The sequence below is a fragment of the Thermobia domestica genome, chromosome 11 (assembly GCF_964235325.1).
Source record: "Thermobia domestica chromosome 11, izTheDome1.hap1.1, whole genome shotgun sequence".
Taxonomy (NCBI): domain Eukaryota; kingdom Metazoa; phylum Arthropoda; class Insecta; order Zygentoma; family Lepismatidae; genus Thermobia; species Thermobia domestica.
The window spans coordinates 32,524,772-32,646,667 of NC_137464.1; the positions used below are offsets into that span (position 1 = coordinate 32,524,772).

The window sequence follows — 121,896 nt, forward strand, 5'->3', positions numbered from 1 at the left end:
GACCGAAACTAGTCTCGATCTCGATCCTAACTCGAATTTGAGACCAAGGAGTGCTTTTCGAAATCGAGACGAGACCGAAACTCTCAGTCTCGTCTCGATACAATTCTGTGGATGGTATAAAGACAGAGAATAGTCTTGGTCTCGTCTCGAATTTGGAACCGAGACGAGACCGAGACTATTCAGTCTCGTCTCGATACCATCTCTAGTGTTTTCTATGACATACATAATATACTGTAGTGGTATGTATAGTTTGTATACTGTAGTGCATATGTATGGAGAAAATGTATTCGAATAATAAAATTTGGGTCCCCGGTTAACACGAATTCTTTTAACACGAACTCCTGATTTTTCAGTCCCTTGGAATTCGTGTTAACGAGGGTTTACTGTATTTGTTAATCTCTCCTGTGCTCCCTTAATTCCCCTATGCCGTAGGCGTCGGAGGACCACCGAAGGGTAACTAGAGATATCTCGCCAAAAATTGGCGGCGATCCACGGTAGCCCCACTTCCGTTTTGAAAATTATACCACCAGCGGCAGAGACGCGACGAAACGCCAATGAACAACAAAATTACTCCCCCAAAATATGTTAAATCGCCTATATGCGTAATTTGTTACATTAAGGAGAGTCTAAATAACACTTAAAAAAAAAAGAAAGAAAAAAAAGTGTTTTAGGGTAGGATCGAAACACCAACCATTGGATTACTAGGCGCGTGCTCTTCCGACATGGCCACGGAGGCGATGGAGAAGTCGTCGCTTGTAGAGGCATAGATCGTTGAGGTATTTCTAATTTAGCTAATCAAAGAGCTCCTGTAACCGTGTATATTCGACGATAACCGTTTGAGATTAGATAAAATCCGTTCGCCATGTAATTTTACAACAAAATGACGCGCGTCTATTTACTTTATTTCATGGTTCTCCCATATTCACTTTCAAATGATCGGCTACAGTTGTCATCTAAATTCATACAATTATACGCACTCATCTCAAGATTTTTCACTTCATGATGTAGAGGCAGGGGTTATTCTTGACCCCCGTAGCTGACTTTAGGAACAATTCGTCAGGAAAAATAATATATAACAATAACCGCATGCACATGACTGGCGATACTTCGTGTTGGTCCCTTCGCGATTCTCTGCGACGAATCGAAGAAGCGCGGACCAAAATGAAGTCCTCGCTGCTACGCGGTGTTAACTTCAATACTCCTACTCTAGATATCTCTTTTGACTCGATGAAACCCTGCCGCCAGTGGCACACAAGCGGCAGTCCTTCTATCCGCCGGTATAGCGACGATCGACATTTACCGGCAAGTGGGCCACTAGGTGTTTGCGACGTTTACGGCATGGGGTCACTCGTCATTTTATTTACCATAACGTGCTTATGAGCATAATTACTACAAGAAATATCCTTATTCTTTAAGGTCATCTAAGCTAATGTGTAGCACCTCACTTCTTGAGGCCATTTCTCATTTTGTGACGCCCCTTGTTGGCGTTTCACATATGTTGGTATTTCAACCTTGGGTACGTGAGAAAATTTGGTACTCTTGCAATAAAGAAATTTGATCACGCTGGTAGCTGTATTTCACAATTTTGACGCGATCTTTACAATAGGGCTACACACACATCACCATCATCTCATCCCATAAGTAATGTTGTTTTTCCGATGACCGCTCTAATGACGCAATCTGGCGAGCGAATAGTGAAATTGAGATTATTTGCCAGAGCTGTGTCATATACGCACTTAATTGTGAATAATGTGTAGAAGAACAAGTAATGACTGGCAACATTGAAGAAAGGGAATTTGAGAAGGAGAACAGACACGTCATCTACTTCAACAGAAACTTCAACGGACCTCATGCCAGAACCAGAGACGATTAGATCCCCAGTTAAAGATCTATCGAATCGTCTGCGTACAGGGAGGTATGAAAGTTCACAAAATGATCCACATTCCACGAAACAAGAAAAAGAAAAGAGCTGCAATGCGAAAGTGTTGTGTTTGTGCAAAACACAGTATTCGCAAAGAAACTAGCATGATATGTTCTATTTGCTGTGTGGCTTTGTGCAAAATTCCCTATTTCCGCACATATTACACTAAGATAATGTACTGAAGGGGAAGGAGAAGAAGAGGGGAGGGAATAATGCAGAATAGAGGGGAGCGATGATTAATAATAAGATATTGTTCCCTACCAAATTGTATCAAAGATATCCATTTATTTTGATGTAACTTGGAATAATAAGGTAAATACTTGTACAGATATAAAACCCCAAAAATTGGCTGCCAGAATACGGATGTTTTACTGTATGCGCAACGCCAGGGAAAGTTTTAAGTTCACAGAAATACGGATACAAGATAGAAACTGGGTCTAGTTGGCTACGAACAGGAGTCAATGAAGAGCATTTGTGAAGACGACATTCAACCTTCGGGTTCTATAGGGCATAGAATTAAATTAGTTAAATAATTTAAATGTGAAAAGGAAATAAATATGTTTCAAACTAATTTATTAAACCCTCAATTAATGAATGAAACAGAAAAATCGTACGTTAAAACGAAGTTAGTTAGAAGACCATAGAGCAGCGTTTCCCAACCGATGTGCCGCGAGGAAATCGAAACAAATTATTAATTCTATAGGAATCAAATTGCAAGACATAGGGGAAAATGTATATTTGTATTTCACCTTACTATGAACCTCTACTATAAATCTACAATTTTAAGTTTCATACTGTGTTACTTTTCTGTACATTTTTAATGTTGGAAAACGTATTTATCATTGTCATGACCATTATTGCTTCTTTATTGTTGCAGACTATTTCGTAACTTGAAATTTTAACATATCATTCAATAAATTCAACAAAGCAAATATGCATACAAATTACCTACATTTGTGTTTTAAAAGTATAGGAGATTGTTTATTTATTCGTTATTTAGTGATCTTCCCTTTTAGTCAAAGGTTAGATACAGTTTTCGAAAGAGAAAGTGTATTTTTAAAAACCGGAATCCTATATTTCATTGCAATTGTTTTCTATTTTAAAATTAAAATGAAAAATAAGCATAATGATTTACCACGGTGGGAAATCAGTGATCGAGCTTTCTTCTCTGTAAGGAGATCTGTAATGACATAAAAATACCATGGTATTTTATATTTACAAATAATATATATATATATATATATATATATATATATATATGGGTGTGCCGCGAGAATTCAAGTTATACCTATAGTGTGCCGCAAGTTGAAAAAGGTTGGGAAACGCTGCCATAGAGCATGGAAGCTTCTCAGTTGCGGCAAGTAACCTGCCAATAATGGCAGAATATTAATGATGATGATGATTAATGAATATTTCTTAGCTCCAAAGGAAAAAAAATCTTTTCTATGAGTATGTTAGCTTGTATGTATGTTCGAAGGCAAATGGGGCTCAGGGTGAATTCTGCTCCTGGCAGCAATAAGTGTAGATACGCAACTATATGCTACACAAACATTATATTGTATAACATCTGATCAAATTTAGTTTTCCAGCGACTACGAAACAAAAAACTGTTTTCCCCACAACTAACATTATTTCCCCGAAAAAAAAAATCGATTTTTATGGCCTTGGAAAAAAAGATAAAACATTCTTTTTTAAAAATCTTTTTTTTATTATTTTACTTTTTTTTTCTCATTACAACACCAGTTCTGCAAGCATTGAATGCAATAATCCTGAAACTGAACTTGATAGTATACCCTTTTGAGTGTAAATTTTTTAAGGGAAGTTGTTACTGAAATTAAGATAATATGCTCTTGTTATTAGTAAAATGTTGTAATGCATAATACTAATAAAGTTAGCAAATTCAAGGCTACAAGGAAACCTAGCATATTAACTATAATCTTGATAATAACACTTCGCAAGAAAAGTTCACATAATAAATTTCAGTGTAAAATTATGGTATATGTCGAAATCACTAGATGTCTTTTGTGTATAGTTTTATTATTTTTTTAAAATTTGTTTTTTTATACTCTTGTATATAGTAATACCTACAGAAAGCAAAATTTTGCAGAGTTCTTTAGTGTACGAGGTGAAATAACAGAAGTGTCGAAATGGTACTACATTTATTGTCGCACTGGTGGTTTCGCTTTCTGTTAGCTACCAATCTGTTATTTGTTGAGCCTTGGGAGAAAGTTGTTGGTTGTATCCTTTCTGTTGTTCAGTTTCAGATACTTTAACAAGAAACATTTACTTTTATTTCTTTATCTGTAATATTTAATAATATAATGTTTGTTTCTCACATGTGACCATCTTGTGTATAGTTTGTGACCATCCTGTGACCTCACTGACTGTGACAATGAGGAAACTGCGACGGCGGTTGTTGCGTCGTTTGTGAAAAGTCCTAAACGAAGTACCCGTCGTGTGTCCCTAGCATATGCAATACACCAATCCTCTGTTGTCCGGACATTGCACACCAATCAGTGGCATCCTTACAAGCTGCACATGCAACATAAACTGAACGAGGATGACCCTGATCGCCGGTTGGAGTTCTGCATGTGAGCTACTGAACAACACGAACTGGATCCTGCGTTTGGCAAGAACATACTGTTCAGCAACGAGGCGTATTTCACTTTGAACGGGGAGGTTAATCGACATAATTGTCGATACTGGTGTGACGCAAATCCGAACTGGGTTGACCCGAGTCGAGAACATAGTCCAGCGAAGGTGATGATGTGGTGTGGCATATGGGACACCCGCATCATTGGGCCATTTTTCATTTACAACACCTTAACTGAACCACAGTATCTGATGCTGCTGCAGGACCTTGTGTTCCCTGCCACACTGAACGCTGACGGCAGTTTCCCATCTTATTTTCAGCACGATGGAGCCCCTCCACACTATGGACTTGGTGTCCGTGAATGGTTGGATGAACAACTGCCAGGGAAGTGGATTGGTCGCCGTGGTCCCGTGGAGTGGCCGCCCAGATCCCCTGACTTAACGCCCCTTGATGTTTATCTATGGGGACATCTTAAGCAGATAGTGTATGCTGAGACAATCCGTGATTTGAGACACCTGGAGGAACGCATCCAACAAGCCTGTGATCAAATTTCAGGAGACATTCTCCTCCGTGTGCAGTCAGAGTGGTTGCGGCGACTACAGTTGTGCATTGCATGGGATGGACAACACGTAGAACATGTGTTGTAGCATTCAGTATCAAGGTAATTTCCCACCTTTGAATATTAATAAATTCTAAACTGTACAAGATAGAAAAAAACAAAATTACATCACTAAATTTCTGAGCTCGAGCTAGAGTTATTTGATGTGTCATACCCCCCCCTTCCCATTTAAAAAATTGACTTGAATCCAAAATGACGGATTTCAATATGGCGGCCATGAATGACATACACTCCAAAAGTTGCGGCCCCTCATCAAACCTCTGTTCCCATCATCACTTTTTACTCTTCCCGTCGATTTTCAAACTTATGCAGGTGTCCAAGGACTTTTGACTCACCCTGTATAATGGATTAGATATTAGGGCAAAACTAAGTGATTAGCCTAAGCCTTATAATGTACTAAAACACAATAGAAATACATAAATTTAATATACCTTAAACTTTTCTTACTTTGATATGAGCAAATTCCTTTATCATATTCGCGTAGTCCAGTGTTTCAGCTAATTCGTGTTCTATTGATATCATCTCTAGACTACTCAAGCGTGTTTCAGACTTGGAAGAACGTAGATAGTTTGTAATCATCTTAAATTTCGAAAAACTTATTTCTCCACTTACCACTGTTACCGGTAAGGTGCAATACTGACATTGGGAACAAAGTCATGTTCCTTAATTAATTTTGAAGTCTCTTTTGGTGAACTTTTAGGCTTAATTATAGTGGATAACACTTTTAGTTCGTCTTTCAAATCACTGGGGTTAATATCATTTGATTCTTCGTGTGTTAAAATGCTGGCAAGTTTAATACACTTTCCAGACAGAAGTTCAGGTGACATATCTTTAAGATTACTTATATCGTAAAGAAAATCGAAATACTCGCTGTGATGTTTAAGTTGCTCAAACCTTTCTCTTAAAGTTAAAACAATCACATCTAGAACATTGTAATAAAAATCGATCATGTATCTTGTTTGTGGATCTTCAATAGCTTCATAATCTGCCTCGTACTGAAACTATCTCTTCTATCAACTTCGAGCTTGCACTGTATTACCTATCCGTGGATAATTCATATCTAATGCTGATGCCAACTCCATCGCATCTACTAAGAAAGATTACAATTTTGCATAATTTCTTCTCCTCTCAAAGTACTCAGATATATTTTCAAGAAACCCGACTGCATCCAACACATGAGAATCAATGCTTTGGAGACTTTTGCTTACTATGCTTATGTGGAGTAAAAAGTCATACCAGATAACTAGTGATAAGCACAAGAGTCTTGGTCTTGCAGTTTTTGCAAGAGTCTTGCATGCAAGATCAAGATCAAGACCAGGAATCCCGATGCAAGACCAAGACCATACCTGCAAGACCAAGACTCTTGCGCAAGAGTCTTGCATAAGTACCGGTACTACTTGAATTCTTTTATAGAATGTAAAAAGGGGAAAAATCATTACATCTTTCACTTGAATTTCTTGGCTTCAGTAAAAATGCAGCTGGAGTGAATGTGTTCCCAGTAGTTTATGCAATCCGTGTGAGTCGATCTTCCCCTGTAGCATATAGCTACAGAACGTTGTTTCCTAAATCGGTTGTTCGCCTTTTCAAGACTTCCCTTAGGAACTAATATGTGAACTATCCAAAAATCCATGTTTCAGAATCCTAAGGTACTCACGCAATCAGTTTTATAGAGGGTGTTTGGCTATAGGCATCTAATTTGAAGTACTCAGCAACTAGCTCTATAAAAATTGTTGCGGGAGTACCGCAGGATTTTGAAACATGGATATTTGGATAGGGCACATACTAGTTCCTAAGTGAAGTCTTGACCCGACTACGCTAAGTCCCATAGGTTTGAAGCTGTGGATCTTTAAAATTCATTTTTTCACGTTTTCGGCAGCCTATAACTCCGGAAGGAAGCATTTGTGCACCCAGGTTGGTCTATAATTTTTGTCTCATCTTGGTGTCAGGAATCACCTCCCAAACGTTGTCGGTGTTGTTTTGTAACGCCCTGTATAATACCTTCCATCAACTAGTCTCCTTCGCCTTTCCCTCTCTTTTCTTCCACAATACCCTCTAGTAGCTACCCCACAATGCTGCTACTATTTCTAACACCTCGTTCATTTTCTGTTCAACCCAGCTAATTCTTTCCTTTTTTCTCCATGCCCACGTTTCGAAAGCCTCCAATTTTTTCATCGCTTTTGCGTAATGTCCATGTTTCTGCCCCCATAGACTACATATTACAATCAGTAAAACAAAGTCTCAATATTTAATTAGAAGTTTGTTCAATACAAAGGTTAGCTAATCGAGATTGAAAAGAAAACATATCTGACGCCTTTAGAGTGTAAAAATAATGCTGGAATTCATGGTATTTCAGTAATCTGTGCCACCTTGATTTTCTTTCATGTGTCTCAGGGGTAGCCTCCCTAGTTTGGAAACCAGTGGAGTACTGGATCTGTTCAAAAATATAAAAAGATTACGAAACGTTGTGATATATCTTATAAGTAGTGAAGCGTAGGTATCCATTGAAAATAAATAAATAAAAGTCATCGCCTATGTTGTGCACTATCATCATACTTACACGAAGGTAAAGTATATTACATTTAGAAACATACATTGTATTTCCGTTACTATTGCCGCATTGTAGAATTTATTATCCTTTATATCCAGAGTAAAATTTACCTATGAAAGGCATAAGATTTCTTAAAAGCAAGACTTGTAAGACTTTTGCAAGCAAGACCAAGACCAAGACTGGGTGTGCAAGACCAAGATCAAGACCAAGGGTTCCAGTACAAGACCAAGACCAAGACCGGGTATATAAGACCAAGACCAAAACCAAAACCACCCGTGTCTTGGTCTTGGTCTTCATTTGCTCATCACTACAGATAACGAGTGAGCAAAGGAAAGTAAAGTCACGCAGCTGGTTTGCTATACACAAAGCATCGCGGGCACCATTCTATCTGTTCTATTGTTGTTACTTATTAAATGTAAGACATCACAAACCTTCCCTATTTGGTATCTAAGTGGAGTCAGAGCATCAATTCGGCTCTTCCACCTTGTGGTTCTTAATAGTTTTAAAGTGAGACTGCTAATATGTTCCTTTAGTATGGCCCAACGTTGAACTGACGCAAAAGAAAGTCATAAACTTTTTTTTAACTATACAAAAAATGAAATAGCGCACTGAGATGCTGTGGTTGCATCGTTAACGCGTACGATTTACTATATTCGGAATGAACAATTTGTAAATTGATTAAAAACTCGCTGCAAGAACCTAAACGTCTCTCGATGTTGTACGCTAGAAAGGCCTGTCTCAAGTGGGAGTATACCTTTTGCATACTTGAAGTGGAGCGTTAGAACATTGCTGAAAATAAAAAATATAAGACACTTTCCACCCTAGCTGAAAATCTTACCTACGCCGCTGCAAGGAAAATATTGAACGAGATACCTGTGGCTAGTAGTATAACTGAAAACTGAAATTGAGGGAGAATACTCTGAATTTCCTGAGTGAGTATTTTCTTGAACGTGAGTGAAGGAAGTTCAATTACATTCTCAAGTGAACACAATTTTATTTTTCCATGTGGACCTATTATGAAGCATAATATTTTGATAGTATTCTTTTCTTTCTCAAATTTTGTCACCCATTAGACTTGTTGGCCTAGGCTGTGCCACGGTCCCCCCCTTCCCGTCGCGCTAGCCCTGAATAATACATATTGTAAAATGTAACTGAAAATTCTCTATAAAAAGAAACAAATTATGTAACAATTCAATTTTTTGTTCAGCAGATTCAAAATAAAAATTCATTAAAATTTATACAAAAACGGTTGAAACAAAGGTATTCATAACTTTTTTTATTTTATGTATTTCTATTGTATTAAAATTTTGTATGTAGGGTTGAGGGGCAGCAAAAATCTTTCTGCCTAGGGGAGGCAAATACATTTTCAGAGAATGATCAGTCTTTAATAATGACGTATTTAATTATATCAGAAAGATGCAACAATATTTTAATGTTTATTTTACGGCAGATACTAATAAACATATCTTTATTATTATTTATTTTGAAACAAAAATTATTTTTTTATTTTTTATTTTTTACTGCAGGTACTAATACCGTGTCTCTTTTATTATTTATTTTGTGCAATTTAGGAAGATATCCCGCATCTGAGTAAGTAATTTTCCTTAATGTTTATTTCAGTATTTACTATAGCTCTGGTCTTATTTCTTGCATTCTACGGATGCCTAGTTACTTTCAGAATTGTTACGTTTATTATGATAGAATGTATCTGATGAAGACGACAAAATGCTGAGAGAGGAGTTTCACAATCTTGTTTTAGATGTACAGTGTTTTAAAAATTATATTATTTTATAATTGTTGTTTTGTTTATGATATAACAGTAAAAATAAATGTCTAAATATGCATTTGCGCGTAATTATTTTGCAACCCAGCTTAATTGTTATTGGTTTAGCTGTGCTTGGTTCTTCGATGTTTACATGAGTTAATGGATAGTCCAACCTGAGGTCCGTTAGTGCGTTTGCACACGGCAACGATAATATCGGTGGAAGCCCCGATAATATCGGTGTCGGTGTCGGCGTACTTTGCACACGTCACCGACAATATCGGTGGAAGCCCCGACAATATCGTTGCCGGTGATGAGCGAAGTAAGCGACACACACAAAAAAATCTTCTTAATATACTAAAACAAATAAAAATAATAATAATTGGGAAAATTATTTTTTAAAACAAGGACTACAAAATCTGTTCTGAAGAGGTGTGGAGAACGGTACAAAACAGAAAAAATAGTCTTATGCCTAAACGTGTTTAGATTTAACAGTGCCATTTTAAATAGATGCTGTAAACATATTATTTTCATTTCGATGAGAATTGATGCTGCTGTACATTGCAAACTATATTAGTTTTAATTTTTGTTGGAACACTGTTACATATTGTATGTATATTATTTTGTTTTTTCATGCAATTAACATTAATGTCATAGTAGATTAAATGATAAGATTCGAATTAGTAATTCTGTTTTACATTGCTCCATACATACACTGGCGCAAATCCCGGGGGGATGAATGGGACATGTCCCCTCCAATCTTGGAACTGGGGAGATTGTCTCCCCCCCAATAATCCGATTTGAAATGTGTTTTTTGGGAGAGAAATTTGATTCTGTCCGATCGCCAGAAAGGAAAGTGAGATGAAATTAATGTCCACTCAGAATAAGCCTCAAATCTGCCTACCTCCCAATGTTGAAGACACCTCTGCTCCCCTGATCCTCCACAGCATTGTTTCTCGACTACAGAAATAGTTTGAACATCGCTATATATATAATATGGGAACGATCTTACCCGTCCCCCCCCCCCCATGTTGAAGACAGATTTGCGCTGTTGCATACATACCTGTCGTTTCTCGTTTCTTTTTGTCCATGAACTCAAAATCCTGGGCAAGGCCTGCATAAACTTTTCGCCATGCTTTTTGCTTTTCAATTCTGTCCTTGAAAGAGTCTGTTATCTTATCCCATATGAAAGGTCTACATACCACAAGTTCAATAAGGGTTAAAATATTGAATGGAAAAATCCCTACTATCTCTAAAAATCTAAGCAAAACTAGAAAGATACGAATGCAATAATACACAACCTTTTCATTCAGTCACTGTAGCTAAACTGCAGAACTCTATCAGGGGGTCGATCCCGGTACAAAGGGGAGAGGGAAAACTTGGATACATAGCTTTGGTCTTTCTTTTCAATTGCCATTCCACAAATTATTTTTAAAAAGGGGGGATTTGGGATAGTTTTGGAAATGAGAGAAAAAATCTGCAACAAGTGAAGAATGAAGTCACATTCCTATTGTTGAGATCACAATCAAGAAAATGCCAAATGAGTAACTTGTCCTTGGAGCTTAGGAAAGAGTGTTTGATTGTGCTGGTTTCGTTTCAAAATAATAATAATTCTACTTTGACTTGTCAACAAATATTCTATTCAATCATCGCTTATTGAGTGGAACCGGGAAAAGTGATCTGCACACAATTCTGATGAAAATAAAAGAAAGTAATAATAATCAGGATTTTTTCCATATGCTTATGTTCACAGTGTATCAAACTTTGAAAATTACGCTTAAATTAATTTCCAGAATGTATTAAAATTTAAAAGAATTAATAGATTAAAAAATATACCATCAAAGTGTGTGTGTGTGTGAGAGAGAGATAAAGAACAAAAATAAAAAAAGGATTGGAAAATAATCAAGAAATTGGTTATCTAAATTTCCTATATTCTATTTGGTAATAGCTATTTAGAGGGAAACCAGTACTCTTCAGACTTCCCACATTTTATATTTATTTAATAAAGGGAATTAGCTACTCCAAAACAGAGACTGTAAAAAAAAAAAAAAATAATAAGCTGTTCCGAAGTTGTTTATAGGACAAGATAATAATAATATACAATTGTAATAGAAAAAATGGAAACAACAAAATTCCAAAGACAAGAAAAGAAACAAAAATACACAGCGCCTTGTCACTCACTCTCTTCATCTAACCCGCTGGCCGGCCGACATTATCGGTGGCGTGTGCATCCAATCATAAGTAAACTAAACATTGCCCTCGACAAAATCGGTGTCGGCGATACCGCCGACAGTATCGGGGGCTTGGCCGACAGCATCTGCGTGTCGGAGGATCGGCCGATAATATCGGTGGCGTGTGCAAGCTACGATTTGAATACATTGAAGTCGATTTCACCGCCGACATTATCGGTGGTTCCACCGATATTATCGTTGCCGTGTGCAAACGCACTTACACAGTCACGCGGAGCTCCGCGCGCGGAGTCCGCGTGGCAAGATTGTTCTATTGTTTCGTATGGGTGCACACATAGTCACGCGGAGGCCTCTGCGTGGCCCTATCCGCGCTCCGTCCTCCGCGAGGCGGATAGGGCCATTGTGCAAATAGGTGCTTACATAGTCAAGCGGAACTCCGCGCGCGGAGCAGCCACTTCCCTTTAAAATGTAAAGAGCAAGGTGCATAGTAGCAAAACCAAAATGGAGATTGATCCAGAAAGACTTATTACAGAAGTCGAATTAAGACCATGTTTATGGGATCCCGCTTGCGTAGAATACAAAAGTCGTGAGATTCGCAATTTTTTCAATTAATTCATCGAACGACATGTGAAAATAACTGAAGAACTTTTTCTCATCTTCTCGCAAACTTACACTTTTTTTTTTACCATATCATTTTTTACCATATCACTTGACCATCCCGGTCACTTTTTTTTACCATATCGTTCTGGCAGAAGTCAAAAAAAAAGAAAAGAAAAAGAAAAAAGAAAAAAATAGAGTTATGCAATTCTTCCTGTGTGAGGTCGATTATGAAAGGTGAAGTACGTGATATTCTAACTGTAAGTTGGAATTAGTGACTTCTGCTTGAACTACGACAATATTCTCCTGCATATGTTCCACTGAGTCTAATATATTTTTAAATGCATTTCTATAGATGTGTGTTTTAAAAGTGCAAGTATTCTTGGTGACTCAGTGGAACTTGCTTTATAATATATACCCCTGTACATTACTCTCTTGTATTTAGTTTAATCAGTGGGTTACGCAGAGGGAAGGGTTTCCGGATTTTAACCCACCCTTCAAAAACATATGAAAAATACTATAAATTTATCATATACGGTATCCCACGTTTATTATTTTTAAGCTAATGGAGACGAATCGTAAATACAAATGAATAAAAATGGAAGAATTAGTGGGATTGAGGAGTAGAAAAAAAAAGGGACTATTCTTGAGAAAATCAACAAACATACTGTTGTCCATTGCGAACACACAGGACACACTGTCCGAATCGAATCACAAATCTTTGCTCCATCGCGCCTGCTGTCGAGGATTCGGACTGCTGTTTATAAAAATTCTAATAGTAGAAAGAATCAAAGGAATATGGTCAAACTTTTTTGATTTGAAACGTTGTGATATATCTTATAAGTAGTGAAGCGTAGGTATCCATTGAAAAAATAAATAAATAAAAGTCATCGCCTATGTTGTGCACTATCATCATACTTACACGAAGGTAAAGTATATTACATTAAGAAACATACATTGTATTTCCGTTACTATTGCCGCATTGTAGAATTTATTATCCTTTATATCCAGAGTAAAATTTACCTATGAAAGGCATAAGATTTCTTAAAAGCAAGACTTGTAAGACTTTTGCAAGCAAGACCAAGACCAAGACTGGGTGTGCAAGACCAAGATCAAGACCAAGGGTTCCAGTGCAAGACCAAGACCAAGACCGGGTATATAAGACCAAGACCAAAACCAAAACCACCCGTGTCTTGGTCTTGGTCTTCATTTGCTCATCACTACAGATAACGAGTGAGCAAAGGAAAGTCACGCAGCTGGTTTGCTATACACAGGGCATCGTGGGCACCATTCTATCTGTTCTATTGTTGTTACTTATTAAATGTAAGACATCACAAACCTTCCCTATTTGGTATCTAAGTGGAGTCAAAGCATCAATTCGGCTCTTCCACCTTGTGGTTCTTAATAGTTTTAAAGTGAGACTGCTAATATGTTCCTTTAGTATGGCCCAACGTTGAACTGACGCAAAAGAAAGTCATAAACTTTTTTTTTAACTATACAAAAAATAAAACAGCGCACTGAGATGCTGTGGTTGCATCGTTAACGCGTACGATTTACTATATTCGGAATGAACAATTTGTAAATTGATTAAAAACTCGCTGCAAGAGTACGTCAGAATGTGACACACGAACGACTACTACTTCATCATTACAGCAGATGCATGTGTCTAGTAATATCCTAGGGTTTATGCTTGTAGTGGTACCGCAATGGTTGCGACTCGCGATAGTACGGGTAAAGACATACCGAAGAGACCTCGGGATCGAGGTTTAAGTCGCGGTCGCTACCTCGATATCTAGGTCTAGATGGATGAAGGGTGAACATAGCGAGGAGGTCGCACTCTCGCTGTAAGTTCTCAGTTTGAGGAGAAACATTACTGTGATGAGTGTGAAATTATTGCATAAAAATCACTGCAAGACAACATTTTGAAATTGATAGGACCAAACGGTTTATAAATAAGGATGAACGCGAGACGAAATATGAGAAATGCTAAAGTCTCGTCTCTTGTTTCGCAAAAATATTTGAGTCTCATTTCTTGTCCATCAGTAGTAGAAAATGGATCGATCTGGGCCAACATCGGACAACATTAGCCAACTCAGGAGCCCCTGAGAAATTGAGCACCTTACACCGTGAACCCACGGTCTTTTACGACCTCCATTTTAGGGGTGAATTTGTTCCCTTTTATGAGCACTTTTTAGGGGGTGTACTCGTTCTCTTTTATGAGCATATTTTTAGGGGTGAACTCGTTTCCTTTTAAGAGCATATTTTCCAACCCCTACGAACATCAGATTACGTAACATAACAGATAAGAATATGAAACAGAATTCATTCTCTTTTATGAGCATATTTTCCAACCCCTACGAACACATAACATAACAAGGGTATACTCGTTTTCTTTTATGAGCATATTTTTCAACCCCTATTTTAACATAGCAGAACTAGTAAAAGAGTATGACTTATTTTTCAACCTTAATTGAAGATAGCAGAGAATAAATAATATTCAACCTCTATTTGAACTTAGCAGAGAATACATAAGACTACGGGGGTGTATTCCACCCCTATTTGAACATAATGAACATAGCAGAGAATAGGGGTGTATTCGTTTTGGATTCCACCCTATTTGATCTCGTTCTCTTTTATGAGCATATATTCCAACCCCTATTTTAACATAGCATAAGACTACGAACACATAGAAGATAATACCTAAGACTACGTAACATAGCAAGGGTGAACTCGTTCCCTTTTATGACCTCCATTTTAGGGGTGAACTCGTTTCCTTTTATGAGCATATTTTTCAACCCCTGTTTTAACATAGCAGAACTAGTAAAAGAGTATGGTATATTTTCCAACCCTTATAGGGGGTGTACTCGTTCCAACCCCTATAAACACATAGCAGAACATCAGACTACGTAATATAACAGATTGAACCCTTAAGGCTGTTGCTACCTCTTCGCTGAGTCGAGTTTTCCCCTATCTAATAACATTGGAACTTTTTTCGTGTTTTTCTCAGCAAGCAATGAACAAATTCTTACAAAAAATTGCATGGAGTCAGGTCGATAATAAAGAATTCGTTATATGAGCTTATAATTTTACTAAAAGCCTCCAATTAAGTTATTCATTCCCCCCTTTTTTTCATGTGAAGATTTGCAACAACGCATTGACGACACTGCGTTCTCTCTTCTAGCAGGTTGCGGCGAGTAACTGAGGGTTAAGTTTCAACATTGTCCACAGCTGTGAGGGGACCCTTTTCAACAATGACATATTTATGGCATTTCAGTGAGAAGGCGTTGGAGTACGTTTTCTTTGCTGAAAGCAGAAAATAATAAACACAGCGAGAACAGATCCATTCTTCTTTACATTAGCTTTTCCCCCCGTCAAGTATAGACAGTTATAAGTAATTAGAAGCGAACTGTCTCTATTGAATAAAGATACTTTTAATGTATACGAAAGCGAATGTCACTTTATCACTATTATTATTATTATTATTATTATTATTATTATTATTATTATTATTATTATTATTATTATTATTATTATTATTATTATTATTACATTTTTCAAAACATGAAGAGACATACCTTTCTTGACTCCAGTGCCCATTTTATCTATATATGAGGTATTTATAATAAACTTCTATACTGCTAAAAGAAAAGCTACTTTTATAGTGTCGTATTATTTGTATTTTATTTATTATATTTCAATTTAAAATAAAGTGTATCGTTTGTAACAACGAATAGTGCTCAAAACAGCACCTATTACCAGTCAACTATAGATTTAGATCAAACATAATAATGGACAACAACACCAATATATATTGTATACATTTAGACCCTATTGGATCAAAAGATGCAATCTATTTCACACAAAAATTTTCTTGTAGGCCTTATATCTCGAGAGCTACATATAGCGTACCCAAACTATGACTTAACTTAGTATGATGTGCTTATTGCGTAAAAAATACAAAAACTCGATTTAAGGACCGTTTAAAAATTTTGTGGGCCCTGATCCACAAAATTCAATATATTACATTCAATCAAAAATTTTCTTGTACGCCCCATATTTTGACAATTACAAAGTGTGTGGCCAATCCAAAACTAACAATTTACTCAGCATGATGTGCTTATTCCGTTAAAAAAAAAAAAAACAGCTGCCATTCAAAAAATTTGTGGGCCCTGATCCAAAAAAATCAATATATATTTCACCCATTCAAACATTTTCTTGTACGTCCCATATTTTGAGAACTACATATAGTATAGCCAAACCAAAAAGTAACAATTTAGCCCGCATGATGTGCTTATTCCGTAAAAAATACGAAAACTCGATTTAGGGCCCATTCAAAAATTTTGTGAACCCTGATCCAAAAAATTCAATATATTTCATACAATCAAACATTTTCTTGTAGCCTTATATCTGGAGAACTAGAGGAAGGTTACCAAAGAGCACGCACTTAATATTCATTTTCAAATAGCTCCGAAAGTAATGAAGTAAAAATTATATAAATTGTACAAAATTTTAATTGAAGTTTAGGCTACATTCTAAGAAATAGAAAAGTTTACTACTAGATGTAGAAATGGAGATATACGTTAAAAAGTTGAAAAACTCAAATGCGTACTCTTAAGGACCAGTGTCCCAAAGAGTGCGTTTTGCGGTCCCTAAGACGGCGCACTCAACACCTATCATACTTGAAACCTAAACCCCTTCGTAAACTTTAATTTACCCTAAGGTTTGCTTCCAATTGTTCGTATACAGGCAATTCTAAACTATTTTGCTTCCAACAATTTCTTCATTACACGTCCATGTGGTTTTAAAGAATTTATTATGAACGTACACGGAATTTAAAACATTAGAGAAAAATCTTCGTTTAGTTTCACCCACAAATTATGATTTTTATGAGTAAAATAATGATGATTTTTTAAATTCTTAGTTCGTGGTTTCATTACATTATTCCACCAACTGGAAAAAGATCCTGAACAACACCTTTAGTGTATGTCTTTTTTAATTCTTAGTTTGTGGTTTCATTACAATCGTAATCGAAGCCATATTTCACTCAGCATCTTCCTCCAGAACACTTCCAGAATCTTTATTTTGATCATTTCCTCACTACTTAGGACGACATCATCATACCATGACAGGCAATGGCAAACTACCATGGACCAAAGGTCTACCTTCGGGCAGAACACCACATCATCATTGTAATTTAAGAAATTTTGTGAATTTAAAATACTTATATATGATTTACAGTTGGTGCTTGAATCGAAGACAAACAATTACAAATAATTCTACAATCCATTCATACATCATATTACACTCCGAGAGTAACTGATCAGAATAACCATAGTCTGTAATATGAATGCCGCTACCCACACACGCTATCAAAGAAATTCTCCCAAAGAGTACGTGCGCGTTCTTTGGTAACTCACTAACGCGCACTCTTTGGGAAACAGCAGTCAACTCGAGTAAAATTCATCCATGTGGCTGCATATGCAAGACCCCCGAAACAAAGCCATGGTAAACAATTCTATCTGCATTCATGTTTCCTACCATGCAACAAGAGTACTGTAGTTAGCTGCTATATCAGAATAATTTCTTAACTAAGAGTATTAAAATATTACATCAAGAATTCAAAAAAGTTATTTTTAGCTGTATTTTCTGTTTGCAGCGATCCGTTAACTTCCCTTTTCTTCGTATTAACTCTCACACAAAGACGCATCAAACAGCGTAGCAATAACAATTCTGTGTGTTACCACTTCAGCGTAATTGGCACTGCGCGCTCTTAGGGCGTGCGTACTCTTTGATAACCCTCCTCTACAGGTAGTGTAGCCAAACCCAAACTAACAATTTACTCAGTATGATGTGCTAATTCCGTAGAAAATACGAAAACTCGATTTAGGAACCGTTGCTAACTTTTGTGGCCCCTGATCCAAAAACTAATTATTTGGCAAGATCGAAATCTATGCATTTTTGGATCATTTTTTAAATTCTTAGCCAAGATCGCTATCTTTTGATCCATTTTTTGGATTATTCCTAAAATTTTTGTTTTTATATATTTTTTATATTTATATATAAGGTGATACAAAGAAAATTTAGGGAATCAATTGATCTGATTGAAGATTTGTTTAAATCTATTTTATAGAATCTTTTAGATTTGTTAACTATATTCCTGTTAACTGCAGATTTTTTTAAAAAAAGATCTCTTTTTAATCTACATTTGTATTCTTTCTTTACTCACTCATGAAGTATATCTATAACTTTTGTCAATTTTTAAAGTTGCTTCTGAGATAAGTTTCGAGAGTTGTCCGCAAAATTTCGTTAACATCTTATTTGAACTAACGTAACACTGTAATCTCACTTTAATTTACCATAGTATATTTTCTCTCTTTTCTTTCTTTCTTTTTTCTTTCTTTCTTTTTTTCTTTTTTTTTTGCGTGAAAGTAACATTTGAAACCGAATTATTTCTTTAAAATTTATACATGAAATGAAAATTGTTTTTTAAAAAAACTATGACGTACTCATTGTATAAATAAATGTGAAATATTAGTGTTTGTTTGATTTATTTGTATTGATTGAAGTCAATACTTCGAGTGTAACTTTGACCACTTATCAACAAAATTAAAAAGTCGTAGACCAGTATAATTTAAGCAAGTTACTTACTTGATTTGAGACATAATTTTGGAGGGGAAGAGTAGAAATTTTACTGATAACATATTTTTTTTTATTTAACTTTTCCTGTATTTATGTTTAGCGTGGCCTTGTGAATTTTGTTTACTTATTTTTCAATGTAGAAACTTACCTAGGGATTTTGGAGTATGCTCATAGATATTTAAATTGTGAATAGTGCTTCGGTGATATTTAGCATTTTGATTATACTGCTTGTTTATTATTTTTTAATAACTTCATTTACATAATGTTGTGGCTTGATGTAACGAAGTATTCCATCACATATTTTTATACTCATACGGTAATGCTTTAGTTTAATATGTATGACAATGACAAATTGGTGTACCTCAGCAAAAAAAAAAAAAAAAAAGCCCTATATTTTAAAATGAAGCATGAAAAAATAATGCATAAAATTAAATTATTCTGTTAATATGTGTTGTACTATATATATATATATATATATATATATATATACGAGGGCTATCCAGAAAGTAGATTACGTTTTGGAATAAAAAATCAACAAAGTATAGGAAACAAATTTTATTATATACAGATGAAAGCCACACACAAATACTACTTTTCGACATAGTCACCATTCAAATTAAGGCATTTATCGTAGCGATGTACGAGCTTGGAAATTCCTTCGTCGAAAAATTCGGCCGCCTGCGACTTCAACCACTTCGTTACCTCTTCTTGCAGCTGTTCGTCGTCATCAAAACGCTGCATAGCCAGCCACTTCTTCATTGCTGGGAATAGGTGGAAGTCGCTCGGTGCCAGGTCGGGACTGTACGGCGGATGAGGAAACAACTCCCACTGAAAAGATTCAAGAACTTCACGCGTGACATTTGCCGTGTGGGGCCGGGCGTTGTCGTGAATCAACAAGATCTTAGAGCTCAACATTCCTCTGCGCTTGTTTTGAATTGCTCTTCTGAGGTTTTGCAGAGTTTGGCAATACCTTTGAGCGTTTATTGTAGTGCCTCTTTCCAGGAAGTCCACCAAAATCACACCTTTTCTGTCCCAAAAAACAGTCGCCATCATCTTCCTTGCCGACATTGTTTGCATGCATTTCTTGGGTTTTTGGGGAGAACCTGTGTGCCCCCACTGCATTGATTGCAATTTCGTTTCACAGTTCACGTGTTTCACCCATGTTTCGTCACCAGTAACGATGCGATCGAGTAAAGAGTCACCATCCTTATTGTAGGCGTCCAAAAAGTGCAACGCTGCAGCCATTCGCTGATTTTTGTGGTCCTCTGTCAAGATTTTTGGAATCCATCTTGCACAAAACTTGTGGTAACCAAGCTTTTCGCTGATGATTTCGTGCAACAAACTTCGCGAAATTTGTGGAAAACTCAAAGAAAGTTCCGTTATTGTGAACTTTCGATTTTCACGGACTTTAACATCGACTTTTTCGACAAGTTCGGCAGTCACTTTGCTGGGTCTCCCACTTCGATCTTCGTCGTGAACATTGGTTCGGCCATTTTTAAATCTTATGACCCACTGTCGCACTCCACCTTCAGTGATAATGTTGTCCCCATACACTTCACACAGCTGCCGATAGATTTCTATCGGTTTACAGTTTTTTGCTGTCAGAAACCTTATTACTGCACGCACCTCGCAGCTCGCGGGATTTTCAATTAACGCAGACATTTCAAACCGTCACAGTATCTTAACGGAGCACAGCACGAACCTCTCACTAGCACGGCTAGATGCCGACTGAGCTGCGCAACGCTCTGACCCCAAGATGGCCGCGCTAGCCCCGCCCCTAGCGGACACAGACGAAAACGTAATCTACTTTCTGGATAGCCCTCGTATATATATATATATATATATATATATATATATATATATATATATATATATATATGTTGTAGCTATAGATGAAATTTCGCGTTCACCATCTGGAAAATAAATATTTCTTATTTAGAATGCGTAAGTTACAAGGTTATTATTAGCAGGTAACACTAATAAGTCCCTATTCCCTGTTACCAAGAAATAAGTCCCTATTCATATTTCGTAAAGTAATAACCAAGAAAAGACGTTACCAAGAAAATGACGTTTGTATCTACATTAACACTACATATTTCATTATGTATAGATGTTTTTCTGTTTAGTAAAAGAATCCCTGATATTACACTTAACTTTTCCTACAAATGTGCTCTGTTAGAAGGGTAATGTGTGGTCAGTTCTTCAGTTTCCCAGTTGCCTCACGATACTGAAACAACACCGAAAAATCTGTCATCATTAGGAATAGAATTCGACAGCATTCACGCTAAGAACACATTTGTGTAACAAAAAAGTTTATATCTAAATTTCCTTCGTATGTGGTAAAAATGAAATTATTATTATTTAGCATAAACATTCTATACTACTATTCACAGTTTCAAATACATATACAGAGGCCGGTAGCCAGCCCCAAAATGTAGGGGGGCGGCTGAAGTTAGGGGAGCCCGATCCAACCATATCATAGTTTATCACCATATTATATTTCATTTGCAAGCCTACCGTGAAAAGTTTAGGGAGGCCAGCGAAAATTTAGGGAGGCAAACCCCTAGATCCTCCTGAATACGGGTCTGCATATACATATATATATAATTATTCCAAAATGCTATCTCCACTGGTTTACCTGTTTCCGTGAGGTTACAAAAGTCAAAGAGCGCTGGTGTTTTCAATGTGAAAACCCCACTGGTGTCGGCAGCGCGGCCAGTCTCTGGTCAAGGAAACACCGGCAAGGAGGAACCGATGTGGTGACCACAAATTTTAACTAAATTACTAGTGCCAAGCCGCACTGATATTCCTTGCTCGTTACAATCTCTTGTGCCAAGAATTTCCTATAATAATAATAATAATAATAATAATAATAATAATAATAATAATAATAATAATAATAATAATAATAATAATAATAATAATAATTATTATTATTATTATTATTATTATTATTATTATTATTATTATTATTATTATTATTATTATTATTTCACATAGGAAATTTGAAAATAAAATGAAATCTGTAAGTTTTACGTCCCACAGTTATGCCGGTTAGGCTAAAGGAGATAGTGATGATAAGTAATGAATGAAATGGTGGAATGAAGAAAGTGGGAGAAAACAGGAGAACCCCGAGAAAACCCATACACACGATGTTTGTCCACCACAAAGTTCACTTAGCGCGAGCTGGGATCAAACCAAGGACCCCATGCAACAGAGATGAACGCTCTACCACTGAGCCACCGCGGGCCCCACACAGGAAATTTATCTGCTATCACAATCGTCTGCTAATTTATATTTGTATAACCAATCACCAGGTATAAGACTGAAATACATGAGACGCAAGAGGCATCTTGCTATGTTTGAAAGTAACCACAAGAACTCCGAATGAGACTAGACGAATATACTAAAAGCAATAGGTTTAGCAAAGAAAATAAAGAGCGCCCCCTCCTTCTCAGTGCCATAAATCTGTCCTAGAAAAGGACGAGAGGGCTAGAAAATTTCATTCCACAAATGTGATATGGACAGAGTTTAAAAACCTGTTTTAAATGGCTAGCCCGAATTTCCCTCACGCTGCTAATACAAACAGGGAGAAGCAGAGATCGCACTGTTGCAAATCTTCACATGAAAAAAAGGGGGGAATGAATAACTTAATTGGAGGCTTTTAGTAAAATTATAAGCTCATATAACGAATTCTTTATTATCGACCTGACTCTATGCAAACTTTTATAAGGATTTGTTCATTGCTTGCTGGGAAAAACACGAAAAAAGTTCCAATGTTATTAGATAGGGGAAACTCGACTCAGCGAAGAGGTAGCAACAGCCTTAATTGAACATAGCGCATCAGACAGAGACTACGAAATATAGTAAACTCGTTTTCATCCCCTATTTTAACATAACGAACATAGCAGAGAATACGAAACATAACAGGGGTGAACTCGTTCTCTTTTATGACCATTTTTTTCAACCCTTATTTTTAACTATAAACATAGCAGGGCTAGTAAAAGAATATGGCTCATTTTTCAACCTCTATTTGAACATAGCACATAACACATAGCAGACATAAGACTACGGGGGTGTACTCGTTCTCATTTTTCAACCCTGTAACCATTTTCCCTCTCCACCCCCACAACCCACCCAAGACAAAATTGAATAAATCCAAACCTGTATTGGAAAGCAAGTCGTAAGGCTAGAGAGACAAAACCGCTACACATCTGGATGAGTTATTTAACTTCCCGAAAATCTAATTTGGTTTCTGGCCAAAATACATACATGAATTCTATATACTATTGAGGTTATGCTGCTGCTTTTAAAAAAAGGCAAAAATTAACAATTGTACAAATAATTTTAATTATCAAAAATAATCAACAAGAAACTAAAGCAATTTAGTTCAACACTTGTCTACTCGAAGTAGTGTATGTAATATTTTTGTTTTGTTAAAATTATCTTGACCACGAGGACACAATAGTCCTTTTTTTATGTTGTACAAAAATGGCGTCAGCCACAAAAAAAATGACAAATAATTATAATTATTATGTATGCAAATGTATGAACTAATACTCGGAATATTCACAAATATATATATATTTATATTTTTTAAACTTATCTGCAATACATATATTACTGGCAAGACTCGATTATACTGTCACAAAACTATAAATAATTGATGAGCTATAAAAAAATGAAGTTAACTCACCAGGCAATTACGTCAACTAAAGCATCCGAGAATTTGTACATGGCGAGCCAGCAAACTCCCAACATGCTCCAGTAGATAACAAGTGAAAAATTAAATTCGTAAAAACAAAACTACAATACCGTAGTAAAAATAATAACCAAAGCAAGGGAACAATAACATAATAATAATAATAATAATAATAATAATAATAATAATAATAATAATAATAATAATAATAATAATAATAATAATATTTTATAAATGACTAGATTCTGAATACATTACATATCACCCTCCTCCGTCTGAAAAAGTTCAGGTGATCAGGCTGAACTTTTTCAGGCCCAGAATGATACCAACCTTATTCAGAAAATAGACCATTAAAATATATAAACCATAAATACACATATATATAATATATAGTAAATGAAACAACTACCAAATATATACAAATGATATAAGTATTACATATAGATAATTTTGACGTTTTTGTGGCCACAAAAAACAAATTATGAAGTGCAATTAACACAACAAAACCAGAGAAACATATTTATATGTAAATATTATATATCTAGTAGTCATGCCAGACCTTCTTAAACCTTAAGGATCATTAACATGCATCCGAGGTAAGTAGCGTTTTAATAACGATACATGATAAGGAAGCTTCCTATTTTGAGATTCATTGAATAACAAAGCTGTATTTTTACTCAAAAACGAGTCAATAACCACGGGCCCAACCCATAAGGGCGACAAGGATTTATTAATCGCATCTTTCTTAGACGACAGAATATGAGAGCGATACAGCACTTTATCCCCTTCTGAAAATGTTACTGGAGTTACTCGTTTATTATAAATACGTCTTCGTTCATTCCATACTTTTTCCATATTGTGAAATACCTTAGACCAAATATCCTTGGCATCTTGAGCTACAATATCGTTATCAGAAATATCCCACCTAGCCATTAAGGGATCAATGGGTTCTCTTCCCATATACAAACGAAACGGGCTATATTTAAGTTCTGAATGAACTGCTGCATTAATGCCAAATTGTAATTCTTTCAAATAACTCGACCACTTGTCTTGTTTGTCATGAAAATAACTTCTGATAGCCGTTTTCAAAACCTGCACGTACCGTTCCACGGCGTTTCCCCCAGGAAAATAGGGTGAACTGCGTATATGCTTAATACCTAAGCCATGCAGGAAAGACCTGAAGGTATAACTTGTGAAATAAGAAGCCCTGTCCGTAGTGAGAGAAAAGGCGAAACCAAATTTACAAAAAATGTTATATAATTCGCGTGTAATAATAGTGCTATTGGCCTTCCGCAATGGAACTAAATGCAAAAAACGTGTACAATTATCAAGTACCAATAACACATAAGAATAGCCAGAACTAGTTGGAAGAGGACCAGCCAAATCGGCAAATAGATGCCCATTAGGAATCTTATTATATTTAGATATTAATTCCCCTTGAGGTTTGGCTAGTCTAGGTTTCGAAATTTGGCAAGTATGGCAAGTGGTTACAAAAGACTTGATATCAGTCATCATATTAGGCCAAGTGAAAAGCCTACGAATTTTACAGAAAGTTTTAAAATAACCAATATGATTGCGCGTTAGCTGAAATTCGTGATAGTAACTCATGATCATATTTCTCAAACCCAAAGGTAACAATATTTTATACTGAACATTACGAGCTTTAGTTCGCTGGTAAAGAATACCATTTTCTATTCTATAATCACCCAACTTATTTCCATTATTAGCCACTTGTTGATATAAGTCTTTCGTATCAGATTCAGTTTTTTGATAATTCCTAATATCGCCATAGGCTAGAGGCAAATCTCGCAAACTACATATAAAATTCTTAGCATAAACATCTTCATCCAGTGGTTCATCTAACACATCATACAAATTGGTGTCATATATACGGGTGAGAAAATCCGGTATTAAATTCTGTCCCGAGGTAATATGTTCAATTTTAAAATTGAACTCAAAAAGTCTTTGAATTATGTTACCATAACGAGATACTTTCTTAGGATTGCGTAACATATGTACCAAACTCATATTGTCAGTAAGGATAGTAAATTCATTTACCAAGAACTGCTGAAATCTAATCACTGCATTAAAAATACTAAGCAGTTCCAGTTCAAAAATTGTACGATTAGCGTCAGCCTCCTTTAAACGTTTAGAGTAGAAAGCAATAGGGAGCATTGAACCATCAGTTGTCTTTTGTGAGATTGTCGCAGCCAGGCATTTTAGAGATGCATCTGCTTGAAGATAAAATCTCTTATTAAAGTCAGGAACCTTTAGTATTATATTTTCTTCAAAGGCTTCCTTTATTCTTTTAAAGGCATCGACCTGCCTAGGCCCCCACTCAAATTTTTTCTTAGGAGATTTTAACTCCGTAATAGGAGACATTATTTCCGCATAATTAGGACAATGTTTCGCATAATACCCCAGAGCTCCCAATAATTTCTGAACCCCTCTTCTACAACGGGGGGGGGGGTGACAATCGACGGATCGCCTCAATACGCTCAGGGAGTAATGAAACATTACCATCAGAAAACAAAAAACCCAAATACTGAATAGAAGTTTGAAACAACTTACACTTTTGAGGCGAGACCGTTATCCCTCTAGAACGCAATCTAGAAAATACTTCAAGCAACAAATTCTTGTGAGATTCTACATCTGAAGAAGTTAGGACAATATCGTCAATATAGAAATCAACACCCTTTCCTTTTAGATCACCCAGTACATCATACAAAACACGAGTAATTGCTTGACTTCCTATCTTTATTCCCATAGGGATTCTATTCCACACATAAGTTTTTCCCTCAAAAGCAAAGGCCGTGTAGGCCCTACTACTTTCTGCAAGGACAATTTGATGAAAACTACGTTTGGCATCAATATGTGATATTATCTTAGCGTTAGCTAGTGAAGCCATACACTCTTCTACATTAGGACAGATCATATTGTCACCCATTAAATGCTCATTTAGTTTCGCGTAATTTAAAACTACTCTCCCTTCACCTTTGGAATTTTTAACAATGAAACAAGGAGATCGGTAATCAGAATTCGCTTCTTGAATGACCCCATTACGCTTATATTCTTCTATAAATTTTCTCATCTCATTTCTGTGAGCTTTCGACAACGGATACTGTTTTTCACAAACAACAGTGTTATCCTTTAATTTTAAGTGATATTCAAAATTGGTCACCTTACCTATTTTATCTGTAAGAACTTCTTTAAATTCATCACACATATATTGAACAAACGAGCTTAATGTAGGATTTGAAACAAGCAACTTTTTATCAACACCATTTATAATACTATTCATATTAACACTACTAGCCAAAGTGGCTGCGTTATCTAAACTACAACAGTACATTTCATATTCCACTGGTTCAATGTCTGGCACAAACAGGTGTATAGGAAAACAGCTGTTATTTTTATTTTGTCTTTTTGTTGATAAACTTTCATTTTTCGCTGGCAAATGATAAGCACTCGCTGAACGTGTGGACTCTCGATTGTCATACTTATTAATAGATAAAGACCTCACCTGCTGATTTTGAGTGTCAGTGGCGTATCTTACCGGGACATCCACCTCACTAGAAACGCCAGGAATCAGGTTCCCCTCAGATAGCCGAGAATGTGAATCCTTCCACTGTGCCCCAGCAACAGAATAAACAGATGTAGCCTTAGATCGACGATCCTCTGCATTGTTAAACATTCGAACAGCGCAGGAAGTATCTGAGGTGACAGCATCCCCAAAAAGAGCGTGTATTGGGTGCCCTTCATCGACAGACTTCCTGCAAGTAGAATCAAAGGCACCAGTATCCATGTTGGAAAAAGATCCAGGGGAGGGTGGGGGGAGTTGAGTTGTTATTCCCGTAAGTAGGGGAATAGACAGTTGATAGCGTTGAAGTTTTAAAGATTTAATCTTAAAGTCCATGTAGCACTGAGCATCATTCAAAAATTCCAAACCCAATAAAACAGGAAATTCAAGTTCTGGATAGACAAATGAGCGCACACTAATAAGTTTGTTTTGTATTTTAAAACTGAATCGTACGCACTTGTCTAACACAAATTCGGTATTATTAACTGCCTTTCCTTTAAATGTTTTAGGAATAATTTTTAAGTTCATTTTTGTTTTCAAAAACTGAAATACCTCATTATTTATTAAATTGATTGAAGATGCTGAGTCTATACACGCATGATATTGTTTACTAAACAGCTTAATTAACACATAAACACCTCTATTAGTCTCTTGTGAAATGGTACTGAAGCGTCCCTGGCCTTCAGTATTATACGAATGTCCTTTTATGTTCTTAGAATTAAAGGAAGACGAAGGCAAGCGCGCAGCACTATCTTTATTGTGAAAAGTTCTACCACCTTTTGGAGAAAAATAATGCCCCGATCTAGATTTATGAAACGAGGGGGAAGCACTATCAGTAGCAGTTCTCGTAGAGGACGATGTGGGTTGAAACGAATTATTGAATTGCAGAGAATAAAGTTCATGCTTCATATACTGTTCCAATAATTGTTCAAAGTCTCTCATGGATTTAGGCATTCCAGCATAGAATAATTTCTCCCTAACACTGGGAGTAACACCCGAAGCAATTGCACGCAATATACTTTCTTCACCCACTGTAAGATCTAAAATTCTTACACTAGTACACACCCTCTTTACATAATCCTTAATACGTTCACATGGACCTTGGGGACGATAAAAATTAGTAACCATAAGGTGATGTTGAGCACAGTCAGAAATTAACTGCCGAACAACGTGCCTACATACAGGGTCCCAAGCGCTAGCTAAAGAACACGCTTCAGTAAAAATATCACTAAGAGGATTTCTCATCCTGGATCTCACTGCCAACATTAAACATTCGAAAGGAAAAATGTTCAACTAGTCCAATTCACTCAATTGGACTAAAAAGGTATACAATTGGTCGGGCACTGTACCATCACACATCGGAAGTTGATTCACATACATATCAATAAGCTTCAATTGTACATTTTGTTCTAATTTGCTATGAGGGATTGAACCCGAACTCTCATTCATATAAGGTAGTGTTTGTCCGCCTATCACATGTTTACTAGTCCCACTATCACCTCCTGACACAAAATCGGTTTGAGTAACTTGTGACTTCGCCTCGGGTTTTGAACCCCATACCTTTCCGGAACGAGTAAGGTGCAAGTCCTTATCTTCTTCAGATTCTGACATTATGAATTATTACAAATATTTGTTGACAAAACAAATAAATGAAGTTTGTAAGACCTTAACAGAATATAGCTGTCCCTTTTTTTAAACAATAGCACGTACCTGTATTCGTAATTTCAAGGCTACACACCAGCAATCTACACCTGTTGTTTATAATCCAATTGATAACACGAAAGACAGACAGGTTTCCTTCACTATCAAGCAAATACAAGTAATAGCAAAGACTACATGCCCCCGAGCTACTTCGATTAAAGGCCAGAAACAAAAACATACGAGAGTGAGTTGACGTAATCTATTATATGTAACCATTTTCCCTCTCCACCCCCACAACCCACCCAAGACAAAATTGAATAAATCCAAACCTGCATTGGAAAGCAAGTCGTAAGGCTAGAGAGACAAAACCGCTACACATCTGGATGAGTTATTTAACTTCCCGAAAATCTAATTTGGTTTCTGGCCAAAATACATACATGAATTCTATATACTATTGAGGTTATGCTGCTGCTTTAAAAAAAAAGGCAAAAATTAACAATTGTACAAATAATTTTAATTATCAAAAATAATCAACAAGAAACTAAAGCAATTTAGTTCAACACTTGTCTACTCGAAGTAGTGTATGTAATATTTTTGTTTTGTTAAAATTATCTTGACCACGAGGACACAATAGTCCTTTTTTTATGTTTTACAAAAATGGCGTCAGCCACAAAAAAAATGACAAATAATTATAATTATTATGTATGCAAATGTATGAACTAATACTCGGAATATTCACAAATATATATATATTTATATTTTTTAAACTTATCTGCAATACATATATTACTGGCAAGACTCGATTATACTGTCACAAAACTATAAATAATTGATGAGCTATAAAAAAATGAAGTTAACTCACCAGGCAATTACGTCAACTAAAGCATCCGAGAATTTGTACATGGCGAGCCAGCAAACTCCCAACATGCTCCAGTAGATAACAAGTGAAAAATTAAATTCGTAAAAACAAAACTACAATACCGTAGTAAAAATAATAACCAAAGCAAGGGAACAATAACATAATAATAATAATAATAATAATAATAATAATAATAATAATAATATTTTATAAATGACTAGATTCTGAATACATTACAATCCTTATTTGAACATAACAGATAATACATTCGAACCCTATAGCAAAGAGTCTTTTAAGGAGTGAACTTGTTCTAACCTATATTTGAACATAGCAGAGATTATTTAAAGATTGCAAAGGAATGCGAACTTCCGTGTTTTGTTATCAGTTACATAATAACTTCCGCCATATGTGGATAATTCTCATTACGCCATTCATCCGGATTTTAAAAAACATTGAGCTAGTTTTCTCTTCAACAGACAATACGGATTTAATAGTATAACTTGTCATTCAACGATAGGATTGAAAAAAAAGGAATCCCCGAACGTAATGCAATCAATCACAAAGGTATATGTTGATCGCTCGCGGTATAACTTGTCATTCAACGATAGGATTAAAAAAAGAGGGGAATCCCCGACCGTGACTCATTCCTATTACGCAATATTGCGCAATGCATTCACACAGGTATAAAAGACTGACCGAGATGTTTTTTTGTAATCAGTTATTTCTTGGTGTTTCAGGTGTAAAGTTCAGATTTTTTGTGTGTGTTTATATTATTAGTGTTTTTTTTAGGTAAGACATTTTATAACAATAATATCATATTATAAAAACTCACTTCAGAATTATTATAGTAACATTGAGTTATTTTTTTAAAAAATGGCAACAAAAAGGGTTAAACCAAATACTATCAATTCACCAACTGATACTCTATTTAATAATAATTTGAAAAAAATCATTTTAAAATGTGATACTGTTTTAAATGAGGATAGTGGATGTTTTTTAAATAATAAAAGAAAAGACTGTTTAGATATATTAAAACAAGAACAAACTAATACATCTTTTAAAGTAAATTTTTCTTTGGCTACAACTTTTGTAAAACCAGTAGATTTAGAAACATGTAGATTCTTTGTAAATAGTGGTAACGAAATTATTTTACCGAGCTCAGATGTGAATTCTATAATTGAAAAACTTTTTAATAAAATTTTAGTTGAACAAGAAAATAGAGCAATTAAGAAATCAGGATGGTCTTTATGTTCTGAACCAAACCATCACTTAGAAATTAAAATCAGTAAATATGATCCTCTGTCAGCTTCATCTTTCATAAAATTACCTCAATGGATTTTATCTAAAAAGAATTGTGTTCTAAATATTCAAAATAACGATAATAGATGTTTTATGTATAGTATTCTAGCTGCATTATATCCAGTAAAAGAACATCCAAATCGTGTGAATAATTACATACAATATATTAATACTTTATTACCATTATTTGAAAAAACAAATATAAAATTTCCTGTTGAAGTAGAACACATAAGCAAATTTGAACATATGTATAATTCTGTATTTACTAAGGAACAAATTTCTATTAATTTATATGGCATTGATTATGATAATGAAACAATTTTTCCGTTACGTATAAGCGAAAACACATCTGTATTTAAACGTATAGATTTACTGTATTGTGAAGAAAATTGCAATAGTCATTATTGTCTTATAAAAAATCGCAATGCGTTATTGAAAAGTCATAAAGAGAAAACTTATGTAAAATTGCCTCAAGGATTTTATCTAAAAAGAATTGTGTTATAAATATTGAAAATAACGATAATAGATGTTTTATGTATAGTATTCTAGCTGCTTTATATCCAGTAGAAGAACATCCACATCGTGTGAATAATTACATACAATATATTAATACTTTATTACCGTTATTTGAAAAAACGAATATAAAATTCCCCGTCGAAGTAGCACACATAAGCAAATTTGAACATATGTATAATTCTGTATTTACTAAGGAACAAATTTCTATTAATATATATGGCATTGATTATGATAATGAAACAATTTTTCCGTTACGTATAAGCGAAAATACAGGTGTATTTAAACATAGATTTATTATATTTAAACTCTCATTATTGTTTAATTACAAATTTAAATGGTTTAGTTAGACACCAGTTAGGTACTCACCAAACATTTATTTGTAGACGATGTTTAGTATCTTTTTATAACAAATCAAAATTAGATGAACATGACAAATTATGTAAAGAACACACTCCAACCAAAATTAACATGCCGAAACAAGGATAAGTTTTAAAACTTCGAAATTTGAAATTGTTATTACAGAATGATGTGATAATAATTGCAGATTTTGAAAGTTTATTAAAACCTATAAATAAACAAAGTGGATCTAGTACAATACAAATTCAGCAACATATACCATGCAGTTTTGGTTATATTGTATGTTGGAGTAACAAATATATGAAATCAGATTTAGTTATTTATCGGGGAGAAAATGTATCGATGAAGTTTATGTCTGCTATAGAGAATGAATTAAGAAAAATCATAAACATATTAGATCAACAAAAACCAATAATACCATTAAATAGTTCTCAGTTACAGGAGTATAATCTATCCACTAAATGCTCAGTTTGCCATAGTAAATATATGAGTAACAATAGAAAAGTTAAACATCATAACCATTTAACTGGTCAATGTATTGCCACGGTGTGCAACAATTGCAATTTGCAAATTAACCGTCAAAGTAATTTTATCCCTGTCTTCTTCCATAATTTGTCTGCCTATGATGCACATTTATTTGTGAAAGAATTAGGTTGCACACCTGGCAATATTTCCGTAATTGCTGAAAGCACTGAGAAATACATCACATTCTCTAAGCACTTTAATTTTAATGGTAGACCTATCCAGTTGCGTTTTGTAGACTTATTTAAATTCCTGCCGTACAGTCTCGAAAATTTGGTGTCAAAATTAAAACCTGAGCAATTCGTCTATACAAAGCAATATTTTTCTGATGATAAGTTCCCTTTAATTCTTCGTAAGGGAATTTATTATTATGATTACATAACAAATTTAGATACATTTAATGAAATTGAATTTCCTGAAAGAGAGGCATTTAATAGCAAATTGAATGGAACACAAATTTCCGAGACTGATTATCAATATGCAAAACTGATTTGGCATGTGTTTAAATGTCAAAATTTAGGGGACTACCATGATCTATATTTAAAATGTGATGTACTTCTCACAGCAGATGTGTTGGAGAATTTTCGAAAGACGTGTTTAAATGCTTTTTGCATTGATCCGATTAATTGTTTTACTGCACCTGGTTTGGCATGGCAAGCCATGTTATATAAAACAAAAATTGAACTTCAACTTTTATCAGATATCAATATGTATATGTTTGTAGAAAAATCGATTCGCGGAGGTATTACACAAGCTGTATTAAGGTATGCCAAAGCTAATAATCCTTACGTACATGATTTTGATGCGGAAAAAGAAAAATCTTATTTACTGTATATTGGCATGAACAATCTGTACGGACTATCAATGATTGACTATTTACCATATGGTGGTTTTCGGTGGGAGGATAAAATTGACAATTGGCAAGACAAGAATAAAATTATCAATTGGCCCACGGATAGTGAATGTTTTTTTTCTAGAAGTGGACTTAGAGTATCCAAATTATTTACACGAATACCATTCTGATTTTCCGGGTGCTCCCACTAATGAAGTTCCACCAAATGGTAAATACTCAAAATTACTATTGACACTTAAATCGAAATCGAATTATATCTTGCATTATAGAGTATTACAATTTTATCTAAAACAAGGTTTAATATTGGTAAAAGTACATAAAATATTATGGTTTCGTCAATCTAAATGGCTTGCATCATATATACAAGAAAATACTCAACGTCGTGCAAATGCCACAATTGAATTTGAAAAAGATTTCTATAAGTTATTAAATAATTCTGTATACGGAAAGACAATGGAGAATGTTCGAAAACGAATTGATATAAAATTAATTAACAATGAAAAAAGTGTAAAAAATTAGTAGCGCAAGATCAGTTTCAAAATTGGGTAAAATTAGGAGATAATCTTGCATTATTCCATATGTTAAAAAAATCTGTAACTCTAAATAAACCGATCTATGTAGGAGCTACAGTTTTGGAACTATCAAAATTAGCAATGTATGAATTCCATTATAATATAATGAAACCTCGATATGGAGATAAGATTAGTATTACCTACATGGATACTGACTTTCATTTACTACATTAAACCCGATGATATTTATAAAGATATAAAAGATATGAACGAATATTTTAATACTTCTAATTATGCAGAAAATCATGCTTTACATAACACAAAAAATAAACACGTTTTGGGTAAAATGAAAGATGAGCTAAATGGAGTTCTTATCATTGAATATGTTGGTTTACGAGCAAAAAATTATGCAATAAAAACTGATGAAAATAAAGAATTGAAAAAATGTAAAGGGATCAAGAAAAATGTAGTTAAAGAACAAATTACGTTTGACGATTATAAATCATGTCTATTTCAAAACGAAACGATTCATAAAACACAATTTGAAATTAAAAGCAAATATCACAATTTAACAACAAATCAGGTAACAAAATTAGCGCTAGATCCGTATGATGACAAGAGAAAAATTTTAAATTGTAATATACATACTGTTCCTTGGGGGTATCATAATAAAGATTTAACATGTAAGATTTGTATATTGTAAATATGATATTTTTTGGATATATTAGTATTAAAAATATGTCACAATCAGTTCGAGAACAAATAGTTGCAGAATTACATAAAAGTGCAAGACGAAACTATCCTCGAATACCCGTTATAACGAAAGGGATTCATGATTTATGGCAAGCTGATTTAGTTGAAATGAATAGTGGAAAATTGAAAGGTCTAGCAAAAATTAATCGAAATTTCAAATATTTATTAACTGTGATAGATACATTCTCTAAATATGCTTGGGCTATTTTTGTGAAAAATAAAACTGGGAAAGAAATTACACAAGCATTTATAACAGTACTGAGAAAAGCAAACAAAAGCCCCAAATTTTTACAAACTGACAAGGGTCGAGAATTTTATAATTCAGAGTTTCAGAAGGCGATGAACCAAAATAATATTAAACATTATTGCACGTACAGTGATGTGAAAGCAAGTATTATTGAAAGATTTAATAGATTATTACGTAATTTAATGTGGAGACAATTTACATTGCAGGGAAATTATAAGTGGATTGGCATTCTGTCGGAATTACTACATAAATATAATAATACTATTCATTCCACTATTAAAATGAAACCTATCGACGCTATTAAAAAAGAAAATGAAAAACATATATTGACAAACATCTATTGCAAAAAGTTTTCTGTGATAAAAAGAAAAAGTAAATTTAAGATAGGTGAATATGTAAGAATTAGTAAACTTAAACGTCCTGGTTTTGATAGAGGTTTTACACGCAATTGGAGTACAGAAATTTTTCGAATTGCTAAAGTTTTCTTCACTAATCCTCCAACATATCACTTAGTAGACTCAAATAATAAACCTATTGAAGGAAGATTTTACGGACACGAATTACAATTAACGAAATTTCCAAAAACATATTTAATTGAAAAAGTTTTGCGAAAGAAAAATAATAAGGCCTATGTGAAATGGTTAGGTCTGCCAAAAAGTGAAAATTCTTGGATCGATTTAAAACATACTATATTGTAAAAAAAAGAAAAGTCAAGAATTTATAGGTGAAGCATGTCGTCACAAGTATTTTAAATTCTAGCAACACTAAATTTTCGTTGCTTAGTTAAATTGTCATCGTCATCACGAGGTATATTAAATCAAATTTGTTCTTCAACAAACGCTGTTTTTTTATGTAAAGGAGAAAAGAAAGCAAAATATTTAAAAACGCTATTTAAAATAAATGCAATATATCTGTAATAGAGATGGAATGGAAAATTCCTTTTACATGTATGGTAGCAGGTCATACAGGCTATGGAAAATCATATTTTGTTAAAACATTTCTTGACCATTATAGTAAGTTATTTAAAAATATTGTATGGTGTTATGGTGAATGGCAACCATTGTATGATACTCTTTCAAACTGTACGTTTAAAGAAGGTTTACCCCAAAATAATGAATTTCAAGCACACGAAGGTCCACATCTTGTCATTATTGATGATTTAATGCGTGAGTGTGACCATCGGATTGTAGATATTTTTACTAAGGGTAGCCATCATAGAAATATAAGTGTAATATTTATAACACAGAATATTTTTCATCAACAAAAAGGAATGCGGGATATTTCGTTAAATTGTCATTATATTGTTTGTTTTAAAAATCCTAGAGACCAAGCTCAAATTAATTATCTCGCACGACAATTGTATCCAGGTAATACAAAATTTATTCAAGAAGCATATCAAGATGCAACTCGAATTGCACATGGTTATTTACTTTTTGATTTAAAACAAAATACTCCTGATGAGCAGCGAGTTCGAACAAATATCTTTCCAACAGATTCTTTTAATTATGTTTATGTGCCTGTAAAAATAATTGCAATATGGTTTATATTCTAACAACTATTTGTGCTTTAATAGCCGTAAAAAATGATTAGTAAGGAAAATGCACATTTGTTAAAACTTTTAGCAAAGTCAAAACCGAAAGCACGTAAGGCAATTTTACAAAACGCAGATCCTGATTTAATTCGCTCTATTTGTGAATGTTCCTATAACGTATTACAGGGAAATGTTCCATTAAATAAAACAGAGTTAAATAAGCTAAAAAAATATAAAAAGGAACTGAGATATTTGGTGAAAAAAGGTCCGTCATTAAAACAAAAGAAAAAACGAATAATTATACAAAAAGGTGGTTTTCTTACTGCATTGCTAGTATACTATCTAGTTTAATTAAATAATTACGCAAAACGCACAAAAACTTATCTTAATCTCACCAGAAAAGTTACATCATTATCAAACGATATCTAATCTTGATGATGAAATGAAAGAAATTTTAAATAATAAAAGTTTAAATGCAGAAGAAAAATGGATAAGATATAGAGAAGTCTTACAAAAATATTTAAATATAATTCAAAAACCGGCAACAGTTACAACAGCAACTACTATTATTACTACTACGGAGGAAGAAGAAGAGGATGAGGAGGAGGAGGATGATGATGAAATAATATCTACTCTCCCTGAAATTTGTAAACGTAAAGCAAGACCTTTATTACGTAAATTGAAACAAAATGCAAATATTCAATGGGACGATAATGGAAATGTGAATATTAATAATAAATTAATTCCAGGTGCAAATATAGTGGATTTGATATCCGATTTTGTTAGATGTCGTAAGAAAAATATTTCAGTTGCCGGCTGGAAACCTTTTGCTACATTATTAGCAAAAGCCAATATACCCTTAGAGTATATTGGTAATCCTCAACGAATAGATTATATTAGAAAACTAACAGAAGACGAAGAGGACGAAGAGGATGGTCCGCCACCCCGTAAACGCAAATGGTGTACTTATAAGCAATAATACTAATATTCTATTGTAATCTATTGATATTTTTGAGTATATAGAAAGAAAGATGAATGAGCCGTACTTTAATTATTACACACATCAAGCAGGAGGCGATTATAACGTGTATATAGGTACAGTATATCAAGAAGGTTATGGCATTGGTAGTTTACTAGGAGGTTTATTTCGTACTGTGTTTCCTTTATTAAAACAAGGTGCAAAAACTGTTGGTAAAGAGTTGATACGTACAGGAATTAATGTAGCAGGAGATGTACTAGATAATAATAGACCTATTGAAGAGTCTTTGCATGATCGATGGCAAGAAGCTAAAACAAATTTAAAAAATAAAGCTCAAAATAAATTAAATCAGGTATTGGAAGGATCTGGAAGAAAAAGAAAGAAAGTTCATTTTAGTGGTGGTGGTGGTGGTGTGAAACGGATAAAAAGATCCAAAGATATTTTTGATTGATTAATTGATTATGGAGCAAAGTGATAGTTTTTATCTCACACTTCCTAGCAATAGTTCTATGAAATATTTTCCTCAAAATACTCTTGCTTGTTATACTACTAAATTATATCAACCTATTGTACTGGAGAAGGGAGTGTGGGAAACAGCTGTTGTTGAAGTACATTATACAAGTTCATTTCAGAATGTTTCCAAATATACAAATAATATTTATTACCGTATCATGAATAGAAAAAACTGGAACATAACTCAAATCTTACCAGGCCACTATTATCATGTTGATGATATTCTATCTCAAATTAATCATAAAAGTGATATATTAAATCTGCAGTTAAAAGTCAAAGCATCTGTAAAACGAATTGAGGTTAATAGAGTAATAAAAGATCAAGAGAAGCATATAGAAGTACGCCTATCTCCTGAACTAGCCAAAATACTAGGTTTTGATCATATTCAACAGGAAGATATTGCAGTTGTTCATCATGCTCGTTATCCACCTGATTTACAAAAAGCGCTACCTACACTTATGTATATTTACAGTGATATTGTAGAACCACAAATGGCAGGTGACACCATAGCTCCATTACGTATTATAAATACAAATATTACAGAGCATGGTATTAATAATGTACATATTTTTGATAATCCTCATTATGTGCCAGTGCAACGTAAACAATTTGATCAAATTATTATTGATTTAAGAGATAGTACAGGTAATCCACTTCCTTTCCAATATGGCAGTGTATGTGTAAAATTACATTTTCATAGACGTAATACGGTATTGTAAATTTTACCATGTGTGGATATTAATAGTAAGAAAAAGACAAAAATGCAGTGTGAGTGTATGAAATCAGAATTAGATTTATTTGCTGGTTTACCCACTCAAACCAGTATTATAGGTAATAAAATAGTTCCATATAAGCCTGTGGCTTCAATATCTGATAATGCACCAATAGAATTTGTAGTCCCCGGTCATGGGGATGACTATATTGACTTACCGCACACAATGTTATATGTTAAAGGTAAAATTACTAAATCAGATTGTTCCAATTTAACTTCTGCCAATAAGAAAATCGGCCCTGTAAATGATTTTCTCAATGCAATGTTCAGTGAAGTGCAATTATATTTAAATAATCAACGTATTTCCTACTCTTCACATACATATCCATATCGATCGTATATTGAAAAACTACTAAATTATAATGCTGAAGCTAAAACAACGCATCTTCAAACATCAATGTGGTTTAAAGATACTGCAGGGCATATGGACAGTGTGCCCGATGCTAATGTAGGATTTAAACAACGTTTTCTTCTCACTGCTTTAAGTCAGTCATTTGAATTATTGGGTTATATTCATGCTGATATTTTCAATCAGGAGAAATTTTTACTGAATGGTGTACAATTGCGTATTAAACTAATTCCAGGTAAACCTACATTTTGTCTAATGGGTGACGCAGATGCTGATGGAAAAGTTGTAATTACAGATGCAACATTGCTTGTGAAAAAGGTTGATGTATCACCAGCAGTTAAAATAGCACAAAATAAAGTATTACAAAACCCTAAATTTAGAATAAAATATCCTATAACAAAAGTGCAGGTGAAGACAGAAACTCTACCACAAGGAATTATGGATAGTACACTTCCAGATCTGTTTTCAGGCATAGTGCCTAAACGTATTATTATTGGTTTTGTTACTAATACTGCTTTCAATGGTACTTATCAAACAAATCCATTCAATTTTCAACATTTTAGTATGACGTTTTTTACACTGTATGTTGATGGAACACCAGTGCCCTTCAAACCATTACAACCGGATTTTGATAATAATCTATATGTACAAGCATATTCTACGTTATTTACAGGTTCAGGTATTTATTATTCTAATCAAGGTAATGATATTTCACGTGCTGAATATCCTAATGGTTATACTCTACTGGTGTTTGATTTAACTCCTGATTTAAGCGCAAGTGCTGCATTTCATACTAGTCCACAACGGCAAGGAAGTGTACGTTTAGAGGATCATTTTAAAGAAGCACTGCCATCTCTTGTAACAACAATTATTTATGGTGAATTCTATTTAGAATTAGAAATTGATTTCCAGAGAAAAATATATATATTAATTAAATAAAAAATGTTAAATACAATTGAACTTTATGAAGCATTACAACAAAATTTGCCTAAAGATCATTTTATTGATGTATATGCTGCTGATGAGTTACCTTTGTTTATTCATACATTTCCAGCCGCCATAATTGTAAATACTGATTCTAGTGATAAGCCTGGTGAACATTGGGTTGCTGTTTATATATCTAATATGTGTGTGGGAGAATATTTCGATAGCTATGGTATACCTCCCTATATACAACATCATATAAGGTTTTTAAAACGAAACTGTCTGTATTATACATGGAATAATAGACGTATTCAAGGTGATTTATCTCAATTTTGTGGACATTACTGTTTTTTATATCTAGCATGTCGTGCATCTGGTTATTCACTGCACGATTTTTTAAACAAATTCTCACTTACCACTATTGATGCTAATAATATTATGCTTTATTCATTTATGAGAGTATGATGATGTTATTTTTTTAAACTCCGCCATTGCCGGTCCCAAGCCCTGGATGAGAAAGGAGGAGGATTGGGGGTGTTGCTACCCCCGTAAAAGAAAATAATCTCTGCTATGTTCAAATAGGGGTGGCTCCCTGCTATGGTAAAATAAGGGTTGAAAAATATGCTCATAAAAGGGAACGAGTACACCCCTATTCTCTGCTATGTTCATTATGTTCAAATAGGGGTGGAATGCTCTGCTGTGTGTTCGTAAACGAGTTCACCCCTGCTATGTTTCGTAGTCTCTGTCTGATGCGTTATGTTATCATACTCTTTTACTAGTTCTGCTATGTCACAATAGGGGTTGAAAAATACATTAAAACGAGTACACCCCTAAAAGGTAACGAAGTTCAAATAGGGTGGAATCCAAAACGTATACACCCCTATTCTCTGCTATGTTCGTTATGTTCAAATAGGGGTTGGAAACGAGTTCACTATGTTTCGTAGTCATACTCTTTTACTAGTTCTGTTATGTTCGAATAGGGGTTGGAAAACGAGTACACCCTTAAAAAGTGCTCATAAAAGGGAATAAATTCCTAGGTTAAAATAGGGGTGGAACGAATACACCCTCATTATTGTCTTAGTTTTATGTATTCTCTGCTAAGTTCAAATAAGGGTTGAAAAAGGGAACGAGCTCAAATAGGGGTGGAAAAATAGGCCAACTGCTATGTTACATTAAAATAGGGGTTTGAAAAAGTGATCATAAAAGAGAATGAGTACACCCTTTAAAATGGACTATGTTTAATCTTCGCTATATTTCTGCTATGTTAAAATAGGGGTTGGAAAATATGCTCATAAAAGAGAATGAATACACCCCTTCTGTGTTTCATATTCTTATCTGTTATCTGCTATGTTAAAATAGGGGTTGAAAAATATGCTCATAAAAGAAAACGAGTATACCCTTGTTATGTTATGTGTTCGTAGGGGTTGGAAAATATGCTCATAAAAGAGAATGAATTCTATGTTTCATATTCTTATCTGTTATGTTACGTAATCTGATGTTCGTAGGGGTTGGAAAATATGCTCTTAAAAGGGAACGAGTTCACCCCTAAAAATATGCTCATAAAAGAGAACGAGTACACCCCCTAAAAAGTGCTCATAAAAGGGAACAAATTCACCCCTAAAATGGAGGTCGTAAAAGACCGTGGGTTCACGGTGTAAGGTGCTCAATTTCTCAGGGGCTCCTGAGTTGGCTAATGTTGTCCGATGTTGGCCCAGATCGATCCATTTTCTACTACTTCCATCTCTATCAATAAATCAGAGACTTTTACATTTTTTCAATTTCCTGTGAAGAAATGCCCTCATTCAGCACTCAGGCGAGAAATCATTTCCCAGTAAAATTAAAAAGAAAAAAAGGAAAGCCTTCAGGTTTCGAGGTGAAGGGGATATTAACTTCAGCAAATAAAGTTTCATGACTGCAATTCCATTATTCGACGTTTCCTCCCTATGGATACGTGCGTCTTTACCTTATATCAGTAATGAATTTAAAAGAAACCCTTCTTTATTAATATCGGAATTGGAGGGGGGTGAAGTTTTTAAGTACAGACATGATTAACAGTAGCTTCTTTTTATTTCAGAAATTCCACAATTTACGGACTTCGCCCCGAGAGTCCCCTCCCTTTAACCGCCACTGCCTTATATAATAATAAGCTACAGTATAATTCTCATATAAATATGAATAACTTATTTGACATTCCCATTTGAGTTGCTATTTTCTTCCATTCTTTAGTTCAAACGTACCTATTATAATGTTTGTGTTTCTTAACCCATATAGCTGGAACATTCCTCGCTAGTTCTGTTAATGTCTTTCATAATCAAATTTAACAGTGCAGCAAAACCTCTCGAGCATTGACACATACAATCCTCTGCAGACGAAATTCTAAACAAATGAAGTCTTTATTCCGTGCAATGCTTCAGGGAGAACCAATAAGAACACGAGCCACAGCGATGCTTCCGCTGAACATCGATGTAAAAACAAACTCAGTTCTTTATCATCGCGACCACTAATTCATCCTCGCGGTCGACCTCTAGGTCGCGATGTAGCGTACATCTTCGGCATGCGCTTACTCATTTAAATTCATGGGTTGGTGCCAGTATCGAGGGTGCGACCGCGACTTAAGGTATCTTCGACATGTTCCTACCGTAACGTGTGAGAGAAAAGAATGAACGGAAGAGGACTTCACGCAATGGCAATCTGACAGTGGATTGCACAATGTGACCACACCATAAGACGACAGATATTTTGTCTGCTTGGCAGTGATAGATTGTACAGGGTTGTTTACCTACAATATTAGCTACACGATGATAATGGACTGTAGGTTTGTTTGAATTAACAGATTAATGATGGCTGTTTAGCACCAGACTGTTGCTAAGCATGCCTTTGCATCTGTTTCCATTTACTCAGAACCATCAACCCCTCATCCGGCAATGAGCACGTGAATACTATTGATGGCGTACTGAGTGGTAGACGGTGGTGTTTTTGAAGTTTCTTATCGTGTGTGATTACCGCTTAGGCATTAGACGCTCCCATGGCGAGCCCAACTGTTATGTCAGCCGCTGAATCGCAGATGCGATTCTGTGCGACACTTAAAAGCATTTTTATTGTACTGCACATGACAAGAAAAATAGTTACAGTAAAACCTCGTTAATTTGGACTAATAGGGGGATAAATAGACTGGATTAACGGAAGTCCGGATTAACTTAAATAATCTTAAAAAAAAAACACTAGAAACTGCATTAAAACTCGGTTTACAGCAACGAAACACGTTTATTATGCTGCATTAGAAGCACATGGGATTTATATATATTACTTCTGTACTGAAACATACTACCAATTGTACTATATACATGCAGTCTTCAAAAAATCCTGGCCACCCATCTTGCTTTAAAAGGTTAAATTCTGGCAACCGTGCGTAAAAAAATCTATTGCTTTGGCTCTAAATAAAGATAATTGATAAAAAAAACAATTTTATTTAATTCCAACTTCTTATATGAATCCAGGGCATATCAAAGAGAGGTGGGTGGGCAGATTTTTTTAACAAGACTGTACATGTGCTGTAATGTAGTGTATTTGCAACAATAAGCAAATACAATACAGTATTCTTAACCGTCACGAAGCTACGTGACGAATGCGAATGTTGACTTCTAACCACATTTAAAACCATGCAATCTACTTTATTTATTTATTTGTCTGCTCGGATTAAGCGAAGTCCTGCTTATCGGGGTACGGATTAACGATATTTTACTGTATTTGAACCTTCAAAACTCTTACAATGAGTACATCTAGTCGCCTTAACAGATACTACTCAAAATAATTCTTAAAACGCCTACAATACATATTAATGCATTAGTTGAAACTAAGTAACTCTATGGCTTAAGGGGCCCTATCACTGCAAAATTAAAATACCGCTAATTTTATAGTAATTGTGTGATATCTTCAAATAGATAAAAGATAATCGAAAAGTGGAACAAGACATCATTAGTCAATGTTATTTTGCATGATGTCCCGTTATCACGAGTCACCGTTATCACGTTAGTAGCTTTCCGTTTGCAGTTATCTAGAAACGCGAAAAGAAATGCCGATTTTGTAAATTGTTGGAAATCGAAAGCAGATAAGTAAGTCGTAACAACGGCATCTCACGTAAAATAATATTGTCTACGGTGGTCTTGTTTCACTCTTCGATTGTCTTTTATCTATTTGAAGATACCACATAATTAGTGTAAAATTAGCAGTATTTTCATTTGGCAGTAATGGGGCTTCTCAACAAATTCACATTTTCTGTATCACAGAAACACATTTTTCTATTGAATTCTATCATATGCCAAGTCAATTCATTCTGAATTATTACCTACCCCCGTAAGAGATTACTTTGTGTAATCCTCCTTGATCTACTTGGATTTCCCCTTCCCCCTGAGAGGCTTCTTATATAAGGTTTGTGAGACTTACTTAATAAAACCCATTATTCAAACAAGTATTTTGTTGTAAATTTTTGATTTTATATATTTCTATGGAAATTTAGAAAAGTGTTGGTAAATCAAAGAGAAAACATAGCTTTGCTCCGAAGTATTTTAGTTTTGAAGATTTTCTACGTGATTTTGTACACAAAATGGCGGATGATGAGGTAATGTGAAGAAGTGTTTTTTTTTTTTTTATATATATACATGTTTAAAAATTATTTAATTTTATACATTGAGTATAAAAAGATGTCTTAAACAGTAGACAACAAAGCAGATTTCAATGGAATATTAGGGACATGGTAGTTTATTGCTACAGAGATCATATCTGATCCTTGGTTCGAACTTAACTCATATGAATGAAGTTCCCCCATTACCTTTCACCAATTCTTCCACGAAAATTCTTCTTCATTAATCATCCTTCTACTAATAGCCTAAAGCAGTAGTCGCGAAACTTAGGAAGCGTAGAGTGAGTATTATAAGAGGCACCACTTCCTATACAACGAATGGAAATTCAAATTTCTCCCAGAATGCCACAAAACTGACTCTAGCGCCTCTACTGGTAGGAGTCGTAAGTCGCTTGCATCGTCTGCTTCTAGCGTTGTCTGCTACCAGCAGCGAGAACACCGTCTTTTCATGTTCTCGTTCATAGGACAGTTTGTGCATGCGGATAAAGCCGTCCCCGTTGTTCTAATGGCTAGCGCGTGTCATTGGTGCACGTGGTTCCGAGTTCGATTCCCGACGTTAAAGTGCATAAAATTAATTTCACAATAATTTAATTAATCATCCGTCATCTTTAGCCTCAAGCGCATAAGTTATATTAGGGAAATAAAAAAGAGAAAATTTATTCTGCCAATAGTTTCGAGTAGCATGTCCTTAATTATACCATATTGTACTTATATTCTGAATGGCAAAATAAATTAATAGTATAGCATATTTATTGTAGGAGAGGATTAAAGTGGTACTGTCTAATTTTATGAGGAGACACGGTGGCTGAGTGGTAAAACTGTGCTAGTTCGCTTAGCTTGCGACAAGCGGGTTTTGTGGTTGACGAACAAAAACGTATACGTGGGTTTTCGCGGTATTCTGCAGTTTCCTCCCACTTTTTCATTCCACTGTTCACTCATTGTTGTCATCACCGTCTGACTCGGTGCATAATTAAGTAAAAGTAATAATAACTAGAACCCCTCCTTCTGAATATATAACATGATAGACGAAGTAGAGGTCTGTACGAGGTCAGACTGGGCCCGCAGGCCGGTTTCGGGCTTACAAAGCATAAATCACTTCCGTCCTGGGTAGTAAATTTTTGAATATACAACCATAGTTCTCGGGCCTAACTTTGTAAATATGCTCTACAACGATACTTATTGGACCGTTCTTTCTGGAGAACTTTTAAAGCACAACTGCATAATTAAACCTCTAATTGCTGTAAATAAAAATACATATTTACGTTAATTATTAAATGAAATGACATGAAATATTTCAGTTTTACGTCCCACGATTATGCCGGTTAGGCGAAAGGAGATGGTGATTATGAGTAATGAATGAAATGGTGGAATGAAGACAGTGGGAGGAAATGGGAGAACCCTGAGAAAACCCACGCACACGGTGTTTGTCCACCACAAAGTTAATTATTAAGTTTCTGTAATTTGGGCTTATTTGATTATCACACGACCTCAGGCCTAAATGCTAACATATATTTCGGACTCGGGTGGGGGGTCACATTATAAATTCACTAACAATTCCGGTCCCTGCAGACCTCTAAGATGAAGTCGTGGCGGTACCCCCCCACACACACACACACAAAAGGATATTTACAAACACAAGAAAGTTACTACACACACGAAAGTCATGGCATTACTCTAGCAGACGGTTCTACTCAATTTCGGCACATTTACATTTTCAGGTTATGTTAGAGCTTTGTATTTCTTTTAGCAGATCATGCACTAAATGAGGTGCTCCATTACTACTTGCAGATTGACGGCGCAGTGTAAATAGTGTAGACGTATGGCATAAAAACTACATACAGTGCATGAAACACGAATCAATTTATGCTAGGTGGCCACTAAAAAGCACGAATGCTATCTAACCGAGTCAGGGCAGGAGCTCAGCAGGAAGATCTGAGCGGCGGCGAGGGGCTCCGTCCGTAGGGAACACACGCATAAACGAGGGTAGTGGAAAAGCACACTTACGCATACAATACTTTCACTATCACTCAAAATTCATTTCAATATGATGTGCAGTAATTACTTATATTCACACTCTCATTCCTTCACAAAAAATGTTTCACATCGTATTTTACCTATAAATGTTTTATTTGGTAGAACCGTCTGCTCGAGTGAACCTAAAATAATTTTGCGATTTAGTTATAGCTCTACTTTCGGTGAGTCCTATCCTACTTTAATACTCTAGTCTAGGGATGAAAATAACCACTCGCCTGGGACCAGTGGTTCATCTGTACGGGCGAGTATTTAACGCAGGGTGTCTACTGACCTGGAAAACTTGGAATTTGTTTTTGTACCTGGAATTTAACAACAAATCTGGATTTTTCTTAATTTTACATTTTTCACTGTATATAATAGAAAAGTCCTAATAAAAAAAATAGCAACCAGGGGGATATCTGGTCGGAGTTCTGTCACTGCTTCCGCTTGCTTGTGACATTTTTTTTTTTTTTTTTTTTTTTGTACGCTTCCCGTGGCAGAGTTTCCATATACCTCTTGAAAGTATTTAGGTGGAATTTTTATCCATATTTTGGGGCAGTTCGAAAACTCTTTTTGCTACATTAACAAATCTAGAAATCAGGGAAATACTGGAAACTTCTCCTTTAGGAAATTTTACGAAAAAGTAATGGACAAGTCAGGGAAAATGGAACTGGGAATCAAGGAAAATTTTCAGAAAGTGAAACATTCTTTTAGGTTTTGTCTATTTATTAAGAAAAGCCGATAACTGAAACACGAGAGGGATATTATTAAGAGCTATGAATCACACGTTAGTTAAAGGTGAGAACTCTGGTTGCTATTTTTCAGTTACTGCACGTTTTTCTCAACTGGCCTTGTGGAGGGGATATTAACAGTAACAACTTTTCTTTGCTTAAAAAAAAAAAAAAAGACTGGAAAATAATATAAATAGACCTGGAGAAAGCCTCGAATTTAAAAACAAACATCTAGTAGACACCCTCTAATATCATACCGAAGGTAAGTAAATGATTCCTATTGTGGGATGTGTGCTAGTAGCTCTCTCCATGGACTATTAAAATGTTGTTGCTTATTTGCATCCCTGCTCTAGTCCCTTATATACAGCCAAGGAAATACCTACCTGCCTTACTTATTACGTAACAGTCTCCTATTATAATTCAGCTGGGATTGCTCCTCAGAGGAAAATGCTAGCAGTTACGATTAAAATAAATTGTAGGTTTCGTGTCATAGTGAGAATGCCTATGTGTTGCGAGTTCGAATCCAGTTCAACCTTGACCATAATACATCTCTTGTCTGCTTTGGCCTAATAACTTCACCAATAATAATAATAATAATGTGCTTTCAACTAATGAATCCAAGTTGTATCACAAACTTCAACTTTGTAGAAAGGCTTCAAAACAATTTACCGATTTGATAAATATACATTTGATGTAGCTTGTATTTATTTATAGAATCTTCATATCGTACACGAATGGATCAGTCAAGTAATTTTGTTACTTCCGCTGTCAACAAAACTGCAAGAATTTGGCCTATGATATATTGTCTTTACTTTCATGCAGATAGATTTCTTTCCCTTCCTTATTTTTGACCCTGTTATCTTTCGAAGACCGCTCTTTTGGATTTTTTCTTTTAACTGATTTAGATATTCTCCCCTTTTGTCATATTGTATAAAGATCAGCGCAAAACTATGCCATTATATCGTTTGCAGTAAATTTCTCTTGAACGTACCGAAAACAAATTAATCTGAATGAAATGGCGGAAATACGTCATACTTGACTCATCCATTAGTCCTTTCTGAGTAATTGTCAAAACAGAACTTTAATTCTGATGCCACGGTTGTAGAGAACATCTAAGTTTTTTTGGATATCGATGAATATATGAGTATATTTAGTTAAATCCTTCAACAATACCTGGAACATACACACTTGATCTAGAAATCAATTAGATAATACAGCGCGTTCAGTGCACAAGCGAATCAAATCCATTTTGAAAGTATCTCTTCTTCAGGATCCCCATCGAAACTCCTTATAGAGCTTAAAAGATTCATAGCTTTGTCTCCTTTTGTGTTAACTTTGGTAATTGAACTTGTTTCCCTTGTGCTCTAATCGCCCCGCACTCATGCCTTTGGCGCACTAGGTTCCAGGTTCGATTCGCGGTGAAGAACTTTCGAAGGTTCTATCGCATTACTGTTGTTTATATTCCACCTTAAACTATAGGTTCACGTCTCATATAATCTTGGTAGTGAAAGGGATGCTAAACTCTAATGTAATCAGCAAATAAATAAAGACATTAATAATTGCCACTACTTTTTCCTATAATTACACACAGAGATCATAGTTGAAAAACACAAATACGTAATTTCACACTTATGGTAGCAAACGAAACAAATGATCAGCAACAGAAATAATTAGGCTTGAATTTTATTTAGACATTATTAATTAAGAGCTCTTTAGCACATTATCTCACGTTACCCGCGCGAGAAATGTTGCATTTAACCAACAATAGAAACATATGCTACCATAATTGTGCATAAGCTAAAGATTACCCTAAACCAAGACAAGGAAAGAAAATAAAACAATAAAATACAGTAATAATAATTTTATAAGGTCCATTAAGAAAGTACATGGAAATTGCGTACTGATTGCTACTGATAAAATGTGTGTTAATTCCTGTACCTCATTTCTCCTATTTAGAACTTAAACTATTCAAAATGCAGGCTCATGGACAGTGACGAAAGAAAGTTTTTTTTTTTTTTTTTTTGTGTGTGTGTGTGTGTGTGTGTGTTTGGTCTTTTAAGTCATACGAGAGAGACTACATTTCCAATCCTGTTCACGTGAATTAACTCCATTGACAGACATGCTGCTTTCCCATGAAGTCTGCAAACAGACTGCTCTCCTCAGATATACGTCGGAGTTCTCGCCAAAAGATCCGTTCTTGAAATGGCTGTAAGCCACTGCTTGCATCTGTAATACAAATTAACATAATTAAACCCAATAATAATAATAATAAAATGAACATACAGTACATTTTACTATCGCTACGTATTACTAAGTTTGAAATATTCTACTTACGAAAATAAGCTTTAAACTTATTATGTGTAGTAAAAATTAGCTTTCCTTCGGAATTAAAACACTACAATACCCTATATAGAAAAAAAAAATATATTTTGAGACCATTAACTCCAAATAAAGCAATGCAGTACATTTTCAAGAAAGTATCTTATACTTCTGAACGTCAAAAACTGAGAATTTATAGGCGAGATAGTACCGTAATATTTCTGCACAAATACAAGTGGCTGAAATTTAAATTGTTACTCAAAACTTACAGTAGTTCCCAGAAAGTACTTTGTGACAACTACTACCAAACAAAAGAAATTGAGGTGAATTTTTCTAGTTGTAGTTTGAAGAAATGCCCGTGACAGAAAATTTCCCTTTTTCCTGGAATCACCCATATATATATATAGGGGTAAAAGTGCAGGGAAACGTCGTCCCCCACCTCGAAAAAATATGTACGGCTTCCCCCCAGTACCTGAAAAAAATTACAATGGACAAAAGAAAGGCAGAAAGCAGGGGGAACGGCGTGACGTCACGCCGCTACCTACCGTCCCCCCACCTTTTCAGATCCACTTTCACCCTATATCTATCTATCTATCTATATAGGTGGCTAGTAAAAGCCATAATGCTACTAACCTTGTTAGGGCTTAATCGTAGCAAGGAGCCTGCTCGAGGGCGTGTCTATAGGGAGCAGACGCGTAAGAGATGGTGAGTATTTGCGTACGCGATGGTAGTGAAATCGTGGGTTTTCGCAGTGATGTGATTACCTGTAACACTTGTAATGATTTTTGAGAAGAGAACAATAGAAAGAAATGCAGAGGTCTTATTAAAAGCTAGCAGTGAATTGGGTTCGGAAGTAAACGCAGAGAGAGAGAAAAAAAATAAATAAATAAATACATGGAAGTGCGTCGGGACCATAACACGGCAAATCGTGGATGCGTTTATACTTTTGATAAAGTGGATAGTTTCAGATATCTGGGATCAATATTAACAGACGAAAAACATATTCATGAGCAAATTAAGTGTCGACTAAAAGCAGGAAATTCGTGTTATTATTCAGTTCAAAATTTCTTGTCGCGAATTATGTCGAGGAATTTGAAGCTTAAAATACATAAAACGATAATCATGCCTGCTGTTCTGTATGGCTGCGAAACACGGTCGCTAACTCTGAGGGAACAACATAGATTGAAAGTATTTGAGAACAAGATCACGAGGCGAATATTCGGACCCAAGAGGAACGGGAATGGGGAATGGCGGAATCTTCAAAACGAGGAACAAGGGTGGAAAAAAAATGATTTTTTTAAAAAAAATCATTTTTGCTGATTTTTTTTTATTTAAATCGATTTCTTTGACTTAAATCAAATCTTTTTCCTCGTAAATTACAAGTCGCGAACTGAAGAAAAAGCATTAGGAAGTAGTATTCAATGCTAATTATGCCATTTAAATGAAAGTATTAGGGTTGAATTTTGAATTAATCCCCGATTGTTAACCTCTGTTAATTCCAAGCAATGTTTCATAACCCTTTTAAATTATGTTTTTTTTTTTTTTTTTTAAAAAGGGAAATTATGGGCTTTCAGTCAAGCAGCTACATCATCATCCCTATTCCTAGGATCATGGTTCATACCTCATTCTCTTCAGAATAGAACGGCCTCAGAAACGGTAAAATTCACATTTCTCTATCATGTCTCTGAAGCGAGAAATTTTGAGAGAATGGGATTTTTCTGATTTTTTTTTTCAAATTTTTATCCCCTCTGGATTCCCTTGTGTTAACGCACATATCGCAAAATCAACTGGGAAATACTAAGGGGTGTACTAAATATGTGTATAAAATTTCAAGCTATCTTGAATACTAAGGGCGGGGAAAATATTTAACAATGAGCTGAGAACATCCCCACAATGCCCCAGATAACCCGCAAAATATTTAAAAATTCCCTCAGACATCTTTATTTATTCTAGGGTGATTTGTACATTATTCTATTCAGAATAAAAAAGATTTTCTATCATACCATTCAAATGTCTCCATCGTGTATCTGGGGCAGAAAAATCACGAAAAAAGGAATTTTATATTAAAAATATCCCTTTTTTACCCCTCTGGACCAACCCCCTGTTTTAAGGTAGAGATCTGAAACACTGAAAAATACTAAGGAGTGCATTGAATAAATGTGCAAAATTTCAATCTCGTACGTGCAAAAGTAAGCCCGCGAAAAATATCCCCCAAATCCCCCAATTCCCGTATAACACAGGATCTCAGGTAACAGTTTCCTGTAACATCCCTATTTATCCTAGGATCATGGTTCGTACGTCACTCTCTTCAGAATAGAACAGCCTTTCAAATGATACCATTCATATATCTCCATCTGAATCGCGGAAAAAGCTATTTTGTTAAAAATATCTTTTTTTTTTTACATTTTCCCCTCTGGACCCCCCCCCCCGGTTTTCACGCAGAGATCTGAAAAATAATAAGGGGTGCAGTGAACGAGTGTGCAAAATTTCAGTCTTTTGAATGCAAAATGTAAGCCTACCAAAAAATAATAATAATAGGCATAACAAAAAATATATTTTTAAATTTATGATGTCATCACACACTATGCTTTCAAAGTCTTAACTGGAAGACCAATCGGAAAACGACCATTAGGAAGACCTAGGCGCAGATGGGAGGACAATATTAAGATGGATCTCGCAGAAATAAGAATACAAAGTAGAAACTGGATCCAGTTGGCCAAGGACAGAAGTCAATGGAGAGCTTTTGTGAACGCGGCATTGAACCTCCGGGTTCCATAGGCAATGGTGTTAGTTAATCTAAGTAAACATGCAGACTAAGAAAAGTTCTATCAAATTATTGTTTTGACATTTCTTTCTTTAAGTGATTTCCCAAGACTTTCTACAGTCTTATTACCCTGACGCATGACCGACATTTGGGTATACATTGATCAAATGCGTGCAACCTGATGTGCCCTGGGAATGAACACGTGCTATTCTATTATATATGCAATTACAAAATTATTATTACATGAAGTTCGCTACTAGTGTCCTAGAAATTGTTTCTTAGACCAAGAGTTGCATTTATTGGTGCCGATTTATTTTATTAGGACTCCCCCAAATGATATAAATATGCTTTCGGACGTATGCTATAAAAACGACTGTGCGAAAACACAAACCAACCTGTGCTATGTGCCCACTTAAGGACGAAAATGCTATCTATTCAGAGTAGCAACAAGGAGGTTTGCGCGGAAGCGCGTAGGTAACGAGCAGGCGTATCTGCGAAGGAGGGTATACACATAAATGAAGATATCGAAAAAACATTTCATATCGCAATCACTCACTTTAACACCACTGTGGCCCTTGTAATGGTTTGACACTAATAACATTATATTTGTAAACATCACCCTGGTTTCCAACATTGTGGATATATGCTTCGATAATAGGAACTAATATTCTACGCAGTTCTCTTTGATACGCACTAACTCACTTTCACCATAAAATTACGATATTCTTAGCCAATACCAAATAAGCACTAGAACGTATAACACGCTGGGTCTAGACGCAAAACTCAAATCAAAGTTTATCTAAAGCTTTTCATAGCCATTATTCTGTTAATCCCCGCAAGATTTTCAACATCCTAATGACGACTTATGAATAGGTTAAGTTTTAATTAGTTCACTAAGTACATAGCTTTGGCGCGGCGGAGCGTATCGAAACTTAAACAGCTTCTTCTTCCTTGGAGGAAGTTGGAATTCTGAAGAAACAAAAGAAAATACTCTCCAGTACACCTACAGAATAGTCTGTTCAAAAAAAAAAAAAAAAAAATCTACATATTATTCACTAAGACGGTCTAGACTGGTACCAAGCTGGCACGCCTATTACAATTATTTCGGCATAAGCCAGCTTAGCACCAATCCACAAGTATGCAGATTGATAATACGCGTGCAAACTCATCTTTCCCTTACAAGTACGAACTTGCGTCCTTACGTACGAAAAAAAAAAAACACTGCGTAAAAACACTAACTTACATTAGATGGCTAGTAAATGCGAAAATGCTACCTTTCTAAATCAGAGCAGAAGTACAGTGCACGAGCGCAGGGGTTCGACATGGAAAGACGCGTCAGCGACGGTGGGCATGCCCATAAACGGATAGTAAAAAACTCTTGGTTAGGTGGCGAAAAAAAGCTATAATGGTATCTAACCGAGTCAGAGCAAAAACACAGCAGGGGCCCTGTACGGCTGTGCGTTTGTAAGGAGCAGGACACACAGGGAATTCGCAATATCGAGAATAGTGAAAAAATTTACATGCGATAAAGTAACAATTTTGAGCACGCAGTGATTTCACCTTAGTAACTCCTTACTTATAACCATAAAATGCATCATGCGGAAATAGTTCACTAGTGGAAAGTAGCATGTTACAGCCATAACATATTCTCGTATGTTTTATCCCTAGTAAGTAAGCACAAAATACTTGTTCCCTACATTGTACACAAATGCTCCAACAATGGAAATTAGTATCTTACACAATCCGTTTTCATATGCATTCAGTCATATGCCGTAAAATTATAAACTTCCATTACAAACTATTCTGCGGCATGCCCAATCTTTAACAAGTTACAAGTAGGCATTATTTACGTTATGGAAACCTAACTTTAGCCTCCAAAGTAAGAAGCTGTAATTTCACTCCTAATCTTATTTGGAAAATGAGTTTTGCCTCCAGACTTTCCATATATGAAGTGTGTAGTTAAAAGCTACTTACCTTTCGTTGTCTGTAGGAAATCTAAAATACGATACATCCGAGTCCCTTTCATATTTTGCACACACAACGCACTTGTATTATGCACACACACACAACGCTCGGCATTATGAAACTATAAAATGTTACACTTTATATACACAAGAATATATATACAATATATGTATATATATACACAAAGAACCACTTTTTATTTTCGAGAAGAACCACTTTTTATATAACCGACGCTACTCATCTTCGCGTAACGATCTGCACATTGAGTGATAACAATAGATTTGAAATTTACCGCTTTCACTGGCCGCTTCCGCTCTGAACGGTCAAATAACATAAACGATTAGCTTTTGTTTTCAGTAGTTCATACTTCCCGAACTCCTTTTAGTGGCGGCGCTAGTTGTCTACCAATTTCAGCGGGAAAGGGGAGTGGAATCTCTTACAATAATCACTCTACGCTTAGGAAGCTTCTGAGCTGAGGGAGGCAATGGCAATTGCGCGGGAGAAACAAGTAGTTGTTTTCCCTAGCGCCCTCAGTCATTAGCGTCAGCTCAGTGGAGGAATCAAGGTTAACCAACCGGAGCGTTACCGCGATCTACCCGAAAATGTTCCCGCGAACCACTGTAGCTCGCGTTCAACTGTTTGGCGATCACGGGCCTAAAGCAAACGTTATACTATTATTTTTTATTTACTTTTACGGCCTGTAATGAAGGCGAATGCTATAATTTCAGGTAAATACGTATGATAAACTTGAAATTAAGATATGGCAATACTTCGGGAAGAAAAACAGCAGATAAAAGTATTTTTTAAAAGATGAAACTTAGCTATTTTAATTGCAAAAGATTAGTGTTGTATAAGAGACGAAAAGTTAAATGATTTTTTTAGTTTAACGTCCCATAGTTATCTTTAGGCTAAACAAGACAAAGTAAACGAGACCAGAAGTATATTTTAAATCGAGACGAGATGAGAAACATAACAATAGTCATCTTGCTTTCGAGACGAGATGATAAAATTCACGAGTCTTGTGAATAACACTAGTTCATAGCCTTTAGATCTTTGATGTTAAACACTCTTTATTATTACATGATTCATAGTATAAAAACTATAAATTGATACAGTGATTGTAAATAAAATGAAAGAGTATTTATCAAAGTTTAAAGGTTTTAAGTTCCAAAGCTGGTCGTCCGTTTGTAGCAAAACTTTGATACTTTACCGGAAGGAAATGGATAATTCGCTCATCTGTGTGCTTGATAATAGGCCATGTAAGAAGAGCTGAAGTTGTGTTTATTATTATTATTATTATTATTATTATTATTATTATTATTATTATTATTATTATTATTATTATTATTATTATTATTATTATTATAACTGGATATAATCATGGAACTATTTGGCAAGTGAAGGGAACTATTTCGCGCGAGGTTACTGTTACTGTATGGTTGCATTGTGAGAAAGTAACGAGCATTTGTATTCTGAACATTGCTGCAGGTGTGCAGAGACAGTCCAGTTGGTATCCTTAAGCAGAGATGAAAATTTACACTCTTTTAACTTCAACAAAATGGGTCAAAACTCCCCTAAGCTAACCCGACTCTACCTTACTCTAACCTACCCTACTCTATTATAACCTTTCAAAGCGGTCCTAAAATTTGACGCTTTTTAAATTTTCCTAGCTGTTAATTACGCTTTATGTCGAAAATTAAGTGGACGACCAACTTCGGAATAAATGTGGTATAAAGGTTCAAAATTATTACATAATACTGTATATTCCAGTAATAAATATGATTTAAATGTTAGAAATATATCACAACTTTTGTGGACCTCCAATCATGCAGAACGACGCTGATAACTTCTGGATGAAATTAGTGAAGAAATCAAGGCGTGTACAAGAATTAAAATTGTACAAGAATTTAAAAAAAAAAAGAAAAAAAAAACGAGACGAGAAAGTTCTATTCAAGAATCAAGAAGAGATTAGACCTGTACAAAATTTATGAAACCAGACGAGAAAACATCGTGAACACTAGTAAGGATAAAACAATGAACTTTTGTATGAATTATTGTAATATATATAATTTTAAACATGCCTAGAAGATTATGGTACAATTAATCTACATGTAGATCAACATATTTTACTTCAAATCTTAAGAAATATTAGTAATGTCCGAGAGATTTAGATCTAGATTATCATATTTCCCGCGCAAAAAAGAAAATAAAAGTGTTTAGTGTCCGCTGATATCATGTTACATATTAATCACTAGGATTTAGATATAAATATATATATATATATATATAAAAGATGCATACAGCAAAGTATCGATTATCTCCGGTCTTTCTTTCCTCTTTCTTCCTTTTTTCGACGATAATTACGATATTAAAGGAAAATGTTTTAAAAATGTTGTGACAAAATTCTGTTTAAAGAAAACTTCGATGACAAATAAAGAAAAATTGATTTAACACGAGAAATCAGAAGCAGTTGACCGATTTCTCGTAAAAAAGTAAACTATCAAACTTGTAAGTACACAAGACTACTGTTTATTAAGTCGCAATTCTATGCGTAAACCCTTTACTGCAAATACATATTGTTAAAAAGCATAATTATGATAATTGTGTCCTTTTCCGCCCATTCTGTGAATTACCCGCGTTTGTTGCGCACCTAATTCCCTATTTAAAAAAACTGGAGTTTATTGTAATTTAAAGACGAATTATTTTACTATTCTTAACGTCCTGGATTGACAATTTTGCGTATTTTGGACATCCTTAAGAAAGTTTAGAACACTATGAATAATCGAAATACTGTAATTAGTTTGATTCATGCACTTCTACGTTTTTTGACAATGGTTGAAATACAGAATGATTCACGAAGAAATGCTGATCGTACTTTGGGTGCTGATACTATGGGCGATTCTAAGCTAAAAAATTCTCACGAACATAGGTTCGATTCTTAACGGCTTGCAGGCCACAGATTGTTAACCATTTTGAACACCTCCCTACAGAAAAGTTTTTTTTTTTTCTCTGTATGCAATTGCCGTTCTGGAAAATGCTACAGCGCATTGAAAAGGTAAGGGAATGACCTGTTGAATGCTGTATAGTATGGTACTGTAATGTACACTGAACCACAAAAGTATCTCCCAACTTAAGTGCTCTAATTCCATTACTTGGGGTCCAGGTCATTTCCTGTTTTGAGAACGCCTAGACACATGCAACCCATTTTATACGTAACACAGAGGAGTGGTACTTGTGGGACTACTGCTCATTTTCTATCTTTTTCACACCTCCGTAATTACTGAGGGCAGAATTGAGAAAACTAACATCTAGTTCAAGGGGGAGATCTGTGATACGCACACGTGTAAGAGTATCTGAAGCATTGTCAACTGAAACTAGACTACGTGAGCCATCTTGAAGCAAAAATTGAAGCTCACTAGGTGTATTGAGGAGAAATTGTTCAAATTTTTCTGGAGAACTAAATTTAAAGAAAACGCAATATTATTCACTGTTTAATTAAATACCATCAATCTGATCCAAATTCACGTGTACCTGTTCATCCAGCCAAACATGGATATCCAAAGCAGTTGGGCGTATACGTCGCGTACTTTTATCGAATGCAAGTTTCACTGTGTCCTGCCGTATACCACGAATAATGATGCACACAAAATCAAACAAAAAAGCTTGCCAAACAATAATTAAAGGCTCTAGAAGAATCAAAGCTGTCTTCTATAGCAAGTTAGCACTGATAGGAGTCACTTGAAATAACACTTAAGTAGCCGCACTTAACTGGCTACTCGGTAGTCACAACGAGCAGGAGTGAACGTCCGCACTCCTCCACGTCTACCGATAAACTCCAAACGCTCGGCTACGAGGGCCGACAGCAGTTGGCCTTTACTTTCCGCTATAGGACATAATTCTTGATGTCCTATCTGTATGGTCCCATAAGATCAGATGATATCTGAAACTCTTGGGATCCGCGAAAATGCAAGCCGGCAGACATTATTTTCGCATTCTTTGAATTGCATCAATACGTATAGAAAAAGAAAGCTCTATTTTTATCTTCCGTAACTACTAGTTTATTGTTTTGTCTTTGTATTAGAAATTAGTGGTAGATTGGCAAATTATGAAACTCGTATTGCAGAAACACGGGTTCGAATCCCGTCATAGCAATCATTTTGTTCTTAATTGGAAGGTATTGTTTACGTAATTGATATTGTAATTCTGTTATTCCTTTTTTATTATTATTATTATTATTATTATTATTATTATTATTATTATTATTATTATTATTATTGCAAAGTCAAGACTTGGCTCCAATCTTCTGATTGGATTTCAAGTCTTTTTGTTGAATAATCAACACACTCCATTTTGGAGGATTGGGGAAGGGAAATATTATCCTGTTGCTTTTTATTTGTTTACTTGCACGCTACACCAAGCCTGGATACTACATTTCATCTTTCTATATCTATGGGATCATAAGAGAGTAAGTGAATAAGTGATGAGATCAATATTTTTTGCGTATTAATTGCGTATTAACAACATTTAAAGTATCGGGTTGTCGGAAAAGTCATGACGTATTTCGGTAAAATATGACAAATGATGATTTGTGGATATACTAGAGTTATTCGGATCATGCAATAGTAATGTCATGATAGCTAAGATGTTGAGCGTTTTGTGTATTAATATTACTCTTTGTTTGGTTTGATTTACAGATTTGACCAGAGATGGCGTGGGGGAAAACTTGACCTACGACCCTTTGACCTACCACCCACCGTGACCCACTCTGACCACCACCTACCATGAACCACTCCAACCCACCAGCCGCTATGAACCACTAACCCACCAAAACACATCGTCATCAACTCTGACACATGATCCACGGCCTCTTCTCTACCGACTAAAGATTTTACACTTGTAATAGAACCAGGTTGTGAAATTCTAAGTAATCGGAGTTAGAATTTCTACGGTCAGTCGTTTAAGCACCGCTCTGTTATAATAACGATGAATCTGACCTTTGCAATATAAAATGGTAAAGTGTTTTATCATGGGCAAAATTACGATGAATTTCAATTAAATTATCATGTCCTAATTATTTCTTTGTTGAATGATTGATACTTTTCAGTGGAAAAACGGATGAAATTTGAGTCCCAAATCAAGGTAAGTAGACCAACGTACAGAAGCTTACATTTCAAATTTTGTCTGTTTCCTCACAACTTTATGGGTTGATTGTCCTGTGCTCTAAGCTTCCGCAATTATTATAGTAGAAAGCGCATGGTAAGCATATATGGATATATGATGCAAAGCACTGTATTTTTTGTTGAGTTGATTTTGAATTTAACGCCTCTTTCAGCAGCGAGGCTATATGAGATGTGGACCTACGGATTACCGTGGAATCCGAACTACATGTGCTTCCGCGGGAATCGAACAGGCTGTATTTTTCTTTCTCACTTTGTTTCTCAACTAATGCCGATCCTTTTCGATTATTTTTACAAACTAACCCACTATCAATTTACCATATATAAAAAATGCCATCCTCCCCATAAAGGATAATGTTAAAAATGCTAGGACATGTTTTGTTCATTTTCAATAAAGAGTTAATATACTGAATTTCAGCTCCGTAAGTTGAACGGCTTGGGAGATACTCATTTTTTCGCAAATATTAGGATTCCCACTATCCCTTAGGATATTATTATAATGAAAGCAATATGATAATATCCCAGTTTGGATTCAGGCCTAACTATATACCTAAAGCCATTTTATTTGACTGCAATTTGGCCGTGATGATTAGGCACACATAGTTACATTCAATTTTTAAATATAATAATTTATATATTACAGTGATTCAAAAATGTATTTTTTTTTCAGTAGTTAGCTTCTCTAAAAACTCACAGGTTGTGTGATTCGAAAGCCAAGTAGTTGTATAAGTCCTATTGCTATTATTACAATTACAAATATCAATATCCGAAAATACTGAAGTTCTTTTTTCACTTAGAGATACTCATCTCACGTGAGTAAACAGAAACAAACGTAAAAGGGAAATGGAAGCCTTGAAAGTAAAACGCAGGCAAATTCACCAGTGTTCAGAAGCATATTTTTAAATCACACTCAACCCTACTCATAGGAGTTAAATACGTGGTTCTGGTTAGTTGGAGTTATACGTTTCTCGCTACGTAGCATAAATATAGGAGAAATCAAGTACCTGTTACTGGTGGTCTTCGTAGTCGACCGTACTAGCGCAGTAGGCTGGTACTTATAATTGTTTTTGGTGAGGGTTCAAACCCGGGCCAAAAAAAGTGTTTTATTTTTATATTTTATTTTCCAAATTTTCATAACACGTTTTTCATTAAAATAACATGAAAATAATACTCAAACAACTGATTTAGTTACGTGTGCAGTTTTGTTATACGAATCCACAGTAAAAGTAGTAGTAGTAGTAGTAATAGTAGTAGTAAGAGTAGTAGTAGGAACGGGTTAGAAGCCTTGCAGGGCTCGTTTTGTTCTACCTTGACTGCCATGATATAAATTTCATCTCAACTGCTTCTTCAATTTTCTTCTTCAATTCCAACAAAGTGGCAATTTTCTTCTATTACTACTATAATGTACAATACATAGACCTGAAGGTTTGGACAATCGCAAACTGCAACGAATCAGAAACGTGTTTTTAGTTTCTATGGCTAGGATCGAGAGTGAAAAATATTATGTTCTGAAGATGCTGTTTACAATGCCGTGAGCAGAGTGGGTCGGTGAGTCAGAGTAGGTCATGGAGGGTGGTGGGTCGCAGTGGGTCACATGCTGTTGACCCACGACCCACTTGACTTACTGACCCAATCGAACTCTGGATTTCACAACACACAGAAGACGGGAGACCAAAATTGCATGTTCACCATATGTTATTGTTTTACTTCAGGCAAGGGAAGAACTCGCGAATGGTGTTTGTGATATTTATCGTCCTCAATCTTTCTGTGTTTTTGTTCTTAAAGTTTACTAGAAAAACTGTAAAAGTGAGTAAAAAGCGTAAAAATAGGAAACATAAGGTACTGAGGAAGGTTCGTCAAATTAGCTAACTTTAAATAAAAATATAATCCAGTGCCCTGAAACTTTACATTTCAATCAACATGAGTATCTGTGATATCTTAGAGTAGTGACTTAGGCGTTTGTTTCATAATGTTGAGATCGTGGGTTCGATTCCGGCTGAGACAATTAAGGATTTTTTTACAATTTGCAATATTGATACTTCTGATGTATTTATTTTCTCTGGGTCTTAACTCTGAGACGACTTCCTTCACAGGTTAAATGCCAACAACACAAAATTACGTCATCCGTATCAACCTTGATTCGTACTGTTTGGGAACGTACCGTGTTTGGACAAGATTTGATGAATACATAAGGGATAAACACGTGCTTACTGCTGTAGTATGGGCCAAAAATGAGTTTCTAGCTGTGCACGAATGGCAAATAGTGATCGAACTTACAACTCGAGTCACGAGAATGATCCTATTTAAGATGTCACCTCACCTTACTACCTAGAAGAAGGGCGAAACAAAATGCATTCCTGTTATCAGCTAACAAACATTTATATTCAATTTCTTGTTGTCATAAAATTATAATTCTATCTGTAAATCCATAACCGTAATATTATTGCGTTCATGTGTAAACCTAAGAAACATCTAACATAATCTATATCTTTTGTGTTCCTATTAATACCTTCGACTATGTTACTTTTTATTTCCTTCTGTGGTAATAATAATAATAATAATAATAATAATAATAATAATAATAATAATAATAATAATAATAATAATAATAATAATAATAATAATAATAAAAGAACAACAGAATTACAATACCAATTACGTAAACATTACCTTCCTATATAGAAAAATTAATAATTTCCACGACGGGATTTGAACCCAGGTAGCTGCAATGGGAGTTTCCTGCTTTCACTATTTTTTTTAAACAAATCGCCCCATCCGGAGTATTGTTCGCCACTGACACCTCATGTCCTTTCGACATATTCCAAACACTACAGGGACACGAAGACAGGAATACTGAGGACAGTTAAAATTCCGACCTTGCTCTTCAGAGAAATTCGAAACCCTAGTGGATGGCACCTCATGATCAGAAGCCGAACGCCCGAGATCACTCGGCTAGTGCCACCGGCTCAATTTGACACAAATTCCTCAAATGAATATAAGAAAATAAACTAGTAGTTATGGAACATAAACATAGAACTGTCTATTTCTACACGTGTTGATACAATTCAAAGAATGTGAAAATAATTTCTGTCGTCTTTTCTTCTTTGGAAATTAGAAGTTATGGTAAAGAAGAAATGTAATGTAAATCGGGACCATCCCTGAAACCGATGACGTAGCCTCAACTTAAAGAACGTTTCGTGATATTTTCCTCGTTGAGGAACGTCTATATAACTTGTTTTTGAGTTAAACAAGGAAATCTCGAGTAAGTCATTAAGACACTCACACAAGCATTAGTATCTTTTTGTATTTTTCCATGAAACGATTTTAACTACGTATTTGCTTGGGTGGAAGATGAAGTTGCGTGGTAGGTGAGTGGTTAGCGCATTAAACTTCTATTCGGTAGACCCGGGATCGAATCCTGCTAGGCTCATTTTTTTCAAGTGTTTCAATTTAAATTTCAATGCATACTCAGTGTGACAAGCAGGATCTCTTCCCTAGAAAGAAAAAAGATGTTGGAATAAGGAGAATTGGAGAAAGTCTGTCAATGGAGGTAGTCATTTACAAACTTATTTCCAGCAGTTGTTCTAGATTTGATATTTTCGTCTACTTTTAAGCATTTTGTGATTCGTGTAAGATCAGGGTTTTTATTTCTTTGAATATACAGTATATAATGCAATAATACATTACATATACAGCAATATTGAGATTAACATATGATGTTCATTTTGGACAACACGCTCTGAACCAGAGAGATTTATCTCAGAATGGAGAAATGTTTTGTGCGTCATCTACTCAAATTTTACTTGCATAAAGACCTGACTCAGTGCTATCAACTGCTGTCAGTGCCGAGTAAAGTTACGTGTAAGTTGGGTTGCATGTGGCTAGGCGTTCTCACAACTGCAAATGACGTGGACCCCAAGTAATAGAATTAGAGCACTTGGGGGGGGGGGAGAAAATTGTGGTTCAGTGTACATGATAGGAAAATTACAAAGAGAAAAAATCCAGTATTGTATCGAACATTTTCCCTTTTTTCGAATAATTTGTGGGAATTGGATGGCAGGGTTAATTCAATTACCGATTCTAACACATTACAACAGGCCTTGATTCATGTTATCAGTGGAGTATAATTAACAATTTACCATTTAATCTTTATTAATAAATGCTCTGTATGACTTACTAACTGTAAGAAAAATTGGTTTATAAAATATAATTATAGTATCGATTAAACTCAGGTGAGTAAGAACCATTTTATTGGTGATTTGGGTATTACATTTGATATTCAACTAACATTTAATCTACATTTGAAATACTTAGTTTCCAAATCGTATAATCGTTTTATTGTAGGAACAACGAAAACTTATGATAGACATATCTGCAAACTGGTGCCCTTATTTTCAAATTCACATTGACGACATAGAACGTACGGTATTCAGTATAAATTTCTTCATTATTTGTATTTAAAAAAAGACAATACATCAACTAAAATAAATACGGTAGGATTTCATATTCTGCTGTACTGTGTGAATTTTCAATTCCTATGTTAATTACCCGTAGATTGTCTGCCCAAAATATTTTACCGTATACATTTATTAACTATTTTGTTTATGTTCAAGATTTTATGCAATATATCGAATTAAATGTAAAATCTATGTGTTGAAGGTCATATACACTATTTTTTCTAAGCAGATCAAATACAGTTCAACACGAACATTCTCCAACAATTAGACTATACATGGTGTCCGAAAAATCCCTAACCATCTCTGGGAAGGACCCCCATCAGGATCCTGCCGCCTATAGTTGGACAATTTGTCTATGCCGAGCAGATGCCGCGGTCGGATTGCCGGCGCCGGACACCGGCGTCTTTCCGCGCGATTTTCGACCGCGACGAATATTTGCCTTGCCGAGCGGTCGGCAAACAGCCGGAAATGATCAATAAATGCGCCGACACCGCCGTCGGAAAGTTGCCTTACCGAGCAATCGGCAAACAGCCGTAAAGGGCAGTAAATGCACCGTCGAAAAAAGGCCGGAAGAAGGAGTCGGCAGATGGTCGGAAAGAGGCCCTTTCAACTGTTTTGCCGACTCTGAGGGTCGGCAATAACCGGCAAAGGGCATTTTATTTTACGATTTTCGACCGCTTGCCGCCTCGGCAAAAGGTCGGCAACTTTGAACAAGTAGATAGTCGTGCCGCCGCGGACGGGTGCCGGCTGTCTCCGTCGGCCCGCCACCGTCGATGGCGGCAATCCCTCTTTCCGACAGCGACTTCCTGATGGGGTCAATAATATCAATATCTTTCACATCCAAACAGAGTGAGCATCTCTTCGCGGTACACCTGAATACACGCTGCAACATAGCTGGAGGAATTGTACGCACCGATGCGATCACGCGATCATGTCTAATTGATGTGATTTCATTAACTTACCATGTCTTCTTTGATGGTATAAACACTTCATTTGAATTCAAGTGCTCCTTTTTAGAAATGGTAAGGGATTTCTCGCACACCCTGTATAATCTTCACAAGCAATTAATTGCTAAAGGAATATAGATTGATTTTACTTTGCCTTATGTTCAATATGTCTCTATAATTCGTAGTTATTACAAGTATAATATTATTTGACGCAGATTATTTATACAGTTATTTTATCTTTAGATGCAATCCCCATTTTAAAGTATTTAATGTATAATCACGTGCTTTGCCCACTACGGTATTCTCATATCCTGTATTAAAATGTCTATTGTATTCTTGTATTATATTAAATTTGAAGACATTCTTGTATCTTCATCATTACCTCATCAATTTTGCATGTATTCATACATAATTTGTAGTATTTGTATTTATTGTTTGTATTTTATTTTATTTCTTGTATTTCTAGTAGTATTTCTTTGTATTATAATTTATCATATTTATACCTGTTATTAACCATTTGATAAATGGAGCATATTGTTGTCAAGGGCATTGAAATAAATAAACAATTATTCAATATGACATACTGATTTTGTGATATGACATCAATGACGCTATTTTTGCGTTTTGAAACCACTTATTCTCCACATTTTGTTTTTCACAGGCTCAACACCGAAAGTTCTTAACCCATATTTTGCGTTTCTATCCTCAAATTTTGGAAATATTGACACAGTATGAGACCCAGAAAGATGTTCCCATAGCATAAAATTTAGGAAATGTTTTCGAGCAAAGATGGAATTTTCACTTTTTTCCTCGTTCGCCATACTCGCTGTATTCACCTGTCTTTTCATATGAGGATGATTCCACTTCAGTAATATATATATATATATATATATATATATATATATATATATATATATATATATATATATATATATATATATATATACTGTATATGCCAAAAAATCACACAGGCAGGTAGCCAGGATTTCGTGAAAAGGGGGGGGGGGTCCGTGACATGAAATACTGTGGTCATCACACCAGGGACTCGATCATTCTAAACTATTTTACTGGAACATATACTGGTTCGTTTAGCCAGGATTTCGTAATGGGTGGGGTGGGGCGTGACATGAAACACTGAAGGCTCAATAAATCTAAACTACTTTACTATCAACATATATTGGTTTGTTAGGACAATAAAATGAGGATATGTTGGTAAGTATTTTAATAACAAACTACGAAGAAATCTCGAGTAAAATAATAATAATAAAAAAAAAGTATTGAAAATGATTTTACAATATTTACGTTCTTCCTCTGTTCATTCAAATATAACAGTTTTCCTTTCATTACGACCTCAACTATTATAAAAAGTACACTCATGTCTAAAATGATTGTCGTATATCTATGACTGTCTTCTTGTAAGAATATAATTTTATAATGATTTTGCAGGGTACTTTTAATACTGATACCATGTGTATAATCGGGAAATGTATATTTGTGGTAAATTTCATAGGAAAAGAATTATAAATACGAAAATTAGAATGAGTAAAACAAAATGTTGCAAAATGGGCAAGAAAGTTTTATTTTCGTTTTATTGATCTTAGTTGCTGCTCTTTTGACAAAATTTGCCACTAACATGTCTTTACCGATTATACACATACTAACATTGTAAGAAATACCGGGCAAATTCGTTATCAAATTATACTCCTACAACTACATATTTATAGACATGCGACAATAATTTTGGACATGAGTGTACAAACTCAATAATGTCTTGTAAAATATTTTACAATATCTGCATTCCTTTCTCTGTTGAATCAAATGTTAACGGAACTTTCTTTTCACATAAATTTTTGTTTTTATTATTCCTTCAACTACTGTCTGTTCCAAATGACAGGTTAAAAGAGTAGTAAAAAATTGTTCTTGAAATAACATGTTTCATACTGCAAGGATACGATGACGAAAAATTATGATAAAAAATGTCCAAGCTGTTACACAACCAGCATTATGCTTTCAGAAGCTTGAAATCTCTCTGACTAGTAGCAGAAATTCTAAGAATTGCGTAACTTCCGGAAATTTCAAATTCCCTGACTCTTCCAGAATATCCCACTCATTTCGCCACTATGTATTGCAAGTAATACAAATCTCCTCATAAGAAAGAGTAACCAAAAGCTTTCTGTATTTTTTTTTTTAAATTTTTAACGCCGATTCTTCTTTTTCCCATTTCATTTCGTTTTATCCTTATTTTTTTTCATTTCTGGTATCGAAGGGGTGGTCCGGACCCCCCTTGGCTACGTGCCTGAATCACACTTTCTTGGTGCTCAACTCTCATTCCATTACTGAGTATATTACATTCCAGTATTCATATAATACATTCCATTTCTGAGTACACTACATTCCAGTATTCATATACTACATTCCACTTCTGAGTAAGAACAATTCAAAATTGACAGGACTATATGGACACTCTGTATCTTGTTTTTACTTAACTGGATTCTTACCTCTTGCAGAAAGAAGTCTACTCGACAGACTTACACGCGAGTGCTTCTGAAAGATTTGACTACGTAATCGGAGAGGATGTTGAGGTTGAGGACGAACAATATGAGGAAGAAGGCGAAGAGGAAGAGGAAGAGGAAGAAGAAGAGAGAGAAATATTCCTTAGAGAGAGTATGTTTGAATTTCCACAAGTACGTGATCCGGGAATTAAGAAGGTCTTCGCTAAAACTCTCGGTGAGTATGATACCTTTTCTATATTTTGAAATGATTTACAAATGCCATGTATTACGATATATAAAAATAATATTTTCAGATAAAAAAAAAAAATAAAAGTATGTACAATCGTGGCCAAATTACTTTGTGGATTAGTTTTTGTAAAGGGTAGGATGCTAATAGATCATCATTTGTAGAATGTTTCTATTTCTCTTTTAAAATCCTATCTCGAAGGGTTCGAGAGGGACAGAAAGTGTTAACTACGTATTATCACGTGCATATTTTAAATCACTGGATTTGACGTCACAAAATTTCGTAAATGAAGCTGTGATATTCTGAAGCACAGAATTCAACATGACGGACGCAGAAAAGCGGGGAAAAAAGGAATTTTTAGTACCCACAAATGACTTAAAAACTAGTTTGTGGATCATGATGTTTTTTTTTTTTTTTTTTTATATCACAACAGGTTATTATTTGGATATGGTTTACAAATATATCGAATTTTAAAAACTTAACTCTTAACCCTGATAAACTGTGTCATCGTGGAAAATTATTTTGTGATTTGCAATTATTTTTGGTCAGTTACGTCACGTTTTACTTGTGGAGTAAGCGGCAAGATTCTCCATTACTATAGGTAAAGATAAAAAATGAAATGAAATCTTTGAGTTTTACGTCCCACGGTTATGCCGGTTAGGCTAAAGGAGACGGTGATGATGAGTAATGAATGAAATGGTGGAATGAAGAAAGTGGGAGGAAACGGGAGTACCCCGAGGAAACCCACGCACACGGTGTTTGTCCACCACAAAGTTCACTTGGCGGAGACGGGGATCGAACCCGGGTCCCCTAGTACCATATAGGTAAAGATACAAGTTTTTAATTAGTACATTACTACAATATATATATTCAGGGGCAATTGATCCTCCTGCCATTTCTAAACGAGCACCTATTTTTTTTTTTTAATTTGGTGACATGTCATCCCTTAAGGCAGAATGCTAAAAATTTGAATTTTTCTGAAAACTTACTCAGAGGAGAAATTTTACTATTTTATTTAAAAAGTCTCCGGCCAAAGAAGCACAATGTTTGGAATTTTGTGAATTCACATAAAATCTGGAAATTTAGCTCCAAAAAAAGGAGAAAAATTTTCCTATTATCATTTCCTTTTTCTTTCTCACACTGTTGGACACGAATGCATTAAATTATATATATATTTCGCCGGGTTATTTCAAAACTAAAGGTGACCGGTGTTGCGGTTAACACAGGCCGATGTTACCGATTTGACACAAAGACGGTGTTTAGTGATGCAAGAAAGCACCGCAATGGTGTTACAGAACTAGGTAGTTGAACGAAGGACCCACCCAACACAAGTACATACTGATCATGTGTAAAGAATGTTCCTCGAGGTACATTGGAATGTACATGATAGGTACGTGAATAGAGCAATCATGTGAAATACACATGTAAGGAATAAGGTTACTTCCGCCCAAAAGTACGTGCATGACACATACCGAGGAATGTATCTATTATGTGTATATCACGTACCGTGTATGTACTTGACACATTTACTTGGCATTGGCATGTGCCAGGAATGTACTAGGCATGTCAGTAATGTTCCTTAGGGCAGTGCTATGCAACTGGGGGTGCGAGTACTTAAATACTAAAACCTTAACGCTTCATTTTTACGTTCGAATTTAGAAGCTTGTACTTTTAAAAAAAGCCAAGCAACTAACACTGAAAATATATGCCCTCCTCCGGCATCTCTGTGACAATTTGACTATCTATTCAAATACTACAGTAACATTTAGGAGCTTAGCTTAGCTTAGCTTAGCTTGAAAGTGTAGTTTTGTGTCGAGTATCGGACAAAAGTCCCTGACTCGATGACAGCTATAGAAAAGAAAATGAATAGACCTGTGGGGGGTGAGTTAGAATATGAGATACGACGACGTCATGTGACCTTCAGCTGCAACTGTCGCAGTGAGGGGGAGAGTGTGGGTATAGAGTTATGCTACAACCGTGGCGTCCTGTAAATTCGTCGGTGTGTATGCGCTGTGCCAATGGCTGCTATAGCGGGGTTGACATGGCGGGGAAGGTTGGCCCAAAAACGAGTATGGTGTTGATGTAACACGTCCCGGATAGGATATATGTTTAAGTCCTCTAAAAGTTGACGATTACGCGTATATCGGTCATGGCCTGTTATGATACGAGCTGCCCTGGTTTGCACACTCTCGACCGTGCGCAAGTGACTGAGTGCCGCATGTTGCCATGCTGGACATGCGTAGGTGATTGTGGACAAAATTACCATTTTAAAGACGTGGAGTCTTGTGTCATGACTTAAGGCACTGCAACGCAGAATAGTATAGAGGGCAGACAATTTTCGAAGGGCTCGGTGTTTAATGTCCCTGATATGAAGACCAAAAGTAAGGCCTCGATCTAATATAACTCCCAAGTATCTAGCATGCAGACGGTGCGGAACTTCAATGTTGTCATAGTATAAACGATGGATGGCTCTGCTGCGTCTTTTGCTATAGCAGACTGCAACGCTCTTATCCGCGTTGATTTTTAGCCGCCAGATGGTAGCCCAACGTTGAAAGACATTGAGTTGTCGCTGCATGTAGTGGTAGGAAAGACGAAGATTGCTGCTGTTCGTAAAGAAAGCAGTGTCATCGGCGTATGTTGCAGGAAAACAGTGTGGCACAATGGGTAAGTCTGCGGTGTATAAAGTGTAAAGCAGAGGCGAAAGAACCGCGCCTTGAGGCACACCAGCTTGAATTGGTTTGGGAGCAGACTTGGTCTGTCCCACAGAGACATGGAAAAAGCGATGAAAGAGGTATGAAGTGAGGAGTTTGAGATAAGGTAAAGAGAAGCCTTGTAAGCGAAGCTTATAAATGAGGCCTGGTAACCACACTTTATCAAACGCCTTCGAGATATCAAGGTATACACCCACAACATATTGTCGTCGATTAAAAGAGGTAGTCAGGTGGTCGACTACCCTCACTAATTGACTTGTTGTGCTGTGGTTAGCACGAAAACCAAATTGATGGTGGGGGAGTATATCTAGAGTGGTGACGTGCTCGTGAAGTCGGGCGAGAAGCACTCGTTCGAAGAGTTTGCTCACATGAGATAATAGGCTAATTGGTCTATAGTTTTCTGGGAGAGTCGGATTTTTACCTGGTTTAGGGAGAAGAATGACTTTCGCTTCTTTCCAAGCACGGGGAAAGTAGCAAACCTGAAGGATGCCTGTAAATAAAGCAGCAAGATAGAGGAGTAGCTTCCGTGTCCCATGTTTCAGTAGTTCTGGGCGGATCTGATCAACTCCAGGCGCTTTTTTGTTGGGCAAGTGACAAATTTGACGCTCAACTTCCCTTGGTGTTACGACCTCGGGCAGGGGAAGTATTGGTTGAAAATGGAGCATGCGCATAGTGGCCCGAACGTCCTGCCGAATGTGAGGAACGACAGGAGTCGCATTAGGTGTAAACTGGCGCTCTAGAGATGCAGCAAATAAGTCTGCTTGCCCTTGGTCGTCATGTATGACCCCATGCGGACCTTGAAGTATTTGAGTTTGACGAGAAGTCTCTCGGCGCTGGAAAAGGCGGGAATACTGCCAGATTTTGGTGTCATTAAGTGTGACCCCACGAAAAAGTGTCTCCCAGTACTGCTCGGTTTGTCGTCTAGTGATGGTCTTGATTTTGCGGCTTAAGGTGTTCCATAGTGTTTTGTAGAGTGGGTGTCTGGTGCGCTGCCAAGTACTTCGAGCCCAGCGTTTGAGATGGATATAAAGACGAAGTAATGGAGAGTCACAGTGTGGATCGGACTGCGAGTCAGGAATTATTGATGTGCTGAGGGAGTCAGCCGTACGTAGAGCAAGTGTGAGATGGGCGACCGCCTGATCAATTTCCGCAGGAGAAGTTGGACGAGCGGCTATGTCGAGCAAAGAGTTTAATTCCTGCTTATAGACATCCCAGTTCGTAGTTCGGGAGATATGAGCGGGTGCAGGACGGGAGATATGACGATGTGAAATTTTGAAAAGGACCGGATCATGATCTGAGTCTAGTGCTGAGATCACGTAAGGACGTGTAGCTAAGATGGTATCTTTGCTTAGAACTATGTCTAACACATCCGGTTCTCCGCCTGCTTTAGGATGGTGAGTTGGATCAGGTGGCCCATAGGCAATGAATGGAGATGTGTGCAGATACCGGTGTAATATTCGTCCGTTTTCGTTGGAACGTCTGGAGTGCCATTCCCCATGTTTTGCATTGAAGTCCCCTGCCAATATGATTTTGGGTCCCAAGGTCGAGATGACGTCGAAATCATTGGGATCTAAGTCATGTGCTGGAGAACGGTAGCCCGTGACCAATATGAGAGGAAGCCCGGGGAGGAAGACTTCTATAGCAAGAGCTTCTAGTGTGTGTAACGGGGGTAAAAGGAGTTGTCTAGCCTTGAAACTTCGTTTCAGGGCAATCAGTAAACCTCCTTTCCGTCCTTGAACTCGATCGAGGCGAAATAATTGGTAGTTGGGCAGTCTCCAGTGTGTAACCTGGGCAGTGAAGTGAGTTTCCTGTATAAGTATTATATCTACCTGATGTTCTGCTAGAAAACGAATTAGGAGACGCTTCTGGTCGGTAAGACCATCTGCATTCCAGGTTACAACAGTTATAGTGTGATGAATGAGTGGTTGGTTAGAAGCAGCCATCAGCAATCATGTCAGCAAATGTCTCTATGACGACAGCAGCCTTGGACGCAAGATCCGTGGCTTCCCGAAGTCTAGTAAATCCTTTCTTGATATGAGAGATAATGCGGCCAAAGTTGAAGGTTTTGATGTAAGTGAGGAGTGAATTGAGATTAAAGTCATTATCGGATGGTGTAGACGCAATATCTGGTGTGCTAGACGTAGAGGGAGCATCCTGATTTGGTTGTGGAGGTCGGTCGCTGCGAGGTGCCTTATTGTCCAGTGAAGTTGGTACAGTAGGACCGGAGCTGCGGCCAGAAGGAGTTGATTTCTTGAGAGCATCTGAGTAGGAGCGAAAGACGGGACAACCGCGATAATTGGCTGGATGGTCCCCTCCGCAGTTTGCACAGGTTGCTGGCGTAGATGCATCTGGTTTGGCACAGGCTTTCGTAAAATGACTTTGCCCACACTTGACACACTTAGGTTGAGCTTTGCAAGTGTCTTGTGAATGACCAAGACGTTGGCAGCGGTAACACTGCAGAACACTCGGCGGCCGATAAGGCTCAAATGAAACTTTATAATGAAGCAATCCTGATATGTTGTAGATTTCCTGTATATTTGGAGTTTTCTCGAGGGAGATGAGAAAAAGTGGCATGAGGACTCTATCTCCACCAGTGGGGCCCCGACGAGACATTTGATGAATCGTGAGCGGCTTAAAACCTAAAGTGAATAGTGCAGACTGAAGATCAGCGACGTCGGTATCGATGGGTAATTTGCGAACGACAACCTTTACGGGCCGGTCACTTTTGGCGATGCCAGTAGCGTATTCAGTTTTCGTCTGTTCGCAGTAGTTTTTTATAGTTGTGAAATCGTCCCTAGAAGATACCTGAATCACGATGCGTTCTTTGTTATGCCGAACCTGAGGCGATTCTCTGAGGGTCTTGCAAAGGCTTTTGGTGAAGTTGTAAGTGTTTTTGATGCCGTAAATGTAAATAGGAGGTGGTTTAATCTCTTTGGTGCTTTTGGGCCGTGGCTCTATCACAGGAGACTCGTCAGCTGTGAGAGTAGAGAGAGGCTCAAATCGGTTGCTCATCGGTAAAACAGGGAAGTCTGATGAATATTGTTGGCTCAGTGTGGACTCCAAGGACGAGCGACGTCGCTTGGGTGTAGTGACCAGGGTAAAGTCCATGGCATTGTCGTCCTGCGGTGGAGCAAGGGATGGAATGTCAGTCGAGGATGATCGTGACTTGGCAGTAGCGCCGGAGGGGGTGGGCCGCCCCAGCGGGACAAGGAAGTCCTCAGGCCGGTATTGAGATCGGCTGACTATCTTCGTTGGGATTTTGGTCTTCTTTTTCGAGATGACTGGCTTGGACGTAGCCATCATAGGAGCTCGGATGATGAATGAAGCTGAGATGTCAAAAGTATAAGCTACCCTCCGAAGAGGAGAGTAACTTAATAAATCGTTTAGCCAAGAGGAATAGCTAGGTCGTCAACAGAAATAATCAATTTGATGTGTTAACCTCCGTGGAGGTATTAAATATAATTCGACGGGTGTTTCCTCAGCCTCAAAGAGGCAAGTACTCCAACCGTATAAACGAAGATCGCGACTAAAATAAACCAATGGGGGTGTAACGCCTAAGTGACTAGATTATTTTTCTCCGCCAGCAACGGATACCCTATTTTTTTTACCTGGTTAGAGATTCCAGGTGGCCAGTTCATTTAGGAGCGACCGAGCTCTAACCTATAATCTTAGCATTCAAACCTTTGATTTACGGTTATTTGTGATTTCACGTGTATAACAAAGACAAATGTGTTTAAAAGAGTGTAGTTTAAATAAATTACTGAAATAAATATTTTTCGCAAAGTTTATCCTTTTTAAATTATTGTTCAAAGGCCTTTGCCTTTAGTAAGCCTTCTCCGAAATACATGCAAATGAATTGTGCTGCCATCTTTGGAGCTCTTTTAAAATACACATATATGTTTCTCGACAATGAGATCTCAGAAACTACAGGTTCTAGAAAGATGACGTTTTCACTGATCGATTGCAAATTTCATGTAGATTGTCCAGTTCTAATTGAATATTTAAAAAACATGGGCACTATTTCTTTAGTACATTTTTACGGGTACATTGGAAGTGTTGAACTTTCAAAAAAATAAAATAAAACATCACATCCTAATCATTACACATTCCAACACCACACTGTTGTATATAGCGGTTGTATATGTCTCCGGCATTTGTTTCATAGCCAAATAATAATGGAAAAGGAAGGATAACCATTTCTCCAGTCTAAGATGAACTTTTTTGGGGAGTGTTTTTCCCAATAAGCACCATATATAACTGACAATATATTAATTTTGTATGTATATTACAATGCGGCTAAACTCAGAAAGTGGCTATAGAAGTGAAAAGCATATGGCTAAAAAGCCACTATTGGCTCTTTGGAAATTATGTGACTAACGACGTTCTCAAAATGGCCAGATCTCGTCACAAAGTGGCTAAATTGGCAACCCTAGTCGCAATACGAAGCAACTTACGCACAACCATGCCATGGTACATGGGGTATGTGCCATTCACATTCCTCACATTCCAGTGAAGCATGTAAAAGTACCTTGCAAGTGTGAGAAATTCCTCGAAAGGCACGTACCTAGCGACACGTGCTATGCATATGAAATGTACATGTTTCAAGTACCAGGTACGTAAACGGTACATATGGAATTTAAATGGCACGTTCCTAGAATGTACCTGGTTGGGTGGGGAACGCGGAAGTAAGGGCAGCGCCTAGGGGATTTACCTATACCATGTATTCCTAGCTATCATGGTGAATGCAAGTCATTATTCGTTAGTGATGAGTGAAGCTTTCCTTTTGGTAAGAACAATAACTAGCAAAGGAATCCCAGCCACCTCAAAATTCTCTGTATCAGATAGATACACGTATACTGTAATTTTAGGCACGCACATTCACTTCCAAGAATATCATAAATATGTTGAACTAACATTTATGATTAATATTAGTTTTTGACTTTTGCTATGAGCAAAGTTTTACGCACTACAATTGACGTTTATATCACGTAACTAACGAACGTATTATATTTACTGTAATTTTCACGAAAATAGTTTTGTGAGCCTTCGTTACTGACTATATTTCGTTCCTCGTAACCACTTATAAATAATTTATATCACCTTATAAGCATCATGACCGTTGAAGACAAAAGAACATATTTTTGTAAAAGTAGTTGTTTTGCAATTCCATATAAAATAACACCAATGGTGTTTTACTCAAATGAGTCCTCATCATGTCAGGTGGTTGATTTATCGACTACCATTTTAACATTTTACTCCAAAGTGCGGTGAAGTTAAGGTAGTACCAGACGTGTATCAAAATTTAACACAGCTCAGGTGACAGAGATATTGTTGAATCAATACGACCATTTTTTACTGTCTACAAATAAGTCGTCATATCACGAATTCTATGTAGAAGACAGTAAAGAGCCACAGAGAAAATAAGTGATTTTATTTCTAACAAATCATTTTTGAACCAGTGAACGTATATGTATGAAAAAACATTTAATCTTGGTACCATTAAAAAGTTGCCGAACTTGGATACATTTTTAATTAAGCTCTTTATACTAATTTGAGGGTGCTGATGTTGAAGCTTGAAGTTTATGCTGTTGTTCCTATCCTCTCAAAAAGAAGACATTTTCCCATTTTCCTAAAAATGCATCTGGACTAGTTTTAGGCGTCTGATAACCCTAGTCCTATATTGCTATTATCCACTTTGCCGACCATTTGCCAACTAACTAAATTGCTTACGTAAGTTGTACGAAATCGCGCTTGGAACGGCAGAAAAGAGGATGTTTTGAACATGTTCACATATGATCAACTGTTGGACACAAATGAACAAAAGATGGTAGCTGACAGCTTACTCCTTCAAAGAATACAAATATGATATTCACTTGCATGAATCCAATATGGATGATGCAAAGGGAGGGGTGCACAAAATATTGTCCATGCAGGGCACGGGTAGTTGGTAGTTGTTTTATAATTTATGACAAATGAGCTCTCTCGTGGCTATGTAGTTGCCTCACGTACCTTCAACGAGGGAGACTCGGTTTAGATTCCTGGTGAGTACTCATGTGACTTGGATCCCACATGAATCTGTAAGTCTACACCCCATACCCTCTAAGCTGAATATACACACAAAACACACAATCAACTACGAAGCAATCAATCCAGCACAGGATCAGAGGAATATATTTTAATGAAAACAGCAGAAACAAATCTGAATCCTATTAATTTTATTATTACAAAGCTTTTATTACAAAGTGAGCTCTCTTATGACTTCATGGTTAGTGTACGCGTCTTCTGTGTGGGAGATCTGGGTTCGATTTCGGGCCCGAGCTCATGCGGTTCCAATTGCACATCAAGCTGTTGGTCCATGTCTCATACAGTCTCGCTCCTGAAAGGACGCTAAACTCTAATCCAGGTTTTATTTATCATTCTTTTCTGTTTGTTTGTTTCTTAATGTCAAGTCTTGCTGTAGAAATAACTCTCTTGCTCTGTCCTCTGCACAATAGCTCATAAAACGGACATTACATAAGCATGCAAACAAATATGACAGGAAAAAAGATAAAGATCATTTACTCTACATAAAGTAACAAAGGAATATGAATATAGATGAGAAAAATGAAAGCTATAACCAGAACATAATCGTGATTTCCTGCACATCTAAACTAGGATTTTGGGAAAAGCCATCGGACGTTAACAAATTAATACAATAATCCAAAGCACTACCCACACATATTATTTCTGTCGTCACGAAGCCTTTCCTCAACACGCACATACACTTGGCATTGCTTTCCTGATAACACAGTTTACTTCTGTAAAATGGGTTTTTTAATTTGAGTGCTGTTTATTTTAATTGTGGAACTAAGTAACCAACTAACTCAAGGCTATGGCCTATGGAACTCGGAGGTTCAATGCCGCGTTCACAAAAGCTCTCCATTGACTTTTGTCCTTAGCCAGCTGGATCCAATTTCTACTTTGTATTCCTGTTTCTGCAAGATCCATCTTAATATTGTCCTGCCATCTGCGCCTAGCTCTTTCTATTGTCGTTTTCCGATTGGCTTTTCAGATAAACTTACAAAGCGTTCCTATTTTCTTCCATCCTGGCTACATGATCAGATTACCTGAGCCTCCTAGACTTGATGACCCTAACAATGTTAGGTAAACTTTATAAATTATACTGTTCCTCATTATGAAGTTTTCGCCATTCGCTATTCCCGTTCCTCTTGGGTCCGAATATTCGTCTCAGGAACTAGTATAACTTGAAATAAAAATATAATCTGACAGTGAAAAGAGTCACGCGCTAGAAGTTTCAATTTCGTGCAGTAGATGTTAACCGCCTGAGGATATTTGCTGCCATCTAACGTCGAAATGTGTAATTTCTACAATCTTTGTTTGCGAATAAGAAAAAATGGGAAATGGATAGCTACCGTTAAAATCCCGTTATTCATGTAGATGTTAGCAGATTGACTCCATTAACGCCTGAGTAGTCCAGACAATTGTTCTAGCTATCTATTGCAAAAAAACTACAATCCAAAAATTTGCTTTCATTCAAGAGTTATTGAGTGGAATATTGGACTCATGTAAGTCATCGTTACTCGTTAAGATAATAACGGATTGACTATTAACGAACTCCGTTACCTATTAAAATGTTAACGGATGACTTTTAACGAACTCCGTTACCTGTTAAAATGTTTAACGGATGACTCTATTAACAAACTCCGTTACCTATTAAAATGTTAACGGATTGACTATTAACGAACTCCGTTACCTGTTAAAATGTTTAACGGATGACTCTATTAACAAACTCCGTTACCTATTAACATGTTAACGGATTGACTATTAACGAACTCCGTTACCTATTAAAATGTTAACGGATGGCTCTATTAACAAACTCCGTTACCTATTAAAATGTTAACGGATGACTATAAACGACCCCCGTTATCTATTAAAATGTTAACGGATGACTCTATTAACGAACTCGATCAAAATAATTTCGTTACAGTTATATATTGTAAAGAAGAAAAGGAATTCAAAAATCAATTTTTTTCAAGAGTTATCGTGTTAACGGACAGACATACAGTAAGTCACCGTTTAAGTGTTAAGAGATTAACTCCATGAGCGAACTCGGCCGAGACAATAGCTCTAACTAACTATTGTGAAAAAAGAATTTTAAAAATTCGCTTCCGTTCAAGAATAATCGTGTGGAGCAGTGACGTAACAAAGAAGGCGGGGCAAACGGGGCTTGTACCTCGGGCTCCGGATTGGGGGGAGAGCGCAAAACTGGGCAAATATTTATTTCCACTATAAGGCAAGGAAAGGAGTTTTAGCAAACTAAAGATCATTTAAAAAAAAAATACCTCAGAAACTTAGGACAATAACGTCTACCAACCTGACTGTTAAAATCATATCCATAGAGCATAAGTTAGCTTCAAAGCTATGTTCTGAGGACATTGTAAAATCCTTTGCAGCCAAAAGAGCCCGCAAAGTTAAATTTTAGTTCCAGCTTTTCGTGTTGTCATTTAACTTACATCGATTTAAGAGATTTACAAACTGTCCGAGTATAATACTCGATACAACAGCTTGGCAGTTTGTCATAATCAAATATTCTATTCTAAAGCCACAGAATATTGGTTCATTCTACACATATACACATCCCGATATAATTAAAAAAAAAAAATGTGATTTGCAGTTATTATGATAAGACTATAAGAATATGTCAAGCATGCTACCCTCAGATTATTTGGCCATCAAATACTAATTAGTTTGGTGTTTTATCTTGAACTAAAAATTAAATTATGTACTGCAATTTTGAAATCAAGCTTTACCACTTGAAGAAAAAATAAATGGAATAGGGGAATTAGTGTGTTGGGTTCTTGCTCCGAGAGATAACTAGCCTAGTTGCGTCACTGGTGTGGAGTAATTGACTCATTAACGTTACAATATTTTAAGTTTTACTTGCGTGATCCTCATAAAATCTGACAAAGCAATCACTTATAATTGCTAAACTGTATTAGCGTTTCGGCAATATCATTGCCTTCATCAGACACTGTATATAAGTAGAATCAAAGGCTACAGTTTATAATTATGCTTATGCATTTCAGAAAATGATGGTAGGTTCTTGTAATAATCAACAAACTCTTCCCTTCATTTTTACAAATATAGCTTTTTAATTACATACAGTCTCAATTTTTAGTGATTGAACCTTTCCCATTTTAAAATCTTAACTTTTAGTTAGGCACACATCTACGTTATTATCTACACTACAGATTCTTTTATTAGACCTGAATTTTCAATAGGTTCAAACTTCAATTTATACACATACTGAGGTAGGTTGGGTAAATACCCAGGGTATAGGTAAATAAAATATCGGTACTTTTATCCTTTTTCTATTTATTCACTTATAGGGATGCGTACGAGACAAGATTTGAGACTGTCTCGTCTGAAAATGTGCTGTGAAAGTGATGTCTCGACTCGAAAAATGTATATTGCTCTATTGGAAGAGCTGTGTCTCGACTTGAATTTTATCAGGAAAATTCTGTCTCGACTCGTCTCGTGCGCATCCCTACTCACCCAAAAACTAGGTATTTTGTGAAAATGTAATATCGCCCTACTGATGGTTTCTTCTATATTTAATTTGTTTCTGAAATACTTCCAAATATGACCCAACGGATATCCTACTTTGAAAGTTATTGCAAACCTTAGTTTTATAGGGATTTTTGCCATATGTTTTAGTTCAGAAAATTTGCCGAGGGATGGCTGTCATAGTTTGATCTTTTCTTCTAACAACTTCTTCCTTGCTTTTCCTGTGTAATTCATATCACATTCTTTACACCTAATTCTATGCAACTACCCCATCCTCATTTTATTGTATCTCACTTTTTCTTCTCTTCCTTTTCACTAACAAGCAGACTAGCGGAAATGTCATTCACCGATCTGAATGAAACTTTGCACATTTATAGAACATCGAAAAATAATCTACACGTATTTTTTTCTTTCGGCAATAGTGAAAATTTAAGGGTGGAAACCACTCTTTGAACGTTAGGGGTGATCTCCAAGAAAAGACCGAAAACAATCATTTAATATAGAAGAAAATATACTGCCAGAGGGATTTTAGGACAGCTGATTCAGAATCTGAGTCAACATTACAAAATTCAAAATGGAGAATCAACTATAGTGATTACAATTACAAAATATCTTCCGGTTTGAAATTCTCTGCAGTTAACTAAGAATAATTATAGTTGGCAGGAGTTACTACGAGAAGGTTGCAGACCGATGTGAAACCCTTTTATTTTTATTTTAACAAAATGCTTGATTAAAGTGAGTCTCTGCACCTCTCCCTATTCGGGGTAATTATGTATAGTGAGTCCCCTCGCCTCTCAGTATATCAGTACTTCATATATCCTCAATTGTCATAATTATGAATTTATTGAGGAAACGCTTGGCAGTAATGATATTTCGTAAAAAAAAAAAAAAAAAAAAAAAGTGTGTGGTGCATAAACATTGTTTACACCAAGCTCACCTTATTACAGTAATAACTGTGACAAATCGCAAAATGCAGCACAAACTTCTTCCAAATAACTGTTTTTGTATCACACTTATCTAATAAGATTTGCAAATCTGGGAGATGAAAACTGATTTTGAATCAGTGATTTGGATCTAAATTATATTATTACGGAGATGTAAATTTAGCTATGTTATATTGTAGAGAACAATATCAGTAAAATGTCTCAAGAAGTTTTTCCATGCACTAAAGACGAACACATCAAGAGGCTGAATCCTACCAGTTGTTAGTGCAGAATGATTTCTATTTTGAGGTACTCTTTTGTTCGTAAAATAAGTTGAAAAGTTGATGAGGACCACTTCATGAATCTAATAACAAAACGGACTTTACATTAGACATTGGGACAAAAACCTCTTGAAACCATGATCTCACAAGACCTGATGTTAATTTTTCCGAATTTGATGCTTTCACAAGGACATTTTCAGTTTAAAAGAGGTTGTTTTGGACCATAGGATCAAATGTTTCATTCTTTTCCTGCAAAATAATTAACAACGGTGATAACAACATCATTTTCAAAAATTAAATGCTGTCTAGCATAGCTATGAGCCAGATTTATTGACTGTGCCGCAATTTCTAATATTTGTGTCTCTGTAAACGCTACAGTGAGAGGTGCAGAGACTGACTTTAATCAAGCATCCCATTAAAATAAGTACAGAAAGGAATTTCAACTTGGTCTGCAACATCCTCGCAGTAATCTCTGCCGAATATAATTATTCTTGGTTAACTGCAGAGAATTTCAAACCAGAAGACATTTTGTAATTGTAATTACTATATTGGATCCGCCATTTTGAATTTTGACGTCAGATTCTGAATCAGCTGTCCTAAAACACCACTGGCAGTATGTTTTCTTCTAAATTAAATAATTGTTTTCGGTCTATGCTTAGAGACCACCCCTAACGTTCAAAGGGTGGTTTCCACTCTTAAGTCTTCACCATTGCCGAAACAACAACAAAAAAAATCGATTATTTTTTGATGTTCTACACGTGCACAAAGTTCCATTCAAATCGGTGAGTGATACATTTCTTTCTTTCTTTTCTTTTTCTTCTTTTTTTGTATGTTCTTTTCCTCCTTTCTTCAACAGCTTGGAGTTGTCGTGATATCCGTTATGTCGTCAAGCAACGGGATCATCCTAAAATTGTGGATACACTCTAGTTATCAAAATGAACCTTTATTGGAACTATTTTAGGGAAACACCACTCAGATTTTATTTTATAATATATCTGATGAAGGCAAAGATACTTTGCCGAAACTGTAATTTTGATATTATTCATTAAAGAGCATATTGCTTTGAACAAAATTCGTTTTTTTTTAACTTTATAGTTTACGGGATCGTACTAAACCTAATTTTTACTTGGATTGACACAGTATTAACACTCAATTTCTGTTGTGATTTCAGCTGAGAAGAAAAAAGTTGACATCATCGGTAAAGACCGCTACAAAGAGCTGTGCAAATTGCTTAAAGTTTACCCTGCATCTTGTTTCATAAAAGCTCTCGATGGACCAACTGTTGATTTAAAGGTAAAACTTTATATACAATTAATATGGAATATCAGAAAAATAAAACAAAATCTATAACATTATTAGCGTGTATAGATACACCTCATTGACTTGATCCCCAATCTTCCATAGCAAGCGCTGCTATCGGCTGAAGGAATTCCACTCGCTTTCTCTCGCTTAGCAACAGCTGAAACCTTATTGGCTCAACGCGTGGGTGTATGAGGGTGTGAGCTTTAGTTCGCATTTTTGCCACGGCTCAAGACATTTTGGCAGCACAATAACAGGGGAAGGGGATGTCCAAAGATCAGGCATGTTATATCAAACATGTAGACGCTACTGAGTAGAACCAAACTAGGTATGCGTAATTATAAATTTGGAGAGAAGTGATCCACCTTTATTGATTATTCAGATTTTCTTTTTAGTGGATCAAATTGATTTCCTGATTTGAATACGACGTGCAAATAGTTGAATTTGGCATATTAGCGTAAAGCATAATGGCTTTGAAAAATTGACTTGTATGTTCTTATAGAAGAAAACGAAAAGGATTTCGCCCTATTTCTAATGATGAAAATTCTATTTTGCTTTGTTTAAAATAACAATTTTGCGCGCCAAATGCTTTTCGAAAATTAAATTCTATGAGCATCGCGTTTTTCGGTGATTGTTCCTCAACGATACGTCCGATCGGGGACATGCGATCGCTTACGACATTCAGTGCGTGCTCTCGAATCATCATGTCAAATTTAGTGAAGAATGGTTCTGGCATCTCAGAGATCCAGTTTTTCGGTGATTATTCCTCAATAGTATGTCTGATCGGCTCATGCGACTCCTTACGACACTAAGCGCGATCTCGAATCACCATGTCAAATTTGGTTAAGAATGGTTCAGTCATATCCGTAGGGATGCGCACGAGACAAGATTTGTGGCTGTCTCGTCTCGAAAATGTGCTGTAAAACTGATGTTTCGACTCGAAATATGTATATTTCTCTATTGCAAGAGCCGTGTCTCGACTCGAATTTTGTCAGGAAAATCCTGTCTCAATTCGTGTCATGCGCATCCCTACATATCCGAGTAGTATCCGAATAAATAAACGCGTAAGTCCAGTAAGGGAGGAGGTCAGCTTCAATGATATTTGTGACTGTAAAAGCCTATGAATATTTTTCGGGAGAATTGACAAAGATATAAATTATTTTGTAAATATAAAAAATTGAACCTGAGCGAAAACCACCCCATTTATTAAGGTCAAACTGATACTGACAAATACACCCCTAAAAAGCTTTCCGTTATGACATTAACAACACGACAGCACACAGTATGGTTAAAGAATGAATGAATAAGTAAAGGGGGATGGGGAGTGTGGTTAAAGAAATATAATTTAATCTTAAACTTTATTTATTTTTTTGTTTTCCTACGATATTGTCCAAAGTAAAGACAAATATCGATTGATACGAGAAGTCAAGAAGTTCTCGGAATGTTGTTTTAGTTTTAACATTTATGATACAACCACAATGAATCTTCTACAGTGCAGTCCTTACGTTGCCTAATTATGAAATTGACAAGTGTGAACAAGTCATAACAGGCAGTGTATGAGTAGAGTGCACTTATCAGTCGGCGCAATTTCACAGATCGAGCAACGCGAAAACATCAAGTTCATGAGCAAATTGGAGAAAATTTACTTCAGAGACTTTGATAACGTTAAAAACGGTTGAACAACATAACTAAGATCTTTTACTCTTTTCAAACCTAAAAATGGACCTTAAAGATACCCGTTTCGCCACCGTAGGAGAGATCAAAACGAACGCGATGGTTGAACTTCGGAATATACTAGAAGAAGACTTTCATCGGTATTTCCAGCAATCCGAGAAGCGGTGAAGCAGGTGTGAATCCGACGGTCCCCACTTTGAAGGTGACCAAGTAAATGTTTGCTTATACCTAGGTACTATACCTAATAAAGAGCTACAACGAAATTCCGGGAACATTTTGACTACCCCTCGTATATGACACTGAGACGAACCAGGGGCGGATCCAGGACGGACTTCTGGAGGCCAGGCGGTCTGTAGTAATGCTGCTACTAAGTACCCGGCTATTTGAGGCGATCGCAAAGCGTATTTATTGCTCATGCGTATGCTTGGAATACTGACCATGTATTTAAATGTAGATGGCTAATCACAAACGCGAAAGTAATAAAAACGCGGAGAAAACGTCAGCTCGAGCGTATTTGGTGCATTTCGGAACAATAGACCGCCTGCTGTTTAAAAGATTTCAAAAGGAAGGGGAAAAAAGGAAAGACGTGTTGCCAGGCAAAGGGATTGTAGCAAGAAACAGCTGATTGGAAGATGGTTTGTGCAGAGTATTGGGACTCTGCTATTACACACCTGGACCTGGCAAAAAGACCTGGAAACCCTGACTGGCTCACAGTATGATTTACACATCTGGTGAAAGTAAAATTACTGAATAGCACTTTGGCCGCGTTCGCTACAGGGGGTAACGCTTTCCCAAATAGCCTAAGACTTAGGGCTACTTTTAAGAGCTCCAAACTTTTTATGGATGGGTTTATTTATATATAAAATAAGAAAGTTTCCTCTTCTGGGGGGAGCGATTGCCCCGATCGCTTCCCCCCTGGATCCGCCTCTGAAACGAACAAAACGATATGCTTGAAAGTAAATTATCATGCGTAGTATTCGAGAAAACAGTGAGTAAAAAAAATAGCGTTTTGTATTTGATTTATATGTTATAAAAGAAAAAAATATGAACTGTTGAGTATCAAGTTTGTATTTATTGTAGTTGTTGTCTCCTTAACAATAACTTTCATACTACTTTTAAAGAAGTTTTAAAAATTAATGAAAATAAAGAGGAAAAGTCAGCGGCAGATATTCAATTCTAGGCTCCTTGAAAAAAAAAAAAAACACTCCATTAGAAGATAAACAGGTAGCTCGGAAGCATCATGAAAACAGAAAAGATCATCATCACGAGATCATAAATTCTCAAATACTATTAGTGTTTAATCAAAATGAATCCAAAGATGATAATATATATGGCTGAATGTAAATCTCTATGCATAGTTTTTGAAAAAATCCGAGTTTTTTGTCTTGTAAACCTAAAAACTTGTTGCTGTACGGTAACGAAGCAATCTATTAGGTTAAAAATTCATACTAAAATATTACACATTTAAGGTCTTTATTACGACACTAGCAAAATGTCGATTAACAAGATACAGCACAAAATTATGTCAAACCTTTTAAATTTTGTTAACTACAATATTGTCCATAAATGAGACGTGTCAATCGCTAGATTACATGGAGGTGAACAAATTGAAATAGTCGAAAATAAATTATAACGCTTAGTTTTCGAGGAAAGAGTTTTATAGCGTTAAGAAAATGTCTCACTGCCAGCATTAGTTTCTTTTTGTTATTGATCTAGATTTTTAATTAATGAGAAATATATATATATATATATATATATATATATATATATATATATATATATATATATATATATATATATATAGAGAGAGAGAGAGAGAGAGAGAGAGAGAGAATGGTCCAAAAGTGTGGAAACGCTGCAAAATATACCTAAAGTAACAATGTAGATGGGGAATAGGAATAGGTCCCCATCTTAATCATGTCCGCCATCTTGAATTTTACGCAATAGTCTTAAACGTAAACCATGCTATGTGATATATCATTTTAATAGTAAATTTTTGTAGAAATTGAGTGGCACTGTTATACTTGCTCTAGCACTAATCATTACAAAGTTATGTATGTTTCTATGTTGTGTCCCCCATCTAAAAGAGGTTAGTCATATGGTAAGGACCACTCACTGTTACAGGACGTGTTCAATGTATTCCTCATTTTTGTCGATTGTCAGATGCATTCCGAGTTTCCAGTCACGCAAAATATTGCGGAAAGTATTGGTTTGTAATGTTACAGCATGCGTCAACAATTCGTTCCTTCAGATGCTGCACTTCCCTAATTTTGACCACATACACAACATATTTCGTAAGGCCCATAGGAGTGATTTCAGTTCAGGTGAAGAAAGTGGGTGTTCTACAGGAACTCGCCAATCAATCCACGCATCAGGAAAGACTGATCGAATTACTCACGGATACAAAGTACCGTAATGGGGTGGAGCGCTATCGTGCTGGGAGAACAAAGAATGACCCGTCCTCCGACAGCAGTGATGGCAGAATGTCTTCTTCTTCTAACATGGGTTGATAGCCCTTCGCCGGTAGGGTCCCATCGATGAAGAATGGACACCAACATACACCCATTTGTCATTAACGTCTATAACCAGCGCTTCATCTAGTCTCTTCGATTTCGGGAGGGGGGGGGGGGTTGATCTAAAGCCGAAGAGGAAAAACTGTATTCATCACTTATATGCTACACCTAAATTTTCAAATATTGGAAGAGGGATTCTAGAGCTTTGTGCGGGAGTTGTTCCCCCTAACATCTCCGGATCCCTAACATCTCCGGATAAAACACTGTCAATGATTACTTGTAGAATATTTACCTAAATAAAACATCATTAAAATCTGTATTTATATTCTATATATTTTTTTCAGTATTATGGTATTAATCCACGAGGTTTTCGTGCAATATCTGAGGCATTGATTTACAACCCAAATGTCATTGAAATAAATATCAAAGACAATTTTATGCCACGACTGGGAGCTTACTATTTAGGGGAAATGCTTAAAAGCAATTCTATAATCCAATACTTGAACTTGGAGGGTTGCAGGTAATTTCTTTCTTTTTTAAAAAAAAATCACAACGTAAGATATAAAGTTACATTAGTGTTCTGTTATTGCTATTTTTGTAAAATGGTGTATTCAATTATTTCGGCAGTTGCCGAATGTTAACTACTAAGTTCAGTGGCATATTTACGATTTTGTTTCGGGAGGGGCTTTGCTAATTTTCGGGGGGATGCCTGGAAATGTGAAAATTCTGCAAGATATTTCATTTACTTTACTACACTAAGTAAGATTTCGGGGGCGGCTTAAGCCCGGAAGCCACCCCCTAAATACGCCACTGACTAAGTTTACAGTCGGCTAAAGTAAATGCATTGTGTATTCTTCTACTTATTCTATTGATTCATTGTGCCCCTAATAATGATAACAAAACATGTACGGAAAGATATGCATCTTTCGTAGCAACTATTCAAAACAAAATTCTATTTAGATTGTTTATGTTGTACAAGGGTTATCTTTTATTCAACCTCCTTTAAGTCACAGAGGTGAACCACGTGAAATAACGAAACGTAAACCAAATTGTTCATTGTAGCCCTCGCTATGCGATGGACAGACTCTGCTAATTCAATCATTGTCAATTAGCGAGCATAAAAACATATCGATTGTAGCTGAAGTGTCCATTAAGTATCAACTACACTGTAAAAAATGAGGTGTTGAAACAATACAAAATGACTACCATTTTAGCGTGTTACTTGTGTGTTAATTCAGCACGAAGCACATGGCCTTCCGAGCATATCAGAAATAACTAGTTACTGCCTGAGAGAATTTGCATTGGTATTTATCGTTTAATATAAGCAAAGCTTTGCGAAATATATTTGGCACTTACGCGAAGTGACGAATAATCTTCTATGTTTACGTGTTCCACGCACGTTGTTCGTCTTTCCCAAACATATTGTTATGACGCTTTCACTTTCTTCCTCTACTTTAAGACACTGCTGCTTTTGACTGAATAACACAGAGTCGTTATTACTCGTCACATTTCATTGCCGCATATTCCCTTACCCGCTTCGGAAATCTTATAGTGCTGAGACACAGGATTCTGATTTGAGAACTTCTTGTCACTACTTTCAATCCGACCTATATATCACGTACTTCACACTTGGCGTTTCAACTTCAATTCATATGTTTCCACGCTCGGTACTTCACAGTGAGTTAATGGCAAGGACTGTTTATTAGTGTGGGAGAAGGGTGAAGACCAATCAACATCTTCGTCATATCCCCGTTTCTTTATTTCATGTAGTTCTTCTATAGTGGCGTAGCGAAAGTTCAAAAGTAGCCAAAGTACTTTTTTAATTTAACGTCACACGATTATGCACTTAGGCTAAGGGAGACAGTGGTGATAATGAACGAAAAATAAAGAAAATGGAAGGAAATGAGAGAAGCCCGAGAAAATCCATGCACACAGTGTTTGTCTACCACAAAGCCCAGTTGGGAAAGCTGGAATCCAACTAGGGACCTCCCACACAAGAGATACGCAGGGCCGTGCTGGGATACTAATGAGGGCGGTGGACAAGTCTACTAAAAGGGCGCCCATACAAACGGGAAAACACACACACACACACACACACACACATATATATATATATATATATATATATATATATATATATATATATATATATATATATATATAGAGAGAGAGAGAGAGAGAGAGAGAGAGAGAGAGAGAGAGAGAGAGACTTAGAAAGATATGGGTGCCATTTTATATCAAAATCATCACCAAATTTGTTTTAGTATTAACGTAAATAGCTAACCTCGAATCGAAATCCTCTTTACTAAAGAAAAACTGTTTAGTTCCTGTAATAAAATTTATGTCAAATAAAAAGAAGCTAAATGTATCAACAACTTAATATAGCTCTATGGCCTATGGACGCAGGAGGTTCAGTGCCACGTTTACAAAAGCTCTACATTGATTTCTGTCCTTAGTCAACTAGACCCAGTTTCTACTTTATATTCCAATCTCTGCAAGAACCATTTTAATATTGTCCTCCCATCTGCGCCTCAGTCATTCTAATGGTCGTTTTCCTATTTGGATTTCCAATTGCAACTTTGAAAGCGTGTCTAATTTCTTCCATCCTGGCTACATAACCTGCCCATTTGAGCCTCCTAGACTTGATGACCATAACAATGTTTGGTAAACGGTATAAAATTATGCAGTTCCTGCTTATGAAGTTTCCGCCTTTCCCCATTCCCGTTCCTCTTGGAGTTAGAATATTGATTTAAGAATCTTGTTTTCAAATACTTTCAGTCTACGATTTTCTCTCAGAGTCAGTGACCATGTTTCGCAACCATACAGAACAACAGGCATGATTATCGTTTTATATTTTGAGCTACAAATTCCTCAACAGAATTAGCGACAACAAAAGATTTTTAACTGAATAATAACACGACATCCCTGCTTCTAGTTGACATTAAATTTTTTTGTGATTATGGTTTTGGTCTGTTAATAATGATCCTAGATATTTAAATGTATCCACTTTGTCGAAAGAAAATATTATTTGGTATTTTAACGCATTCATAAAATGCAGTATTACGATCCCGACAAACTTCCATTTATTTAGTTTTCTCTGCATTTACTTTTAAGCCTATATCCCTGCAAGCGTTAATTAAGATTTCTGCATTCCTTTCTATTGTTCTATCATTCCCTGTTAAATTTACATCATCAGCATACGCCTTAACCTGGCAAATACAATTCAGCTCTACCACCTGATTGCCGTCTTTGATTTTCATTATAGTGTTCTCCTGAACAAAGTTCTCCAGAATAATGGCGACAACGCATCTCTTTGTTTCAGACCATTCTCATCGTGAAAGCTCGTGAACAAGAATTTCTCTCTCTCCTCGACCCTTATTTTGGAATTCATTTAAGCATATCTTAATTAATCTACCTTTTTCGGTGTTGCAAATTCTGTAAGCATGTTGCACAATGTTTCCCTCCTACCCGAGTCTAAAGTCAATAATTGATGTGTTAGGATATTATATTCTCATTTCTTTTCAAGTACTACTCGAATGGTAAATATCTGGTCCATAGTTGATTGATTTTACCTACATCCGCTCTGATAATCTCCAATAATTTCATCTGCGTATGGAGTCAATTAGAATGCTAATAGAATGTTTAAGAGAATTTATTGAATGTTGACAGAAGAGAAATGCCTCAATAAGTATTAAATCTGTTTTGTTGCTTTCCTTCTGAACTGGAACAATGTTTGATTCTTTTCACTCTTGTGGTAATTCCTCCTTGTTCCAGATAAGGATAATGAGTTTGTTTATCTTGCTCTACATTTTTCCCCTCCAGCTAAAATTAAGTCAACCAGCATTTCGTCTGCACCCGGACATGTGTGTTTCTTTATTTTTATTTATTTATTTATTTATTTTTGAATAGCGATTTCTATTTCTGTCTGGTTAGGTTCTGGAATATACGGTTATGTTGTATGCATTTCACTTTCTCCACGCGCATTAGTTTTTGGCTATGTGTTAAGCAAATCGTCAAAGAAATCTTTCCATCTATTTAAGATGCTATCCTTATCAGTGAGAACTGTTCCATAGCTTTCTTTAATATATAAGCACGAGGTTGATAGCCTTTCTTAAGTTCGTTGATGCATTTATACATGTCCCGAATGTTTTTGTTTTCACTGTTATCTTCAAGTTAATTAATTTTAACTTTCAAACGTCGCATTTCTTTGTTCTAAAAGTTTTGGAAGTTTTCTGCCAGATGACAATGAAATTTTATGTAGTCATTTCGTTCGGATTTTGTAGCCAACGCTGTTTCTTCTGTTTGCTCTTCTCTGCTACTTTAGTGCATTCCTGGTTGAACCATGTTTGTTCCTATTTCTGCGTGCCCCAATATTTGTTTTGCTGAAATTTTAATGTTATCTCTAATTTCAACCAAGTATCCTGAACACTAGTTTAGTGAACCTTCTAAAACCGAGAATCTATTCAATCTGGTTCCCCTCACCTGACTCTCCTCTATTTTTTTTTTTTACAAAAATTAAACCACTCCGTTTTCAGATATTGAATATTTCCTTTATTCAACGATAGTCTCTCTTTTACTATCACAATCAACTCCTCTGAACGACCAAACATCAGTTGTGTTAGACTGTTTTCTTCTGTCTACTAAAACATTATCAGTTTGATTATGTGTATGTCCATCTGATGAAGTCCAAGTATATTTATGAATGTCGCGATGTTCGAATTTTGTAATCTTCACGATAAGGTTTCTGGATGTTGCACAGTTCACGAATCTAAAGCCGTTGCCACAACCTTCTTTATGCAAACATTTATTCCCTATAATCGGTTTGAAAATACCCTCTCATCCTACCTTCGCACTGAAACCGCCTAACAGAATTTTCATATGGTAATGCAGGAGATGACAAATACCCGTTCTATTCTTTCGTAAAAGCTGTATTTTTTAATTTTTTTTTTTTATCGCCATCCTTATTTTCTGTTGGGGCATGTACATTTAAAACAATAATATTACACCACTGACCCTTAAGAGAAGTAAAAGAAAATCTATCATTAACAAATTCAACCCATGTAATTTCTGATATTACGTATTCGTTTGTGTACAAAAAGCCCTGTTCCTAGTTGGTAATTTTTAATTCGTTTTCCGTAAAAGAACGTTAAATTTCCCGACTTGACTCCTCCATTTCCTTCTCATCTAACTTCCTGATATCCCGCTAGGTCCATCCTCTATTTCTAAACTTATTCTTTACAAATTTCAACGCGACTGCCCTATAGAGACTTCTTATGTTTTATGTTCCAAATTTCATGTCGGTTTTACTTTGCTGAGTTCGTGCCAAGTTATTAATTCTGATCTGGGGATTCTGCGAACTTATCTGAACAATTCTTTTTTTAAAATTCAGGATGAGGTTGTTAGCCCCACACCAAATCCCCAAGGTGGAGAATCACCTCTTGTCTGTCCGCGACTGCTTATTCAGTATATTCGCAGCTAATCTCTATATCTCAGAGGCCATCTTCTCGATCCACAACTTGAGGACGCACCGTGCCGTGGTGACCTTATATTTCAGAAATACAATAGGTACTGATTATCCGAACACTGCTTTAAAACACACAGGAACAATCAATATGCTCGGATATATGGATGCGTATTAAGACTGAAAGCTTCGATGCCGTAAAAATCGTAAATTGAAGACTAGTGTTAGTGTAGTGTACATAAATGCATCGTACGTTTGACTATCCGAACTACTCTTGATGTATCACATTGTTTCGTTTTATAGCTACATAACTTTATAATAAGTGATTATACTCTTTACCAGTTCTCTGCTAATAACAACTGTATGAATTTATAATACAATACTGAAATACAGAGGAATAAAATTTAAAAAAAAATATATATATAATCTGATATTTCGCAGGGCATCTTATGTAAAGGGCGCCTTGTATTCTTCACAGGTTCTGTACTACTAGTCAGTATTTGAATTTATTATACAAAGCTGGTATACAGGATAACTAAAACCACTTATATATAATGTGATGTTTCGTAGGGCGCCTTATGCAAAGGGCGCACTGTACCTTTCAAGGGTTCTTCACCAACAGTAACTGTATGTATTTATTGTACAGAACTATGCTATACAAAAGAGTAAATAAAATCGTTCATCTTTGATGTGGTCTCGCAAGGGCGTCTAATTTAAAGAGCGCACTGCACCTTTCACGGGTTCTTTACCAATAAAACTGTAAGAATGTAATAGGGTCTACTAAAAACTTGTACCTTTATTTATACTGTGACATTTCGGAGGACGCAACGGGACACGTCCCGGTGTCCCGGTGGGCCAGCACGGGCCTGGAGATACGTACAGTAAGTGCTCGACCACTGAGCAATTGCAGCCTCACAAAATTGTAATTAAACAATTATTGTAATATACATTATGGAGTGGCGATTCCTGAGTGAAGTCGCATTGGTAAAAGGTTAAGTATTATTGCTACAATCTAAGGGAAGAAAGTTTTATTCAAGTTCAGAAAGTTGGATACAACAATTACGGGCAATAATATTAAGGAATACTTCTTTGTTCATCTTTTACTGTTATTTTTTATGATAGTGATCCTTGCAGACCTTAAAAAATATATTCTTTTTACTGTAATTTAAACTATCAGTACTTCTTTCTTGAATAATTGACAGAATTGGACCCGCAGGTGTTCAGTATCTTAACGAACCGCTGACTTCAACCCAAACTCTGGAGTATTTAAATTTGTCTAGGAATGAGCTTGGAGATGAAGGCGTGGATATACTCGCTGCTGGATTAATAGAAAATCGCAGCATACGCACTCTAATTTTAAGCCATAATGAAATAGAAGCCATAAGTCCTTCGCTATCCAATGTCTTGGCTGAAAACGATTCAATAAAAGAGTTAGATTTGAGCTGGAATCTCATTGGCGATGTCCAAGGTAAGGTTCGACTTAATTATTATTACTTGTGTTACCCACGAGACCAAGGATGTTATAGATAGAGGATCTGCCCATATGTATCTTCATCCTATTAAATCGGTGAAGCCAAAAAGCAACCGAGCATCGGCGTCTGATTGGCTACTCTCGTTTCTACTATCGTCTGATTGGCTACTTTCGTTTCTGCCATGATTGTTGGCTCAAAACATTGCTATCCTATTGGGCGGAGTGGGCAGAGTAGGGGTGGCGAAACTGTGACGTATGGCTTCAAGATTTTGTGGTAAAGGTAGATCCTCTATTTTATAAGATCCTTGCATGAGACGAGAAGTACATGTTTACATTTGTGATGAGACGAAAACATTCACGAATTTCGTGCGTAAGACTAGTTCACCCAAGTCTTAAATTTCTAATACTGGTTTAGTGTTACATGATTCACAGACAGTGGCGGCTTTAGCGGGTAGGCCGGATAGGCACGGGCTACCACAAAAAATTGAAAAATATATAAACGCTACTAAATACAATAAAAAGTAAATATATTTTCCACTATGTATATTAATTTTAGATAATTACGAGGGGGAGTCAAATGAAAACCATAATTATTTTTTTTAAAATATTATTTATTGGTCACACAGGGTACAGAAGTAAATCACTTTTCAACATAGTCCCCTCCTCGTTCAATGCAAGTCCGCCAGCGCTTCGGAAGAGCCTGAATACCTGCAGAAAAAAAGTCTTTTGGGCGACGGTGTAACCACTCGTGCACCGCGTTGCGTACCTCTTCATCGGAGTGGAACTTCCTGCCGGTTTCGGTGATGAGGAGTGGCGCCACTCCTTGCTCGCTCGTTTTGTTTCAGGCTGATGGTAATGCACCCATGTTTCGTCACCAGTGACGATTCGTGACAGGAAGGCATTACCGTCACGTTCAGCACGCCACAAGAGGACTTCGCACGCATCAACACGTCGCTGTTTCAGCTCAGGCGTCAGTTGTCGGGGCACCCATCTTGCAGACACCTTATGAAACTGGAGAACATCATTCACAATATGATGTGCCGATCCATGACTCATGTGTACACATGCTGCAATTTCGTCTATTGTCACACGGTGGTTTTCCAAAACGATGGTTTCAACGGCTGCAATGGTCTCTGGAGTCACTACGCGCCGAGCCTGGCCGGGGCGTGGAGCATCGGCCACAGACGTAACACCATTTGCAAATTTCTGGCACCATTCATAGATTTGTGGCTGTGACAAACACGCATCTCCATACTGAACCTTCATTCGCCTAAAAATGTCAATCGGTTTCACACCTTCACTTCGCAAAAACCGAATCACAGAACGCTGCTCCTCGCTGGTGCATGTGGCTAGTGGGGCTGCCATTTTGGAACTGTTGTTGCGCCGGTGTTTGTGCATCTGTCGGCTGCTGCCACCTAGGAGACATCCGGCATACTATCGTAAACAGGCATGCCAACTTACAGCTCACTGGCGCCATATGCGGATTTTTATTTCTACTTTTATGGTTTTCAGTTGACTTACCCTCGTATTTAACAAATAGCCTCAACCATTACTGTAAAAGTAATTTCCTACTGTCATTAATCAATCAAATGTAGATATGTATCCATAAGTGAGGGAGCGGGCCTACCCAAAATTAAAATCCTAAATCCGCCCCTATTCACAGAATAAAAATTTTAAGTTGATAAATCGATTGTAAATGCAATGAAAGAACATTTGTCAACGTTTAAAAATTCGCAAACCATTACACAACATATTTAATTACAGTTTAAATTCAGTTCAAATGTAAATCTTGTTTACAATTAACGGAGTTGACCTCTATGACTCCAGACTCTTGATACATTTTGCATGAATATTGAAACAATTACACTTTACTTTTTTTTAAACTTCTAGCTTGCAAGAGACTGTTTTCAGTAGTGCAATCCAATGAAAGCTTGGAAACGCTAGATTTAGCATGGAATGCCATAGCAAGTAACGCTAAAGATCCATTGAAGAAAATGGTGAAGTTTAATACCAAGTTAAAGAAGTTGAATCTTATGGATAATAGGTAAGAATAAACTAGATCTGTGAAGATAATAATAATTTCTCGAACGTTTGGTAAAATGTTTCTGTAATTTCGTTAGTATATTAGGCCTACTTAATAAAAAAAAAGGAAAACATTATCAGCTTAAAATTAGGATTCCCACATTTTAGTAAGTCTAAAGTGGGATGCACTTACCAAACATGCGCAGACCTAAATACCTATGTGGAACAATTTAAGAATAATAGAAAGAAATACAGCACATATGTCCAAAAACAAATATTGCAATGAAAATTTAAACCAAAAAAAGCAGGAAATGAAAAGCTCGTAGTTATTATTATACCACATTGACTTGATCTCTTGTCTTCCGTTGCAAGCGCTGCATCATACTTTCCAGAGGTTTGCCTCTGAAGCGCCACCTACTTAGAACGGTAACGATTTTTGAAAACCTTCCTACTCCTGACCCTGGGCTTTTCTCCGCGTTTTTTCAGGACACTGTTCATCAGACTTATCTCAGCCAATGGTGTACAGTGTCACTGCATTAATAGGGGAACTGCCTTACCTGGACTACTATCCAAACGGGTAGTCCAACCTTGCTATCATCACATCACATTACATTACATCATATACACAGCATTTGGGCATCTGCCCACCGGATAGATTCCACTATGGCGGATCATGGCACGAAACCTGGTAAACGAACTAGCGGACGACATACGAATCTACCTACTGTTGTCGATGGACCATCTGTTTGTCCCACGAAGGTGGAGCCACGGAAGGGATCATCAAAGACACAAACGAATGTTTCTGGCTCTCGCCAACGGAAAGATTCTCAGACCTCTTGCGCATCTGTCGAATCTTCTACATCAGTCCGATCCAGGTCGCCTCAATCAAAGGCTAGCTATGCTGCCCGAGTTCAAAACTCACCGCCGAAGAAAAAGCATCATACTGAATACCCGACCAATGACGCCATGGATATAGGACCACCAGCAGATTCTACTCCTCCATCTGTTCAGTCATCTTTTTCCAACCTTCTCCGCAATTACGACACGAAGTCCTCAAATGAGAAATTTGTTGCACTCCAGCTAAGGAAGTATCTTCCACGTGCTGCCATCAGGGAAATTGTGCACACAAGAAATGGTTATATCTTTAAAACGTCTGACCCTGATTTATACACGACGATTCGAAACAAAGTGCCTATCGATACTTTCGGAGCACAAGCCGAAATCACCAATCTCACTAATTCGACACGCAAGCAACCCCCTCCACCACGGAGACCCTCGCTTCTTTCTGTAGTCATCCGAGGTGTCGACCCGTCTTACACAGACGAGGAAATTCAAGATGAACTAAAACTCGAAGGCTACACCATTTCTAAAGTACTCAGAATTCGCAACGATCGTGGGCCCACTTTCATGGTCCGCATCCTCACACCCCATCAAGAGACAATCGACGATTTGCTTGTACATGGAGCTTTCATATACAATTGCAAACATAGAGTCGAACCATCGCGTTCAATGGCACTCTTACCAGTTCGATGTGAACGTTGCCAAGAATATAATACGCATAATACAGCTGATTGTAAGAATGGCTTCAAATGCGGTTACTGTGCAGGACCACACTCAACTCGTTTATGCACTAATTTGCACCAACCAGCGAAATGTTCTACATGTCCGGACAGCCACCCTACTTATAGCTATAAATGTAAAGCAAAACCGGACCCAACGCCGCAACATCCAGAACTGGTTGTACCCTTGTGTACCACATCTCTTGTTACCACCCCTCCGCCCACAGTAGATACCCCAGTCACTATAAATCAACTCCTTACTTTTCTTACTCTTTCACTGCAAAATATCCATCCTTTCATCCGGCCACACATCTTACAGCAAATCACCCTTGCAGCCAAAGCAACATTTCAAGTTCACTTCACAGCGACATACTCTGGAAACTCAGTGCATTTTCATGCATCTCCAACAACTCAAACCGGTTGAATTAATTTCATCATGGCTCTAAACTTTCTTTATTTGAACATCCGATCCTTTACTAAAAACAAACTTTTGTTTCAAACCCTGCTACTCGAGGAACATATAACAGTTTTCCTCTTAAACGAAACATTCTTAACCAAAGCAACTTCATGTCGCCTACCAGGATATACCATTTTACGTGCAGACAATCTACAGCCCGCACAGCGCGCTAATGGGGGCGTAGCGGTTGGTTTCTCCCCTTACTTGCCTTACCGTCAGTTCTATTGTACTCATACACCATTACCCGAATATTATAACGACTCTATAGAAAAGCGTCGTCAACCTGGTTCGTCTTGTAAAATATAAGTTACGAAGCGATAATTACTTTTCTTTATGCAAGAATCAACTCAGATATTCAAAGATCATTAGTCTCACCTTTATTTGCTTGATATGTCTTAAATATTCTTTTCTTTCAAACCATGAAATACATAAATTCACTTGACTAGGTCAACACATAACATGTACATAGTCACAACTATCCCATAATAATCTCTTACATATATTAAAAACATTCTTCTTTTCTGTTAATTTAAAATGAACGTTCTACTAAGTATATTACATATTTATGAGCACTTTTTGCCCACGGTACAGGTAAATATTATACAAACTAAAGTATTTCGTTATAGAAAATGTCGCCCGACAAAGGGACTGAATATAAAAGTCATGAGTAGGCTTGGCTTTTATATTCAAGAACCACTGGTCTGATTAGATTAATGTTCGTACATTACATATGTTCTTTATATTTTGATCACACCTCGTATATATCTTCATTACTTTTTGGTTAACCCTCATATATATATAAAATATTAGTTATTATCATTCACATAAATACATTTACAATAAATCTTTGATTTCATTAATATTTCTCTTTTATTACATTATTATTTATTCTTTATCATTAAAAACATCGTCGCTTAGAAATATAATTAACGAGGGTGAAACACAAATTATCAAGATTACTAGTTTCGATCATTATTACAAACGATGATGTGACAAATAATATTTGTTCTTTTCGGGCGCATTGTATAACAAATAAGTTAGATGTTGCAACTTTAATGTATACATAGTAGCACTAAGATGTCATAAATAAAGGAGAATTTCATTCAAGGTAGTCATTGAATAATTGATTTTATAGGATGGATCTTATTCTTAACATAATCTTTGACAATTAAACACAAATCAATCTAATATAAATAATCTTTGCCTTTAACTAATTATAAATTGAATTATGATTCTTCACATTAATAAGAAAGAATAAAAATTAAACATAACCTACGTTTGAATAATCAAATAGAAGTAAATAAATTTATTTTACAGAAACAAAAGACACCCTTTTATTATTACATAAACACATTTTTCATTATTATTATTCTTTTTCATTCTTATTTATTTGATCAAGAATGTTGGGTGCTACTAACTCTTTAACTAGATGCATTTCAAATATTTATAACCATCGTTTTCATTATTAATATTAACACAAACTTTAAAACAAAAATTCACAAGAATCTATAACCAACATGGGTTTAACCTAATTTCGTTAACGGTAATCATGTTACATTCGCACTGGCATATGAATCTAATAAAGTGCATTGTACCGCACAATCGTGGTTAGGTTCTACATTAGGTTGTACATGTCTTTCATCGTGATTTGAATTTGGATACGAAGTACCATCTCGTGAACAATGATTATGTCTATACATAGGATTGGTAGCATCTCTAGGATTTCGACATGTATTTCTATTATTTTTGTGTCTACTTCGGTTGATTAGGTTAGGCGGATTCCCTACATAACCTTGTCTATTTTGTTCATTTTGATTGCTAGAGTATACTCGTCTTAGGTTCGGTTCATTATTATTCACACTTCGGATATTCAAATTCCGAACAGGGACCAAATGATCTGAATTACTCTTATTTTTACCCATTCCTGATTGTGTTAGATTCATAGCATGGTATTGAGTTTCGTAGCATTGTACAAGCATTAATAAATGACTGAAACTCATACACTGTGTGGAAAATAAGATCTGCTGTAATTTAAATGGAAGCAAATTGCGAATCGATGCAATTATTCTTGATTCCGATTGCAAGGGATTAACAACCTTTAATTCATTATAGACATTTACAACAAACTCTACAATAGATTTGTGCAATCGAGGATTGAAATGTTGATTTCTAAGAGTGGCATCTCTGTTTGCCAGCAAAAAGTCATTTTCGTAATTCGCGATCAATGCCGCTTTAAATTCCTCATACTGCTTGCTAGCTTCATTACATTTCAGTTCCTTCTTCTGTTCCATAGTCTGGGTAACTTCGTTAAATTTCAGTTCTATCTTCTTTTCCATGGTCTGGTTAGATTCGTTTAACTTCTGTTCCATGGTCTGGTTAGATTCGTTTAACGTCTGTTCCATGGTCTTGTTAGCTTCATTGAATTTCAATTCTATCTTTTGTTTCATGGCCTGGTTAGCTTCATAGAACTTCCGTTCCATGGTCTGGTTATATTCGTTGAACTTCTGTTCTATGGTTTGTTTTATCTCGGTCGTCATTTGCATAAGTTGTCGCTGCACAGCTAACAAAAGTCGATCCTCAGATGACAAACTTGGTGTTGCACTACTTTCACCTTGATTACTGGTATTTGATTCCTGTTGCACAATTTCACTATCCATTTTTCTTATGATGATCTTACCGCTTCGTAATACGGTTAAGTTCGTATTCATAAATGGTAATATCCAAGTAAATTCAGCCCTACTTTCCTTCTTCGGGAACTGAATTTTCAAAAGTCCCGGGTTTGGTAAACCAAATTTTTATAACGACTCTATAGAAAAGCGTCGTCAACCTGGTTCGTCTTGTAAAATATAAGTTACGAAGCGATAATTACTTTTCTTTATGCAAGAATCAACTCAGATATTCAAAGATCATTAGTCTCACCTTTATTTGCTTGATATCTCTTAAATATTATTTTCTTTCAAACCATGAAATACATAAATTCACTTGACTAGGTCAACACATAACATGTACATAGTCACAACTATCCCATAATAATCTCTTACATATATTAAAAACATTCTTCTTTTCTGTTAATTTAAAATGAACGTTCTACTAAGTATATTACATATTTATGAGCACTTTTTGCCCACGGTACAGGTAAATATTATACAAACTAAAGTATTTCGTTATAATATACAATTACCACTGTATATTTCAATTCTATTATCATTACCATAGCAACAATCTACATCCGGCCTGGCCATCCTCACCCAATACAATTTGTACAACATATTTCACACCTATAGCCACTATATCATCATGGCAGATTTTAATATGCACAGTCGCTCAGATCACGATCGTACCAATTTCGCAGCTTTTATCACCACACACACCACTGGAACCATTCATCACTTACCAAAACCCACTCGGCCAATCTCTGACACAACACCAGACATCGTTATTACGTCTAGCAATCTAATAACTCATAGCACTATTTCCGTACTTTATACCCTGGGAAGTGACCATGCTCCTGTTAAACTCACAATAAATCTTCACTCTTCTGCTTCCTCTCGTCCTCAATTGCCTTCACGCATCTGTTTTCGCTTTGATAAAGCTAACTGGATCTACTATCGCTCTTATTTTACTAAACGCACTCAACATCTTTAATCGCCCACTTCAGAAGACGACCTCTACAGCACTGTCGATACACTCACTTCTACTATACAGGAAGCTAGCACTCTTTACATTCCTACCACCAAAAATATCCCATATCAACCTGAACTGCCACCACATTACCTGCCTATGATCACACGTTCTCGCCAACTTTATCGAGATTACATTCGCACACGAAATCCTGATGCCTTACACCATCATCAACAATTGCAGAGAACTGTTCACAACTACATCAGGGCCTATAAACTTCGGTGTTGGGTGAAAACCTGTAATAATCTGTCTACCACCAGTCATCCTACCAAATTTTGGAAAAAGTTCAACGGTTTGTGCGGCAAGTTCACAAAAACTCCCTACTCTATTTTGATCGGCAACTCCGCAGCTCACACAGATACGGAGAAAGAAATGCCTTTGCAGATCATCTGCAGAACATTTTCACACCATCACCTCCTGGAATTACACCCCATGTTGCAGACAAAGCTAACACTTCTCCATTCTTGCAACCCAATACCATGCATGAACTCAATGTCGATCAACATGTTACTGCACCCATCACTGTTCAGGAGGTCACAGATACCATCAAATGTAAACGGAACACAGCGCCAGGCTTCGATAATATCACCTATCGTCAGATCAGGGAGTGTCCCCCTACACTACTCATCCTCATCGCCAATCTCTTCACCTTTATACTCCGTACAGGCTACTTTCCTATGTCTTGGAAAACTTCTAAAACACTTATGTTTCTAAAACCACATAAGCCTCCTCATGAGATCTCTTCTTATAAGCCGATCCAACTCACAAGCACATTCAGTAAAATCCTTGAACGCATTCTCGTGAAACGCCTTCATATCTATCTCAACACAAGAAATATCATTCCTCTCACTCAAGCAGGTTTCCGTCCTTCTTTCTCTATAAACGATCAACTCTTACGACTCACAAGCCTTATTACCACACACTATAACAGAGTGAAACCATCATGTCTCGTACTATTCGATCTCGAGAAAGTGTTCGATAAAGTGTGGCATCTCGGACTTATTCATAAACTAATCAGGCTCCAGCTTCCTACAACATACATCCGGCTTATCTTTAACTTTCTCTCAGATCGTCTTACTTACTTTGCCATCAACGAACATCTATCTCATCCCATATTCTTACTATCTGGAGTTCCACAGGGTTCGGCCCTCTCCCCGCTGTTGTACATTCTGTTTGTTGCTGACATGCCACGTCTCCCAGAACAAGTCTATTCTTTCCAGTACGCAGATGATACTGCCTTTCTCGCTCTAGGAACATCCATCCAGCACATAAATAATATCCTACAAACTGCCATCACAGATTTCAGCTTTTGGTGCCGGAGTGGAAACTCACCATCAACGCTACAAAAACACAGGCTATCATCTTTCTACCACCAAAGAAAACAACTAAGGTTCGCCGCAATCGCCGATACCTATCTCTTCACGTGGACCAGGATCCCCTACGGGCTACTAAGGCAGTCACCTACCTCGGCATCACATTCGACACACACCTTACCTGGATGCAACATCTTAAAACAGTTGTGACCAAAGCGCATAATCGTCTCAACTTACTTAAACGTCTCGTAGGAACGACATGGGATCTCAAACCACACACAGTCTTAAACACCTATAAAGTCTTTCTCCGTCCTAGTCTCACCTATGGTTTCACAGCTTGGATTGCAGCATCAGACACATTCTACAACAAACTTCTTATTCTCGAACGTCATACCCTCCGCATTGCTTTTCGCATAAAATTACCTAGCCCCACACAAGACTTGTATCAACGCATTACTTTTCCTACTTTGCAGTACCATCTTGAATCCCTTCGACTCTCCTACATACGACGCCGATTTCAAACACAACATCCACTACTTTTCGACACAATGCACTACATAGCCCTACATCCCACACCCACTCGGTATCTTCACACGTCGTTATCTCTTCTATTTACATTATACAATTACACGCTTCCTCCTGATGATCCCTCACTCTTGCTTCTGAACGATTACGTCACTCATGTTCATTTACCTCTCATCTTTCCATCATTTCATGCACAGTAATTTTCTCATACTAACTTGGGTTCATCATGTCTCTCATCATAGCCTAGAGTCCCCCTAGGCAAGAAGATAACTGCATTCGTCCACTAATATGTTCCTATGTGTTATCCTGTGATTGCACCCCATCTCATACTTCATCCTCATTAATTATATTACTCTACTACTCCGTTATTATCACCTAGTTTCTATTCTCTTGATTATGTTTATTGTATATGTTATCTAATTAGTGCCTTTCTCCGTGACCTTATTAGTGCCTTTCTAATTAGTGTTTCTCATTTATTGTACTGTTAATCTTTGTTCAAATTCATCTTTCATAACAGCTATATATGTATGTTTATTGTTGTCTATATGTATTTGTCTATTTCTCCACCTAATGTTAAGGAACGCAAAGTTCCTTAAGTCCATTACAGCCATGAAAGAAATTCAATAAAGCACTTAGACCAACCAGAGATCTCACAACCCTCAATCCCTTCACATCTCTTCCCTAAAAGAGGGCGTAACCCTCTCAAAGATACCTAGCCTCAGCTAGCAATGCAAAAGAAAAAAAGCAAGCGCTGCTATCGTCTGGAGGAATTCCACTCGCTTTCTCTCGCTTAGCAACAGCTGAACACTTATTGGCTCAACGCGAGGGTGTGTGAGGGTGTGAGCTTTAGTTCGCATTTTTGCCACGGCTCAAGTTATTTTGGCAGCACAATAGTTTATTGTCGGTAGTTCAGGCACGTAGCCAGGATTTCGTGAAGGGGGGGGGGATCCATGACATTAAATATTGTTGTCATCACACAAGGGGCTCGATCATTCTAAACTATTTTACTGGAACATATATTGGTTTCTTTAGCCAGGATTTTTTTTGGGAGGGGGGTTACAAATTCTGAAGGCCCAGGAGATCGATCAATCTAAACTACTTTACTATCAACATATATTGGTTTGTTAGGACAATAAAGTAAGGATATGTTGGTAAGTATTTTAATAACTAACTACGAAGAAATCTCGAGTAAAATAATAAAAAACGTATTGAAAAAGATTTTACAATATTTACGTCCTTCCTCTGATCATTCAAATATAACAATTTTTCTTTTACTATGACCTCAACTATTATGAAAAGTACATATTCACTATTATAAAAAGTGCATACTCAATAATGACTTGTAAAATATTTTGCAATATCTACGTTCCTTTTTCTGTTGAATCAAATGTTAACAGAACTTTTTTACCACATATATTTTTGTTTTTATTATTCCGTCAACTACTGTCTGTTCCAAATGACAGGTTAAAGGAGCAGTAGAAATCCTTTTTGAAATAACATGTTTGATATCGCAAGGATGTGATGACGAAAAATTATGATAAAAAATGTCCACGTTATTGCACAAAAGTGCTATCCTTTCAGAAGCTTGAAATCTCCCTCACTAGTAGCAGAAATTCTGAGAATTCCGTAACTTTTCTAGAAATTTCAAATTCCCTGACTTTTCCAGGATATCTCGCTCACCTCGCCACCATGTATTGCAAATCTCTTCATAAGAAAGAGTAACCAAATGCTTCCTGTAGCTTTTTATTTTTAACGCTGATCCTTCTTTTTCTTATTTCATTTTGTTTCATCCTTCCTTAATTTTTTTTCTTATCTGGTCTCGAAGGGGGATCCGGACCCCCCCCCTTGCCTACGTGCCTGGGTAGTTGAAGAGATATTATGGACCATCGATTTAGGATTTAGATTTCTGGGCTTTCGGCATCTATGGCCATTTAGCCCGTCACGTTTGAGGGATGACGTCCCTCGGCGAACACCCACGTCCCCCGGGAAAAGGAAGGAAGCGACCTGGCATCTATAAGTTAAGTACCGGTACTACCTCGGCATTTGCTGATATGAAATGAGGTAACCCAGGAAAACCTAATTCAGAATGGCTGGCTTGAAGAGGCTTTTTACACTTTTTCGACGTTTTACATAAAATGCGTGAATCAGTAGCATAATTACAACCTTCCAATGGGAATTTATGGCCTCCAAAAAACACATTTAAGGATTTCAAATTTACAAGAATAAATCTGCAGCATTTATGACAAGGAAAAATAATGTAGACTATGCATAAGATAGGAGAATTCTTTCCTATTGCCAGAGTAAATAATTTTATTTTGATTTACAACTTAAGATTTACGGTATAAGGGGAGAATCGTACTTTATAATTTTCAACATTTTGTCCTTTTTTTAAAAAAAGGCGTTTTATCACGTTTATCTCATGGATTACATGCGAACAATTTTTATAATCGAGCGTGTTCAGTGTATTATTATTATTATTATTATTTTTGATATATATATATATATATATATATATATATATATATATATATATATATATATATATATATATATATATATATATATATATATATATATAGTAAATCCCTAAAAACAGCCATTATTTAAACTAAAACTGTTTTGTGGTCGAACACTCTTCAACCTTTCTCTAAAATAAATCTTACATTATTTATAATTAATGCAGTCGACGTGCCACTGGAAAGCATGAGATTGGGCGCCTTGTAGTCCTATTAAATGACTTCACAATATCTTCCGCTGTTTGACGATGGCTCCTTCTGAGCTATTTCACGATGTAGCGGTTGTCTGCTGCTGTAGTTGACCACGGTCCTACACCTCTCCTTGGCACAGCGTTGCCTGTGGTTTGGAATGCTTCCCATACACGTGAAACAATACACGGAATACCAAACTCCTAAGATACAACTGTAACTCTTCATCCTTCTTTCAGTTTCCCAATGATTTTTCCCCATGTTGTCTTCGGGCGATGTTATTGCGAGTAACATTAACCACCACAATGCACCTTAACAACCCTTTGACTGACACATACTGTCTCATCACTTTCATTCAACTACTTTGTGTTGGGGACAGGGCCGTGCCGTAGGGGGAGGGACGAGCGGGGCGACGGCCCCGGGCGCCGAAGTAAGGGGGGCGAAAAATTCGGGAGAAAAAAGGAAAAAAGATAGGAAAAAATTGCTTGGAATACATGTATGTGGGCGCCGTCCTATACTCTCGCCCCGGGCGCTGATTTTCCACGGCACGGCCCTGGTTGGAGAAGCAGACTTATGTTACGCCTTGCTTTGTGCGTACATATAGGAGACCTTCGGCAATATGCTACCGGACATTCATTCATTTCTACTGAGTATGCAATATTTTCTGTTACTTTATCTATCTTGTCTTTAAGTTTTGCACACCAGTATATATATATGGAGTTTATCCAAGTTGGATGAATATACGAGGGCCGTCCAGGGAAGTAAAGGACGATTGCGCATCGCGCGTGACGCCGACCCCCCAGTGGTGGTTTTAGTGGGTAGGCCGGGTAGGCACGAGTCTATCCAAAAATTTAGAAAAATAGATAAACTCTAAAAGATACAATAAAGAGTAAATATATTTTCCCTATTTATATTAATAGTAGATATTTATTTAACAAATAGCATCAATCACCACTGTAAAAGTAATTTTCTACTGTCATTAATTAATCAAAAGTGTATATGTATCCATAAGCTAAGGAGCGGGCCTACTCAAAATCCTAAAGCCGCCCTCCACCACTGTGATCACTTGAGCGGCAATTAGCTCCTTCCTTCATCTCAGTGTAAGCTCATTCTCAATGCTGTACGGTCACGCTACTTGTTTTTGCAGCGATTCAAAATGGCGGCGCGAATATCGAAAATCCTGCCAAAAATGAAGTACGGAGTGTTATTTGTTTTCTGAACGCGCAAAAAGTTAAGCCTATTGAAATTTATAGGCAAATAAAGAATGTTTATGGTGATAGTGCAACGAACGAGTCATCAGTGTGGAAATAGTGCATTGGACCAGCGTGCGTGATGAAGATTGGAGTGGGAGCCATCACGTGTTACGGAACAACTGAAGGAAAAAGTCGAAGAAAAAAATCAGAAAACAAACGACGTTTCACTTTGAGCACGTTACACGAATCTTTTCCACAAATTTTTGGTTGGAAAACAGTTCGCAAACGATGCGGCACTCAAGCAAGCAGTGACAGCCTAGCTCAAATCTTTGGCAGTGGATGAGGATAAAATCGACATTGAAAATGTGGTCCCACGTTAGAACAACTGTCTTGACAACTATGGCGATTACATAGAAATATAGAGTAAGATCCTGTGTGGCTTTGTAAATTTGTTTTTATTTAACCGTACCAAAACATTCTTTACTTTCTGGATGACCCTCGTATAGGAGTCTCTCTCTCTCCTCCCCCCTCTCTCTCGTATAAGATATATATATATATATATATATATATATATATATATATATATATATATATATATATATATATATATATATATATATATATATATATATAATTTCTTACCTGAACATTAACGACGAACATCATTATATTACATTAGCGATGATAACTTATAATATATACACGAATTTTGTACTGATAAATTCATTTTCATGATTTAAACAGATTAGACGACAAAACTGTAACAGCAATGGGAAAAGGTTTGGAATCAAACACAGCATTAAGAGAAATATACCTCGGTGACAATCCTATTCTATCGAAAGCTCTGATGAAATTTGTGAAGTCCATGGTAAAATCTTCTGTACAGCTACTTGATCTTGCACATATCATAGTTGAGAAGCCGTTTGCGCAGGTAAAACTACATTTTATAGTTCTGTATACTAGTTTGTTATATGTATTTTAGATACATACATCTTCTATGCATTCACCACTGTAAATACGTTTGCTAAACACTTTATCGGAAACGGAGGGAAAGAAGTGGGAAGAAACAATAATATGATAATGTTGCCAGGTTGAAAGTAGAGAGAGTTTAGTTGAGGAAGATAACCCTATTGGTACAGATTGATTGGTAAGAATAACGAACAAGAGAAACTTGAACTGTTCTGGGACGATAATGTGATGAAACAGCTATGGGTTTCTTGAATGGACGACGCACAGGGTAAGAAACGTTTGACATGATGAAAGTGAGAGGTATTGGAGAGCGTTAAGAGGTTTGATATGTACACTCATGACCAAACTTATTGTCGCATGTCTAAAAATATGTTGTTGTAGGAATATAATTTGATAACGAATTCGCCCGAATTTCTTACAATGTTAGTATGTGTATAATCGACAAAGACATGTATATGGCAAATTTCATGTCAAAAGACCAGTAAATAAGAACAATAAAACGAAAATAAAACTTTGTTGTCCATTTAGCAACATTTTGCTTTACTCATTCAAATTTTCATATTTATAATTCTTTTCCTATGAAATTTACCATTTCCCGATTATACACATAGTATCAGTATTAAAAGTACCCTGCATAATCATCAAACCATATTCTTACAAGAAGACAGTTATAGATATGCGACAATCATTTTGGACATGAGTGTACATACATCTCGAGATATTTGTTTTCGAAGTCATACGTCCACATCAAGGAAGGTGACTGTATGGTTAGAGAAGATCCAAGTAAATTTGATTTATTGTTTACGAATTGTAGGACTAGTTCTGGTACTGATACGCTGTGACTTATTTGAGCATATCATCTACACACGAGAGGAAAGATTGAGTGGTAATGAGCAGAGAATGTTTATGTAGTTTCAGGTGTTCCATGAATATAGACTGGAGTATGATGGACAAGCCAAGCATACGACAAGTCCTTGGTTTGTAAATACGGGTTATTTTTAAATATGAAGTTTTTGAGCAAAACTGAGTACGTTAGATTACGAATGTTGCTTTCAGGTCCAGAGCGTACATCTAGAAATTATTTAAGGGTGCTGTAGAAGCGAATCAATAGAATATTGGTCTATAATGAAGTGTGTTTATGAAAACTAGGATATTTGATGGCAGGGATTCGATAAGATTAATGGATAGAGTGTGGTGATTGTACCTTTCACGTGATAGGACTTGAAATGAGTTAAATTGAGATATGTTTGGTGATGGGCTAATAATACTAAAAATAAATTCTGGTACAGAGAGTAAAGAGGATCACGCACTTATTTTCATGTTTGGGATATTAATAGACGTTAAAGTCATCATCACTCGTTAAGATTCTAACGGATTAACTCCATTAACGCACTCGGCTGAGACAATCGCTCCATCTATTGAAAAAAAAGTGGAATCACTTTCGCTTAAGTTATCGTGTGGAGTAACGTACTGACTAACTAACATTTCAATCTTATAAGGCCCATCACCGCTATTCTGATAACTAAGGCCCGGATTTATATGTAAAAACATTTTTTTCCAAACACGTAAAAGCCCAAAACAAGTGTAAATTACAAATGTTATTTCACATAAAAATACATATTTTTTGGAAAACAGTTATGTAAATAAATATTTTGGACATTTTGGTAATAAATACATATTTTTAACAATTTTCCGTTATTTTATCCTAAATTTCACGATTTTTTTTTTTTTTACTTTCACTCGAAAGAAATCAACACCGGGAAAAAGTAGGCTCCATAAATCTATCCATCGTATTTATAAGCAATTGCCACCTGCAGAAACAGTGTCGTCATAAACTATGCTTATCAACCCTAACATCACAAGATGTGCTAGGCATGTGCCATTCAGATGTCCCAACTACTTTTTACGTACCTGACACTTGGCACATATTCATGTGCTAAGAATGTACTTCAGATACCTACAGTTTTAGATGCTTGTTACACCTAATTGATATTTGCAACTATGTACCACAAATATAGCATTTATATACATGGCTCAGTTTCGCACTCTAACAGTCATTTTTCTTTATGTCGCCATTGGAACATATACATCTGTCATGTTCTAGGTACGTTCTTTAGGTACATACTGTTTCAGATACCCTAACAGCACAAGATGTGCTAGGCATGCGTCATTTAAGTGTTCTAAATTCATCTCCCACATTTGATGCATTTGTTGCTTCTTTTTCTAAGCGATTGTGTACTAGAAGCAACAAACTCATCAACTTTATTAGATGCCAACTGTCGCCGATCGAGTGAAAGTGAATATGGAAAAAAGCAAATAGATACTCGTCATTTTGTTATAAAATTATATGGCGAGCAGATTTTATCTGATCCCAAACAGTTATCGTCGAATATACGCGATTAAAGGAACACTTTGATTGGCCAAATTCAAAAGACCTAAAAAATTTATATCTTTACAAGCGACGTTCTTTTCATCGCCTTCGTGACCAAGTCGGAAGAGCACGCGGCTAGTAATCCAAAGATTAGTGGTTCGCGCCTACCCTGGGATACATTCTTTTTTTTACTTTTTAAAAAGTATTTTTTAGACTCACCTTAATGTAAACACATTACGCATATAGGCGATTTAACATACTTTGGGGGAACAATTTTGTGGTTCATTGATGCTTACGGCATGGGGAACATACCTAGAACATAGTAGGCAAGTTCCACAGGTACAGTCAGGCATGTGTCTAGGGGCGGACATAGACTGTGACTATCACTTGCTATTCATGTGATTTCTCTCTCAGAGGCACATAAGAAACATACTGGATACATTCCCATGTACGTGAAGGAACATGATGGGCATATGCCTGCTATGTAATTGTGCTGTTAGAGAACGCTGGGATAACTTGTGCCAAAAAAAAAGTTTCTGAAGGAGCGCTTTGTAATAAAGTGAACAAATTAGTTTCAAATGGGAAAAACTTTTTTTTGTAAAATTGCCAACTAAAATTGAACTTTTCAAAAAAACAAATCCCGATTTTTCACTTCCTCCAACACCCGCAATCATGCGGTGGGGTACCTGGCATAATGCAGTACGGTATTATGTAGAGAATTTTTGAAGAATCTGTATTTGTAATAACTAAACTAAATCCAGACGATGCTTCGTTCATTGAAATTGTTCAAAATTTAGTAAGGACAGTGACTTGGGTTTCATATCTGCCAATTTCGGTTTCTTGACTCACTCTATAAAGAAACTAGAAACTACGAGATATTTATTGAATACTTTGGTTAAAGAAGTACAGGAAATACAGTGCATTGAAAGAAAGCTGAATATTCTTTTTGCTTCGAAAGCTGAAGTTCTAAGAAAAAAATTAAGCATTTGTAAAAGAAAAACATTAGGTATAAAATTGTATGTAAAATATCTGTATTAGAAGGCCAAAACACAAGTGAAGTTGATGGTGTGAATATTCGTGATGTGACCCCTTTCAAATATGCGAGGTTAATATCGTGTGATGTAGAACGTTCCTTTTCTCAGTATAAGGCATAATTCCGCGACAATACTCCATTCGTTGGCTTTACGATGGACAATTTGGAAAAGACGTTAGTTATTCACTGTAATGCCCATGGAATTTCGAGATTTGATGAATAGGAGTTATTGGTGAGCACCAGCATTTATTTTTCTTACGTTGGGTTTTTTCTCATACTTTTCCTTGTTATTTTTTCTTAAATATTTTTAATTTTTAGTAAATAGTTTTTCATTTTTAGCACATAAAAATAAATATTTTACAGTTTTTAGCACATAAAAATCCGGGCCCTAATCTTATAAGGCCCACTACAGTTTTCCTAATATCGTTACAATCCTATAAGGCCCATTAGCGTTTTCCTAATAAAATTACAATCTTATAAGGCCCACTTGCGTTATCCTAATAACGGGTTTTCTTTGGTTGCCGGTTTGTGAATATTAGTAAGGTTGCAATGATACCGTCCACCTCTGATTTAATTCTAGATCCTGCATACTTGTGGTGGGAAAAAAGCCATGTCTGTATATGTTCTTGGGTTCTTCTACTTGCCTTACTCTATTCATTGACGTCCCACTAGAAGGTAACCAGAAAAGTGAGAGTTTAATTAGGAAGACAGGTAGAAATGAAACGAAACATTTGATACATCCTATTCGTATATATGAGTAATGAGACGATAACATATGCTGAAAGTGGTCTCCTTAGGTACCGTACTTAATCACACTTGAAGATTAGACTCCGTATTCTTAAAAGTAGCAATCAGAATCTGAAAAGAAGTGCCTAGATCTCATGCTGATACTTTTCTTGTAAATTCTTCAGCGTACATATTTTGTTCGCATATATAGTGAAATCGAAACGAATGAAACCGTGGCCTTTCATTAAATGACTATGCAGAGAAATTATGATTCAACCTCTGCCATACTCGCGATCTCGCGTGCGGCTTGTTGGCCTGTTCTGCTTTAAAAATAAATAAATAAATAAATAGAAACTAGAGCCAGTTCCTCGTCTTTAATTGGTCTACAAAAACCGAGGAAAGTGTTTCAACGGAGCATTTTTCCAATTTGTACAAAGACTTCTGTATTCATAATCTAATGTAAGTAAGTACTTTTTGTTTATGTAGAAAGGAAAATCATCACGAATATCATCAAAGAAGTGTTAAAATTGGAAACAACATTATCTCCAATATTCAAAAGATCATAGCTATTTGAAAATAAAACCAGAAGTTTCGAACAGAAAGTAATACTACAAAATGATGTTTTTCTCCGTTTTTCCCTTTTATCCCCGTTATGGTAGTTGCTGGTAAGTAACTGGTAAGAGTAAGACACGTTTCAAATACTTATCAAACTAATTTTAATCATGTCCTTACATGATGTGAGAAACTTTTTTCTGGATACGATGTTGAAATTATCTGCTACGAATAACTTAAAAGTAAATACACGGTGCAAAAAAAATATACAAACTTTGAACTGTGCTCTGGTTTACTTCAGTACACCAAAGTAGAGCAAAAACAACCAAACAAATACAGTCATATCAGTTAATGTTTGATTTTAATTTTTTTAAACTTCTTGCACTATCTAGCTTTCGACTCTTGCCTGAAACCTTGGTCAGGGTGGTCAAAATGGGAGAAAAACAATAAAACATTATCTAAGGAGAACAAAGAACAAACACAGCAGGACAGAGCAGAGCTAAAACGCATTGTCTAGTGGAATTGCTGAAGAGTACGAGGCTCTAGTTACTCCTATTTCATAGAAATACTAATTTTGCAATGTTACCATAATCCTAATTAAAACACGGAAACTTCTCGGCCCTTCATTCCGTGTTTCACACTAATAGATGTCGCTAACTATCTGTCTGACGCCAATAGATGACGCTAGCGTGCACACAACTTGCCGATTTAAAGCTATTATGATAATTTGAGTGCACTTTAAAAACTGTATTGCTTCAATTTAATTCTTTAAAAACTAGGATAAGGTGCATGACCATATTTGGATTTGAGCACTTAAAATTTGTGTACTTCTGCAATAATAGATTATAACGATTTAATTGTAGTCTTTGATTTAATTATTTCAAAATTAAGAGTGACGATACTGAACATCGTGTGCTTTGTTGTTTATGACTAGGACAAGGATCGTAATCAAATTTAGATTTGAACATTAATATTTGGTTAGTGGACAAACAAATAAACGAACTACGCAAGAAAGAAAGAAAAATGTCAAATGTAAACAGTTTCGGCTCCTAATTAATTCTCGTACTACCTAGGTATTTTTTGTAACGCAGACTGGCAAGGAAGGGGGGGGGGTCCTTTTGTACCCACCTGCAGTGATGCTATTGTAACTTTTTAACAACCGGTTCTCTCTCTTTCTCTCTCTGTGTATATATATATATATATATATATATATATATATATATATATATATATATATATATATATGAGAGATATAGTAGACGAATAGGTATCATAGATAGATAGATATAATTCTCTTGTGACATGTAGCGACCTACACAGCATACAAATGGTGAGACGAAATTATGTTGCATTTTGAATATCTTGGAAGCGAATTATCTACGATAGATGGTTGTCACAAAGTATTTAAAAGGCCGTCATCCAGCAATGGATCGACAATTGTTAATAATGGTACTATGTATGAATTTCAAATATAAATAATCCTCACTACTTCACTCATGTGATCCCAGTTCTCATTCTGGATATCTGAGCATTTGAAATTAAGGAATAAAGGTCTACCTTCTTCTGAGAGATCGTACGTTTAACCCTAGCTGTAAAACTTTCTAAAAACAAAGACACTTAAAATAAAATTCACCGTTCCTCCCGCCCTCCATTTATCTTCTCGTATGTATAGAGCAAAGTAATGTTCTTCAAATAGGTCAATTGTTTTTGGCTGGGGAAATTTTGAATTCTACAAGCTTTCCCTTCAGCTGAAATTTTAAATGCACAGACTTACTATGCTAATAGAAATACAAAAGATATATAAATCTTATCTGCGTGGTTTATTTTCGATTGCCGAAAATGGGTTCTGCTACGTAAGGTTGCTACTGCCCATTTTGTTTTTGATGTAAATTGTTTATAAATCCTGAACAAACGAAAATTTTATGAGAACAATCGTGAACAAACGATCTGCATGGTTTAATTTTCAAATTCTGAAAATGGGTTGTGTCAGGTTGAAACACATACTTTGTTTGGCTTCTTTCTTTCACGCCTGACTTGGTGATGTGTGTGTGTGTGTGTGTGTGTGTGTGCGTAGGTTTGTCTCGGTATAACAAACCGTTCTGCGAACTCGAAATATTTTAACAACCGGTTCGTGGGAACCGGCTGAATAGCACCACTGCCCACCTGTTAAGATTAAATATATATCTGGCAAAAGAAACAAATTAGAAAGTCTGACAAAAATCTATGGTAACTGAAGTAAACAGTACATGGGCTAAGACTGACAGCTATTTATTATATTCCCGTCTAGGAATGACATTTCTAAATGTCAGTCACATCTCCTACCAACAGGGAGGATACTATGTGACACAGGTAATTTATGACACTAACGTGAAACTTTCACCAAAAAAAAAATCTACAGTGACCGAAGTGAACAGTACACGGTATAACATTAACAACCAAATTCAGAAAAGGCGGGATACAGCTATTTATTATACTACCATCTAGGAGAGCTTTCTAAATGTCAGTAACATGATGCACTGTTTGTTTTGTTTTGCTTCATTTATTGTACACTGCTCTTAACTCTTCAATAACATGCTGGGGGCGCGGTGGCTCAGTGATACAGCATTCACCTCCAGTGCTTGGGGTCCATGGTTCGATCCCTGCTCGCGCCGTGTGGACTTTTGTGGTGGACAAGCAGCGTGTTTGTGGGTTTTCTCGGGGTTCTCCCGTTTCCTCCCACTTTCTTCATTCCACCATTTCATTCGTTTCTCATCATCACCGTCTCATTTAGCCTTACCGGCATAATCGTGGGACGTAAAACTGAAAGATTTCATTTTTTTCAATAACATGCTTTCAATAATGTAGCTTTCTCAACAATGAAACACAAAATATCTGAAATTACAAGATTTATTCTCTGATTATGGTCGCTCAATCCCCCTGCAACTACCTTCAACCTCCACTGAAATTTTCAGATGTTTGTTGGTATATATGAATGTAAGGTAAAGTCAACTTAGCGTTCCCTCTCCCTTTCTCCTGTCTGAAGTGCCCTGACTACGGTCCTGTATAGATAGCTACAATTTGTTTTTGGACATACTAAATGACTCTCAGGAGTTTCAATTGCAGTGAATATTGTCGCTCTCAACAAAATACATTGAAAAAATACGGGACACTTACTGTTATGTATTGTCGTTTCTTTCAATGTACCTTAACAGTTTTGTTTATTTAATGTTGAATATCAACTTTCCAAAATTTTTTGACGTATTATTATCTTTCTTCTAGTCTTTAGCGAATTTTCTCTACGTTCAAGACTAATATAACACGACATTTTAATAATAATTTGTTTTTCTTTTTGTTATTTTTCAATGTTTCTGCAGTATGTTAAAGACCTTATGAATCAACGACCAAACATAACAATAACTTTTGAAGGAGTATTTGATAATTTTGTTGTCAAAGATCCAGATGCCAAGAAATTGGTTCTGGACAGAGCAAAATACGAAAATGAAAAGCAAAAGAAACCTGTTAATTTTGGGTAAGTATTTCTATGTAATATTACAAATATATTAGTGTATTTCAATGTATATGAAGGTATTGTATTGTATTTATTTCGTCTTTTTTTTCATACATTTAGCACTGTATTGCAATGCATATGAAGTAGACACGTCATTTATACATAAACACAAAAGTAAAAAAGAACAATAATAATGAAAATTACACACATTAGGTTATAATTAAGCCTTACATCTTACACCTTATTATACATTACGTTTTGCATGATATTATTAAAAATAGATTAAGTAATTATTACTTGCAGTGTATGTAGAAATCCTTGAACATATATCAAAAGCTAAAAGCAAACAACTGTTACTGTAGATCATGCATTTTTTTTTTTTTTTTCAGTTAGCATTCATGTATTCCTCCACCGAGTAAAAGCAGTGTTGTAATAAATATTTCTGTAGTTCTTCTTTAAATTTAGTAACAGAGTTCTGAATCTTTATATCTTTGGGAAGTTTATTGTAAAGCATGATACCCGCGTATTTACACCCTTTTTCATATAATACAGTTCTATGTTCTACAATAGAAAAGTTCTGTTTGTTTCTTGTATCATGATCATGTTTTTCTTCTACCCGCGTAAGGACACGCTCTAGGTGTCTCTTTACAAATATCAGTAGATTTAAAATGTACAAACAAGGTACTGGAAGTATACGAAATTTTTTAAATATTGGTTTGCAGTGATCTTTTGGTTTAGCGGTTGCCATCATTCTTCTTATTCGTTTCTGTATTGTAAAATTTACCTTGGCTTTGTGTGTATTTCCCCAAAATATAATGCCATATATTAAATTTGACTGGAATAATCCAAAGTAAATTGTTTTTAAAGTAGAATCTTTTAAAACATTTTTAAGTACTTTAATTGCGAAATAAATTTGATTCTTTTTACTAAGCTTAGTTATTTGTACATCCCAGGAGAGATTTTTATCTATCCAAATTCCTAAAAACTTAGTTGAGTTCACATAGTCTATTTCGTTATTTTCAATTAAAATATTCACAGGCTTCGTATGTTTGTTGCGCATATGATGAAAATTGATTGCTTGTGTCTTTTCAGTGTTTAATTTAAGCTTATTTTCTTTAATCCACTGAGATAGTTTATAAAGTATTTCATTTGCATTACCTTCAACATCCTCATTTGTGTTCCCTTTTACTATAATATTAGCATCATATGCATAAAGGGATAGTTCTGCTGGAGCAATATTACATGGTAGACCGTTAATGTATACTAAAAATAATAACGGCTCTAATACGGACCCTTGTGGCACTCTACATGATATTTCTTGTTTCCTCGATATGTAATTTGGTTTGTATCTCTGTTACTGTATGTAATTTCTACTACTTGCTGCCGATTTTCCAGATACGATTTAAACTATTTGGACGCAATACCTCTTATTCCATAATCTTGGAGCTTTGAAAGAAGATTTCTATGTGACACTAAGTCAAATGCTTTGGAAAGATCAAGGAAAACACCTATACATTTCTCCTTACTATCTAAACTTTTATGTACAATTTCTACAATTGCTGCTTCCGTTGATTTCCCTTTTAGGAAGCCATGTTGCTCGTGTGTTATTAGATCATGTTTAAGCAAAAAGGATGCTAGCCGGATACTCATTGTGGTTTCTAAAATTTTTGAGAAAGTTGAGAGAAGTGAAATAGGTCTATAATTTTCAAGCGCTGATTTGTCGCCTTTCTGTATATATTGGATTTACTTTTGCAATTTTTAATATATTAGGGAATTCTCCACTTAAGAACGACATATTTATGAGGAAACACAAGGGGTCAGCAATACATTTAATGCTTTTCTTTATAATACTTGGTGGTATGCCATCTACGCCAGCTGACCATTTACTTTTCATTTTCTTCACTACTTTTATTAATTTTTGAGAATATTTTTGAAGTGGGCAATGCTGGCTCATTATTGTACGTTTCGGATAAGTTGCTGTAATAATTATTAACTAGGTCAGGTATTATACGAGGATCTTGAATTATGTTGCCATTTTTAATTACCGTCGTCATTACGAGTGTTTACACTTAATTCGCTTTGCACTAGTTTCCACAACGCCTTCGACTTATTATCTAATTTTTTAATGATTGTGTCATTGTGTGACTGTTTTGCTGCCTTCACAACTCCTTTATATATTGTTCTTATATCTTTTGTAATATATCTCTATACATGGTGATAGATATCCTTGTGTTTTAGCCTTGTTAAGTAAGAAGTCTAATTTTTTTTACTTGCAATTCTGATCCCTTGTGTTACCCAAGGTTTTGACTGTTTTCTTAAAGTTACACATTTCACAACAGGGAATGCTAGATCGAGATAGAATGTTATGGTGTCAATGAAGTAACTGAAAGCTTCATTAACCTGGTTATACAAGTAAAGTTCGTTCCAATTTTCTTCCCTGAGATGATTAAAATATTGTATACTGTATTTTCATCATTAAATTTTCTTTTGTACATTACATTACTCGCTCTTGTATTACAAAAACTTTTAGATGGTAACATAATCTGCCACAGTCTCCGCACAGACAGAGGCAGTGATGGCACGTGAATATCTCCTTGCTCATCGTGCTTACCATTGGTCAACGAGGCACAATATGACATTGTGTATGAAGGCACAAAGGAAGCATAAATGTGAACACATCTGCTTCAGTGGTATGCAAACAGTGGGCACAGACAGATTCTCTTCACCGATGAGTAAGTATTCACCATCGCTGAGTGTCAATCGCCATGATAAGGTGTATGACTCATCATGTTGGGAAACCAGGGACAAAGTTCCGAACATTCAGGGAGGCCCTCATCTCGCGTCAATCTTTGTGTGGTGGGGATTGAACTAAGATAGTATTACAAGTTTTCATTTTTGTGAGAGATTCTCCCCTTTCCATAAGGCGAAATCAACCCACGAGTGGCTGGAACACAATGTCCGTGACTTCCTGTCTACTGATGAGGCCCTAGCAGGCCTGACCTTTATCCCCTACATTACGAACTGTGGGCAGTGTTTGAGGATATTGCCTGCAAGTAGAGCCACTACATAGTAGACACTTTGAAACGCTCTTTACCGGCTGCAATGGCGACATTTCCTCTGCAGACGATGCGTACTACAATAGATAAGTGCCCCGCCATATTCCGAGCTGGTGTTCATGCTAACGGTGGACAATTTGAAATATAATTGGTGCAAACTGTTATCAGATCTTGTATGCTTTACATGCTTCATGCATGTTAAGTTACCTTTCACTACGTATATTACTGGTTTTCTAGTTTCCTTTGTAACAGCATTTATGCTCAGACTAAATATATAAACAGGGTTGCTTTTCCTGGTATAGCGTCAGACCTTTAGTTTTCAAGGCACAACGATGTCAGATGCTTACTGTAACATTCTGAATAACAAATGCCTACAATACCGCGTAAGAATCTGTGTTACTGTAGATTTTATTAAATCGAGCAAGCAACCATATATATAAGTAAAGCTTGTTAATTGTCGCGGGTTATAGGCCGATAATAGTTCTACTGGCTTAAATCCAGTAAACTTTATCCATTATAGTCGTACTGTCTAAAATCTGAGGCTATATCCTAGGTAAGGATATGTAACAACCATTTGAGCCTAACACAGTTCTCATAAATAAATAATAATTTATCCTCACAATACATTTTTGGGTCAAAAGAATCAATATATTTCAGGCAAAAAGTTTCTTGTAGGTCTTATATCTGGAGAACTACATGTACTGTAGCCAAACCCAAACTATCACTTAACTGAATATGATGTGCTTATTCCTTAAAAAATATGAAAACTCGATTTAGGGGCCGTTCAAAAATTTTGTGGTCCCTGATCCAAAACCTCCAATATATTTCAATCAAAACATTTCTTGTACGCCTTTTTAATCTGGAGAACTACATACAGTGTAGCCAAACTCAAACTATCATTTAACTCAATATGATGTGGCTATTCCTTAAAAAATACGAAAACTTGATTTAGGGACCGTTCAAAAATAATTATTGGCCAAGATCGCAATCTTTTGATGCACTTTTTTTTTTATCATTCCTAAAATTCCTTGGCCAAGATTACAATCTTTTGATCAATATTTTGGAATCATTCATAAAATTCTTGTTATTATATCCCCCAAAATTTAATACACACAAGTATTCATTAAAACGCAGTGAGCTCCTAATCTATCTCCTGTATAAATTCCAGCTAAAACATTGTTACATTATAAATTTCGTGCTTACAATACAGAACAGAAATAAGAAACGAGTACTTAATTGACCCACCACTATTCTGAATATATTCCAATTAACTGAACACTTATTACCTCGTATCATTATCTTTAATCTTGAACAGATACTTCCGAGATACAATCAAATGTCAGGTATTATGTTCAGTGACTACCAGGTAGTGATATGTGGATTTGTTCACTTGCAGCTTAATCCTGAGTATCGAGCACTCGTGGAGTGAATTGGAAAACCACCTGGGCTGTGCTGATTAGGATTAGATTTCTGGGCTTTTGGCATCTACAGTCATTTAGCCCGTCACGTTTGAGGGATGACGTAGGAAATTAGCCAGGGAAACCTCATTCATGGTAGCTGGCCTGAAAAAGCGTTTTCACACTTTTTCGACCGAGTGCCCCCACCAGGAATCGAACCTGGGACCGTTCGCATCGAAGGCAAGAGCGTTAGCGATTACGCTACGCGGGGCCACAAGGGCTGGCCTGCTGTTCAACAGTTGAGGCCCAAGTACGGACTTAGTGACCTTCGCTAACTTTTGGAAAACTTGACTCATACAATGGGTGAAGTGATCGTAGCACGTGAGGTCAACGAGGAATATTGCCGATTTTCCAAGGAGACACAACAGATGCCCAGTTACGTGAAATAAGTTGTATAAACAATGCGTAAGTGAATAACACAGAAGATTACAATTAAGGGTTGTCTATTGCTCCTATATTCTTAGTAGTTTCAAAGCTAGGTGAACATTTCAATTTTTTTGTTTTTTAAAAAAACTCTCTCTTTTGTAGTCATTTCGTATTGGAATTACCGGATGCGGAAATGAAGACGCCAGATTTCTTAAACCTTATAAAGGAGAAAAAGCTAAAGATGTCTCCGACCTTATGTGATGAAATAACAAAAGTTTTCGCTATAGGAAAGAATTTCGTCGACTGCAAAGGTATGAAAGAATATTATCTCAAGTTATATCCGGACACAACGCCTCCAGAGCCAAAGCCTGAAAAACCTAAAAAAGGAAAAGGAAAAGGAAAGAAGGGGAAAAAGTGATCTAAAACTCATTTGTGTTTCCGATTTCATGATCAAAAACGAAACCACAAAAATATTTAGGAATTTTAGTCAAACAACATATGTAGCTGAAAAGTACTGAGTATATTTATATATAAAACAGTGTGTAAGAGATTAAAAAGCAGAGTAATAAAACAAGTTCATATACATATTTTCTTTATTTATGATTTTGTCTGTGAGCACATGCTTATTAATTTTACAGACAGCCTGCACAGCGTCTGTCACAAAGCATAACAAAACTGTGTGAACAGTGTATCAATCTCTCAGCTGTTGTATAAAAGACTGAAGGCCATGATGTAGTGGGCAAAATGCCGCTGAAAAAAAAATCACTTTTGAGAAGGTACGTCATGTCTCTTTTCCACGCAAACTTCAGTATTTTCCTCAGATTGATTTCAAGTACAATGATTCCCTTACTTCATTTTAGATAAAAGCTTTATCTAAACACTATCTGAAGGTTGTTTGGACAAGTACACATGTATTGTGTCCTAACTATATCATTTACAGTATTTCACATTACATACTTGAAGAGTTAACGGCAGAATGGATGCTCTGGAATTCCT

At 36.1% G+C, this 121,896-nt stretch overlaps 1 protein-coding gene and 1 long non-coding RNA gene across 2 annotated transcripts; one reads left to right on the top strand and one right to left on the bottom strand.

Annotated features, from left to right (window-relative positions):
- Positions 1–44,285: 44,285 nt before the first annotated feature.
- LOC145663544 (uncharacterized) lies at positions 44,286–121,474 on the top strand. Its single transcript, XM_081729655.1, has 9 exons — positions 44,286–44,395; positions 67,297–67,516; positions 82,182–82,303; positions 86,841–87,016; positions 93,160–93,425; positions 95,319–95,472; positions 107,628–107,814; positions 115,888–116,042; positions 121,063–121,474. The coding sequence occupies exons 1-9, from the start codon at positions 44,381–44,383 to the stop codon at positions 121,316–121,318; spliced, it is 1,551 nt and encodes a 516-aa protein (XP_081585781.1). The 5' UTR covers positions 44,286–44,380; the 3' UTR covers positions 121,319–121,474.
- On the bottom strand, positions 49,007–54,641 carry LOC145663543 (uncharacterized). Its single transcript, XR_014127177.1, has 2 exons — positions 54,218–54,641; positions 49,007–49,386 (listed from the first exon to the last, which is right to left on the bottom strand). It is a non-coding gene; the product is annotated as an uncharacterized LOC145663543 (long non-coding RNA).
- Positions 121,475–121,896: the final 422 nt, after the last annotated feature.

Coding starts and splice junctions, on each gene's coding strand:
- LOC145663544 (XM_081729655.1), top strand. Junction 87,017..93,159: donor TTGAACTTGGAGGGTTGCAG/GTAATTTCTTTC, acceptor AATAATTGACAG/AATTGGACCCGCAGGTGTTC. Junction 95,473..107,627: donor TTGAATCTTATGGATAATAG/GTAAGAATAAAC, acceptor TGATTTAAACAG/ATTAGACGACAAAACTGTAA.